The 117,499-nt window shown below is 36.5% G+C and overlaps 1 protein-coding gene and 2 pseudogenes across 2 annotated transcripts; 1 reads left to right on the top strand and 2 right to left on the bottom strand.

Moving 5' to 3' along the window:
- Window positions 1-20,016: 20,016 nt before the first annotated feature.
- On the bottom strand, window positions 20,017-88,994 carry TBC1D15 (TBC1 domain family member 15). Of its 2 annotated transcripts, XM_090273628.1 has the most exons (18): window positions 88,935-88,994; window positions 63,727-63,825; window positions 63,227-63,301; window positions 58,848-58,986; window positions 52,153-52,363; window positions 43,577-43,679; window positions 42,290-42,340; window positions 41,793-41,990; window positions 39,299-39,427; window positions 38,766-38,869; window positions 37,051-37,145; window positions 35,497-35,613; window positions 29,941-30,041; window positions 25,769-25,868; window positions 25,295-25,392; window positions 22,659-22,775; window positions 22,053-22,139; window positions 20,017-21,336 (listed from the first exon to the last, which is right to left on the bottom strand). In XM_090273628.1, exons 1-18 carry the CDS (start codon window positions 88,962-88,964, stop codon window positions 21,115-21,117), a joined length of 2,076 nt encoding a protein of 691 aa, XP_090129754.1. In that variant the 5' UTR covers window positions 88,965-88,994; the 3' UTR covers window positions 20,017-21,114. The 2 variants fall into 2 exon arrangements, with proteins under 2 accessions (XP_090129754.1, XP_090129755.1); XM_090273629.1 differs by lacking the exon at window positions 42,290-42,340.
- Window positions 38,249-38,575, bottom strand: LOC150012177 (small nuclear ribonucleoprotein G pseudogene; annotated as a pseudogene).
- Window positions 40,268-41,196, top strand: LOC150012176 (ethylmalonyl-CoA decarboxylase pseudogene; annotated as a pseudogene).
- Window positions 88,995-117,499: the final 28,505 nt, after the last annotated feature.

The raw sequence follows: 117,499 nt of genomic DNA, 5'->3' as shown, positions 1-117,499 counted from the left end.
GAGAAAGTGTTTCCAGGACAAAATAAAACTGAAAGAGTTCATTAGATCCAAACCACTGTTATATGAGATGTTAAAGGGACTGGTTTAAAAAAACAGAAGCTAGGGAGATGAAACAAAGGCAAACTAAACAGGCAACGAGAGTGGAAAAGGAACTGTGGGTACGGGAAGCATATTGGGGGGAGGTCAACAGGGAGGGGGAGTGGGGAGAGGGAGGGAGATGATATAGGAATTGGGGATCAAGGTAGGAGGGAATGGAATAGACGGAGAGAGGTTGGGAGGAACTGTATGCACAACTAATGGACATAATCTAAAAGGGGGGGACAACTGGAGGGAGGGGGGCCACCGGGTGGAGGGGAGCAGAGGGAAGGGAAATTGGCACAAATGTAATATTTTAATCAATAAAACACATTAAATCTGAAAAAAAAAATCAATGTGGTAAAGATGACTGTTTACTGTTGAAAATTAAAAATAATTATTTCTCCCATTTTCTTTGTATACCTTTCACTTGTCAACCAATAATTATTTGACTTAAAATATATTACCACCAAATACAAAGTTTCTAACTTAAGAAGTTGTTACAGTAAGGAAGTTTAATAATAAATCAATCATTTTGGTCTTAAAAAAAAAAAAAGAAAAAGAAAAAACAATATAAGAAAATATAAAGTGAACAGTTGTTGCACAACAATAGTAGAATATGGTTTGGAAGTAAGGGTGTCCAGTGAGATATAGGGCCAAAGAGGAAAGCAGGGTCCAAATCCCGATAAATATTGAATGCTATTTGGTGGACTTTGCACTTCACCCTAACCTCTAAGTGAAAGAGAACAACTAAAGGGTTTAGTTCAAGGCAATAACATAACCATATTGCTATTTTTTTAAGTAGCAGCTTGGAGGACTTCAAGACTGAAGGCATAAACCATGTAGGACTTCAGATAGTCTAGCCAGAAGACAATCTGGATGAGGCAACATTAAGGATGCAATGAGAAGAACAAGAGATATAAAGGGGTAAAACCCATAAGACAACATTTCCACTTAGATGTGGGAGCAGGAAAAAAGGTTCCAGAGTAACTCCCAAATTTCTCAGTTGGGGAACTAGGTAAATGATAGTGTCATTCACTGAAATAGACCACACATAAGTAATAGCAATATAAGAGGGAATTTTTTTAAAGTTTGATTTTATATATACTGCATGTGAATGTTCAAGTGACAATGTTCAAATAGCATGTGGATATATGGGGTTCTGGATTTTATCAGATGCCTTTTCTGCATCTATTGATATGATTATGTGGTTTTTATCCTTCATTTTGTTTATATGGTGTATCACATTTTGTGATTTGTGGATACTGTACCAACTTTGCATCACCAGAATAAATCCCATTTGATCATGGGGTATGTTCTTTTTAATGTATTTCTGTATCCAGCTTGCTAATATTTTGTTGAGGATTTTAGCATCCATGTTCATGAATACAGGATATTGGCCTATTTCTTTTTTTGTAGTGTCTTTATCTGGTTTTAGAATTAAGATAATGCTGGCTTCATAAAATGAATTTGGGGGGTCTTCCATCCTCTTGGATTTTTTTGGAGTAGTTTGAAAAGGATAGGTGTTAAGTCTTAAGTCTTTCTTCCAATGTTTGGTAAAATTCACCCGTGAAGCCATCAGTCCAAAATTTTGGTTTACTTGGAGTATTTTTATTACTGCTTCAATTCCTCTAGTTGTAATCTCTCTATTCACTATTGATTCTTCCTGATTCAGTTTTGGAAGACTGAAAGTTTCTAGAAATTTGCCCATTTCATCCAGATTGTCCAATTTTGGGGCACATAGTTGTTCATAATAATTTCTTACAATCCTTTGTAGCTTTTTGGTATCATTGTTACTTCTCTTTCATTTTTGATTTTTTTATTTGGGTCCTCTCTTTTTTTCTTGATAAGTCTGATTCAAAAAGCATTTGATAGAATCCAGCACTCATTTATGATAAAAACTCTCAGCAAAGTGGGAATAGAGAAACACATACTTCAATGTAATAAGAGCCACATATGGCAAAATCACAGCCAACATCATACTCAATGGGCAAAACTACCACTGTAGCCCTTAATACCAGTAATAAGACATAAATGTTTGTTTTCACTATTCTTTCTCAACATACTGCTGGAAGCCCTAGCCACAGCAATAAAATAAGAAGAAATAAAAGGTATCCAAATTGGAAAGGAAGAAGTAAAACTGTCCTTATTTGCAGATGATGTGACACTATATATAGAAAACCCTAAAATTCCACCAAAAAAACTAAAGCTAATAAATAAATTCAATAAAGTAGCAAGATACAAAATAAATATCAAAAACTGATTTCTATACACCAGTAATGAACTATCAAAAAGGGAAACTAAGGAAACAATCCCATTAACAATTGCTTCAAAAAGAATAAGATACCCAGGAATAAAATTAACCAAGGATGTAAAAGACCTGTACTCAGAAAGTTATAAAACACTGAAGAAAGAAATTGAAGACACAAAGAAGTGGAAGTATATGCTATGTTCATGGATAGAAAGAATTAACTCTGAATCTGCAATCTCTAGGTTTGATGCAATTCTGATCAAGATACCAATGGTATACTTCACAGAACTAGAACAAATTTCAAAAATGTATGTGAAACCACAAAAGACCCCAAAGAGCCACAGCAGGCTTCAGAAAGAAGAAGAAAGGGGGAGAAATCATGCTACCTCATATCAAACCACATTACAAGGCCATAGTAATCAAAACAGCATGGTACTGGCATAAAAAACAGACATCTATCAATAGATTAGTGGAACAAAATAAAGAGCCTAGGAATAAATCATGCCTTCGTAGTCAATTAATATTTGACAAAGGAGGCAAAAACATACAATGTCATAAAGATAGTCTATTCAATAAATGGTGTTGGGAATACTGAACAGATATGTGCAAAAAAAACAACATGAAACTAGACTTAAATGTTAGACTCAAAAGCATAAAAAATGTAAAAGAAAACATAGGCAGTAAAATCTCAAACATTTCTCATAGCAATATTTTTCTGAAATATCTCCTCAGGCAAGAAAAACAAAAATAAATAAATAAATAAATGAATGAATGAATGAATGAATAAACACTTCTAGCTTTCAGCTTGAAAGAGGCAAAGGTAAAACTTTCTTCAGTTGTCCTGAATCCAGGTTCATCCAACACCAGACACCTCCACCATGCCGCCAAAATTCAACCCCAGTGAGTGCAAAGTCATATACCTGCAGTGCACCTGGTGGAGAAGTTGGTGCCACATCTTCCCTGGTCCCTAAAAAGTTTGATGATGACATCACCAAAGCAACTGGTGATTGGAAGGGTCTAAGGATGACAGTGAAACTGACCATTCAGAACAGAGAGGCCCAGATTGAGGTGGTGCCTTCCGCTTCTCCCTGATAATCAAAGTCCTCAAAGAACCACCATTAGAAAAAACACAAAAAGCACTCAGCACGTGCAAATGTCACTTTTTTTAAAAATATGCTTTATTGATTATGCTGTTAAAATTGTCCCAATTTCTTTTCCCTTTGTTCCCCTCCACCCAGTGACATCCCTCCCTCCAGTTGTCCGCACCCCCTTAGCCCATGCCCATTGGTTGTGCATATAGTTCCTCTCAACATCTTCCTATCTACTCCACTTCCTCCTACTATGCTTCCTAATTCCTGCACCATCTCCCTCCCTTTCCCCCCTTCCCCCTCCCTGCTGACCTCCCCCCATAATGTTCCCCATACCTATAATTCTTTTCACACTCTCGTTGCCTACTTATTCTGCCTTTGTTTTGGTTCCCTAGTTTCTGTTGTTGTTTGTTGTGATACAGCTTTCATTTTAATGTTCATAGTTTTGATCCTCTTTCTCCTAAACAAGTCCCTTTAACATCTCACATAACAGTGGTTTGGATCTGATGAACTCCTTCACTTTTACTTTGTACTGGAAGCACTTTCTCTGCCCTTCTATTCTGAATGACAGCTTCGCTGGATAGAGTATTCGTGGTTGTAGGTTTTTGTTTTGTATTACTTTGAATATTTCTTGCCAGTCCCTTCTTGCCTACAGAATTTCTTTTGAGAAATCAGCTGACAGTCTTATTGGGACCCCTTTGTATATAATTCTCTTCTTCTCTCTTGCTGCTTTTAAGATTCTCTCTTTAGCCTTAATTTTTGACATTTTGATTATAATGTGTCTTGGTGTGGTTCTCCCTGGGTCCACTTTTTTTGAAACTCTCTGTACTTCCTGGACCTGTAAGTCTATTTCTTTCCCCAAGTTAGGAAAGTTCTGCTTCATTATTTTTTCACATAATTTTTCTATTTCTAGTTCTCCTTCTTCACCTTTCTGGCAACCCTATGATTCTAATGTTGGCCCACTTATAGCTGTCTAATAAGTTTCTGAGCCTCTCCTCATTTTCCTCACTTCTCGTTTCCTCTTTCCACACTGGTTGACTGTTTGTTCCTTCCCTATGTTTTGATTTGTTGATTTGATCCCTGGTTTTCTTGCACTCACCACTAGTTTCATATGTGTTTTTGTTCATTTCAGGAGGACTAGCCTTCATTCCTTCCCTGTCTTGTTTAAGATCTACTGTTAGGTCTGTAAGTGCTTTTATAAGCAAAGCTCCGAACTGTGCCTAAGAAAGATTTTCTATCTGCTGCTTCATTACATTAGAAATTTGCTGTCTGGTCAGCTGTATCACTGGGATCTCTATCATGATCTGTGCCATCCTGAACAGTTTTGTGTTTACCTTTGCTTCCTGGGCAGGCCTGTCACACCTCTTACACTAATGGGGGGGGGGAGCCCTATGCACTCGTCACAACTGGGCATTTTCTGCAGGGGTGGGGGTCCAAGATGAATTCCTGCCATTCATTCTCTGCTGAGAGACCAGGAGCCTCCTCCTCTGTCCTCACCCCCACCAGGCCTCACAGTTCAAGGCAATAGGGGTCTGCCTTCCCCAGCTTTGGAATCGCAAGCTGACAGGTCTGATCTGCAACTGGGGGTGCTCCCCAGGCGCTTCTCACCTTCCCTTAAATATGGGTGGCTGTGCTTACTGCTGTCCTTCCACCGTCACTGCTGCTGCTGCCACGGACAGCACAGCTTGAACTCTCCTTCCCAGCTTCGTCCCTCCTACCTGTCCAGATGAGCACCACTTCTTTATAACTTCATACATTGGACTTCCATTTATTTTCTGGAACTTCTGGTTATTGCTGGTTTTGCGGTAGTTGTATTCCTTCTTAGTTGTGGAGGGAGATGGGGCATGTCAGTCTAGGCCTCCATCTTGGCTGGAAGTCAGAAATATCACTTTTGATGAGAGTGTTAACATTGCCCAACAGATGGGACACCAATCAATCTTCATCTAGAGAACCCTCTGGAACCATTAAAGAGATCCTGGGGGATGCCCAGTCTGTGAGCTACATTGTTGATGGCCACCACCCTCATGACATCATAGATGACATCAACAGTGGTGCAGTTGAATGCCTGGCTAATTAAGAACTACAAAAAATATATAGTTCAATTAAACATCATTTGACAACCAAAATAAACAAACAAATGGGACTAAAAAGTTTTTGCACAGCAAAGAAAACCATCAACAAAATGAAATGACAACCCACAGAACGGAAGAACATGTTCATCAATGATACATCTGAAAAGGGGTTAATACCCAAAATTTATTAAAAACTTATATAATTCAACACCAAAAAAACAAACAATCCAATTAAAAATTGGGCAAAAGACCTAAATAGACAATTCTCCAAAGAGAACATACAGATGGCCAATAGACATATGAAATGATGCTCAACATCCTAATCATCAGAGAAATGCAAATCAAACCACAGTGAGATATAACCTCATACCTGTCAGAATGGCTATCATCAATAAATCAACAAACAACAAGTGTTTTAAAGGATGTGGAGAAAAGGGAACCCTAGTGCACTGTTGGTGGGAATGCAGATTGGTGCAGCCACTGTGGAAAGCAGTATGGAGACATCTCAAAATAGTAAAACTGAAACTGCCAGATGACCCAGTGATTCCACTTCTGGGAATATATCAAAAAACAAACAAACAAACAAAAAAAAAAAAAAAAAAAACACTGATTCAAAAGAATGTACACACCTCTATGTTCATTGCAGCATTATTTACAATAGCCAAGATTTGGAAGCAGCCCAAATACCCATCAATAGATGAGTGGACATGAAAGTGGTGGTACATTTACTTACAATGGAATACTACTTGCCATAGAAAAGGAAGGAAGTCTTACCTTTTGTGACATGGATGGACCTGGAGAACATTATGGTAAGTGAAGTAAGTCAATCAAAGAAAGACAAGCACCATATGATTTCACTTTTATGTGGAACCTAATGAACAAAATAAACTAACAAACAATAGAAACAGACTCATAGATACAGAGAATAGACTTACAGCTGTCAGAAGAGAAGGGAATTGGGGGCTTGGTGAAAAAAAGTGAAGGAATTAGCAAAACAAAAAACAAAAAAACTCATCAATAAAACAGTATGGTGATTACCAGGGGCAAAGGAGGGTGGGGGAAATTTGAAGAGGGTAAAGGGAGGTAAATGGTGATGAATGGAGACTTGACTTGGAGTGGTGAACACACAATACAATATACAGATAATGTATTATAGAATTGTACACCTGAAACCCATATAATTTTATTAGCCAATGTCACCCCAATAAATTTAATAAATATTAAAGAAAAGAAATGAGACCTATGCTAGATATTAGAGGCTTAAGCGTTGTCAAATAACCGAATCTGTATAGGTATAGCTTTACTCATGGAGAAATATATTGTTTGAGAAGAAAGCCAAGAACAGACCTTGGGGAAAAACAAATTTAAGAAGTAATTTAAAATAAAAAACCAAAACTAAAAGAAGGAAGAAAAAAAGGAGTTCAGAAAGGTAGGAAAAGGAATGCTAAGAGAAGCTTCTAGAAGACAAATATAAAACAAGAAAGATAGGATAAAGGACTGATTATTTGGAAATTTGAACACCAGGATAAAAATTTTATATTTGTTAATTTTGTATTAAGATTATAGCCTAATGAAAATGACACTTTAGTAGATTTAGTCTAGGTGGAACAACCAGTAAGAGGAAAGAAACCTGGTAAAAGCTTGAACTAGGGTGGTGGCAGTTATGAACAGAAAAAGGAATGTCAAAATAAGAATCAACAAGAAGTTGGTGCCTCGTTGAGTATTACTTCTGAAAAAGAAGACGACATCAAATATAAAAATAAGACTAAACTATCTAGCCTGTATGGCTAAAAATAGTGGAATTTTAACAATTTCCAAAGAAGAAATAAGTTTTAATTTAAAAAAATAAAAGGAGGAGGGGAAGGAGAAAAGAAGAAGGAGGAGGAGGAGGAAGAGGAGGAGGAAGAGGAGGAGAAGGAGGAGAAGAAATAATTTTAGGAATAGTAAATTTGAGTTGACCACAGTACTATCAAATGACTTTAAATAGTACACAATTATAAACGTGAGACTGGGTTTGAGAAATAGATTAGAGCTTAGAATAGAAATTTGAGAGTAACTCAGTAATCTCAATGATGTTAGCTGATGTAAAACATGAACTCTCCAAATAAAAGAATATGTAGAAGGGGGAAAAAAAGAGATTGGAACCCCACTGTGCAATGTTGGGGAGAATTTAAAATGGTACAGCCAAAGTGGAAACAGTACGGCAATTTCTTAAAGAAGTAAAAGCAGAGTTACCATATGATATAGCAATTGCTATATCCAAAAGAATTTGAAAGCAGGGTCTCGAAGAGATATCTATATTCCCATGTTCATAGCAGCATTATCCATGAGAGCCAACATATTGAAGCAATGCAAGTGTCTGTCCATTGACGAACACATAAACAAAATGTGGTAAATGGATACAAAGAAATATTATTCAGTCATAAAGAGGAAGAAAATTCTAACACATGCTGCAAAATGGATGAACCTTGAGGACACTATGCTGAGAAGCTAGTCACAAAGACAAACACTATGTAATTCCACTCATAGGAGGTATTTAGAGTAGTCAAACTCATAGAAATAGAAAGTAGAATGGTGGTTGTGGGCAGGGAAAAATAGGGTACAGATTTTCTGTTTCATAAGATAAAAATTTGGGGAGACTGGTTGTGTGACAATGTGAATGTTTCACAATTAAAGCTAGAAACAAAAAGAGAAGTCCTTCGGTAACAAAAGGATTAAAGGAGATGAAATACAAAAGCTTAAAAAAGAGATAAGATTCATAGTCAAATGTTTCAAAAACCACAGAGAAGAGAAAGGCAATGAGGACTAGAGGAAGACCACTAGATTTGGTTATAAAACTGTCATTCATAACTTTAAAGAATGCAGTTTTAGCAAAAGAGAAGAAATAAAACTCAGATACAGGAGTTACATAGAGTGTATGTCAAAGTGTTGGCAACAAGTCTAAATCATTTATATAAGATAATAAAGGATCATTCCTAGTTAAGAATGTAGATTTAACTAAGTTTGCTCCCTCCAGAAATCTTACTAAAGCAACAATAAAGAATTTCCTTTCTTTTTAAATGCACAAAAGAATAGTATAAATAGCAACAGAAAAAAAATTGGGGGCTTGACAGGAAATGAAAGGGTGATCAAAGACTTTGCAGACATAAGAAAGCTGAACCTTACCCTGGCTGGTGTGGCTCATTTGGTTGGAACATCATTCCATAAACTGGAAGATCATGGGTTTGATCCCCAGTCAAGGCACATGCCTAGGTTGCTGGTTCGGTCCCCAGTCAAGGCAATTACAAGAAATAACCAATTGATGTTTCTCTTCCGCATCAATATTTCTCTTTCTCTCTCCCTCCCTTCCCCTCTCTCTAAAATCAATAAGCATGTCATCATGTGAGGATAAAAATATTTTTTAAAAAGAAACTGAACCTTAATCTCTTAATGAAAAAGACTGAGAAGCACCTCAATTTATACTGTAAAAATCCCTCTAGAAGTGGGGGTAAATGGAAAAGACTGGAAAAGAACATTTTGAGGTCTGTTTAAGAAACAGTTAAATAATTTCAAAACTTAACATAAGAGTTACAATAATTAAAACACTGTGGTAATGCAAAAGGGCAGACATATTGATAAGTGGAATGGAATTTAGAGTCTAGTACTATACCCTTACACTTGTGATGAATAGATTTTCAATAAAAGTGCCAAGATAATTCAATGGAGAAAGAATAATATTTTAAAAAAATGTTGCTGAGTAACTTTGGATATCACATGGAAACCAATGAAATTGAACTTGCACACAAAAAATAACTCAGAATGGATCATAGACCTAAATGTAAGACATAAAACTATAAAACTCTTTAAAGAAAACATAGTTTTGTAATCTTGAATTAGGTGATTGTTTTTTAGACATGACACCAAAAATATAAGAACCAAATTAAAAAGATAAATAAGATTTCAACAAAATTAAAAATTTCTGGCTTCAAAGGACACCATCAAGAAAATGAAAAAAAAAAACCCATGGGATGAGAGAAAATATTTGTAAATCATGTATCTCATAGGAGACAGTATCCAGAATATATAAGGAACTCTTAAAATGTGACAAGGAAAAACAAATAAACCATTTTTTAAAGTATTTGAACAGACATTTCTCCAAAGAATATATGGCCAATAAGCACATGAAAAGATACTCAACAACATTAGTCACTTAGAGAAATGCAAATCAAAAAACACAAGATACCACTTCCTAAACCACTAGGATGGCAAAAAAAAAAGGCAAGTGTTGGGAGGAAGTGGAAAATGGAACCCTCACACATTGTTGTTGGGATCAAAAAATGGTCGTCACTTTAGAAGTTTGGTAGTTCCTCAAAATGTTAACCATAAAGTTACCTTATAACCCTAGGTATACGTAAAATAGTGTAGTCATTTTGGAAAAATGTTTGGCAGCTCCTCAAAAAGTTAAACCTAGAATTACCATATGACTCAGCAATTTCATAGTTAGGTATACACCTCAGAAAAATGAAAACATACATCCACACAAAAAATTGTGCATGAACGTTCACTGCAGCATTATTCCTAATAGCCAAATGGAAAAAACTCAAATATCAACTGATGAAAAGACAAAATATGGTATGTACATAAATATTAATATAAAGGAATAAAGTACCAATATGTTGTTAACACGAACGAACCTTGAAAACCTTATGCTAAGTGAAAAAATGCCAGTCCCAAGAAAAACCCTACATATTGTATGACTTCATTTATGTGAAATGCCTAGAAGAGGCAAAAAGAAACAAAACACACAAAAGGAGATGGAGATGGAGAGAAACAGAAAGTACATTAGTGGTTGCCAGGGGCTACGGGGTGGGGGTGGAGGGATTACTAAAGGGTAGTTTCTTTTGAGCGTGATGAAAAGACAGTCAAGTCAGTTGCATAATTCTGTGAATATACTATAACCCACTTATCTATACACCTTAAAGGGTAAATTTCTATGGCATATGAATTATATCTTCTTTTTAAAGAGGGGCAATTAAAAACCCTTATTTCCCTCCTGTACTCTACATATCTAAGTCACTTCCCTTCCTGTCCCCAGGCAGGTGAACAGAAATTATTCTCTGGAAAGGGTAAAATAAAGGGCCTCTGGACTGAAGAGCACCACACATAGTTGAGAATAGGGGCGTCATCCCAAGAAGAGGATGATTAAATGAACGTCAGCACTGGACACTGAGACTCAAACTTCAGGAGGCTGAGAGCCAGGAATTTAGCCTCCAGTCCGGTAAAGGGATTAAATATCCACTGACTGTCTATAGTGACTATAATTTTCCATGCTGCTAAAAATGCTTAATGCAGACATGCTTTGCAATTGTTTTAATTTTTATATTTGCTAAGGGACCAAAAGGGTTGACTTGAGAATGATCAGACTTCATTAATAAGCAAAATGTGATATACCTTATACTAGTTTTCTCATTGTTCTTATAAAAACAATTGTTCGTAAGGGGAGATTGATAAAAGACCAGCATATTTAAGCACAATTTGAAATGGATAAAACTGAAGCACAAAGAGGAGATGATTTATTTTGGGGTCAGTGAGGCAGTGGGTCTGATGAAACCTGAAAACACAGTTCAGATTTGAAATCAAAATTACCTCAGTCAATGGGAAACAAACCAAATGGTGCCCCAAGGCTATTCCTGTAGGATGGTATGTTTTGGGAGGAAAAACAAACCACAGAGCTTTCACATTAAAAAAGGTGGCCTGTAGCAGTATCTATTCAGTTGCCATCAGATAATAACGATAGCTTTTATTAAGGTTTAATCATGCCAGGCACCATAGTAAACATTTTATATATACTCCATTTACTCCTCACAACGGGGGTAGGTATTATTCCCAGCTACAGATAAGAAACTGAGGACTCAGTTTGGTTATGATCACAAAACTAAGGAGCAACTGAGTCAAATCCATGACTAGCTGACTCCAAAACCTGTGCCCTTACCCAAATAGCTTAACCCTTCTATTTCACATTCATAAGTACAGTGGACATTTTCTGAAACGAACAATTCCATCAGTTTGAATATTTTTCTGACATCTGGTTCCTGGATCTCATAAACTCTCCCTGTATGCCAAGAACATAAAGCAGAAAGTGACCCAAGTATCCACATCCTACCCTAAGCCACCTCCAGGTCCTTCAGTAAACAATTTTTTTTTTGATCCAGAAATACCACCTCTTGTTACTGGTTACTATTGTTATTGCCCGTTACCATTGCTATTTTTCCAGAAATACCACCTCTTGTTACGATCCAAAGTTTGTGTGCCTGAGGCTTCAAAAGGAACATCAGAGCTTGGAGTAAGGTAAGGTTTATTGATCAAGAAGGCACCAATCTAGATGGGAGTCCTAGGAGTTCCTCAAGTCCATTAATAGAGTTCAGGCTTATCTTTTGTCACAGGCAGTGGAAATGGAAGGAGCTGTTTCTGTAAAACCTCAAGCCCCATGCAGAATTCCTCTAATAATCAGCATGTCTCAGGCAGGAACTATTCACTTGAAGGCCCTGGGAACAAAGCAAGCTTGAACAAGGTGGAGTCTGAGAGACTGAGCATTTTTCCCTCTGCTCCACTATCAGCACAATTCATATTATCTGTGTTTACATAGGTATGGAACTCTAAAACTGTAAACAAGAGTTAGTGATAGCAGATAAAAAGAAAATAAGGAGAAAAAAGCATGCAACACTTCTAAGATTTGTAAAAATTTAACAAAGAATGTATAATATTTTTAAATCTATGGTGATGCTCTCAGACAATGGCAGAGTCCTTAAGGAGAATATAGAAAAGAGACTAAGGACATGTTTTACAGCCACTCCACCCTGTGAAGCTATCTAGTGAAATACCCACACGCAAAAGAATGAAACTGGACCACCATCTTACACAACACACAAAAATCAACTCAAAATGGATGAAAGACTTGAACATAAATGTTCACAAATTATTTAAGGTCTCTCACAAAATCAACTTCCACTGTTCTAAATTTACCTTTTTATTCTAATTCCAAACTACAGAGTTGAAGAGAGATATGAAGAACTGAGTAACCCAGACATGTGAAAAATTTACAAAATCAAATTTAGAGAGTGACCTAACAAAAAAAATTTTTTTCTGTGGTAAAGAATCTTCTTCTTTACAAGTGTTCTAAAAGGAGAGCAGGTAGGTTCTGGCATCTGAATGACTCTGGTGTAGCACTGTTAGAATCAAGGGAAGAGATTAGGAAAGGGAAGTCTGCTGAGGCTGAGTAATGTAACGGCTCCAGGATTCTGCCATCTGAATTCAATCCACTGGACCTCAGCTGATGCATTTTTATTCCTTATGTTTCCTCCCTAAGAGAAAAGATGTGTCTCTGCCAAGACTAACACATCCATTCTCTAAGCTGCAGTTTATGAGTCCAGGGTTTCTTTCATTACCCTTCTTAGTTAGAAAATGTCAAAGAAAGGGATTCTATTCCTTACTACCTTCACCAATCAAAACTTCAGCACAAGTCATACTGAACAGAAAAGGTTAAAGGCTAGTTTAGAAAACACTATTAGGTAATAGGATGTGAAAATCTAGTGAGAACGGTAAGACTGTGTTTCTCGTCCTTTGGGAAGTCCATTAGCCTTTACATAGAATCCTTAAAAGTTCTGTTAATCAAGACAATAAATATTTGTCCAAAGTTACTCAAAAGTTGAATTTAAATTTAGCACTGTAACAAAAGTCAGTTTTCTGACTGGCTTTCATTACACCTTGACATGTACAACAGAATGTATTTTGAATTTTGTCCCTTTGGGGAGAAAGGTGGATAAGAGGATATAGGAGCACCGATGTATTATAACAGCATTATTTCTTTTAAGAGTACAAAAAGTACAAAAACAATTTCACTTAGAAAACTGAACAATTTAAATCTTTACATTGTCTATTTGGGTAAGATTACTATTAACTGCTAATGACTCCCTAGCTGGCAAATACACTAGATACATTTAGCACTTGACTCAGGTAACAGAAAGTACACAGCCAAATTTCCTTTAGGTGCATCGCGCATACTGTGTGCAATGGTAACAGCTTGCAGTGTGATTGCTGAGCACTTAGAAGCACCTTGGTGGTTTCTCCACCGGAGAGCAATTTGCTTTGCAAAGTAAGCCTGTGTCCCACCATGGAAGAGATTCTAGTCCCTTGTACGATGGGGCCATACATCTAAAGAAATGTAAAAACAGCCTTATTTGTGTTTCCAAATCAGTCTACAAACCCATAGTCTTATGTCTCCAGTAAGACTAGTCTGGTGTTGGAAAACATCTATTATTGACTGTCACAGCAAAAGCCCATCTCCGAAGTTAATAAGTTTTTAATTAAAAAAGCTGAACCAGAATTGGACTGCTCATTGATCATAGCTAAGCTTACTGGAATTTGTTCTTTTCATTTTGCCTTTTCTTGCACAGAGAGATACGTGAGGAGCAATATACTATTTAGGTATCTAGAAAGAGAAGCATATGTAATCGTGACCTATTAGATTCTAGTTTTAACTTTAGGGATTGAACTACCATTATTATGCAAATACGGTATTTCTGATTCCTGGTAGTTCATAGCAAAATAAAATTTTGATTATTTTTAAATTATATTTATTAATTATACTATTACGGTTGTCCCAATTTTCACTTTTGTCCCCCTCCACAGAGCACCCCCACTTCCTCAAGCAATCCCTGCACCATTTTTCATGTCTATGGGTCACACATACAAGTTCTTTGGCTATTCCACTTCCTAAACTGTACTTTACATCCCCATGGCTATTCTGTAACTACCTATTTGTAATTCTTTATCCCCTCACATCTTCACCCATTCCCCGACATTTCCCCTCCCTCTGGCAACCATCGAAACCCTCCGTATCCATAATTCTGTCTCTGTTCTTGTTTGCTTTTTTAGATTCAACTGTTGGTAGATATGTATTTATTGACATTTTATTGTTCATAGACTTGATCTTCTTTTTCTTAAATGAGCTCCTTTACCATTTCATATAATAATGTTTTGGTAATGATGAACTCCTTTAGTTTTTTTCTTTAGTTTTGTCTGGGAAGCTCTTTATTTGTCCTTCGAATCTAAATGGTATGTTTGCTGGACAGAGCAATCTTGGCTGTAGGTCCCTGTTTTTCATGACATTGAATATTTCTTGCCAGTCCCTTGAAGCCTACAAACTTTCCTTTGAGAAATCATTTGACAGTCTTATGGAAACTCCCCTGTAGGTAACTAACTGCTTTTCTCTTGCTGCTTTTGAGTCTTTATCTTTAATCTTTGGCACTTTAATTATAATGTGTCTTGGAGTGGGCCTCTTTGTATCCATCTTGTTTGAGACGCTCTGTGCTTCCTGCACTTGCATGTCTATATCCTTCCCCAAATTAGGGATTTTTTTTTTTCATTATTTTTTCAATAGATTTCCAATTTCTTGCTCTTTCTCTTCTCCCTCTGGCACACTATGATGCAAATGTTAGAACACTTGAGGTTGTCCCAGAGAGAGCTTACATTACCTCTTTTGGGGTCCCATTTTTTTCTAGTCATTCTGATTGCTTATATTTTTTCTCCCTTACTTTCCAAATCATGAATTTGATTCTCAGCTTCCTTTACTCTACTGTTGGTTTCCCCTTAAGCTGTTCTTTATTTCAATTTGTAAACCCTTCATTTCTGTCTGGATCTTTATGCCATTGAGATCCTCACTAAGTTCCTTGAGCACCCCTATAACCAGTGTTTTGGACTCTGCTCTGATATATTGCTTATCTCTATTTTGTTTTCTTTTACTGAGGTTTTGATCTTTCATTTGGGCCATGTTTCTTTGTCTCCTCATTTTGGCAGTTGCAACTCCGTGTCTTGGCAGCATGGCCTAATGTAATAGGTGTCCTGTAGGGTCAGGTGGCACAGCTTCTCCTGTCACCCAAGCTGGGTACTAAGATGCACCCTCCATGTGGGCTGAGTACACCCTCCTCTTGTAGTTGAATCTTGATTGCTGTTGGCAGGTCAATGGGAGGGATTTACCCAGGCCAGTCAGCTGCAAGGATTCACTGTGACCACTGACCACCACCCTCCACCCTCCACCCTCGTAGAGGATCAACTGTGCAAGGGCAAGGTGTTTGTGCTCTGACGTGGTCTGTAGCTGTCCACTGGGTGCGCTGGCCCTGGGGTTTCCCTGGGTGGTGCAGGCCAAGGTCAGCCTCCACTTGTGTTTTGGCCTGTGTCACCCTGCTATGAAGCAACCTGATATGGCTGTTACTTGTACTGGCCTTGGAGATTCCTAGGCAAAGCCAAGCTGTGAATCTAGGCTGGTTGCTGCCAGTGCTGTGCCTGGGGCCACTTAGCAAGTGTTGCTTGTTTGGTTAGATTAAGGAAGTTGTGAAGCATGAGCCAACACCAGCCATTCATACATAAAAATCTGTTAAGAGCTTGGGTGGGCCCATTTTGGGGGGTGGAAGGAGTCATAGGAGACCTCCAGGGCAGGGCAAACTATCTTAGTCATGTTGATGGAGTCTCAGATGTGGCACCAGCCCACCACCTCTGTGGCTCTATGGCTCTGTCCAGGGAGCCTTTCTGAGAGAAAGCTTTCCCCCAGCTCTCGCCTTGTTGCAAGACACTTCAGTCTTTCCTGTATGCCACTGGTGCCTTTCAAGCTGCTACTCTGGTGCTTGAGCTCAGAGGGAGTCTGAGTAGATGAGTCCATGTTTGGTCTGAGGAACTGCTTGGGACTACATAAATTTCTTCCACCAACTCAATCCCTGCTGGTTTTTGCAGACAGAAGTTGTGGGGACTTATCTTCCTGGCACTGGAATCCTCGGCTCAGGGTCTGGGACTCTTCCCTCCTGAGATATCCTTCCCAGATATTTATCCACCACACGTGGATATGGGTCCAGGTTGTTCTGCGTCTCCTCCCCTCCTTCCAGTCTGGATGGATGTGGTTTCTTTAATTCCATAGTTGTCAGATTTCCATTCTACTTGATTATTGATGGTTCTGATGGTTGTTCTGTATTTTAGTTGTAATTTTGATGTAGTTGTGTGAAGAGGTGAGCAGTGTTTACCTATGCTGCCTTGATTGAAGGCCTTATCAACTTTTTGGTTTACAGTAAGTTCACAGTGTAACTTCCCAAGGGCTATTAAGAGTGCTTTGACTATCCAAAGAGTAGACAAGTATGTCCAGTTTAACTGCCCTATCCTACCCTACATTTGCATCTATGGGCGACACAGTTTTTCTTTATGACAAGATGGATAACCTAAAAAAGAGAGGAGTCTAATTACAAAAGTGAGAAAAATATCTGTAATCAGGACAATCCTCAAAATATACAAATGTAAATCCCCATATTATAAGGACCTAAGGCGAGAACAGGACAAATACATTACATTGTTCAATCAGCAGTGTGTCCACATTAAAAGCAGATATTTAGTACCCAGTAATGACATTAGGCACTGATGGAAACCTTTAATTCATTTCAAATTTAATCATTTCATGTTTAGAAGTGACACTGAAAGTTCATCTTCAAAATGTGAGAATGTTGGGGGAATCTACATAAAATAATAGGCTAAGACGACTGGCATCACTTTTAACTAAAAGTAATGACCAGAACTAGGACAAACGCACCTTAGAAAATCAAGAAACTATTTTAAAATTTAGGGACTTGTGTACCTGACCATAGTCAAAATGTTAACCTATGAAATAAAATATATAATGGAAGTTCTCTAACTTCAAGAGGCTCAAAACCACTTGGATGACTGTTAAAATGCAGATTCCTTTACCTAACTTTGAAAGATTCTGATTCCATAGGTCTGAAGTATAGCTTGGACATGAGTTTTGATAATACAGACCAAAGATTTGGAAATTAGCACTCTGAAGATATTTTAATTAATGAAGGTTTAGCACATAAAATTTTAGCATGACTCATAAATTACTATTCTCACATTAAATAATTTATAACAATGGTTTTCAACTTTTGGGAAAATCAGAGAACCTTTTAAGAAACGATGTGACCTTTCCTCCCAAACACACATGTATACACAAAAGACTTCAAATATGGTAAGAGGTTCACACATATTCTGAAAACGCCAAGTAAAGGAATTCAAACTACAAAGATGTTACCTTGTTACATAGTTGCACACAAGCCAGGTGAAGTTCTAGGTTCTTCAATAAACATTTTGGGTTACTATATACAAACTATTTAATAGTAGGCATAATTATATGGATTCCCCATAAGAATTACTTGGCATCCACAAAAACCCTTGGAAAAGTCAAGTTCAGCAAAAATCACTATCTATCCCAAAAGAATGTTTTCCCTACTCAAAAAAGCTTCAATCATCATCAAGACTAAAGTTCCTAACACAGAGAGATGAAGAATCCTAGACACATGAAAGAATCTAAATAAGGGCATTCTTAAATGTGAAAAGGTTTCCTAAAGACTCATATCAGAAATGAAATGCCTTTTTAGTTAAATTAGACATTACTTGAATTTTTAACAACTTTAACTATCATAATACAGCAGATATTTTACATGTTATATTAAGGGATGAACAGAGTATCTTGTGAAAACTGGAAAACAAGTCTTTAAAAAGTGAAACTAACAAATTTACCTGAATTATTTGTTTCAGCAATCTCTGTAGGTCAGGATTACATAGTATTTGCTAACTGAATTTTGTGGGATCTGCTTAAAACTTTATCAAGCATTTTCCTCAGGCAAAGACAAAAGCAAATATAAATAGGATTCAATCAAACTAAAAAGCATGGTGAAAGAAACCATCAACAAAAGAAAAAGACAACCCACCAAGTAGGAGAAGATATTTGCAAATGATATGTCTGATGAGGAGTTAATATCCAAAATATATGGAGAACTCATACAACATCAAAAAAAGTCTGATGGAAAAATGGACAGATCCGAATAGTCCTTTCTCCAAAGAGGACATACAGATGGTCAACAGATGCATGAAAAGATGCTTGACATCACTAATCATCAGGGGAATGTAAATCAAAACCACAATAAGATATCACCTAACACCTGTCAGATCTACTATCAAAAACAAATCAAATAACAAATGTTGGCAAGATGTGGATGCACTGTTGGTGTGACTCCAAACTGGTGCAGCCATTTTGAAAAACAGTATAGAGGATCCTCAAAAAACTAAAAATAGACCTACCATATGACCCAGCAATTCCACTTCTGGGTATTTATCCAAAGAAAGCATTAACACTAATTCAAAAAGATATATGTACCTGTATGTTCACTGCAGCATTATTTGCAATAGCTAAGATATGGAAGCAACCCAGGTGTTCATTGACAGACTTACAAAGAAAGATGTGTTGTGTATACATACACTCATATACATATATACACACAATGGAATATTAGCCATAAAAAAACAATGAGGATTTGCCATTTGTGACAACATGGGTGAACCTAGAGGGTATTGTGCTATGTGAAATAAGTCAGACAAATACGGTATGATTTCACTTAACATGTGGAAAAATAAACAAACAGAAACAGACTCACAGATACAGAGAACAAACCAATGGTTGCCAGAGGGGAGTGGGGGGGAGGAAAAGGCCACAAAGGTGAAGGGGAATAAGAGGAACAAACTTCCAATTATAAAATTAAGTCACGGGGATATAATGCATAGCATGGAAGTCTCTAAGACTGTAATAACTTTGTACAGTGACAGACGGTTATTAGACTTATTGAGGTCATTTTGTAAGGTATATAAATGTTGAATCACTATGTTTTACTCATGAAACTAATAAAATATTATATGTCAACTATAATAAAAAATATCTAGCACTATATTATCACTTCCGTATCAAAAATGTGCTAAATATAAATTCAGACTGTTTAGTAAAAATATTTTAAGGTAGTTGTATAGTAAAATAACAGAAGTTCAACTTACTAAATATATTAAAATTTTTTAAAACTCTGAAGTAGATACCACATTACGTAGTGGGAACAAACGTCCAAAAAGCCCCTGTCCAGGAAGAACAAGGAGGACATCAAGATGTTCTAAGCAATTTCCTGAACAGCAGGAAATGAAAGGCTGGAGATGCTGAGTTTTTGATCAGTTTACTTCTTTCTTCTGAATAAGCTTACTCATTATTAACTGATGAAAGATAACACATATAATATTAAAAACTAACATCTAATGGTTCTACTGTCATGATTGTCAGTTAATGCTCAAGTAGGAAAAAAATTTCATTTGGTTCCCTAGCTTTCTGGGGGTAGGGGAGCTATCTATTAGACCATTTTAGAACTGCGTCACATTTTATATTATTAGCATCAACTGTAGGAAGTTGCTTTAGTGTGTCACATAATTACATCCTCCATGGCAATACTATGCCCAATTTCATGCCAGTGAAAAATTTTTTTCAGTTATAAAAGTGGTCATTTTTCTTTCTCATTTCCACAATTCATTCAAACAATTGTTTCAATCACATAAAAATATGAAATTTACTGGATCCATCTTGAATTCTTTTTCTCCTAATGAAGCACTAGCAGACTATTTCTAGGTGTAATTTAACTGAAAACACTACTTCAACTTCAAATTTATTTTAATGATATGTACAGGAATTAACAAATTACAATTAAAATGGAATCAGTTATGCCAATTCCACATAACTTAAAATCATGCAACACTGCATGGTAAAAACAACAGCTTTGTTCATATACAAAAGAGTATTATCTTGAGTCTTGTGATAGTATACTGAAGTTTTTGACATAGCTTTTTGCAGAGCATTTTATAAAAATTTAAAGACCTGATTAGTTAATACATTATTAGGAAAGATAATAAACATTATTAGTAAAGTAAGTTTACAAGCAATTAATTTCAAAATTACACCATGTAAAGGGTTGAATGTAGTTTCATGAAATAAATGCTTGGTTAAGAAAATAGTTTTGAAAAAGATCTTATATTGAAGCTATGTATTAATTTTGTCAAATCATGTTATATAAATCAATAGTCAAGTTTATTCAGTTAAAGAAAATATGTCTATCCTTTCTCATACTCATAAATAAGTGCTCATATAGTCTTTACATACAAGTGAAGAAAAGTTCAATGTAAAAAATATACTGCCAATCCACTATTACATTTAATAGCTCTTTACACATTAAATTGCATTGATGAAAATGTCCAATTTAAATCACATTCAACCAGCATAAATATTTAAGCTGAGTATTGCTGTAAACAATAGAGAAAAACAAATTCTTTTATTTTGTTACTGGGTAGCAATCTAATTCTCAGCTTAGAATGCGATAGCAAGGCTTAACATTTAATTTAATCAAATCCAAAACCCACTAAACTTAGAGTAAACAAAGTGAATGTTTTCAAAGTGCTTAATTTCCAATTCATCCACTTGTAATATTTATCCAATTCCAGTTCATCAGCAAGAAAATAAAATGTACTTGGCTATAAAAATACTAAGGAATGTTATTGAAAAAGAAAGGCTATTTGGTAGAAGTAACTACAAAAATAATTAGTGTAAATCTTTGTAAAGCTTTAATGCAAGAACATCAGTACACTTTCTTTCCATAAACCTTAAAGCATGATCATTACCAAGATTTTAAATTTCCACCTTTCAAGTACTCCAAAAAAGTTGCAACAAAGTGTCCCTTCAAAAATTTAGCAACAAGGATCATGCAGGTGTTAATCTGCTAGTACTGGGGGATGCTGATATCTGTGTTGGGTTGTCATCTCTGGCTCCACTTGCAGCAAGTACAGGCAAGGAGTTACTCTGAAATGCAGATGCAGGACAACTAGCCCTGCCAATATTTTCATCTTCCCCAATGTCTGAATCTGGTGTTGTAACTTCACTGTGCTGAAGCCCCAGGATCTCACAAACTGCTTGCGGCAATTCCTTAATATGAAAAATCAAACATAAACCATGGTTTACTATAAAGAAAATTAATCACAAAGTAACTTCTAATTAATACTATACTTATATCAGAATCTGAGCAGTTGTTCTAAAAGAGCAATTGTGTATCCTCTCAAACCTACCTTCTCCACTCCAGATGAAATCCTAACCATTTTAAGTCATTCCCTGACCTTCTATTCTGAATTAATGACTCTCTACTCCAACCCTATCACTCCCACAAACATATAGTTCACTAATATTTAGCATTTATTTCATTGTCCTTGTTTTTATAATATCTTACTTATACTGTCTTTTTCCCTCAATACACAAAGGTCCCTTAAAAATAAGAAGGTATCACTGACATGTTTTGAACAGAATAGCTACTTGCACTAGGTGTTTAAAGAACTGAACCAAAATAAGTATTTGGAACCATGAATAAATTACACAAATACCATTGCTTAAATTCCACAGCCTAGCTGGTTGTTTCAGAAATGTTTTCATTACTTTTGCCATTTTTCCTAGCATAATTAATCAAAATTTCAATTATGTGCTGTAAATTTATAATGATAAACAAAATGCTAGCCAATGCTTTGTGTCTGGCTTCAACTTGCTAAAACTGCCATTTATATTATATTCTAAGAAGAAAAATTCTTTCCTGACCTCAACCCACCAAAAACATATAAACAAAAAATCTTGCAATTATTTAAAATACTGTATACCTTGCATTTTACCATCTGTAGAGAAATTGCTTCTGCCTTGCAGAGTATATCTTCCACACCAATTTTCATGGACAATTCATTGATATGCTAAAATGAATAAAATAAAATGATAATCAAAATTAAAAGCACTACTATGTTCTACTATATGATTTATGTTATATTTCACCGCAGATAAAATCCTTAAAAAAAAAGTCCACATACTACAAATAAACAGTATGTGGACAGTATATATCTTTCCTTAGATCATTTCAAGTTTTAAAGCTAAGAAATAACTAATAAACTTATGGGACATTAAATCCAGCAGCTATCTCAAGTCTACCACCTCAAAGTTATAAGCAAAATACAATTATATTTTTTTAAAACTAAACTATATTAAATATGCATCTGTTGAATTTCTTTTCCTAATTAACCAGGTAAAAATAACTGGCCAATATGTATTATATTTGGTGAACTGTCATTCTCAGTCAGTCCTAGTACTGTTAAAGATATAATTAAGTTATTCAATTCAATGATTCAATGATTCTCCAAGAAAATGTTTTGTGCATCAGTACAACCAAATAGAGAAAAGAGCCAAAATATTAAAATCTCAATAAAAGGAATAACTACCTTAAGTATTTCATTAAAACCATAATGCTTTTCCATTATTTGCTGCTTTTCAGATTCCAGAATAGCACAACAGAGAAGAAGATGGAAATTTTTGCATGGTAGTTCAGTCCACATTACCTATAAAACAGAATAACTAGTTAGTAAAACATGAATTCTAAAATATTTTCCTCACATATACAAAGCTGAACTCTAAATGATTTCTATGTAAAGCAGAAGTTGACTAGATGGGTCGGTCCACTAGTTTTCTAGTTAGCAAATGATAGGTAAAAGAGGAAAGTCTTACCTTTACCTACAAAGTAACTAATGTCAAGCTTAACATTATGTGAATCCAATGAATTCCAAATGCAGCTCTTTAGGTAATTACAATGAACAAATAATTGAGTCTAACCAATATGATAAATGGTATTAATTAAGGAGCCACAGCAATGTGGTTAAGATTAAGGTGTAAGAGTTAGAGGCATTTTCAAAATTTTTCTGAACTTTCAAGTACTTTTTTCACTTTTAAACCACCCTCGGTCTCTTTAAAAAAAAAAAAAGAGGAAGAAGAAGGCGGCTAAGTCCTATAAATTAAAAAAGAAGATTCGGTTACATAATGCATGAAATCAAAAACACCCAGAGGAAGTCTACATTTTAAACATCATCTTATGTATTTATTTACTTTTTTATTTAATTATTGTTTGAGAGAGAAGGGAAGAAAGAGAAAAAGAAATGGAGAGAAAGAAACATCAATGTGAGTCTCGAAACACCCACTGGTTGCTTCTCGCACATGCCCTGACCTGAGACCAAACCTGCAACCCAGGTATGTGCCCCAACCAGGAATTAAACCAGCGACCTTTTGCTTTGCAGGATGACACCCAACCAACTGAACCACACAGGTCAAGGCCTAAATATCATATTATAAAAGTCAGAGTATCCCTGACTGTGACAAAAACTGAATCAACTACCCAAATTTACACCCAAATGTATAAAACATTTAATCAACAACTGCTCTTCTTCCAAACTATAAGTAATGCCTTCAAACTTAAGGCCTCAATGTCCCTCTTGTTAATAGACCTAATAATAGCTGGACCCAGATAACCATATTATTAAAGCATACCTGAAATGTTTTTACTTATTTTACCAGGAGTAAGTCAAGTTGTCTAATTTTCAGACTAATCCAATTTTTAAAAGTTTAAATGAAATTTAATTAACCTCCAAGTTTTCATTTAAAGTCCCAATGTATTTGGTAAACACAGATTAGGGAATTATTCTAGATATGTGGTAAATAATATTCTCAATTCATCCTTTAAAAAAAGTTGATACTAATTTAACAAAATTAATAAACTTTAAAATTTTTCAGGTCAAGAACATGTGAGTTTTCTTTGAAACTCTGGTTTCCTCACCTGGGAAAATGGAGAATATAAAATTATCTTTCCATTTCAATGTTTGTATTGACGATTAAATGAAATGTGGGGAAAAAAGAACATGTGAGTTTTACTTCTAATTTCTTTGTTCTTTTTAAAATAATTTTATTTACTTATTTTTAGAGAGAGGGGAAAGAAGGGAGAAAAAAAGGGAAACACCAACGTGTGGTTGCCTCTCGCATGACAACCAGATACCTGACTCATAAACCAGGAACACGCCCTGACTGGGAATCTAACCAGTGATCCTTTGGTTCGCAGGCCAGTGCTCAATCCACTGAGCCACACCAGCCAGGGCTTTACTTCTAATTTCAAACAGAGGAAGGGATCCTCCACAAAGCAGTGATCCTTCAATCAGCTTCTCCAATGACAACATAATTACCATAAGTATAGGAAACAACTTCCAGCTGTAAAAGCCTCCCAGGGTACTGGGGTTGGTTCTACTGCATGTAAATCTATTCATCCAAATGGATTATCTCCCCCATCCTTTCCTTGAGAAAATCTCTGTAATCCCTTATTTTTATAAAGAAAAGGTAGCAATCAGTCATTACATCAATATTCTATTTTAGTATTAGCAGATATTCAAAAAGAAAATGATGATTTTCTGTTTTTCGAGAGCTGCCCTGGGTACCAAATGGAATGAAAGGATATATACCAAAAACATGATCTTGAATATCCCCTAGAGTCAGGGAAAGGAAAATGGGGCTTGGGTGGTGGTTAAAAAAGATGCTGGTGATATCTTTAATTTTTCTTCTTGTGAAAAAAAAAGAGAAAAAGCTAGACATAAATATGGCAAAATGTTAAATATGCATGGTAGGATGTGTGTTATATAATTCTCAGCATTTTGTTCTAACTTAAATTTCTTTTACAAAGCAAAACAAAAGTCAGCTCCATCCCAACACTTGAAACTACAAATAAAGGACCTGGCCGGTCACACTCTACCCAGTCTATACAAGATGTGCAAGTCTCCCTAGGAAAGAGTACAGACATAAATGGTCTACAGAACTGGTTCTCAGAAACCAACTAGGCCCAAATTTCTCACAAGAATTACGATTTACAGGCTCCAAAGACCAGATATTCAGTTGAAGATCATTAAATTTTAAGGAGATAAGTATCAAATTTTTGAACATATTTGCTTTAGAAATTTCAGTTAGACTATTAAAATCCATTTATAGTCTGTAGAATAGATGTTGCTTTCCATAATCAGTATTACATTTGAATAATTTAAGAACTTACCTCCCATAATCGAAGAATATCTAGAAAACTAAATTCCCTTTTAAATCTGATTAAAAGCCATCTGAAGCAAAAATAAAGGTATCCAGAGTCCTGAGATTCTATACAGAAGAAAAAATAAATATATGGCTTACTCTTATGCTAATTATTTCAGAATACAGTGACTTATTTCAAAGTCAAACTTTTCTATGCATCTTAGGCTATTTAAAGTCCTATAAATTCAACTGTCTTCTAATTCAAGGAATTAGAGGCTAACTTCCTTAAAATAAAACAAGTAACAACAAATAATTCATTTTATAAATAAACTGTTTTAAGACATAATTACACAAAGACAATTTGGTCCCACACTTTTATTCCTCAGAGGAACCCAAGCAACAGCAGTAGAGTATACATGTCTTTAAAAGAGTTACATACATTTTGTCTCTCTGTGTACTACTCTACAATTCGGTGTGTATAGCTCTGATTCACTAACCTTACCTAAGTAATTGCAAAATCCACTGTCCAACAAGCGAAGTAAGGTACTTAGTTGAATTAGCTGGGTCTTCATGCCTTGCATTTGTTCTTCAAAATTTTGATGCTTTAAATAGAAGGAAATACATGTTACCACATAAGTAATATTTAATAAATGTTTTATATTACATAATAACTAAACCATGAGTCTAAAGACAAATGTTGGACTAATACCACACTGGTTATATTTTTTTTAATCACAACAAATTAAAAAGCTAAAAGCAACATTAAAAATGAGGAAGAGTGAATACTTGGTCTCAAACTAAGGATTATTTATTCCCTCTACTCATTTGATTTAGATAAAGAAGAATGTAGCAACAGCAACTGTAGACTGATTGATATACTTATTTCTGACAACAAATAAGAGATCTGGTGAAAGAAATACACATTTGGGAAATAAGCTTTTATCAAATCACTTCCATTGTTAAATATTTCTTCAAATTATCATACGAAATAAAATTAATTTTAGCTTTAACATGTATCTCATTTGAAAGAATTGACTTTCTTATATTTGATGACATTAGGGAAATCTATACTGTCAAAACCATCTTCATGACAATACTAGAAGATTTTATGCATCTTGCACTTCAAAATCTCCCACAAGTGTAAAGGCTATATAATGTGTATTGATTAATGCAAAAAACAATACAGAAGCAGATATGAAAATCCCACTCTCTCCTACTAAAATAGACATTAAAGAAAATGGAAATGTAAAACAATCCCTCTTCTCAGTAAATTTGTTTTAAAGAACTAACTTTCCATTTAAAAATGTTATATATGATTCCATATGATCTCACCTATAACAGGAACCTAATGAACAAAACAAACAAATGAGCAAAACAGAACCAGAGGCACCAAAATGAGGGACAGACTGACAGTGACCGGGGTGGGGAGGAGGAGAAGGAGGGAAAGAAGGAGAAGGGCCTAGTCAAGAACTAGTATGAATGACCCATGGACACGGACAACAGGGCGGGGATTGACGGTGGGAGGGGTGGTAAAGAGCAACAGGGGAAAAATTGGGACAACTGTAATAGAACAACAATAAAAGAAGAAATTAAAAATAAAAAAATCAAAATGTTATATATGTTAAGGTATAGTAGGTTTACTGTTATTTTTAAATAAATATAATTTTCTCAGTACTAATTTTTAATATGATAAACATCAATAGATATAACCTACATAAACACATACTCTTGTGGTCTTCCATAACATTTAAGGGTGTGAACGGCTCCTGAGATCACAAAGTTTGAGAACTGCTGTGGTTTACATGCTTTCAAAAATCATCAGAACTGAGTAGATGCCTACCAACACTTCTGTCAAAGGAGGGAACAATAAAATAAATAAAAGGCTTCTTAGATGATTCTGATCCCTTTAAAATGTGCTCTGACCCCTCTATGGTGACCTCTATCCTAATCCTTGTGAAAAACCTGAGGAGCATCCCCTCTCTCACACTTCCATTGTCGTTTTCAAGACAAGAGCAGTGCTATAATAGAAGGAGTGAGTACCACCCATTCCTGGTAAAAACAAAAAAATTTAAAGGCTATTGATTCTCAATAAACTAGTTTCTCTTTAATGATTTAAATAGTTTAACAAACTAACATAACCCTTTGAGATACAGTTTCTTCACACTGATCACAGGGCCTATAGGGGAAGGCAGGATTAACTCCCTGATCAACAGCATCAGTTTTGTTATGACACAGCCAAAGCCTAGTTGGTTTGGGAGTAACCAACATGGCATAGCCACTGCTACCCTTTCAGCTATAAAAAGAAGCACTTCCAAAATGACAGAAGCCAACTTTGGAAAAGTAGCTATTCCTGGAGAAGAAGAAATAAGATCCACGTGAATATACAAAGGGCTTCAACTCTATCTATAGATAAATATGTGCACACATATACATGTAATGTATATATACATATACACATGCATATACATTATATGGAGGTGGGAGGTGAGGAAAAGAAAGGGAGGGACTAAACTTTATGGCAAAATGAACGGTGGGTACAAGAGTTCATTAGATAGTTTTGCAAATGTTTCCATAATTTCCCATAACAAAGTCTATGCCTAGACCTATATTAGATGTGAGTAAATATCAACACAAGTAAATCTACACATATTAGGTTCAGCCATCACATAAGAAACAAAACCTTACATGAAATAAAGCCGTAAAACAAAATGGAGCTGAACAACAGCAGCACTGACTTAGGACACTAAACAATAGTAACACAGTGAAAACTAATCGTGCAGGTTATTTTGATTCCAACATATTGCCCTTTCATTTAAATATTATGAAAAAAGGGATGTTAGTAGACAATATATTGAGATCTTTTTAGAATAAAGACTAGAAAAATCCCCAGACCATCCTCAGTAGAAAAGGCAAACACAAAGAACATTTACTGTGATAAAGACAGAAGAACTTGAACCTTCATATACAAAAAATGACAAATAGACTGGAAGTGTAAATTACAGATGTTCAGAAAGTAATCTTTACATTTGAGACCAAAATACATGCATGTGTATGTATGCAATTATTATAAGCCAATATATCTGAACATGCCAATATTTCCTCAGTTTGATGAAAACTATTATTATAAAAAACTAAACACTGTTATGTTCATGTTGATACTTTTGGAGTACCTACTATAAGTAGAGATCTAAACTAAGCACTGGGGAAATATTCATGTGTTTATTCTACAAAAATCTGCTGAACAAAAACCTCGTATTAGGAAAATTCTGGAGACATACCAGAGAACTAGTTAAGCAAAGACATGAACCCTTTATCAAGGAACATACTAGCTCTAGTGAAAAAAGGATAAACAACAAAAACACAAGGAAGGCAGACCAGAGTTTTTATACAATTAGTATCAGTTGTACAGACCTTTATAACAAATGCCTCAGGTTTCTAGAGCACTTGGGAGTAATTGGAACTAAGAAGGCAGGTAAAATCAATCAATTAAAAAGGTAAGGAAGACAAACTATGATATTACTAGATTACTGTAATTAATAATCTTTCCAAATAATCCAAAAACATTAGTTTGTGATAAACAACCACATAATTTGACTATTTATCAATTTAATAGCAAAAGACATTTTAAAACCATCTCATTTTATCATGCATGTGGAAAAGGAGCGGGAAAGTGAGGATGAGTTGGAAGCATGGATGAGACTTGAGAAAATAAGACAAAAGTGGAGAAAACTGCAGGGGAAAGAAAAATTGGCAAGCAACAGGGGAAGAGTAGAAGTAATTTACAAAAAGGGTACCACCTCCAAATTCCACATTTGTGTCCCAGAAACTCTAAGTTAAACCCTGTATTACAGGGAAACATTTTAAATGATTACATATTCAAAATCTTTACCCCCTTGCAAGCAAGCCATTTCAATATCTGACATCAAAGCCCACCATGAAATATATTAATCTCATTTTGAAACAGTACAGTGATGTATGTAGTCAACTCTTTGGATTTCATATGCTTTATCTATTCTTAGACCCTCTCCTTTTTTTTTTTTTAAAGATAACTTGAGAAGACTATTCTATTTTATTTCCTTGTTATACTGTCTCTGGACTATTGTCCTAGAACTCTACTGTCAAGATAAATCAATGATAATAGATAAAATGTTCTTCATAATAATATGTATATATAGATATAGTTTAACTCTAATAACCACATGTTTCTAAGGAAATAACAGTGAATTACTAAGAAAGTGTCAGTGTTACAAATAGTTCAGACACATCTGGAGAAAAATCAATGACAAAATCCAAAATATTCACAAAAGGTAAGGATATTACTTGGTATGACTAAGCTTTATCTCAGAAACAGATGATATGAAAGTTCAACTACTTCACAAGAACTGAATTCATCTATTTCATCCATATTCTGTAATGACTCATGGCATTTACTGATATTAAAACCTGATTATTCTTGTACTACAGGCACTTTCTATCTACTTTTTGGTTTTAAAATAATGCCAGCGTTTCCAAGCTTCTTGAAAAGGCTATTAAAAAAAACCAAATAAACAATATGAAGCAATTTTTTCAAGTTCCATCATAATTGGCTAAATATAAGCATCAATTTTATATAATAAATTTATACAACTTAAATTTTCAAATTAGTTTGATAAAAGGAAGGAACCTCATTTTTACCATTTGGTCCATGTAGGAGACAAAGCACCAAAAGGCATCCACCTCATTTTCCATCACAAATAAAAGAGGGGAAAGTAAGTCACTCATTCCTTGCACATATCCTAAGAAGAAAAAAAAAAATAATTATGTCTCTGAAAACATAAGCTTTATGTATCCTTCTGTGCATAGCACCACCATTTATTTCACTTAAAATTTCACCTTTCCTTTGGTTCAGAAATTGGTAGATATGATGTTCACCAAGAAAATAAAACCAGGAGGAAGAAGTTTAGCAATTAGGTAAGAAAGATGTTGTTTTATAAAACCCTCATTTTCTTAAATATTTTACAATTAGACTTTGGATAAGACAGAGATACTTGAAACAACAAAGGAACAAGAGCTCAAACTAAGCCTTCTCGCATACATATTATTATTCAACTTTGTTAAGTTTTGTACATTTGTTAAAGTTACATGGAGATTTTTTTCCAATGGTAGCTTGTGAAGTCTGTGGAAATTAGTCTTTTCATTTGCAGGTGCAAAGCTTACATTTTATCATTCATCAAAACCTATCTGCACTGAAGCCACTTGAAGAGCATATATTTTACCCCCTAATTGATGTGGCTCATCAGATTGAGCACCAGCCTGCGAACCAAAAGGTTGGCAGTTTGATGACCAGTCAGGGCACATGCCTGGGTTACGGGCCAGGGCTTCAGTTGGGGGCATGCGAGAGGCATGACCAATGTATCTCTTGCACATTGATGTTTCTCTTCCTCCCTTCCCCTCTCTCTAAAAATAAATAAATATATATATATTTTTAAAAGAGCATATATTTTACTGTATTTGTAATATGCTTTATTGATTATGCTGTTACAGTTGTCCCAATTTCTTTTCCCTTTGTTCCCCTCCACCCAGTGACCCCCCTCCCTTCAGTTGCCCCCCCTTAGTCCATGCCCATTGGTTGTGCATATAGTTCTTCTCAACATCTTCCTGTCTACTCCACTCCCTCCTACTATGCTTCTTAATTCCTGCACCATCTCCCTCCCTTTCCCTTCTTCTCCCTCCTGCTGACTTCCCCCCTCTATGTTCCCCATACCTATGATTCTTTTTCCACTCATTGCCTAGTTTGCTTTTGTTTTGATTCCCTAGCTTCCGTTGTTGGTTGTGATACAGTTTTCATTTTAATGTTCATAGTTTTGATCCTCCTTCTTCTAAACAAGTCCCTTTAACATTTCATAGAAAAGTGGTTTGGATCTGATGAACTCCTTCAGTTTTACTTTGTCCTGGAAGCACTTTCTATGCCTTTCCATTCTGAACGACAACTTCCCTGGATAGAGTAATCGTGGTTGTAGGTTTTTGCTTTTCATTACTTTGAATATTTCTTGCCAGTCCCTTCTTGCCTGCAGAGTTTCTTTTGAGAAATCAGCTGACAGTCTTATTGGGGCCCCTTTGTACATAATTCTAAAAAAGAGCATATATTTCAAAAGGGAAGAGGATATTTCTGCTAGAAACGATACACAACTCTGCATCACTCTTCCTATTTTGGAAGAAAACTTTTTTACAAATGACCCGGGACGCATATAAGACAAAGTCTCTTGAAAAATCTGATCAAATGTATAACAGGCGCTTGGGTCACTTCAGCATCTCCTTACAAATAAACATTTAGCTCCATCTGCTCTGAGCCTCCGTCCTATCATCTACTGCTATGCCCAGTCTTCACCAACCTATGTCTACACTACAGTAGTCCCTCTCTATATCGCGGCCTCACTGTATCGCTGGATTTTTTTAATATTATATTTAATTATTTATCACAGGTTTTTCGCTATATCGCGGGATTTTGCAGTCTGTATAAGTATGTTGTTAAAGTTACGTAAGGGTCTAGAACATAATACCCACGATAAGTGAGGGAATACTGTATATCCTGTGGAGAAGTATGGCTCTAATCACTGTAGCACAAAAGAACACTTGGGTTTCTATGGCAGGCATCTGATTATTACAGTACCAGAAAATGGAGTTACCAACACATTTAGAGAAAAGTGCCAAAAAAAAAAAAAAAAATGGCATATGACAATAATATCTAAATATAAATATATCTACATATTTTTGCAGAAGCTCTTTAAAATAAGGCGCAATTATGGTGATTAATTTTTTGTCAACTTGAGTGGGCCACAGGATGACCAGATGTCTGAGTAAACATTATTTCTGGAAATGTGTGTGAAGGTGTTTCTAGAAGAGATTAACCTTTGAGTTAGAGAAATGATTAAAGCAGATGGCCCTCTCCAATGTGGATGGACATAGCAAAACCATCCAGAGAGCCTGAAAACAATAAAAAGATGGAGGAAGGTTGACTTTGCTCTCTGACTGGCTGCTTGAGCTGGGACATTGATCTTCTCCTGCCCTCAGTGTACCTGGTTCTCATACCTTCAGACTCAAAACTGGCATCTACACCACCGCTCCTCTGCTCTCAGCTCTTCAAACTACACCACCAACTTCCCTAAGTCTCCAACCTGCACACAGAAAATTGTGGGACTTCTTTTTGTGTGTGTGTGTATATACATATAATCTTAACAGTTCTGTTTCTCTGGCGAACCCTGACTAATACAACACCCTTTGAAGGAAAGAATAAGCAGGCTGGAAGAAAGACTAAACTGTTATCATCAAAACTTTCCTACATGGTCCTGACACAGTGAAAGTAATGACAAACAAAGATTAAATGAATTAAAGCATGAAAGAAATCTGATCTGAAGTCAACAAAGTGGAAAAGATTACTGCTTGATTGGGTCTGACTGACTGCATATGGTCTATAATAGAAATATTTCAAAGTGTGCTATTCAAAAGATTTACAAAGCACCTTTCCTCTGGGGGGAAAATGTGCTTTATTATAAAGGTATAATTAAAAAAAAACTCCAAGAGGCTAATTTAAGCCTTTAAGTATTCAGCTTTCATACAGCATTGCTACCATATTTCTTCTCTAAGTCTTAGCTAAAGCGAGTAGTCAAATTAATCTTTGTATTCTAGTTGTTTTTAATCTCTTATTTTATACATGATGTTCGTTGGGGTATGTCATGAGTTGCGGGGGTGGAATTAATGTACAAATTCCTTTTAATTAAAGAAAGATTAAAATTGTTTAAATTAGCATTCAGTGACACTCAGAATCTGCACTAGGGCTGACTGATGCACATCTTAATCAGCACTACTACAATTTCTGAAGTAGTTCCCTAAATTATTTTTACAGCAAATTTGTTTCAGCAGAGAAGTGTAAGAAATGATCTCCCTACCATCCTAGTGTACACTCACACTCTGATAAGAAAAATTTCATCTACATCTAGCTCAATTTTCCAGGTTAACTGAACTTTAGCCCTTAAGAGTATCAAATTTTAAAAAATCTTAGCCATTGGAAATCATTTTTTTACATTAGAGACTCCCTGCCTTTTTATATACAGTATTTTGAATATAACTTCACTTTTTATTGGTTATTCAGGATCATCATTATGAACATACACTGAAAAAAAAAGACAAATCCCATAGACATGTCCTGGGTGTGGGGTCTTTGAACTAACTAAAAATCGCTCCTCCTTGAGGTCTTCTATCACTTTTGGTCATTTTTATCTTGTCTGCTTTTAATTTTTGTCTCCTTTCTCACTATTAATGAGATTATATTCAATACAAATATACCTATACCTACCTAATCTATGGGCTAAGAAGTCAAACAACTAAATATGACAGAATCACCTATAAGAGTAAATTTACAGCCCAAGTTCCTTTGCTATAAGTAAAAGGCAAGAAATTTGGTCGACTGCTTTATGAAAACTACTTAGGCTCCTCACAAGGTCAGAGTTCTTAATGGGAACCTTGGCTATGTTTCAGATAACTTAAGTATTTGATTAGAAAGAATGTGGAGTTAATACAGACAAATTAAAACAGCAATTTATCCAGTCAGCTGATCTGGATTTATGCCCTGAAAAAATCTGAGCATTCAGGAACTCCTTCTGGGACTATGAATGAACTCCTATCTCAAAATGACAATCTGAGAGTTCAGGGCAACACCTCTTGCTCCCTAGGATGATGGTTGTTCTATTCCCTACAGTGGTAATAAAAACCAAAATGACAAAGGGCTGGGGCGCTGAATGTATAGTGGCAAGAATGCCAGCCTAAAAGATCTGGGCCTCCACCCCCCAGTCCAATATTTACCACTTGTGCAACCTTGAATCACTCTTTGAATCAATATAACCTTATTCATAAAGTACGCATTATTTTTCTACTTTCTCAAAAGGCTGCTATTAGAATCCAAATCCAAATCCAAATCAGGTATGACAGCACTCTGTAACTCGAAAAGCACTCCACCAGTATGTTTTCAATGATCCAATCTGAGACTCATTATAGGTATGATAGGACTGGCCAAATTTTAAAGAAAAATCTGTGGTTTTCAAGTTACTGTCCATCAAAGGGGCTGATGCCTCAAGATCCACAACAGAGTTTATATCTCCCCCTAATTTATATATAAGCCAGATAGATACAAATGGTGAAGAAAATGTACCTGTAATTCAAGGTTTATTTAGGGTTAATATGCAGAATATCCAATTACCTTCTCCAAAGATGTCTCCAGCTGTAGTAATCAGGAAAATATCTATTTCCACTAACCTCTACCTGAGTCACTCATATGGTAGGTAACTTAGAAACTTCCCACTGCTTATACTTGTTTAAAGGTTTACGCTTAGGTAATTTGTCGGCCCTTTAAAGAAACAGCTCAAGTTCTCTTATCCCTTAAAATATTGGTTCCTTAGGTTTTCTATCCCTTCGTATCTCTTTCCCATGCAATCCCCTACTCCCATCTCCAGTTTCAGCCTTTCCAACCCATTCTTGGTAGGGAACGAACTTACCAAGAAAAGAAAATAAAGTTCTACATGCCCTATATAATTATCTGCAATGCCTAATATATCAAATCAATATTTTCCTTAACAGGGTTTGAGAAAGCTTATCAAACAAAGGTTCCAAAACTTTCTCACTTCACAGAATCCTTAATGTCTCAGCACATTTTTCCAAGGCACCCTAGGTTCAAAGAAACAACTAACATTTCCATTTATTAAGTAGTTAGATCCACACAACTTAAGTTTTTATATCCTATGAACTTAGTAACCATTAGGCACTTCACTACTCCTCAAACCTTGAAATCCAATTGGATGCCACCATCCTCCTTCCTGTTCCTCATCTATTTTCACCAGTACTTGCTTATCACAGCAAGGCCAAAACACTGTTTTCCAAAGATATAACTTCATCAGAAGGAATGTGGTGAATCTAACGTTGAAATCTTGAACGATTTCAGCTAATAGTCAGAGCTATAGATGTCACTATTATTTCCCTCAAAAACTTAAAATAGCCCATACTGTCCCCATGAGTTTACTATGACAACACAGTGCTCCTTGGCACACAATTTGGGAATCATAGCCTGGTAAGTTTCCAGTCCCCTGCAGAACAGCTCCTGTAACAGAGCTATTACATACATATGTCTAACAGGTTAATAAACTAAATTCTAAAATATATATATATTAAAATTTTAAATTAGAATATTACAGGAGAACTCACCCAAATCAAAATCATACATACAGTAGGTCATCAATATGTCATGAAGCAAAATCAACCCTGGATTGTCCTGGCCTTCATAAAACTTGTTTGTTCGATCTGTCCTGTTAACATCTTTTTCTGAGGAGGAAAATCATCACATATTTGAAAACCTTTCAAAAAACAGATTTTATAACGCTCACATCTTACAAGTACAGGATTATTTTTCTTACTATTAATTTTACTCTCTTGCCAAGCCTTGCCTTAATTAAAACAATTCATCAAATTCCATTTTAGATATGCAATAAAGTACAATTTTGGAATACTTTTCAAAAATTAGTATACCTCCTCATGGGTACATTTTTAAATATCTTTCGGTTTTTATCTAAACACAAAAATCTTTTAATTGAATAACTGGCAGTACTTCCCCTTAATTAAAAGAACATTAAGTAATAATTCACATTAGTTAGCAATAAAAATGCCAGTCATGAATGCTGTGATTAGACAGTATTATTTGAAAACAGTAATGAAAAAAAGTTACTATACAATCAAGCGTAATCAAAGAGATTTGTTTCATTCATGTTTGCTTCATTCACTATGAGCAATATTATCAATTTCTTTGCCATGTTCCATAATCATCTTCAGTACAAATTACTTCCTTATTCTTACAGATACATTATTCAGTTTATATACAAGTAATTTATTTTAATTTTGAAAAAATAAAAATCCATTTTGCTAAAAATGATTTCATGACATTAAAAACAGATCTGAAAACATCACAATGGTATCCAAGTTATACCAACAATTCAATTCACAAACACTGATACCTAGTAAATGTATCTTGGAAAGACTTTACAATTGAAAAAAGGTATTCTTCTAAATTAAATCTCTCAGTAAATTAGACTTTTTTAAAACTAAAAATGATTAATTTACTCTATTATCAGTTCTGTTTAAAAGTTATAAATGACTTGCACTCCCCCTTAAACTGAATAATTGGCACATTCTCAATACTTATGACAAGGTGAGGAGGTAGAATCTAACAATAGAAGATGACTTGAGCTTAGGTTCTCTAAGAACTTCTTAAAAATTTTATTAGAGCAATATTCTAGCTTTCTGTTAAAACATAATACATTAGATTTAATAAAGGAAGCATATATCTATAGAATTGTAAATATATCAAACTGGTAAGGAAAAGCAATACCAGAAAAATTATGCTATAAATATAAAATTTTTTAAATATGTCAAAATGTTTGTTTCATGTAACAGTTAATAAAGAAGTACATAAAAGTTTTTATTAATTCAAGCACAATTTACATAGCCATACGCCAATATAGATGATCTGACTTAATAGGTGGCTTAAACATAATAAAAAGTTATTTGTACCCTCATGAACTATCTGTACTTTTCTTCTCTTTTATATTTCTGCAGAAACATAAAACAAAAATAGAACCAAAAGATATTTTATAAGGAACATATTTCTAGAAACTATTTCTATAGCATATATATTCATTTCTTAAATTTTATCAAGATTTCAATGTAAACCTCTCTTGTGCACTTCCAAAATTAAGAAAAAATTACCAATAAGACTTCTATAGTCTCTTAACCTCGAATTTCTCTTCTCTTGTTCTTCGCTGACAGATTTCCACTGTAGTTTCATCCTGAAGTATTCGTCACTATAGGAAACAATTTTATACCATAAACATCTTACTTTACTTTGAACATTTAAAAAATGTAATTGAGCTTTTCTACAAACAACATATTAAATTATTTATAATGCTAGTGAGATTTAAGTTTATAAATATAATACTGAAATGGTTAAAGTTATGAAAACAAAGGAAAAATAAAACCTTATACATGTCATAAACTTAGTTTAAACTACTAGAGTTATTTAGGTATGACTGTAAGAAAACATTTACCTTAATCCTTAATATCACAGCTAAAATTATTTGTCATTAAATATTTTAACCATGAAAATTTCTAAATAATTACAACTCTACAGACTTTATTTTTTAAATGTGACAAGGAGTTTACTGCAAACTTGTTAATGTGAAAATGTCTTAGAATCACTGGCAAGAGTGCTGAAAAGAGAAAGAATTGTCTGAGAATTTGCATATGGACATAATGATTAGGAGTGAGCTTTAAATCAAAGGTTAAACTAATAAATTGAGAATAAGAAGTGTATCTGGAAAGGTGTCGTTTTTCTTTTCAAATCTGAGAAATTGTTTAAAAATAGAGACACTCTTCCAAAAAGAATGAAAGATGAGTTTATGTAACAAGAGCACAAGAAAAATTTCTTAAAGGTAATTAACCTAAATAGTAAATATACTTCTTATAAGCCATTTTTATAATTTCACAATAAATTGCAAAAATAAATCAAGATGAGATAGTTTAATTTTTTTAATTGATTTTAGAGAGGGAGGAATGAAGAAAGAGAGAGAGAGAGAGAGAGACACTGATTGGTTTTTCCACTTATTTATACATTCACTGGTTGATTCTCATATGTGCCCTGACCAGGAATCAAACCCACAACCTTAAGTGTATTAGGATGATGCTCTAAGCAACTGAGCTACCCTGCTTAGGGCTGAATGAGATATATCTTAAAATCTAAATCTAATTAGTTATTTTTCAAGTATGCAAAATGTTTTTACAAAGGGACTGAAATTTTTTTTACCATCTTTCTATGTATTCACCAACATAACTGCAATGAGGTCCTTCTAATAAATGTTTCTGGTTTGAAATAACTACGGTACACGTATTTTTTGACCGTCACAAAAGTTCAATATGAAAATGCATACGACTCAATTTTATTTGTAGTAAAACAGGTGCTGTGGAGAGGGGACATGTGGAAACAGTTGATTTCTCTGGTGAACACAGCCATTCTTTCTACTCTTTCCGAGGCTTCTAACATGATGATACTATTTCCTTGCATTACCACTATTACAATATTGTTCTGTTGCCCGCTAGTTGCCATCTCCACACTTTCATCTATCACAAGATTCATAAAGGGATCAAACCCTCTCAAAACTCCTTGGACACAGCTGCCACCATTTAAATTCAATGATAACTTCTTTTCCATAATATTTCTTAACTCAGGAAGGTAAACTTGACTCCTGGTGTGTCTACTCAGCGAGCTCACAGATACCTCCAAACGAAATCTGTGGCCTCCCTCACACTCCCACACTGGTGCTCATAATTTTTAAATTAAAAAGATAAAAATAAAATTCTTTTTTACCCTTTACTAATTTGTATGGTTGAGTTATTTGAATTTCTTAGATGACTATAAAGACACTTACGTCTTTTGTTTTTGAAGTTGAGTTCTTTCCTCCTTGGTACTGTCCCAAGGAAAGTAACCCAGAAGAAATTTCCATGCTTGCTTTCTCAATGCATGACTCAGTCCCTGAAGAAACATTATATTAAACACATCAATAAAAAAGAATGCAATACTTAAAGTTCACAAAACTTGCATTTAAATAAACAGGAAGACTAATACAGCTTAAACAACGCAGAGTATACAGGAGACTGTACAACAGCCAGTGGGGCTGGTAAGTCTTTCAAAGCCCAATCCTTACTGGGTAAGGCAACTACCACTGAGGTACATACCTGTCTCCTTCACATAACCCATAAAACATTAAGGAAAAATATCTTTCCTTAGGCTTACTGGTCTTCCCCAACCTGATATCAGGGACATCACAAGCACCACACTCTCTCCTACAGGATTTTAAGGCATCATTGGTCAAAAAAGAATTCATTCCCTTCTCCCTTCCTTAAAAAAAAGAAAACTTGGAATATCAGCCATTTAAAATACAATCCATTTTAAAGTATTTACCCCTCTAAATATCATCTGCTTTATATTATCTACATTTAAAATTCTTCCTTCAGAATCAATGTTCTTAGTCCATTCTTCCAGTGATACTGGCTCTCTCCTTTGAACAACAGGTCGTTCTCCCAAATCAATCTAAAATAAGAAGATAAGCAATAAGGAGCACACCTTTAACCAGTAAAATGAAATCAAGATATATAAAAATTTAAACTAAAATACAACTACTCAGAAATGTTCTAACATTTTTTATATCTTCCCTTATTTTCCAATATCTAGTTCATGAACTAAATACTTTCCCTCCTACTAAACATGCAAATAATGAGGTTATAAATTCAAAGATGGGAAAATATTTGCTATTTTGGGTTTCAATTACATAAGTGCAGAACAGTTAACATGTAAATTCTGTAAAGGACCCTTCAAACTAAATGGCATGCTATATTATTAAAAAACAGTATTATTACATAAATCATATTCTAAAATTAGCTTTTCTTCCATACTAAAATTTGTAACTCTCAGAATTGATTCATGATCCATTAGCTCCACTTGATATTTTCTATAGTTTTTATTCAATTAACAGATGTTGGTAATTTTAAAATGTCATTTACAAGATAAGCCCTTTAATTAAGTACCACAATTTAGGTATTTATAATGTTCTAACTATGTGCAGCCTAGCACTGTAGCAACTTCAGAAGTGTTGTTGAGCATATATATAAAGATATGCCATAATTCAGGGCCAAAGTCCACCTTATTTTAAAGAGAAAAGATTCCCATGAGAATAAAAGCCTTAAAGTAGTAGTATCCTGACTGGCTGCCTCTGGTGTCTACTAAGAAAACATATAAATTAGGAACAGAATTAGGGGTAACATGATAGCATCACAACTCATTGCTATGCACTCAATGAAATAAACAACCTGTTCATCATTATCAAAAGGTAATCAGATCATTCCAGTCAGAGAAACCAGTTTGCAAAAAGGAATGGAGTCCAAAGAGGAAATGTCAAGAAGCTTTTTAAAGACATCATCTATGTCGCTAAGAACAAAACTGCTACATCTAATGGGACTGTCACTTTATGATACTTCTCGTGGCTTCCATGAAGAAGTAAAAAGAAAACTTCAGCAGTTTCCTGGTGGATCCACTGACCTTCAGAAGGAAGACAATGACACTGGCTTTTCTTATTCTGAATACAGTAATCCAAGTAAGAAGGACGACTTCTCAGGTTTTAGGATGGTACAACTTTTGGGAAAAGTGACTGAATTAGAAAACTGAGAGCAAAAAGGTCTCATTGCTTGGGGGGCAAAAAATACTTTCTCCTCAGGATCTAATCTGAATGCTGTGAAACCACTAGGAACTCGAGAGGATGGAGCGGCCTTATGTATGTTCATGCAAAATACCTTAACAAGATTTATTGAGACCTCCTTTAAAAAGGGTCACACTAGATCAAGGTTGGGAATTGGGTGAAGGAGCAGAATTTATTACAGCATATGATTTCAGATTAATGACTAAAGAGAGTTAGATCAGATTTGTTCACAAGGAGATGGATATACTTCTAAGCTGGGACAGTACTAACTCACTACTGAAATTATCAGTAGTGGACAGCTCTCAAAGTGTTAAGTATAGCCCTCAAACAGGATTCAAAACAAGCTTTAGCTTTAAACTTAGGGATGGTCAAAGAGGTCTTGCAGTCTTCAAATGAAACTGAATATCTAGAAGAAGCACAAGAGTGGCTGAAGTAGTTTATCAAAAAGCCACGGGAAGTTAATCAGAGCTTTGAAATTCTATTTCTTTAGTCAAAGAACCTTTATTTCCAGGAGGCATTACAGACCAAAAGAGATCTTTTAGGAACACTCTGGGGTGGACCCGCAAATTTAGAGGTTATTGCTAGGAAAGGAAAATTTTGTAAATAGTTGTTTTTAAATATGATGCACCACAAATCCAATGATTAGTATGTAGCATAGTTAAATAATATTAAACATGAAGGTCAGAATAACTTTGAAGGGAACTACTAGTATCTGGGTTTGTTTTTAACAACTTTTTGACTACCTAAATTCTTTGACACACTTTTCAGTATAAAGTAGTCTCACCCTTATCTGTTCCATGACCCCCAGTGGATGCCTAAAACCGTGGATAGTACTGAACCCTTGTGTACTGGTTTCTTTACTGATATACCAATGATAAATTTTAAGTTCTAAATTAGGCACATTAAGAGATTAACAATAATTAATAAAACAAGTACAACAGTAAAAAAAAAAATAATTGAAGAAAAGAGATCCAACATTAATGAACAGAAAGTATACGTAGTAATCAAAGAACAAACCAACAATTTGTAGCAGGACAAGTGTTAGTTGTTAGATATTTTAGTTAGCAAAAAGTTATAAGAAAGAATTATGGGGAAGAGGCAAATAACCAAGATTGAGTTTCTATTTCTATTGCATTCATAGATGTTTAAAAACATTCCCCCTGTTAAAATATAAGAGCTATATTAATATAAATCTCCACTCACTCTTGTGATGACTTCAAATCCTGGTTCTTCTTGTTGATTTATCTTTAAACCTGGAATAGCATCACTAAGAAAATCTGCCATTTCTGAAGGTGGTCGTTGATGTGAAGAGGGATCGGTGCCTCTCAAACTATCAAAAATGTAGTTTGTAACTTTGGAAAATCCTACCATAGTTACTGTATAAGGATCCTTTTTAATTTTCTATATAATAGAAAAAAATAGCATTATTAATTCAAATAAAGAATAAAAATACCTCATCAGGGGTAAAAAGGCAGTTTTTTTTAAAGGGGGGAAATCAGAACTAAAACAGAGTGCTCTAAGATTATCTTAAAATTTTTTGTGTGTGTGAGAAGAAAAATTTTAAATTTCTAAGCCAATCTTTTTATTTGGTTAAAATAGTATATTAAATGGCAAATTAATGCTACTGATTGAACTGCAGATAAGCAAGTGATTTGCAGGCTTCATTCAATCTGCACATCAGAAACATATGCAGTGCTTACTTGCCATTGGTGAATGGCCCACAACAGATTTCTTCTGTCTAGCAGTCCTGCCTTCACAAAAAAATATATTTCTTGAAGTGTGCAGTACCATACTAGTCTAACACAAAACATTTGGTAGCTAAGTTTAAAAGCTTACAATATTTATTTATTTATTTAAGATTTTATGTATTTATTTTTAGGGAGAGGGGATGGGAGACAGAAAGAGAGGGAGAGAAACAACAGTTGGTCGCCCCTCATACACCCCCAACCGGGGACCTGGCCTGCAACCCAGGCATGTCCCCTGAATGGAAATCAAACTGGCAACCCCTTGGTTTGCAGGCCAGTGCTCAATCCACTAAGCCACACCAGCAAGGGCAAAAGCTCACAACATTTAAATATCAGCTGATATTTTAATCTAATTATATGATTCATAAACCATGCTAATAAGAATAATTTGTATTGGGCACAGCTGTCCTGGAAAACAAGAAAAGGTTGTTGCCTGATTATTCATATTTAACAAAATAGTTAGTTCTTTAATGTTGAGCTTTAAAATGATTATTTTGCACAATAATAAAAACTGGTTCCTCATTTTTTATTTTAATCAGTGTTGAGCTCTCTTGTCTTTTTTCCTTATCTTATTTATCTTTAGAGCCCAGTAGAGAGCTTCTGGGAAAGAGTAAGCACTCAAATGTTTGTTGAATGAATAACTGAATAAATGGATGGATAAAGAACTATTTTGTTTACATGGAAATTCAAATGAAAAATAAAACTTCTAACTGTGTTAAGTGCACATTTTTAGCCAAATGTAAGAATATAGTCAAATACTTTAAGAGGAATTAGAATCTATTTAAATAGAAAATAAAAGCTCAAACCTGACTTTTGTATAAGTTTATCAAGAATATATTCAAATACTTTAAGGGAAACCAGAACCTACTTAAATGGAAAATAAAAATTCAAACCAGACTTTGCCTAAGTTTATCATTAATGAATTCAAAGTGGCTTACACAGAGACCTTTCACCTAATCAATGAAAGCTATGATTAAAAAAATCTACTGATGTCCAAATTCAGTATTATGATAAAGGAAAACATTGTCTTAAGAGTAGCTAAGAACCCAAGAAAGCTTTTGAGCCTAACAAATAATAAGAAATATACTATTACTTCTATAGAGAGAATAGTTTTATAAAGATTATAAACAGAGAGACATTTGCCTCATTCTATATAATTTGAGAAAGTTGAGGTAGTGGGTATGTAAAATAATGGAAACAGATTAACAGATGAACAATACAAAATAGATTTTAAAAACATACTTGTATTAAACCATATGCTGGTTCATCAAGAAGATTTTCAAAAGACTGTGAAGGACTCTTATTCTGACAATTCACAAGAAGTGTTCTTTTATCCTGTGGAGACCTGTAATAAAAAGAAGGGACGTGTTAAAAATACTAACACACTGCATCAATTACTACCTGAATAACTACTAATGCATAGTCACTTTTCCGTAACAACAAAAAACTTATATTTCCAGTTTTAGAACTGTTTCCTATTAATACAATGTTAACAAGTACCTATTAACTACCTTGAATTCCAAAATTTCATGAAACATGAAATATTAAGTTAAAAAATATAAAAGAGTTGAAGTATATTTTTATTCTAGGCAAAGCCAAGAGGACTAACCTGTAATAAACTCAAATTCTTATTTAGAATTATACATAGTAGAAAATCTTACAAATATATCTTCTTTTATTATCATAGAAACTAAAGCAAGTCAAAATACACTTTAGGATTCATCAGTATATATACTATGTACTCTATAGGAAATGTCCTATTTTAAAACAGTTTCCAATTTCACAGCTTGCTAGTACTGTATATATAAGATGTTAAAAATATAAGATACAATAGATAAATTATCTGTTAAAGATAATTAATTATGCTCACCATAATTATTAAGACACACAAACATATTTAACAAGGTTATAAGGTACAGTTCAGTAATATTTTTTAGTTCTTGTTTACTGAACTTCGGATACAAGTTTTTCCCCACATTTCCTAACAGCTACAGAATAAAATTCATTCCAAATAGACATCTAATTTCAAACAGATGAATTATCCATTTTTTCTCTTCAATAAGTTTGATAACTTAGCTATAATGAATCTACAAGTTTTGTGTTTAAAATTAAAATGTTATTTTGCTGATATCCATTTCTAGTTATTATAAATATGAGATAAAAAGTTTAATAACAGTTATCTCTTCTCAATTCTCACATAACAGGATGCAACAACAATGGTAAGGAGAATATGAAATCCAAAACAGGATCTTATTCTTACATATTCAGAAACAGCACTTCACCTACAGAGACAACAGGAGCTTAATAAGCACCTTGGCTTCTTAAAGTAGCTGAGGTCAAGTCATTTGAAGGGGAGAAATAATTTTAAAATGTTCAATTTTCATTAAACACCATTTTTCAGAACACTTTTTGGGGTCATTATATGAAGACTTAGGGGTTCTCACAGGTATTTTTAAATGATAGATCAACTTTTAAATGTAACACCAGAATAAGTAACTAGTACAGAAACATATATTTTCCTAGAACAGTGCTGTTGGCATAGTGGTTATTATTTTGCTTCTGACAATAAATGAAGTCGATTATTTCTTTAAAATCCAAATAAAAATTGGTCATGAAAATCAAAACATTGGCTATGCATGGAGAAGGGAAACAAATATACAACCTCCAACTATCTGGACTCAGATCATTATTACAGCTACAAACCTAAACCTGCAGTCAGTAAACTGCAGACGGGAAGAAATCAGTGCCCAACAAAGAAGAAACCATGAACACTTTTTAAAAAGGAAGAATTTCATTTTTTATACCCAATGCTCTGTGATGAGGGGCTGGGAGAAGCTCTAGGAAGAGAAATATAAGAAATTTAAGACTTAGTTGCCCCTAAAGAAATCAACAAAACATTTTTAAAGTATATCAGTCAAAAGACAAGTAATATATTGGCAGGCAATTGCAGAGCTCATCAAAAAGATGATTGGCATTCCATAATATTGTTGCATTTTTACCTGCCAGGTTATCACATTGATTTAATCTGGAAAGATGAAATATTATGGATTTATAAATATTATATTTATGTATTCTGGGACTATTTGGGTTCTGGGAAGTTGATCTCTCATGACAACATTACTTAAGACTTTCAAACTCATTGCAGTAGTAAGACAAAACTTTTAATGGTACTGACATTAGCAATTCTATTAGAGCCTACTAAGGGTTTAAAGAAAATCATACTATAATATCACAACTATTGAGACATATCTACTAAAAAAATCACAAGTATTCCCCAGGCTTTTGAGGGAACCTCTCCCAAAGACCTAGAAGAAATTCAGAAATTGTAAGAGTTTAAGAATGTGTGTGCACTGAGATGTAGAAGTAACTATTTCATATTGCTACAAGAATGACCAATATGTAAAGCTAAAGAAATAAAAATTTCATTGCAAAAGTTATCAATCAGGAAGATTGATAAAAAATAAATAAAAAGGCTGTAGTTCACAAGAATAATATACAAAAATCAACTGCACTTTCATAAACTAGGAACAGTTGGATTATGAAAATTAGAAACCAAGATCATTTACAATACCATAAAAAGGTATATTCAGTAAAAAATATTTAAGATCTCTACACTGAAAAATGATAAAATACTGCTGAGAGAAACAAAAGAAAAACTAAATTCAGAAACATGCCACTGTGTTAAATGGATGATTCAACCTTATTAAGATGTTAATTCCACCAAAATAAATCAATTCCAGTCAACCCTCCCGCCAAAAAAGGTACATAATATGTACAACAAAAGTACATATGATTTGTTCATACAGGGTGGGGCAAAAGTAGGTTTACAGTTGTTCATATGGAAAATAATATAATTAATAACACAGAATAAACTGTTTTGTGTACTCACAATTGTAAATCTACTTTTGCCCTGCCCTGCATATATGAGATACATTATCTCTCAAAGAGAATAAATGAGTGCCTGTAACCTAATCCTATAAACAGCTGGTGATACAACAAATTTGGCTTTTAAGAAAAATATGTTATTGCTTGGGTATTTATGAACTCATGCAAAAATGGCCCAATATACAATATAATTTTAATGGCACCAATAACCTTCATTCATATCCTAGCAACCAACTTGGTTCCGTAAAGTTAACAAAAAAATTATTTGTGACTCATTCTTTTACCCATCTGTATGGTAATGCCTTTAATTTATTAGTGGAAGTGTTAGGAAGACAACATAGCCACAGATGCATGCCACATTCTTCAATTTACATTAATCAAGGGGAAAAAAATACCCTCTACTGGTTTTGAACTCAGAAGATGACAAGGGAGGACCTTGGCATAGACTGGCTGGCAACCCAGTGAGGCTGCTGAAACCAAGGTTTTCCTAGACTACTCTTCTTCCTTTTAGTCTCTACAACAATCTCTGACCACAGAAACATGACTCTGGAAACATCATTTTCCTTAGGATAACTACTACAGCGACAGGAAATGAGAGCCACATGGCTGACACCAAGTAGAGTAAAAAAAAGGGAGAAGTACTTGGGGATTTTTATTTCTTCAGACTTTAACTTATTTGGGAATTCCATTTATCTGGATAATAACTAATGAGCATAAAGAATAATGAACTTTAATATCTCCCTAATAATCTGATAATGGCTTATACAAATTTGGGACTTCTTTTATATGGGTGACTGCTTGTCTGGAGTGTCTACATTCTAACATTTGGACTCAACATATAATCTCTGGTGAGCTATAAGGCTCATTGTAATTGGTCATAATTTATGATGGGAAAGAGAATAAGGAGTGCTAATTTTCAGCCTAGGGGACAGAGGAGCCTTGCAGTTGAAATATTTGATGTACTATTCTTACACATTTCAACCATTCAGGGGGCAAAGAATAAACTGACTCCCCGTGTCACAGGAGAATAGACAATGGGGAATGCCTGGTACTGAGGGTGCAGCTTTTGAAGGATTTACTTTAAACAGCCATCTCCTTGTCCCAAAACAGCCACATCCATGACTGACCAGATACTTAATGATAACGCCCAATGGGAAAAGACAAGAGAATGGGAAGAGACAAGAGAACAAAGCGTAGGGAGGTCAGTCTTCTCTGCTAGGTTTTCCTCTTTGATCAGGTCATTAAAGACTGCAGTTCATCAAATATGCTTATATACTACCCCATTTTACCCCCCCTTACTTAATCTCATTCTCTCTCAGAGCTTCAATTACTACCAACACACAAAAAAATATTATATATTATCTTATTACATATATTATTCTATCATATGCCCTCGTAATGCTATATGTGTCTTATCCAACAAACTTATTACAGCTGGAAAGTTACATTTATTTGTATAAGCCATGTTAGTCTCTCCCAGAATAGTACAAACTCCATGAAGGCAGGGTTCGTATCTCTTTTGATTATTGCTCTCTTTCCAGAACTTGGCACAGTTCCTCAAAATAAATTAGTTGTTAAATTTTAAAAAAATAATAAGGGGAGAAAGAGGAACACTATTCCCATAATTTCATGTTTCCAAATGAAAATATGCACTTTTCTAAACAAAAACTCTTTCCTCACAAGGGCACATCTGATTGCTGAAATCAGGAAGGAATAAGGTGTATGCTTGGCAAAATCCCATCCAGCTCTCTCCTTCTCTTTGATCTGCCTGCCAACAGAAAAAGTGGTTTCTAGTCTGCTGTCATTCACATGATAAGTAATCTGTACTCACTAGGGAGACCTGCAGTTGTCTAAAAGTGACAAAAACCCATCCAGGATAGAAAACTCCTACCTCTTGAGCTAAAACCCGTTTCCTTCTATTTTTCTCTTTGGAATCATACAAAAGTACAATTTACTTCTTATAACAACCCTTTCAAATTATTTATAGAAGAAACATGCCATTTATTCATTCAACTAAGATCATGCAAATATGTGTTATACACTGGCTAGGAACTCAGGAGACAATGTAAACAAGATAGAAGCAATACCTGTCTTCATGGGCTTACATTCTAGAGCAGAATATTAAAAAACAGACAAGACATAGAGACTTCCAGCCAAGATGGAGGCATAGACAAACATGCTACGTCTCCCTCCACAACTATGAAGGAATACAACTACCTCAAAAAAGAAACAACCATAAGTTCCAGAAAATCAAACTGCATGTAACTCCAGCAAACAAGATATAAAGAAGAAATACTTATCCAGACAGATAGGAGGGGCGGAGCCAGGGCAGAAAGGACGTGGTGTGGTGGCAACAATGGCAGTGGCGGCAGGCCGGCAGAGGGCGCAGACACACATTTGGGGGGGGGGGGGGGTGAGGACGGACACCTGGGGAGCATCCCCAGCTCCTCACTGGACCTTGCAGCTCACAGTCCTGGCACTGGGGAAAATCAAGCTTCATTGCTTCTGACTGCGCAACCCAGTGGGGGTTGGAGTGAAGGCAGAAACTGCTGGTCTCTCAAGAGAGTCTGCTTGTTTAAAGAGCCCCCACGGTCCTAGAACACCCGCAGACCCACCCACTCTGGGAATGGCAGCAAGGGCAGCAGCTAGAGGGGCGCCAATCTGGTGCAGAAGCGGGAGAGGTGCCTGGACAGGGGGTGCGTGCTGCGCGGGTGGCATTGTTCCCTCTCGGACCTCTCCCCTACATGCAGCGCCATGGTGTGGTGAAACAGGTCGTCCTGTACTGATGAATCCCTAAGGCTCTGCCCCTTACAATGTAACAGGAGCGGCAGCTCTACCTGGGACACCAAGGCAAACAAACACAGGAGCCTGTCAGCATGAGGAGACAGAGAAGTATGACCCAAAAGGAAGAACAGATCAAGGTTCCAGTGGGAGGACTAAGCAACAAGGAGATAGCCAACCTCACAGATGAGGAGATAGACAACCTAACAGAAGCAGAATTCAAAACACTGATGATAAAGATGCTCACAGGCTTGACAGATATGCTTGAGTATGGCAAACGCATAAGGGAAGAAGTGAAGGCTATGCTAAGTGAAATTAAGGAAAATCCACACAAAACCAATGGTGAAGGGAAGGAAACTGGGGTTCAAATCAATGATTTGGAACACAAGAAAGAAAAAGAACAGTCAACCAGTACAGAATGAGGAAGCAAGAATTGAAGAAAATGAGAAAAACTTCCCAAATTTTGCGAAGGAGATGGACATACAGGTCCGGGAAGCACAGAGGGTCCCAAGTGAGCTGGACCCAGAGGGGACCACACCAGGACACATCGTGATTGAGATGCCAAAGGTGAAAGATAAAGACAGAGTCCTGGGGGCAGCAAGAGAGAGGCGGAGAATTGCCTGGGGAGGGGGGGGGAAGGAGTAGGGGGGTGCCTATAGGACTATCAGCTGATTTCTCAGAGGACACTTTGCAGGCAGAAAAGGGACTGGCAAGCAGTATTCAATGTGATGAAAGGCAACCTGCAACCAGGATTACTCTATCCAGCAAAGCTATCATTTGGAATGGAAGGGCAGATGAAGTGTTTCCCAGACAAGGTGAAACTAAAGGAGTTCATCATCACCAAGCCATTATTATATGAAATGTCAAAGGGACTTACTTAAGAAAAAGAAGGTCAAAACTATGAACACTAAAATGACAACAAACTCACAACTATCAACAACTGAATCTAAAAAGTAAAAACAAAATCCAAACGAGCAAACCAGAATAGTAACAGAATCATAGGTATGGGGACCATTTGGAGGATTATCAGTTGGGAGAGGGGAGGGGGAGAAATGAGGATATGGTGCAGGGATTAAGAAGCATAACCAGTTGGTACAAAATGGACAGGGGGAAGTTAAGAATAATATAGGAAAGGGTGAAGACAAAGAACTTATATGCACGACCCATGGACATGAACTTAGGGGACTGGAAGTGCTAGAGGGAAGGGGGGGTACTGGGCAAAGGGGAGCAAAACAGAAACAAATTGGAACTACTGTAACAACATAATCAATAAAATACACTTTAAAAAAATTGATAAAATTATTTAATTCTGTTAAAGGCCATGAAGGAAGCAAACAGGGGGCTGAGACAGTGAAAAGAATGGGCATGGGGACCTATATATAATTGGAGAGGAGGCATCCAGGAAAGCCCCTCAAGGAAGTGCCATTAAACTGAGATGTCCTAGATCAGAAATCAAAAAACATATTCACACAAAAGGAACAGCATACATCAGGACCTTAAGACAAGAGAGCATTTATGGTGTTTTAGCAACTGAAAGAAAACCGTGTGGCTAGACTACAGAAAAGAACAGTGTGAGATGAGGTTTAAGAGATAAAGAGAGCTGAGGTACAGCAGGAAGTTTGAATTTTATTTAATGTTACACCAAAGGTCCTCTTCTTCAAGTTAATTGCCACATCCTTCTAATGTTTTTCATGATACCATTTTGAGCCTTTCATTACACTAGTTATCTTTTCCATGTAGTATAGTTAGTCTAACACATTTAGAATGCAATGCTTAAAACTAAGCCCAGTTCTCCAAAGTATGAGCTCACCAGTAAAGAGAGAGGTTCTACCACTTCATCCTCGATACTACACTTTAATCAAGTCTCAGATTGAATGAGCTCTTTTATGACTGTTACATCACAACACTGATTAATACTGTGCTTGTTGTACAGCCAAAACCCCAAGTCTTTAACACCTGCTGTTCAGACAGCCAAACCTTCTGCCGCAATCATGACAATGCCTCTCCTGATATCTACTTAACCTCTTGGGTGGTGGCCTATTCCCAATTTCTCACCTGAAGTTGGAGACCAAAATACTACCAATCAGGTACTGATTGCATACCTAGTGCTAGCCAGAAGTGAACAACACAATAAGGGAGTAAATTTCATTCCAGAAAACACAAGGTCAATATCCTCCAACTTTCAGATCACTCCTAACTTTATATCATCTAAATTTAAATATGATAAAGGGCATTTTTCTATTTTCTATTATAAAATGAGGACATTGTTAATGAAGTTAACAATCATCCCTACAGTTCCTCAAGCTAAAAATCTCAACTTCCTTCTCTTTATCTCCACATATCCAGTCAGTCACAAACTCCACCCTAAACATTTGTCTAACACTTGCACCTTCCCTGTCACCCTCTTATTTCCCGCCATAATAATCTTGTCTGGATGACTGGAACAACCTGCTAACACAATTTACAAGCTCCTTCATGCTCTGGCCTTTTTCCAGCTCTTTGGCCTCATCTTGGCATTTGGTACCCTCCTTTCCCCCACTATGCAGACCTGTGATATTCAATTACTGTTGTGTGCCTGTTTTGTTCACTACTAAATATCAAGCAACCAGCACAGTGTTCAGAACGTAACTGACATACCAAATATATTTGATAACAGTAAAAGCAAGAAAGATTATGTGTATACAAAGGTACACAGATGAATAAATGTAAGATACAAGATTTCTGAGAAATGAGGAAGCCCTGTCTTCCATACTTATAATAATTTTACAAAGGGCTTAAACTTGCCCGACTTAAGTTTACAACATTTCAAATACAATTCTATGTTTAATAGAAGCTACATAATAAAAGATAAATTTGGTAAATACATAATCTATAAGTTATTAATGCATCATCATTCATTTAAATGTGTATAAAAATATTAGAACACTCTCTTCTTTAAACAGTAATAAGGTGATACATTGCAGATCCAAATTACTAAAGAGGTAAAATTTTACGCATTCATCCAAAGCAGTCAACATCTCAAAAAAATAAAAAACTGTTTGTGCCCTCATACAAACACACGTCACTGATACCCAATGACAAGTAAAAATAGCTTGCCTGCCGGCCAATACAACAATCCAATTTTAATAAGTAGAAAATAATGTGATACTTACTCACACAATACCACATATTTTTCAAGAGAGTCAATCAGTAGTTTGCTATCTCCTTGATGAAAGTGCAGAGCAGGGAGAACGACATCATCCTTTAGACAGAATACCAAATATGACCAGCCCATACCCTCTTTGCTTTGCTTGATTGATTTCAGGTCTGTCAAACTGAACAGGAATGACCATTTGCTCTTCCCATTTCTATGACTTGGAGTATCTTAAAAACAAGAAAGTGGGGGAAAAAAAAGTTTCACCTTTTAAAAAGGTACTGACAGTGCTCTTCATAATTGCCTAATAGAAATTTGTGGCCCTAGGGAATGACTATACCATTCAAGTCACTATGGCTTCCAACAGTACTTAAAAATGGCAACATATGTTTTCTTGAAAGAATAATTTTTAAAATAATTATCCTATTGCACACAAATTTAAAAGGTTATCCTCATTTAAATATAAGCTTTGCCCAAAATGAACACAGTTTTGAAAGCAGGCAGGCTGAATTCAAATTACAGCACCACCATCTTACAAACTGAACAATCAGAGCAAATAACTGAATATTTTTGAGCCTCCCTTTCATCATCTGTAAAATGGAGATAACTATACTTACCTCCAAATGTTATTCTAAGAATTAAGAAAGACAATACTTGTCAACTAACTAGGTAAGTGCAAAGTATACAGCAAATACTCAGTAAACGTTCATCTTTTCCACTCTCCCCAAATATGAATGGTATGATGAGCTTGGACATTCAAAACAAAAACAAAAACAAAACCTGTATTTCCCTTACTACCTTTTGCAATTATTTCTACTAGACTATACTAAGTGAAGGTAAGTATACCAGTACAAAAAATTATATTGGAGTGAATAAACTTTTTCTTTTTCTTTTTTCTTTTTTTTTTTTTGGAAAAACCCAAAGAACAGTGGGGAATTGAGGGTGAAAAGATAACTAAATTGTGAATGCTTCAAAGAGAATGAGTACATTTAATCTTCCTGCTAAATCAGTCTTTTACTAAATTAAGGCCTCAGTTCAAACCAAACTATAGTTATTTAAAAATAAAGCATTTTCTGAGTTTATGGGCTATTTACAGAAGCTTTAAATCCTAGGTTTGTGAACAATAACATAATTGATAAAGCAACTTAAAGATTACCTATTTAAATAAAAATTTAAAGAGTGGGGAAAACGTTATGTTTTTTCTCATTAACGCATGTAACTAATTTCTAACCTATTTATAATTTCTTTTTTTTTTTTTTGATTTAATGTGTTTTATTGATTAAATTATTACATTTGTGCCAATTTCCCTTCCCTCTGCTCCCCTCCACCCGGTGGCCCCCCTCCCTCCAGTTGTCCCCCCCTTTTAGATTATGTCCATTAGTTGTGCATACAGTTCCTCCCAACCTCTGTCTATTCCATTCCCTCCTACCTTGATCCCCAATTCCTATATCATCTCCCTCCCTTTCCCCATTCCCCCTCCCTGTTGACCTCCCCCCAATATGCTTCCCGTACCCACAGTTCCTTTTCCACTCTCGTTGCCTATTTAGTTTGCCTTTGTTTCATCTCCCTAGCTTCTGTTTTTTTTTTTTTTTTTAAACCAGTCCCTTTAACATCTCATATAACAGTGGTTTGGATCTAATGAACTCTTTCAGTTTTATTTTGTCCTGGAAACACTTTCTCTGTCCTTCTATTCTGAATGACAATTTCGCTGGATAGAGTATTCGTGGTTGTAGGTTTTGGATTTTCATTACTTTGAATATTTCTTGCCAGTCTCTTCTTGCCTGTAGGGTTTCCCTTGAGAAGTCAGCTGATAGTCTAATTGGGACCCCTTTGTACATAATTCTTTTCTTCTCTCTTGCTGCTTTTAAGATTCTCTCTTTATCTTTAATTTTTGACATTTTGATTATAATGTGTCTTGGAGTGGTTCTCCCTGGGTCCAGTCTCTTGGGAACTCTCCTTGCTTCCTGGACCTGCAGGTCTATTCCCTTCCCCAAGTCTGGGAAGTTCTCCTTTATTATATTTTCACTCAATTTTTCAAGTTCTAGTTCATCTTCCTCATTCTCTGGCAAACCAATGATTCTTATGTTGGGCCTTTTATAGCTGTCCCAGAGGTTTCTGATCCTTTCATTGTTGCTTCCCATTTCCTCTCGCTGCATTGGTTGACTGCTTGTTCCTTCTCCATATTCCAGTTTGTTGAAATGAACTCTGGATTTTATTTCCTTTCCTTCTGTCTCGTATGCGGTTTTGTTCCTTTCGTTATGAAAGTTTTTCGCTTCTTTCATATCTTTTTCCTGCTCTTTTGTGAATTCTGTAAGCCACCTGATAACAATGGCCCAGAACTGAGCCTCTGACAGGTTTCTTATCTGTTCATCTGTCAGGTTCTCTATCTGCTGCCTGGTGAGTTGTGTTACCGGTATTTCTATAGTTGCCTGCCTCATTTTGACAGATGCGTTTTGTTTTCTTGGGCCGGCTGTCGGGGGCAGTGCCTGTGTACGCGTCACAAATTAGCGACCGGCGCCTGCCTGTCCGCGACCTATTTCGCAGCCCTGTGGTGCTTTCTTTGGGGGCGGGGGTCCAAGATGGATTCACACAGTTATTCAGCTAGGAGACCGGGATCCGTCCTCCCGCCCCCCTGGGCCTCACTGTTCAAGGTGATGCGGCGGCCGCTCTCCCCAGCGCCGGAGTCGCGCACCGCCAGGGGCTTGGCCGCAGCTGGGACTCCTCGCCGGGGTCGCGCACCGCCAGGGGCTTGCGTAGCCGGGATTCCTCGCTGCCTGCCGCTCCGGGTGCGACCGCAAACAACACTGCCCTCTTTAACTCTTACCTGCCCAAATGGCACCGCTGGTTTATAACTTCATATGTTGGACTTCCGTGTAGTTTTATTTTCTGGAATTTCTAGTTATCCTTTGTTTTGAAGTAGTTGTATTCCTCTCTAGTTGTAGAGGGAGACCTAGCATGTCCGTCTAAGCCTCCATCTTGGCCGGAAGTCCTATAATTTCTAATCATTTTAATATTTTAATTCAGACATACCATGTCATATCTCTGAAATTTTAAAAAACCTTTTGCCTAATGTTATTTCCTAAGAAGTGTCGTACTATTCTGTTACTCAAGACCTTCATTCATTCCATCCCATACTATCAGTTCTACAAAGACAAAACTGCATAGATGACGCATGCTTCTAGAACTTGACTGAAGAGTAGGTCAACTGGTATTAATCTGCATGTATATCACCTTCTTATACAGTCAGGAACTCTATAGCTCCATTACCTCCAACAAGATCTTTTAAACTGACACAAAGAAATCTATAGCTTACAGAAATCCTACCTACAAGGAATTCAGGCACCATCACTATTTCGTGGACACTTTAGCAAGTACCCTTTCAAAGGAACCCCAGAAAGGCTAAAGTAACACACCAGTTCACATGGTGAACTCATATGTAAGGCTGGAACTAGATTAAGTGCCATGTTCTCACTTGGCTTCCTACACATCATGTTGTACTAAAATTTATACAGAGCTTATAACACCACTATCAAAGGTAATATCAAAGTGAGAACAATTCTACAATTCCAATGTCTTCATGAATCACTTAAGTGTGAATATACTTGGAATACCTAGAAAGGATACATATTATTATATTATCTGCAAAGACCAAAAATATTTTCATAGCAAAAGAGCAATGAAAAACTACATATAATTATTTAAGTAAAACTCTTAAATTCTGCAAAAAGTATTTAACCCAAATTAATGTAAGAAAATCATGTGGAGAATATTAAATAATAAATGCAGATTACATGAATCATCAGGAGGGAATTTTTACATATTCAAAAGCAAAAATTTTACATAGATTTTCCCTCATTAATGAGAGACATGCATTAGGTATTAAACAGAAAATGTCTCACACATTTCCTCACTTAATAGCAAATAAATGATGAGAGAAACATTTTAAGTCGATTCTAGATGTCCATTTAATAGAATATAAGTTTCATGAGAACAGGAACTTTATTTTGTTCACAACTATATCTCTAGGTCCTAGAAGAGTGATCACACATAATAGGCACTCAAAGATGCTTAGAATAACTGAATAATCTAGTACCAAAGCAACAGGAAAGTAATCTTCAATTTAATCTATCACCAATAGCTAACCAGAAACAGAAACAGTTACAAAGAAAAACTAACAGAAACCAAGAGTTAGCTCAAAATTTCCATCTTTCTCCTTAAAGAGAAGTAAATAAAACTAGTTCTGATGAACTTACTGTTATAAACACATGTGAATAACATCTCCAACACACTGACATGGGAAAACTGGCAATAATAACAGAATTTAGAGTAAAACAAAAGAGCTCAGTAAGCATGCATGTCTTGAATAGAATTAACATCAATGACATGACATTTTTAGATGCATTTACAGAATCCCGGCAGTCTGCTGTTCTGGGAATATATATTTTCAAAACATTTGATGTGGTACATAAAAACAAAGATTTAGCAGTAGAAACTCTTAAGAAATATAAAGTTAAATAAGTCTTAGTCAATTTTTTAAAGTTTTGTCCCAAGTTTTCTTTGTGAATCACCAAAGAGTTAAAAAAAAAATGGGTTATATCCCTGGCTGCTGTGGCTCAATGGACTGAGCATCAGCCTGCGAAGCAAGTGTCACTGGTTTGATTCCCTGTCAGGGCACAAGCCTACATTGCACACCAGGTCCCCAGTTGGGGGCGCGTGAGAGGCAACCACACATTGATGTTTCTCTCCCTCTCTTTCTCCTTTCCCTCTCTCTAAAAACAATAAATAAAATTAAAATATATATTTTTTAAAGTTATAATAATAAACAAAAAATTTATTTTAAAAAATGCCATTTAAAAATTTTTAAATGTTTTCATAATGGCACAACTTTAAATTCTGAAACACCAAGCCTAGAAATGTCTCCTTTAGGAAGGCGTTTTGATGGAACATAATCACATGACATTGTCTAAGACAGGATGGGACAAGATGGGACACAGTGTATTGCATTTAATAACTCTTTGTTCTTTTAAATATATATATGCATACCAGGCCATACTGTTCAATGTATTTCTTACTGCTATACACAATAATAACATTTTTTAAATACTGGAAGAGAAAGAAAAATATCTTCTGAACTTTTAATAATTACAAAATAAAGTTATGCTCTTTATTTTGTAAGACACAATGCATGGCCAAGCCACGTAAGCAGTATTTACATCTGTGGTTTTTTGCTAAGCTACATAGAGGTTATCAACTTGATGCATTTAAATCATCAGGAGAGACTGTGAAAAATACATATTTCCAGGCTCCATCTCCAGAATATGATTTAATTTCCTGGATAAAAGCCAGGCATTGGCATTTTTTAAAAAAGCCTAATCTTGCCAAATAATTTCCACATTGGCCAAAGTTGAAAACCACTGTTTTAAAAAGATATTGTGAGATTACGCTTTTCTCATTCACATAATGCTTCTTCCTTCTATGAATTTGAAAACTTCTTTTGCTCATTCCTATATCCTGACTTTTTCATTTTCAAGGATTTAACAATATTAGGCAATAACAACCAAAACTAGCAATTCACATAACCAATACTAAAGAGCTAGTCTAGAGAAGTTAAAATTCCCTCACATGACAATTATATGAAAATTCTGTGGTTTTAACTTTATCACTTTAAATTGTTCTGGCTAAGAACTTTCCAGAATTCCAAATGTATGGATGAATGAATGGATGAGAGACACACACAGAGACACATGCATGAAAAGATTGTCAAAATCTTATGAATTGCTATTTACTTCTTAATTGCCACTGTTCCCAGTAAATGATACAGTTCAAAATATAACTATTATATATGAGAATTATTCCCCAAGCCACACATAAAAATCCATTTTACTTAGTAACAATGCTATATAAATATAGCAATACATATTCCAGTAAGTTCCAGCCAGTCTTTTTGAATCTGGTAAACATGGATAAATTCCTATATTCAGACCAAAATCATTAAGAGTTAAAATATACTTTTAGTTATAAAATACAAAGGGAACAATAGTAAAAATAAAAATTTTAACTTCATACAACTGTTCAATATTTTTAAAAGGTATCAATCACAAATCACCTGACCACATTACATATGGGCTAGCTAGATCATATCTGGGGTAGTATATTCATTCTACCAGGCTGTTAGCTTGGCTTTTTATTGTTGTTGTTTTTATCTACATGCAGTCGATCAGCACGTAGCAAATACAACTTTAAATATACATAAAGGAGGATAGTCACTAAACATGTATAAAGGGGAGACTGCAATAAGCTCTGAAGATCGCAGTAAACACTGAAATTAGAATGGATAGTTTAGTGGTATACACCATCTCCCCCTGGTGCTTTAGAAAAAAATAACATTTTTTATTCTACTAAGACTAAAAGAAAGTGTATGAGAGAGAGCCGAAGCAATTTTCTTAAGTGTTTCTTTTTCTGCCATTAAGAACTACAAAACAGAAAAGGTTTTTTAAAGTCTTTTTTATGAAGTCACAACCAACAACAACCAAAAAAAAAAAAAAAAAAAAGAGAAAGAGAGATATGAAAGAGAATATAACTAAAATACAAGAGTTATATGTATCAACCAAAGCATCCTTTTTTTCTAAGGAACTTGAAATAACATTCTATGCACTTTTGTTTATATTATATTGTAGCAAATCAGTTTAAGATTTCAAAAGATTTAATTCATACCTCCACTGGTATGTGGTTTCTTTTTAAATGAAACTGTATTAACCATGTCCCACTCTGCTTCGTAACTGTTCACATGTTCTGGTCCTCGATGAGCTCTCTCTTTTGGGGCCTGGGTCCATTCTACAACTGAACTGGAGTCCTGAAATAATTATAACACAGAAAATATTTAGGGACTAAAGATAGAATTTAATTTTAATCAGTACCATCCTCTCAGCATTTGTATCTTAAGTTTGTACATTATGGCAGGTATCATCAGTGGGAACACAAAACACTATTTCCTATCATTTGCTTCCTTTCCCATCTTTATCAAAAACATAAGAAAAGCTTACCCAAATTCCTGCAGTTAGGGTTGCCAATGAAATATAAGTAGAAGTCAACTGCACGGCTTCTGGAAATGCTTTTGCTTTCCTAATAAAAGTCTTACTCCTTTCCCCATTTTTCCTGCTTTCAATTAAGCTGTGTTGCCTAAAAATACAGCAGCCACCTTATAACCATGAGAAAAAAAGCAAGAGAACCACAGCAAATAGCTCCAAACCTTCAGACGTCTGGTTGAGGAAAAGAGCCAATGATGCGTATTTAAGTAATCAAAATTTGCTAAAAGCTATAAATAACATATCTACATGTACAGTTTTTTATTTTTCTAATGATAACAGTTTACTGTTTTCAAAAATCTCATCATTAACAACCCTTGCATCTGAACATTAACACTACACAAACCATTGTATCATTAAATAAATGCTAAAAATAATTACAGCATCATTATTATTTCAGGTACATGTATATTCTATAGGACTTTCCATTTAAAAAGAGAAAAAAACCAAAAGTCTAAAATGCAATGTTAAGAATTTCACTAAATCAAAAAGTTTAACTTCTATATGGCAAAAGATACCACACATAAGTAAAAGAGAAGCAAGACTGGGTGAAAATATTTCCAAAATATACATACAGTAGACGACATAAAAACATCCAAAATACAAAAACAACTTTTACCTATTTAGAAATCAACAAATATCAAAAGAGAAAAATAAGCGAATGGTATGAACAAGCAAGTCAAAGAAATATGAACTGACTAACATGTCAGGAAGATGTACAACTTCCAAAACAATAAAAGAAAAGCAAGTTAAGATGAATTTCAATTATGTTGCCCTATCCAATTAAAGGCAAAAATACAAAGATAGTGTGAGAAAATGTTATCCCACACTGAGATGACAGTACTTACTCCAATAAGGAAATTCAGCCAAACTTATTAAAATTCAAAATAGGCATTTGTTATACCACAATAACTCTTTTCATCCTCTACCCCAGAGAAAGGCACACATGTATACAAACAGGCAAATACCAGAATCTTCATTACAGCGTTGTGTGAAAAAGTGAAAAAAAAATTGGAAATATCCTAATATCCATCAGTGAAGAAATGAATAAATAACTTCTCGTCAAGATGGAGACATAGGTAGATACACTTCACCTCCTCATACAACCACAAAAAGAATTACAACTAGACTTCTGGCCAAGATGGAGGTGTAGAGAGACACGCTGCTCCTCCCTCCACAATTAAGAAGGAACTACCTCAAAACTAGAAACAACCAGAAGTTCCAGAAAATCAAACTGCATGGAAGTGCAGCAAACAAAGATATAAAGAAAAATACTCATCCAGACAAGTACAGGGACGGAGCCAGGGCAGAGAGGACACGATGTGGTGGCAGCAGCAGCGGCGGCAGCAGCAGGCTGGCGAAAAGTGCAGTCACACATTTTAAAAAGTCAGGAAGGACACCTGGGGAGCGTTCCCAGCTCCTCACTGGACCTCGCAGCTCACCGTCCCAGCACCAGGGAAAATCAAGCCTCATTACTTCTGACTGTGCAAACCAGTGGGGCTTGGGGTAGAGGCAGAAACTGCTGGTCTCAGCAGAGTCTGCTTGTTTAAAGGGCCCCCACGATCCCAGAATATCCGCAGACCTACCCACTCTGGGAATGACAGCAACGGCAGCAGCTAGAGGGGTGCCAGTCTGGTACAGAAGTGGGAGAGGTGCCTGGATAAGGGGCGAGTGCTGGGCAGGCAGCATTGGTCCCTCTCAGACTCCTCCCCCAGATACAGCACCACAACGTGGTGAAACAGGTTGTCCTGTACTGATGAATCCCTAAGGCTCTGCCCCTTACATTGTAACAGGAGCAGCAGCTCTACCTGGGATGTGGAGGCAAACAAACACAGGAGCCTGTCAGCATGAGGAGACAGAGAAGTATGACCCAAAGGGGGGAACAGATCAAGGTTACAGTGGGAAAACTAAGCGACAAGGAGATAGCCAACCTCAAAGATGAGGAGATAGACAACCTAACAGAAGCAGAATTCAAAACACTAGTGATAAAGATGCTCACAGGCTTGACAGATATGCTTAAGTATGGCAAACGTATAAGGGAAGAAGTGAATACTCTGCTAAGTGAAACTAAGGAAAATCCACACAAAAACAATGGTGAAGGGAAGGAGACTGGGGTTCAAGTCAATGATCTGGAACATGAGGAAGAAAAAAAGTCAACCAGTACAGAATGAGGGAGCAAGAATTGAAAAAAATGAGAAAAACTTCCCAAATTTTGTGAAGAAAATGGACATACAGGTTCAAGGAGCACGGAGGGTCCCAGGTGAGCTGGACCCAAAGGGGACCACACCAGGATGCATCATGATTGAGATGCCAAAGGTGAAAGATAAAGACAGAGTCCTGGGGGCAGCAAGAGAGAGGCGGAGATTTGCCTACAGGACTATCAGCTGATTTCTCAGAGGACACTTTGCAGGCAGGAAGGGACTGGCAAGCAGTATTCAATGTGATGAAAGGCAACCTGCAACCAGGATTACTCTATCCAGCAAAGCTATCATTTGGAATGGAAGGGCAGATGAAATGCTTCCCAGACAAGGTGAAGCTAAAGGAGTTCATCACCACCAAGCCATTATTATGTGAAATGTCAAAGGGACTTACTTAAGAAAAAGAAGATCAAAACTATGAACACTAAAATGACAACAAAGTCATAACTATCTACAACTGAATCTAAAAAGTAAAAACAAAATCCAACTAAGCAAACCAAAACAGGAACAGAATCATAGGTATGGGGATCATTTGGAGGATTATCAGCTGGGAGGGGGGAGGGGGAGAAATGAGGATATGGTGCAGGGATTAAGAAGCATAACCGGTTGGTACAAAATAGATGGAGGGGAAGTTAAGAACAATATAGGAAAGGATGAAGCCAAAGAACTTATATGCACGACCCATGGACATGAACTAAGGGGGGTGGGATTGCTGGAGGGAAGGGGGATACTGAGTAGAGGGGAGCAAAACGGAAAAAAATTGGAACTACTGTAACAACATAACCAATAAAATATACTTTTAAAAAAAATGACAGAATAAAAATCCCTGAAATAATTTAAAAAAAATGAATTACGACTAAATTGCAAAACAAATAATACCCAGGATCTTCCAGAAAATCAAACTGTATGCAAGTCTGTCATGGGTGCCGGGGAGTGACACCCATTGGCCAAGACAGCAGCAGGGGAGGTTCTAGACTGAGTACTCAGAAAGCTAGAAATATCAATGGATAGGGTCAGAAGCTAGCAATATAATTGGATAGGAAAAAGTCCTCCCCTCCCTTTCAGTACGAGAAGAGGAGAAGGCAGGCATATGCACCATAGAAGTCAAACTGGCACAAGGGGAGGTGCTAGACCAAAGAGGCCTGTTAAGTCTAGCCTGGGAAGAGAAAGGATTGGTTAGGAGGTGGACCCACCCAATGCTCAAGAAAGCTTGATAAGTTGATTGGTCATCTTGGAAAAGTACCTACTCTGTCCCACACCCAAACTAATATAATCCCAGGGAATAAAGAGGCTGTCTCTGGCTTGTGATTTGCCCAGTGCACTGCCCTGTCTACAGGAGGAAGCTTCTCTCTTGCTCCCTTGCCCACCTGGTGATGCACAGACCAGCGCATTCACATGTCCTCTCACCCAGGAGCATATAACCATGCAGGACTAACAGCCACATGGTCCACAGCCAAATGGGCTCCACATGTAGCCCTCGAGGGAGCATGAAATGGACAGCAGCTGGAAACAACCTAAGCTAACTGCATGGGGACTACAACCACAAAGCAACAGCCTGTGGGCTCCAAAGGACTGTACTTTAATCGGAGCAGGAACTCTGGACATTGGCTTTTGTATTGGTCTTGTTGAGGTGATGGTCCTTGAGACAGGAGTCTGCCATTCTCCCAGATCACACAGCACCTGAATAAAATCTCTTTCCTTTCACACCAGCATCTGCCTCACGAGTATGGATTTTGTGGCAACAGGCAGCCGAACATCCATTTATTTGTTCAGTTCAATAACCTTAATCAAATATTTTTTTCTTAAATACCTTTCCAGCATAGAGAATACTAGAAGAGTCTAATGCATCATCCAATGGTCTCCAATCCACTATCGCATCAGCATCCTAGAGAAAAAAATTATGAACTATATTTACTATTCAGTAATATCTTACATTCTTAGTCAACTAGTTTTAATTCCCTGAACACAAAATGAAATTTTAACCTCTTAAATATTAGCACTTTAAATATGCGTTACCATATGTAAACTGCTATTGGAAACCAGTGTTATATAGATTTTACAATTCTGCTTAAACTTTATTATAAAAATTTATTATTGCAACATTTACATAATAAATTTTTAAGTATTCTATGCTATTTTAATGACTTATATAAGTATTATATTTCTAACATCACTTCATGTTAAATTTACAACCATTGTTAAATTACATAATTTTATCTTATACATAAAATTCAAACTTGCTGGTAATGCTCCAAAGATGAGCCACTACCATGAACAATTATTAAATAAAATCATTTACTGGAAACATACCTTTTCTAAAACACGTAATATTCCTGAAATCAGGCTGTCTTGGTCATTGGTCTTTCCACAAGAGGAGTGAATATAGACCCCTTCCTGTTCATATATAATCTGAAAGAAAAATAAGATGAATCATACCATTTTTATTGAATACTATTTCAACATCAGTTAAAAAACTATTAAGAGATGTTTTCCTATAATGCCTGAACCAAGTTTCTGATTATTTCATATATAAATGTATTACTATGAAAATAGCACTCAGACTTAAAACCACCTCAAACAAAGATAAACTGGAAGTTTGCTTTCTTATGCATGAAAGTTTCAGTCTTTTGATTATCACAGTTTTAACTTTCTCCATAAACAAAGATGTTAGACTAATTGCTGTGTCTTAATATGCATATTTCACTTAAATATTTTTTTAACAAACATTAAGCAAAATACTGGATCCAAATGGAAAACAAACCTGAAAATATTCATGAATAAAAACAAGATAAAATACACTTAGGAACCAATGTTTCTAACTATTCCCATAATAACACTTCTTTAAAAATTTTTCATTTATTTATTTTTAGAGAGAGGGGAAGGGAAGAAGAAAGAGAGGGAAAAAAACATTGATGTGAAAGAGAAATATCGATTGGTTGCCTCTAGTATGCACCACAATTGGGGACCAAACCCACAACCCAGGCATGTGCCCTGAAATCAAAAGGCAACCTTTCACTTTGCAGAACGTAGCCCAACCAAATGAACCACACCAGTCAGGGCTATGATAGCACATTTTTTACTGTAAGATCATTTTGGTGTGATTTTTGTAGCACAGTGCTATGGAAATTCAGGGAATAATATGAAAATTTTAATAGTAATGATGAGGACTTCTAGGAATGACTAGATTAACTAGTTCAAGATCACAAATATTTATTGAGTGTTCTATATGTAAATGCAAGTAAAACACCACAAGAATATGAATATGAATATGATTAAAACATGATCCTAAAGTTAAACCTTATCTTCTACAGCAGCAATTTTCAATCGGTGGTGCACAAAGATTTTCAAAACATGCAACACCTGAGTCAGGGGCACTGATCACTTTTCCATTAATTGTCAAAATTTTTTTAAAATGACAAGAGCCAACAATAGCCATCTGGTGTGAATGAGTCAAAACTACGTCTATTTTTTGGTTCGATCAGCAAAAAGTATAATATATTTTTTGGTGTGCCACAGAATTTTAGGTATTAGTTTATATGTTCCATGAGATTAAAAAGGTTAAAAATTGCTGTTTATAGAATAATGTTATAAATTAATATTATATTCCTGGGATCCAATTGAACCATTAAAAATTTTTTCATTATGAAAATAAGTAAAAGGGAAAATAAATAGCCACTTCCAGACCTAAGTACTTTTAACATATGTAAGTTTGGAATACAGTGTACTTACTATTCATATAGACCTTTTATTAATATAATCACATCACTATTCAGAATAGCATGGGAACCAATAATGCAAGACAAGTACTACCAGAGCCTGTCACACCAACTAGCTGATGAATATAAATTGGCATGTATTCTCTCCTGTTTTTACCTAACATTTATGGAACACTTATGCACCAGGAGCTCCATTAAGTTACAGCTTAATCTTTACAACAACCCAGGGCCATAAGTTCTATAACTATTTCCTACTACATCATTAGGATTAAGAGCCCATATGTGTAAATAAAAAAACTGGACTTTCAGTCAAAGGTAAACACGGCTCATCTCCTCACACAACCACATCAAAATTACAACTACTCTATAGAAAAAAGATCATTCAGAACCATCAGAAATCAAGCTGAATGGAAGTACTACAACTATGGAAATAAAAGAAAAAGCCACATCAAGACTAGCAAAAGGGGTGAATGTGGAACAGGCTGGTCCCACAACCATGTGTAGCAGATAAAAATCAGGAGGGATATCTCAGGTGCAAAGAGTCCCAGCCACACTCAAGGTTCTCCAACCCAGGGTTCCAGTGCCAGGAAGGTAAGTCTCCATAACTTCTGGCTGTAAAAATCAGTGGGGATTGAGGCTACAGAAGAAAGAAACTTTTGGAGTCCCAGGCAGTTTCTCTTCAATGGCCCAACTCAACCTACTGGGACTCAATCCCTGAGCTCCAGCACTTGGGCAGCTGATTAAAAGGCAACAGAGACATACAGGGAGGAACAGAATTGTACAGGACCAAAGCCAGAGATAGGCGGCAGCTTTCTTCTAGAATGCAGTGCTAGAAAAGGCCATTGTTCCTTTTCTGAGCCCTCCCTGCACAGAGCCATAGTGTAGCAGTTGATGGAGACTCCATCAACCTGGCTCACACTGTTTGCTCTGCCTTAGTGATTCCCTGAGGTCCTATCCCACCCAACTTTTGGTCCCACCCAAGCTCCTTCCAGTGTTTTTTTCCTTATGAATGGCTTGTCTTGGCCTATGCTTTAGATTCTCCTAAATTACCTCAAACAAGCAGCATCTGGCTTCAGTGAGCCCCGTACCTCTTGCTAAGATGCCCCAGGCCAGCATTAGCAGCAGCCAGCCTTCGTTCACAGCTTGGCATCGCCTAGGCACCTCCAAGCCCAGTACAAATAGCAGGCATCTGCAGATTGCTTTGTAGCTTATGCTGTGTGACCCTGGACAGAACACAGGCAGTGGCTGACTTTAGACGTGCCAATCAAGGCTCAAAAACAACAAAAAGCTGTACACAGCCCACATGGTGGATGCACCTTGAGCATCCAAGCTTAGGTAATAGAGGAGGCTTGTGCCACTGGACCCCACAGAACACCTACTACATTAGGCCCCTCTACCAAGGTTGGCTGACACAGCAGCTCTACCTAATATATAGAAACAAACACAGGGAGGCTACCAAAATTGAGGAGACAAAGACACATAAGCCAAATTAAAGAACAGATCAAAACTCAAGAAAATGACTAAAATTGAGACAAGCAAGCTACTAGATGCAGATTTCAAAACACTGGTTCTAAGGATGCTCAGGAACTTAGTGAGAACCTCAAAAACATAAAAAAATCCAATCAGAAACGAAGTATACATTAATTGAAATAAAAAACAATTTAGAAGGAATCAACAGTAGAGTGGATGAGGCCGAGCATCAAACCTGCAATTTGGTACATAAAGGAGCAAAAAACAACCAATCAAAACAGCAAGAAGAAACAAAGTCCAAAAAATGAGGATAGTGTAAGGAGGCTCAGGGACAACTTCAAACGTACCAATATTTGCATCATGGGGGTGATGAAAGAAGCAGAGAGAGAGCAAGAAATTGGAAACCTTTTGAAAAAATAACAGAAAACTTCCCTAACTTGGTGAAGGAAATAAGACATACAAGTCCAAGAAGCGACTATGGCCATACACCCTGAACGTGCCCGATTTCATCTGATCTCAGAAGCTAAGTAGCGTCAGGCCTGGTTAGTACTTGTATGGGAGACAAGTCCAAGAAGTACAGAGTCCCAAACAAGGTGAATCCAAAGAGGCCCACACCAAGACACATCATAATTAAAATGCCAATAGGTAAAAACAAAGAGAGAATCTGAAAAGCAGCAAGAGAAAAGACGTTAGTTACCTACAAGGGAGCTCCATAAGACTGTCAGCTGGTTTCTGAACAGAAACTTTGTAGGCTAGAAGGGATTCACAAGAAATATTCACAGTAGTGAAAAGCAAGGACCTACAACTAGGATTACTCTACCCAGCAAAGCTATCATTTAGAATCAAAGGACAAATCAAGAGCTTCCCAGACAAGAAAGAGCATAAGGAGCTCATTACCACCAAACCAGTATTATATGAAATGTTAGAGGATCTTCTTTAAGAATATCAAAAATATGAGCAATAAAATGGCAATACATAGCAACAATTGATTCTAAAAAAACAAACTAAACTAATAAGCAGAACAGAAACAGAAAACAGATACTGTACAGAGAACATTTTATGGTTGCCAGATGGGATGCAGGTCAGGGGGTGGGCAAAAAATGTGAAGGGATTAAGAAGTACAAATTGGTAGTTACAGAGGAGTCAAGGGGTGTAAAGTACAGCATAGGGAATAGAGTAGCCAAAGAACATATATGTATATATGACCCATGAACATGGATAATGGTGTGGGGATCGCCTGAGGGAGCTGGGGGTGGTGGTAGAGGAGGAAAAAGTGAGGAAAGTTAGGACAACTGTAAAATCATAAATAAAATAAAATTAAATTAAAAAAACTGATATAGAGGTTAAATAACTTGCCTAAGGTCAATGTCATAAACAGTAAGGAGTGGTGTGGAGACTGAAACCCAGGCAGACTGACATCAGAAAATTGCTCTTAGCCACTACACTTTAAAGCTCCCACATTATTTTACTGCTCCTACTGTGTTACATTAGTCACTTCTTTTTTTATATATGTTCACTGATTTTAGGAAGAGAGAGAGAAAAAAAAAAAAAAAAACATCTATCAGTTGCCTCCCACATGTATCTGGACCAGGGATCGACCCCCAACCTAGGTATGTGCCATGACCAGGTTTTGAATCCTCATGCTTTTGGTGTACAGGACGATGCTACAACCAAGTAAGCAACACCAGCCAGTGCTTGTTAGTCACTTCTGATATGTACGTGTCAGAAAACTCTTCTCATAATCAAGATCACCAGAGAAGTACTGAGCTCAAAAACCCAAGATGGCCTTCAATAAAACAGTTACGAAGCAACAAACTAGCATTAAGCAGGAGGCAAAAACGAGTGTGGCAGGAGATAGTTCTATCATTTGAATAGAGATGAAAATTTTTAAGGCACACAGATTTACTCACAGAAATGCAAAAAGTTATGCATAAGAATATTCACGATAGTAGTACTAATTATTTATATCAGAAGAGGGAGAGAGAAAAGAGAAAAAGGAAGGTATGAATCTAAATGTCCACAAAGAGAAATGATCAACTATATCCTGGGATATTCATTCTATGGTGAATGCTATTCAGAAGCTAAGAAAAAAGGAGCACAATTAAATGGAAAAACATATATATGGAAAAAATGTCATATATAGTATGATGACATTTATATTTTTTAAAAGTTTTTCTATATTTCTGTAAAATATATAAAACCAGTTAGGGCAGGACACACTTTAAGCTATCAACAAAAGTTACATCTGAAAGAGAGAATGGGATGGGGAAAGGCTGAAAGTATAACTGTAACTTTTATGTTAATTCCTCTTATTTTAATATCTGAAAGTTAAGTCATATACTGTTATAGTAATTTAAAATAATTTTGATGAGCAAAGTGAAAAAAAGAGAGAAATTCTAAAGGCAAAAACTGTAACGTTTCCAGACCTCCATTTATCAACTCATAAAACAGGATAATTGTATCAGGAGCCACAAAACGGATGTAAGAAAAAAGTTATGGAAAAGAAATCTCTTAAAATCTTAAACTTTGGTGACAAATAGATCAGAGACATTTCCAGAAGTAACACTTCAGCATATTTTCACCTGAGTCTACTACACTCAGGTATTACAATAACCAAGAACTACATAGTTCTCATGGAAAAAGGGGTACTCGCCTGTCAAGAAAAGCATGGTATCATTACAACACAATCTAAGGTTCTGTGATACTCTTAACACTAAAGAGATTCTGGCACCTTAATGAAGTGAATCCTAAAGAATCAAATGCAACACTTTACCTAATTGAAGCACATTACACAACTCTTTCTTTCCCATACATATGTCAAGAGTTGCCCATTCTATTTTTCATTTAAGAAAAAGCTTAGTTTCCTAAGTAATCCATCTGGGAAAATATCTAAAAAGTATTAAAGTATACCAGGCACCGTATGAAAAATCTCTCTGAGTTGAGGATACAGAGCTAGGAACTAAGGAAGGCCAAGAGAGATTTCACAGAACAGTACCAGAAAAGAGAGAAGTGCTCAGGGGGGAGAACTCAAGAGGTCTGTAGAGGTCACTGAGTGTTCAGAAAGTACATATGTATCAGTAAACTACCTAAGGAAAGGGGCAAAGCCACCTGACTTATTAGAAGAAACAATCTGCAGGTTCACACAGAGCTGTTCCCACTAGAGCTGGGAAACTCATAATTCACAGGGGATTTGGTAGAGCACTCAGAATAGTCAGCACTGTGGTAAACTTAGTTCCATATAAATGTTGTGCTGATATCATTTAACAAGTTTAAAAACAAGATCTACCAGTATCAAATTGTTTCCCTATAACTTAACTGCCTTCTAAGAAAAAACTCAAGAATATTTTATAGGAATACAAAGTCATCTAGCACCCAACCATACTAACAGCCAGGGAAATATGACCCATAATGAGATAATGAGGAAGAAAATCAACCAATAAAACATGATCCAAAATAACACAAACAACAGAATTAGTAGAGAAGGATATTAAAACATTATTATAACTGAATCCCATGTATTCAGACACTGGAGAAGTTGGAACCTGTTAAGAGAAGGCATCAAAATTATTACAAAGACCCAAACTAAACTTCTAGAGATGAAAACTACAATGAAAACTAAACTGAGTGGGATAATGGCAAATGAGACATTGCAGAACAACACTGGACTTGAAATTACAACAACAGAAATATACAAAAGATAAAGTGGGGGAGATACAGAAACAGTGAACAGAGCATAAATGAACTGCATGAAAACTTCAAGTGGTCTAAAGTACAGTGGTCCCCAACCTTTTTGGCACCAGGGACCGGTTTTGTGGAAGACAGGAAAGGGGGTCAACAACATGAGGCCAAGCTCAGGTGAGTTTTGCTGGCTCGCTCCCGCTGTGGAAGGCGGGGGGCGGGACAGGAAGCAAGCTAGGTGGAGCTCAGACAAGCTTCTCTTCGGCCCAATGGTTGGGGACCCCTGGTCTAGTATACATGTAATTGAAATACCTGAAGGAAATGATGGAGAGGAGAAACAGAAAAATCTTTAAAAAAAAAAATTGCAGAAATTTTTACAAATTTGATGAAGACTATAAACCCACAGATCTAAACAGCTCAATGAATTCCAAAGTGCAAGGATCACAGGGAAAACTACATGAAGGTACATCCTAATCAAATTGTACAAAATCAGTAATGCACAGAAAATCTTAAAATCAGTGTAAGGAAAAAAACATTAAGTATAATAATTATAGCAGATTTCTCTTTAGAAACAATGAAGACAACAGAGCAACATATTTTTTTAAACCACTTTATTGAGGTATGATTGGCATACGAGTATAAGAAGCTATACTTAATGTATATAACTTGATAAGTACAGGATAAGTATATACCTGTGAACCACCACCATGAAGCCATAAGCACAGCCTAAACCTCCAAAAGTTTCCTCCCACCTCCTTGGAGCAACATCTTTAGTACAGAAAGAAAACCACTGTTAACCTACAATTCTATACCCAGAGAAAACATCTTTCAGAAAAGAAGGTAAAATGAAGACATTTTTATACACATGAAAGCTAAAAGAATTTATCACCATCAGACCTGCACTATAAAAAATGTTAAAGGATGTCTTTTAGGCAGAATAAATTGAACTAGATGGAAGTCTAGATCTACGCACAGAAATGAAAGCCATCCAAATGGTAACTATGTGTATAAATATATTTTATTTTTTGTTAAGTAAATAAATCTCTTTCTTTAAAGCATAAATAGATCAATAATGTATATGTATGTTTATTTTGTGGGATTTGTAACACCGGCAAAAGTAAAATGGCAAAAATAGCACAAAAGCCAGAAGAACATAGAAGTATATTATTCTAGATTCATATACTTCATGTAAAGCAGTACATATAACTCTTGGAAGATAAATGTGGTAAGTTAAAGATGTATACTGTAAGTCCTAAAGCAACCACTAAAATAACAGTTACAGCTAATAAGTCGACAAAGGGAATAAACATGGACTAATGAAAAAAGAAAACTAGAATGGCTATATTAGTACCAGACAAAAGTAAATTTCAGAACAAAGAAATATAACCAGATACAAAGATAATTTCATAATTACAAAAAGGTCAATAGATCAGGACAACCTAATAATCCTAAATGTTTATGCACCTATTAACAGACCTTTAAAAAATACTAAGCATAAACTGATAGAACTGCAAGAAGAAATAGACAAATTCACCATTATACTCAGACATTATTACCTGTCTACCATAACTGATAACTTAGAAAATCAGTAATATAAAAAACTTGAGTAACACTATCAACCAACTTGACCTAAGTGGCACTTACAGAACACTCCACCTAACAACTGCAAAATACACTTTCTTTCAAGCGGACACAGAACATTTACCAAGGCAGATCATACTTTGAGCCATAAAACAAAATTTAGTAAATTGAAAAGAATTCAAGTATATTCTGTGACCACAGTGGTATTAACTTACAGATCAGTAACAGAAATACCTTTGGAACATTCCCACATATCTGGAAATTAATAACACTTCTAAATAACCCAAGGGTTAAAGAAGAAATCAAAAGGAAAATTAAAAGAACAAAATTACTGAACAAAAATGCAAACACATCATATCAAAATTAGTGCAGTGCCACAAAAGCAGTGCTTAGTGGGAAATATATAGCACTGTATGTCTTTATTAGAAAAGAAAAAAGGTCCCAAATTAATGACATCTGCTTCTACCTTAAAAAAACTAGAAAAATGCAAATTAAGCCCAAAGTAAGCTGAAAAGAAAGATCAAGTAGAAATCAGTAAAATAAAATAAAAAAATTTGTCTAAAGAAACAAAAACATGGGTGAGAGGTGAGAGATGGTTGGGGGGTGTCGATAAAACCAAAAACTAATTCTCTGAGTGAATAAAACCAGTAAAACTCTAGTCAGATTTATGAGGAAAAAATCAAGAGACACAAAATACCAATATTAGGAATTAAGATCACTACAGATTTACACATATAAAAAAAGACATTAAGCACCCTGGCTGGCGTGGCCCAGTGGACTGAGCACCAACCGGCCTGCGAACCAGAGTCGTGTGTTCGATTCCCAGTCAGGGCACATGCCTGGTTTGTGGGCCTGGTTCCCAGCTGGAAGCGCATGAGAGGCAACCACACATTGATGTTTCGCTCCCTCTTTCTCCTTCCCTTTCCCTCTCTTTAAAAATAAAATATTTGAATAAATAAATAAAATTGAGAGCTATCATTAAATGTTTTTAAAAGACGCTAACAAAAATTATAAACAACTTAAGCTAATCAATTGGACAACTTAAAACAAAACAGGTAAGAGACAAAGCTACTCAAGCTCACTCAAGATGAAAAAAATAACCTGAGTAGCCCATTATAAATTAAGGGCATTGAATCTGTCATTAAAACCTTCCCACAAAGAAGAATTTCCAGCATAGTTTTAATAATGAATTTTCTGACAAAAACTCTCAGCAAATTAGGAACAGAAGAAAACTTCCCTCAGTCATGTAAAAAGCATCTATAAAACACTACAGCTGAATGCTTTCTCGTAAGACCAGGAACAAGGTAAGTATGTTCATTCTTACCACTTCTATTCAATGCTGTACTTGAGGTTTTAGATACTGCAATAAAGATAAATAAATAAATAACATCTAGATTGGAAAGGAAGAAGTAAAACAACTTACTGGCAGGTGACATGATTGTCTATTTAGAAAAATTCAGTGAAATTACATAAAAACTACTATAATAAGTGACTTTATTTAGCAAGGATCCAAGACTCAGGATCAATTTACAAAAACCAGATATATTTTGATATATATCAGTGGACACTCAAAGTAGGATTTTTAAACATAGCATTTACAGTAACATCACAAATATGAAATAGGTATAATAAATCTGATACATGTGAAAGACTTCTAAACTGAAAATTATGAAACATCTGAGATAAATGAAAGACAACCTATATTAAATAAGAAATACACCATGTTCATCACTCAGAAGAATCAATATCATTAAAATATCCACTCTCCAATGCCAATCAAAATCCCAGTAAGCTCTTTTGGAGATAGTAACAAAAGCTGACTCTAAAATTTGTATGGATATTCAAATACCCTAGAATAACCAAATCAGCCTTGAAAAAGAGTGACAGTGGAGCACTAACATATCTGACTATAAGATTCAGTATAAATATAGTTTATTTTTGACAAGGGTACAAAAGTAATTCTGAAAAAAAAAAAAAAAGGATAACATTTTTGACAAACAGTGCTTGAACTGGATATCCGTGTGCAAAATACAAACTTCAAATGATACAATGCACTACATATACAATAAAACTGAAATGTGTCACAGACTTAAATGTAAAACCTAAAATGACAAAACTTTAAGAAAAACATAGATGAAAATATTTCTAGCCTTGGGTTCAGCAAATTTTTAGAAATGATACCAAAAGCATTAAAAAAATGATATATCATCAAAATTGAATACTTCTGATCTTTAAAAGACACTTAAGCAAATAAAAGCCCAGCCTTGGGCAGGGAAAATATATTTGCAAATCACATCACATGTCTCATAAAGAACTTGTATCCAGAAGATAAAAAAACTCTCAAAACTCAATAACAAGAAAATGAGCAACAGTTTAAAATAAAATGGACAAAAGTCTTGAACAGACACTTCACCAAAGATACAGGATGGCATATAATCATATAAAAAGATGCTGAACATCATTAGTTATTAGGAAATGCAAATTGAAACCATAAAAATACTACACATCTATCTGAATGGCTATAATTAAAAAGACTACATGTGCAATGTTGATGAAGATGTAGAGCAACTGGAACTTGCACACACCACCAGTGGGAATGTAATATGGTCTATCGAGTGTGACAATTTCTTAAAATACTAAACATGCAACTAACAGTACGATCTAGTCATTCTGCTGCTAGGTATTTACCCAAGAAAACAGAAGGCATATATTCATACACAGACTTGTATACCAATGTTCACAGTGGCTGTATTTGTAATAGCCAAAAGTGTGGTAAGGTGGGACAAATGTGTATCATTAGGTGAATGGGTTAACGAATCATATATCCCCATACAATGGGTGACTAGCAATAAAAAGGAATAAGCTAGTGATACATGTAACAACATGAACAAATCCCAAAATAAGTATGCTGAATGAAGAAAAACCAAAAATAAAATATATATTATATAATTCCATTTACATAAAAGTCTAGAATATGTAAAGTAATCTAGGGACAAAAAGCAGCTCCATGGCTGGCTGCAGACAGGGTGAAGGTATTGATAGACTATAATGAGTCAAGAGGAAACTTTCAATGGTAGAAATTTTGTTATCTTAATTGTGTTGATGGGTTCATAGTGTATACCTATATCAAAAGTTACCAAATTACACTATGTCCACTGTACCTCAATAAAGCCGTACAAAAAATAACTTACAAAGAAAATCTATTGTTTTAGACTGTAAAACCCCATATAAAAAAATACATAAGCAGAAATAGTTCACAAGAAGAAGAAAAGAGTTGATCTTGCCTCAAAAAAAAAATAAAGGTTTTAACCACACCCTACTTTTCATTGAAGCACTTTTGTCTACAGGGACAAAAGCTATCAAAGGCATTCGAAGATTTGCCACTTGGTGGTGCAAAACCAATTACACAAACTTGATTCAACAAACTTTTTATTAGGCACTTATGTGCCAGACACCATGGAAAGCAAAAATATAAATAAGATAAATTTCCTTGCCTGCAAGTACCTGAAATTTTTTTTTTAATGGCAAAATCTTTACACAAGCTACAATGTACTAAGTGCTCTCCACCTTCTTGGGAGGAAACAAGGAACAATGTGTAAAGGTACTTAAAAAAAAGATAAAAGTTCTTTATTTGGAATAAAACTGTCTCACACACTCCAGGTTCTAATTTATTCTTAAATATTTACTAACATGCCCAAGTAGCTAAGTATATTACAAGTGATGGCTTGCTGATGGCAACACTAACTGTAGATTTTATTCCTTTAGCAAAGGAACTATGTTAGATATAACTTATTAAAAGAGTTCTGGGGATGACAGAATATGTTTTAGAATAAACTTACTGAACTCTAATTTAGAAAAAAGTTAGAATTAAAGGCAAAAATGAAGCAAGAAACTTCTGGTAAAAATGGAGGAGTGGGTAGACAAGCTTCACCTCCTTGTGTAACCATGGAAAGAATTACAACCAAATCTCAAAAACAAATAACAACCAGAACATTCAGAAAATCAAGCTATATGGAAGTCCAACAACCAAGGATTTAAAGAAGCCATATTCATCCAGACAGGTAGGAGGGGTAAAGTCACGGAGACTGGACAAAGAGGCAATGTGGCTCAGATAAGGTACAGTGGCAGCAGAAGGATGGTCCCATATTCACGTGTGGGGGATTAAAATGGGGAGGGATACTCCAGGAGCGAGCAATCCCAGCCCCCAGGCCAGCACCAGAACAATAAACCCCCATTACCTCTGGCTGTAAAAACAAGTGGAGGGTGGGACAGTGAAAGAAACTGCTGGGTTTTGGCCACTTAAAGGGCTCACATGGTCATAGAACTTATGCAAACCACAGGGTGGCAACTCGAAGGGCACCAATCGTATATGGGAAGTGGGTGAAGTAACTGGAAACAGGGCACGTTTCAGGCAAACTGCCAGAAGCCAGGCAGCAGCACTGTCCCCTCTCCGAACTCCAACCACAAAAAGAGCCACAAAGCAGTAAAACAGGAGACCCCACACTGGCAACTACCTAACCTCTGTCCCAAACAATTTTCAGTTGTCTTTGCTACATAAGCCATGATATTAAGACAAAGAGTGAAAGCAGCACTACCCAATACACAGAAACAAACACAGGGAGGCTGCCAAATTGAGGAGGCAAAGAAATATAGCCCAAATGAAAGTACAGAACAAAACCCCAGAAAAAGAACTAAATGAAACAGAAATAGCAAACCTATCAGATGCAGAGTTCAAAACACTGGTGATAAGGATGCTCAGAAAACTCATTGAGTATGGCAAAAAAATAAAGGAAGAAATGAAGGTTACACAGAGTGAAATAAAGAAAAATATACACGTAACCAACAGTGAAGGGAAGGAAGCCAGGTTTCAAATCAACCATTTGGAACAAAAGGAAGAAATAAACATTCAACCAGAACAAAAGAAGAAACAAGAATGCAAAAATACAAGGAGAGGCTTAGGAACCCCTGGGACAACTTTAAACATACCAACATCCAAATCCTAAGACAGGGGTGCCAGAAGGAGAAGAAGAGCAAGAAATTGAAAACTTAATTTAAAAAATAATGAAAGAAAACTTCCCTAATTTGGTGAAGGAAATAGACATACAAATCCAAGAGGCACAGAGAGTCCCAAACAAGTTGGACCCAAAGAGGACTACACCAAGACACATCATAATTAAAATGCCAAAGGTTAAAAATAAAAAGAGAATCTTAAAAGCAGCAAGAGAAAAGTGGAGAGTTACCCACAAAGGAGTTCTCATAAGACTATCAGCTGACCTCTCAAAAGAAACTTTGCAGACAAGAAGGGACTGGCAAGAAGTATTCAAGGTGATGAAAAGCAAGGAACTACAACCAAGATTACCCTACCCAGCAAAGCTATCATTTAGAATGGAAGGCCAGAAAAAGTGCTTCCCAGACAAGGTAAAGCTAAAGGAGTTCATCATCACCAAGCCGTTATTGTATGAAATGTTAAAGGGACTTACTTAAGAAAAAGAATAAGATCAAAACTATGAGCATTAAAATGACAATAAACTCACAACTATCAACAAAAGATTCTAAAAAATAAACTAAGTAAACAACCAGAACAGGAACAGTCATAGGTATGGAGATCATTTGGAGAGTTATCAGCTGGGAGGGGAAAGGGAAGAAAGGAGGAAATGGTCCAGGGATTAAGAAGCATAATTGGTAGGAACAAAATAGACAGGGAGATGTTAGGATAGTATAGGAAAGGGAAAAGCCAAAGAACTTACACACACAACCCATGAACATAAACTAAAGGGGGGTTAGGATATTGGAAGGAAGGGGGGTACCAGGCAGAGGGGGGCAATGGGGAAAAAACTGGGATAACTGTAACAGCATAATCAATAAAATATACTTAAAAGACTATTTGGTACAACCATAAAAAATGAAGCAGGCCAAGATAAATTCAGTTTTCTAAACAAAAATATTAAAAGATATGCACTTGGAACAATCCAACTTAAGACTGTGCTGCCACAGAAAAAGCTGACAAAGATAAGGAAGCTGCACAATATAGTAGCAAGCAATTTTCTTTATTGTTCCTACACTTAAGAGGGATTTTTATTTGTATTAATATTATTATAATCTTTAGTTTCAAAAACTAAAGATAAATGAAAGCAATTCAACTCAAATATATATATATTTAAATCTTCGTATGAGCATATGTTTATTGATTTTAGAGGGAGGGGAAGTGGGAAGGGCAGGGAAGAGGAGTAGAGAGGCAGGGGTGAGAGAGACAGACAGAGAAACCTCAATGTGAAAGAGAAACATCACACTGTTGCCTTCCATTCATTCCCAGACCAGGAATCAAACCTTCAACCTTTTGGTGTATGGGACAATGTTCCAATAAATTGAGCCACCCGGTCAAGGCCAATTCAACCCAAATATTTTAAATTTACTATTATGCTGAGGGATAAAATTCTTGCCCTAAATCTCTGTTCAAACTTGGAAATCCAGCACCTACCACAAATAACATACCCTTGAATTTTAACAACTATGAATTTTATAAGTTAAATTTAGCAGCAAAAAGGTTATAAAAGTTCAGTTTGTTTAACACCATTCAGCATATAGATAATTTATACTTTTGGTTACAGAAGATAACCACAGGAAATGCCAGTGCATGCACAGACATTCTAATGAGCTCCACACCCAATTATCTAAGCACCTACTTGATAACTCCATTTGAATAACCCACAGTCATCTTAATGTTTTATCCAAAATCTGTTCTTTTGGTATTCTCAACTCAGTAAAGATATTTCACCCACCCAGCTATCCTAAATGCCTTTTCTGCCATCCCCATCATATCTCCTAAAATCCCTCAAACCTTAACCTCTGATGGTGACCCCTCATCATTTCTAGCCTGGGTCACTAACCTACCATTTTGGTCTCTCTTCCCCAAATCTTGTCACCTTCTGATAATCTGTGTAAGGTGTGTAATGTTTAATTATGGCCAAAGCTGATCTAACCATGCCTTGCCTAAGCTTAAAACCCTTCTGACTCCACCCTTTACCTCTACAGCTACAACACACCTGACACTCCCCACCCAATACATACAAATTTCCTGCCTTGGGCCACTCTGAACTCACCCGTTCCCTCAAAGTCCTGTTCCTTTTTTGGTGCGCATTGGGTTCGGTGTGCCTAGAACACCCTTTAACACCTTCTCTCCGCAAATAACTTCTAAGTTCTTCAAAAGAGAACAAGCAATAGCCTCTCCAGACTCTTCCAACAACCCCCATTCCAACTAATCTCATTTAGAAGTTTCTCCATTCATACATTCACATTTATTGAGCCCCAAATAGCTGCTGGGAAATAAAAGGCATTGGTGGAAACACACACATACTGAAAAAAAGTCTCTGACTTAACTAGTAATGTCATATAAGACAGAAAATCAAAGGTCATAACAGAATGTAATGCACAGGATGCTGAATAAGATGTCAATTTCAGTTATTTCTTCAATATAGTGAATACCTACAATACATCCGGCATAAAGCAAGCTTCTAGGTATGAATAAATAAGATTCAGATGTTGTCTTCATTACTCTGTTACTTTAGCAGAGTAATTGGAGATTAGGAAAAGAAAGTCATTAACCACAACATTTAAAAGAAGTATGAATAAGCTGCCACAGCAGACCTTTCCTTATAAATGATATCTAACCTAGACTTAAGAGGCTCAGGCAGGATGAGGAATGAGGAAGACTTAACCAGAATGACATATAAGCTGAAACCTGAAGAATGGCAATTTTAACTATTTAATAGAAGAAAATAAATGGTCTATAGAGACAGCTGTTCTGTGCATGGCTGCAATGCAGCAGAATGAGAGGCTAGTGTGAAGAGACAGGAGTAGAAATCAGATCATAAAGGGTTTTTAAGCCATGCTCAAGAATATGGGGGTTTGTAATTTATCCAGAAGACAATCGTTGCCACTAAAAAGCCATTAGTTCTACCAGAGGAATGCCCAAATCAGACTTGCCTTCTTCTAACTCTCTGGCACAAAGCCAAGAATAAACAGGTGCAGTAATCCAGGGAAGGAGATATTCATTGTGGCTTGAACTAAGGTAGCAGCAGTGGGGATAAGGAAAGTCAAATAGCTTAGAAAGTTATTTTAAAAAGTCAAAATGATAGGACTTCATGACTGATCAGATGTGGGAGGTGAAGGCAAGAAGAGTCAAGGACAAAACTGAGTAGATAAGGTTATTAACTTGAGGTAAGTGGGGAATACAGAAGAAAGTAAACAATGAGTTTTATTTGGGACGTGTTGATCAGTAACGACAGTGGAACTAAAGAAATGTAGAACATTGGTGGTTTCAAGGGAAACAAACCACAGAAATTCTGTGAAGATATAGACACATTGAGATATTGAGGATGCTATAATTCTCAATGAAAAGCAGAGCGCAGAACTATTATTGCTTCTTAAGGACATCAGTGTGCCAAACAATGTCAGATAGGACAGGACTAATTTAGCAGTCTAAATGAATGACTTCTCTTACACCAACAACTGCATATACAATTATAGTATTGCACAACAAGAGACAGTTAATAGATTTCATAAGGCATTCTTTCCACACAAAAAAAGTGAAAATGAAAAGGTTGCATTATAGTTTTTCGTCTAGTCCCAGCAATTGTGTCCCTTCAAAGCAAAGACTTAACATTTGAATTCTTTCTCAAAAAGCCATGTTTTTATTAATTCATATATTGAAGTAACTTGTTAAAACTGCAAACCTCTGTACTACATCAAGAACAGCCTGTGTTTAACCACTCTCATATCCAAAAAACTCAGCACACAGAAGGTACACAAAGGTTAGTCAAACTAAAGAATGCCAGAAAAATAAAGACAATATACTCATATTGTACCCTGTACCAAAAAGGTACTACCATGTTACAAGATCTTGTCTAGGGAAAAATGTCTCCCGGAAAATCCACAAGATACCAAAAATATCCTTTACCTTTCTTAAGCACAAGGGTCTCCATGAGACTATAGGCATATCTAAAAGGAATTGGAAGGAGTCAAATTTAAGCTTCAAAATAAATTCTTACTAAGTATGCCACCAAAACAAACTCTAAAAAAAAGTAACAGCTGATTTCCCACTTCTTTTAAGTTATTTTCAACAGAACAAAGTCCTAATACAACCACAGTAAAAAACACAAACTTAGAGTGAAATGTAAGTGTACTAAAATATAGGACTTTTTGACTCCAGAACAAGAGTGCTATTAGTGAGCCCATCTCACTCTAGTTCTCTCTCATTTGTTCCACCTTTTTGTTCATTCCTCTTCACTGAATACCTACTATGTTCCAGAATCTATGCTAGATACAGGTGAAACATTGCAGGCCCTGCCTTCATGATGCTTCCTCAGGCTACAGGTATTCAGAATACAAATATTCACTAAAAATACACCAACTTCAAGGACTGAAACTCAGACTGCACTTCTTATTTAGACATGGTAAGAGGTGGTTGTTAGCGAATGTGTTCCTCCTAAAAAAACTGAAGTGTATAGGCTCCAAAGTAAGAGGCTATTTAATGTATCCCCAATGCCTATCATAGTGACTGGAACAAATTAAGTGCTTAATAAATACTCATTCAAAAAATAAAGTAAAATGTAACCATCAGGGGCACTGGATATAAGGACAAAACCTACTTCAGGCTATCTCCTTTCTCCCTCCCACCTTCTCTATGATAGGTAAATTCAACTCAATCCACTGATTCAACTCTGTTCACCTGTTAGAATAGAAGGATGGCCCTTACAGACATGTCCCTGTTTCTCCCCTCAATTATTCACAAAAGGATGTCACTTCTTCCATATTTGGTTGACTGTGAAAACATGATTCCATACATATATAGCAACAAAGAATAGCTGATTTCTAAAAATCAGCATTTATCCTCAAACTCAAACCCCCTTTCTAAAGCTAAGAAAACTATGTAAGAAAAAAATTTCATATACTCATAATGACCAAAAAAACCCTACCCTTGAATTTAGTCAAATTAGACAACTGAATACATCAAATCGGTACCCTGTGTTCACTGAGCTATTGAACTACCCATTGGCAAAAAACAACAGCATATTATGGGGAAATACAGGGCCCTTTTCTTTACCAAAAGGATACAATATGCCATATAATCACATTCATTATATTACATACTATAAAGAATCTACAGAAGACTTTATACTCTGGCCTAATCTTCAGAAACTAGTTTTGGGGGTTTTGCTTTGGTTTTATTTTACCATAGATCCTATAATTATTATAATTGATTAAGTTCCCCTCTTTACTTTGGCTGCTAGAAAACTTACAGCCAATCTAGACTAGCCCACTAAAGCATGCTGTTTATTTAACAGTCATACTTTAGTTCCATCTACCTTCCCTATCTTTATTTACTTTCCTTTGCCTTCTTTTTCCCTTTAGTTTATTTTACAAAACTATATTACTTTTTATGTTGTGAATAGCCTTAATCTTTGTGCAAATGGCAGCAAAAATAAACATTAAACTATTTCCAAACCAATAATAAGCTTATCATCTGAACAGTTTGAAAGATTTTTCTCAACAAGAGTAATAATAGCAACTAATCTTTATTGAGCAGTTGATGCTAGGCACTGTTCTAAATGCTTTGCAAATATTAACTCATTTAATCCTCTCTACAATTCCATGATGGAAATATAATTATTATCCCCAATTTTACAAATGAGAAAAATGGGGCACAAAAAAGTTTAAAAATCTACCCAAAGTAACACAGCTATAAAGCAATGGAGCGAGTGCTTGAACCCAGGCCATGAGGCTCCATTTCTTTAAACACTGCCCTGTGACTTTTTTCATTCATCAAAACTACATGCCTCCTGACTTCAGGGCAAGTTGGCAGCATAGTAAACACTGCTGGCCTCCTCAACCACATCAAAATTACAAGCAAAATATAGAGCAACCATCACTCAGAACCATCAGAAATAGAGTTGAATGAAAATCTGACAACTACAGAATTAAAGAAACCACATCCATCCAGAGAGGTAGGTGGGGCAGAAACACGAAACGGGTTGGTCCCAAATCCACGTGTGGTGGATAAAAATTCAGGATGGATATATTGAGAGCAAAGAGTACCAGCTACACACCAGGTCCCCCAGCCCAGGGTTCCAGTGCCATGAAGGTAAGTTCCCATAACTTCTAGCTGCAAAAAACCAGTGGGGATTGAGCAGTGGAACAAACTGCTGGAGCCCCAAGCAGTTCCTCTTAAAGAACCCACACATGGACTTACTCCAACTCACTCCCTCTGCGCTCCAGCATGAGGGCAGCAGCTTGAAAGTCACCAGTGACACAGAGGGAGGAACTGAAGTGTCTGGCATAAAGTGGGAGCTGGGGGACAGTTTTCTCCCAGGCAGAAAGAGGGCTCCCTTTTCTGAGCCCTCTCCACACAGAGCCACAGAGCTGGCAGGCAGGTGTCATATCTGAGTCTCCATCAACCTAGATAACACTGTTTGCCCCGTCGTGGAGATCCCCTGAGACTCTGTCCCACCCAACTTACGGGCCACCCAAAGTGTCAACCATGACTTTTCCATATAAGTGGACTGTCTTGGCTCATGCTTCACAACTTCCTAAATCCTATCAAACAATCAACAGCTGGCCTCCGTGAGTCCCCAACACCCATACCTCTTGCTAAGTGGCCCCAGACACAGCACTAGCAGCAGCCATCTTCAGTTCACAGCTTGGCTTTACCTGGGAATCTCCAAGCCTAGCACAAGTAGCAGCCATTTCAGATTGGTTTATAGCTCATGCAGGGTGGACTTGGGAAGAACACAGGTTGGGGCTGACCTTGGCCTGCACCACCCAGGAAACCCCAGGGCCAGCGCACCCAGTGGACAGCAACAGACCACATCAGAGCAGCACCGCCCAGTCCCTGCACGGCTGATTCTCCATAGAGGGCAGACAGCCAATCACTGAGGATGACTGGCCTGGGTAAAACCCTACCATTGACCTACCAATAGCAATCAAGGCTCAACTACAAGAGGAGGGTGTACTCAGCCCACATGAAGGGCGCAGCTCCAGTACCCAGCTTGGGTATAGGATAGGCTGTGCTATTGGAACCTACAGGACACCTACTCCATTAGGCCATGCTACCAAGATAGGGAGTCACAGCAGGTCTACCTAATACATAGAAACAAACACAGGAGGTTGCCAAAATGAGCAGACAAAGAAAATGGCCCAAATGAAAGAACAGATCAAAACTTCAGAAAAAGAACTAAACAAAATAGAGATAAGCAATTCAGATGTGGAGTTCAAAACATTGGTTATAAGGATACTCAAGAAACTTAGTGAGGACCTTAACAGCATTAAAAAAAATCCAATCAAAAACAAAGGATACACTAATTGAAATAAAGAACAATTTACAAGGAAACAACAATAGAGTGGATGAAGCCAAGAATCAAATCAATGATTTGGAACATAACTGAAGAAAATAATGACCAATCAGAGGCAAGAAGAAAAAAGAATTCAAGAAAATGAGGACAGTGTAAGGAGCTTCTGGGACAACTTCAAGAGGTCCAACATTTGCATCATAGGGGTGCCAAAAGGAGAAGAGAAAAAGCTAGAAACTGGAAATCTATTTCAAAAAGATAATTAAAGGAAACTTCCCCAGTTGGGTGAAGGACAAAGACATGCAAGTCCAGGAAGTACAGAGATTCCCGAACAAGACAGATGCATAGAGGCCCATGCCAAGACACCGTAATTAAAATGCCAAAGGCTAAAGATAAAGAATTTTTAAAAGCAGAAAGAGAAAAGAAGTTACCTACAGGGGAGCTCCCATGAGACTATCAGCTGATTACTCAAAAGAAACTTTGCAGGCTAGAAGGGACTGGCAAGAAATAGTCAAAGTCATGAAAAACAGGGACCTACATCCAATATTGCTCTACCCAGCAAAGCTATCATTTAGAATTGAAGGGCAGGTAAAGAGCTTTCCAGACAAGGAAAAAACAAAGGAGTTCAACAAACCATTATTTTATGTAATGTTAAAGAGACTTATTTAAGATAATGATCAAAACTATGAACAATAAAATGGCAATAAATACAAATCTATCATAATTGAAGCTAAAAAAACAAACTAAGTAAACAAGAATAGAGACAGAATTACGGATACGTACAGCATTTTGATGGTTGCCAAATGGGAGAGGGGTGTGGAGGAATGGGTAAAGAGGTGAGGGGATTAAGATGTGCAAATAGGTAGTTACAGAATAGCCATGGGGATGTTAAATACAGTATAGGAAATGGAGCAGCCAAAGAACTTAGACATGTGACCCATGGACATAAACAATGGTGTGGGAATTGCCTGAGGGATTAGGGGTGTGTGTGGAGGGAGGTAAAGGGGAAAAATTGGGACAATTATAATATCATAATCAATAAAATACATTTAAAAGAGAAAAAATACATGACTCCTAAAACAGGGTATTTTTCAATTCCCAAAACAACAATGTAATTAGAATAGAAGTAACTTCAAAAATGAAATTCATAGCCACAGTAAAACCATATTCTTAATCTTTAAAATTTCACCATACCCAACCAATAACTTGCAGGGAAATTAAGAAGATGAATAACACCTACGCAGCATTTACTATGTGCCAGGATTTGTTCTAACATTTTTTATTGGTTTTCATAACAATCTCATAATGTCGGTACCATTATCATTGCCACATTACAGATGCAATTTGTTTTTGAAACTAGCTTGGCTCTAGAGTTAAGCTCTTAACTCTTATCTTCCACCTATATGACAGAAATTACTGTAACATCATGCTTCCATCACTTCCTACATTCAAAGTTCAAAGCAAGCAAAGCAAACTTATTTTAAAAAGTCACTCTACATCCTAGATCTCAACACTGAGATTCTAATTCAGTAGACTGAGGCGGTAGTCCAGCATCTGTAGTTTTTAAAGGCACTGCATGTGATTCTTGTAAACATGGTTAGCATCCCCTACCCTAGGTTTCTAAAATAGACAGGGCTTTTGGAGGGATGGCAGGAGGAGGGTAAATACAGACGCAAACACACATTCTAATATATACATTTAAGTATATATAATAATGTAAATATAAACATATATAATAACATATATAAATATACATACACATACACACACATAATCTGGGAAAACTCCAGCCATTGTTAATATAATGAGAATGGTTTGCGTGATATTAACATAACCTGGCAGCCAAGGAGAGTGGACTGGAATGCGCATGCGTGAACAATGACAACTTCACCCTACCAGTCAGTGGGTGTGGTAAGTGCCACTGAATGAGCATGTGTACCCCTTGACATTCAAAATGAGCGAGTAGAGCAACAAATCTGCATCAGATTTTGCATTAAACTTGAACACTCCTTTGCAGAAGCTATTCAGATGATTCAGAAGGTTGCAGCTATGGGCAACTGGTGAACGGCAGCTTCAGGGTGACAACACACCCACTCACGCATCATGTCCCATGCAGAGTTCCTGGCGAAACATCAAATCACCCAGGTGACTCAGGCCCCTACAGCCAGATTTGGTGCTGTGTGACTTCTGGCTTTTCCCATAACTGAAATCACATTTGAAAGGGAAAAGATTTCAGACCCTCGATGAGATTCAGAAAAATAAGTCAGGGCAGCTGATGGTGATGAAGAGAACCGTGTGAGGTTCCAAGGTGCCTACTTTGAAGGGGACTGAAGCGCCATTGTCCTGTGTACAATGTTTCTTGTATCTTGTATCTTCAATAAATGTGCTATTTTTCATTACTACATGGCTGGTTACCTTCTGGAAAAACCTCATATATATATTTTCCTTACCTCCTTTTTCCAAAGAAAGACTGGGAAGTAGGAAGGCATAAGATAAAGCCAGAAAGGCAACGTAGGTTTTTATGCCTTGAGTACTACTTTAATGCTGACAGTAACAAAAAAAAACAAAAACAAAAACGACATTTTGTTTGTTTTTTAAAGCAAAAGACAATCAGATTTGTGCGTTAGAAAAATAACTGCAGTGATGGTGTTGAGAGGTGACTATGGGCAAAGAGATTGAAGACAAGGAGAAAAAAATCAGCCAAGAACTCAAAACAACAGGCAAACTAAAGCCCTGAATGACGTAAGCATTGAGAATGAAGAGTATGCTTTAAATTTAAGAAACATCATTAAGATAAAACTGCTAGGACTTGGTTATTGATTAAACACTGTTATAGAAATGAACATTTCCAAGTTTTGTTCACATGCACCCAGGTGAATGATGATGCCATTAAAGCAGATCTGGACTTACTGAGAGAAGAATAAGTGAGTTTTGTGGGTCACAATAGTACTATGAGAGAGAAGCAGCTTTTGGCATGAAAATATAGTTAGGTGGACTGATGGAAATGGGTGTGAATTTGCAATGAGTGAGAATAACGAGATGATATAGTAGTTATGAAATATAAGACTTATTTTAAGAAGTCAGATTATAAAAGGTAAGTAACTGGAAAGAAAGGGTGAAAAAAGTCTTACATGTCACAGCTCTTTCATCATCTCAAGAGTTCTTTTAAAACTAATCCACACCTGAAAGAGGGAAATGTAGTTCAAAAGGAAGGGATCCCTTCTTGGAAAATCTTAGATCAGATCAGTGCAGGTGGAAAATCAAACAGGATAACCTTCACATACAGGGTGGGGGGAAAAAGTAGGTTTACAGTTGTGAGTGCACGAAACACAGAAGTTTATTCTTGTATTATTATTTATTAATTACTGTATTATTTTCCATATGAATAACTGTAAACCTACTTTTGCCCCATCCTCTATGTAGTGAGTCAAGTAGAAGATCAGCATCCACCCTGAAGACAAAAACTGACAAGACAACCAAAGAACATGAATAATCAAAAATCAGTGACCAGCCTATCATTTAAAATAGCCTGTATGCAGTCTTATGTAACTTCTTAACACTTTTATTATTTCAGATAATTCTAACAACTCCAACACAAGAAATGATGATTGGGATCACCTCCATTCTTGAGATAAACAATATGAAGGACAGAGAAGTCATGCTTGCTCAACAGAAACCACAACCATATATGTTATTTCGGCCACCTAGTCTAGTAATCCATACACCAAACCTCAAATGCTGCCAAATAATTCAAAATGGGATGGAGAGGGCAGCATATGTAAAATGAGCAAAACTCAAGGAACAGAGGAAGCAATCTGTGACAGTAAACAGTCCTTAGTGTGGGATGAGTCATCGCCGGCCCGAACTGTTTATGAAATACTCCCGCAATGGTTAAGCGCTGTCAGGGGCATGTCATGGTAGTCCTAAATAACAAGCTAATTTTAAGAAGTCAGGTGTGCTATTGGAACGCGAATGGGCAATATACAATTCTCCGCACCCCATCCTAGTTCCTAGCGAACTAGGCGGGGATCACTGACCGCCTCCTTAAGAAGGCACCAAAGATACTTCCAGGGTAGCATCATACAGACGTCTAGGAAATAAATACATTAACTAACGTCTCCCTAGACAAGCGGGGGATGGTGAAAATCTCCAGCTCCCTGAGTGCAAATATGCCCTTCTGCTCACAACCACCAACCAACTCGGCAGTGTGGTAAAATGGATCCAATACTCTTTCCTGCTTTGCGCACTGCTGCACAGCACCTGTTTAGAGCTCCTCTCGAAGGACCTTCATCAGAGTGAAGTAGAAGGCAGTGGCAAATGAGATAAAGGCCTCGAAGAGAGAAAGCCGCTGGAGTCAAAAGACCAAACATGAAAAACTAAAAAGTGAGCCAGGAAAAAAAAGAGAGAGAAAAGGAACTGGGCAACCACCTGCCCTTTAGGAAATGTAATACAAAGAAAAGCCCCAAGCCCCGGAGCAGAGCAGCACACAACAGCGCCGAGGCCTAGCTGGCCTTGGAGCAGAAGCCAGCTGTCTAACTCCCGGGCTGAGCCGGCATTCTCCAGAAAACAGCTGACACCACCAGGTCCTCTTCTCCTGCACCCACCACAGGCTGTTCTTCATATACAAAGGCCCTCGCATCCCCCCACCCCGACACCCGCCGGCCTCCAAGGAGCAAAAGCATCCCCCATCCCAGCAACAGGCTAGGTGCTCCCGGAGGCCGTTACTTACCTTCCCGCTTACAACACCCGCCGCCGCCATGTTTCCTGCGCGTGCCTGTGATGACGTATACCGCCTCACGTGTCTCTCGTACTCACAACAACATCCGGCAAAACTAATTTCCGGCGGGAAAGGGGCGGGGAGTAGCGGGAAAGGCCTCAGAGCGAAGGGGCGGGGCGAGAGGAGCCACCTGATACAAGCGTGCTGAGTAGGGCTCAGAGGCATCTTGGGTGGAGCCTCTGGTGCACAGTGCGCATGTGTCAATATACTTTTCCTCCGAGGGAAGCTAAATTAAAGTGGTATGCCTTGGGGTTTGCCGAGGAGTGACACGTAGCCCTTCACCTGCCACTTAAGTTTGATGAAAAAAAAAACACACCGTATTGGGAGCCAGCAAACACAGCCCTGGCTTTGTGGCCATAGTCAAGTCACCTCCTCCTTCAGTTTAAACCTGTAAAATTGAGATAGAAGGGCTGTGGTGAAAATTAAAGGAATCCCAGCCCTCTCTCTGAGGCGCACACCTGGAGACCTGCCCCTCTGTAGGTGAACTTTATGAATTTTAGTCTGGTCACTACCACTCACATATGATGTTCAGCAAGATATTTTGATAAGAACTGCAGTAATATACCATGCCCTCTCTGCCCTAGAGTCCAACGTACATGTCTCTTAGTAACTGTGTGACTTGAAACAAGTTTCCGAATTCAACCAAGCTTCAGGATGTAAAATGAGAATTGCCCAAAGTTGTAGGATGCTTTGTCAAGATAGTAAGATATTAATTTGTTTGGTTCTCAATGCTATAAAAGAATGCTAGAGAATGATCGGATACTACCTCTGATAGCTCTGGCACAAGATCTGGGACTTCCATTACCTCAGGATATAATAAAAGGCCCTTTTGTACCAAAACACTTGTGCCCATTGAGGTACTTTTCTCTTCATACAGTGGGGAAGTTAGGGGCTTTTGAAGTTGGTTGAGTAAGTACCAACTAATGGGAATAACCGAAAAGGAGGGTTGCAGGCTATGGGGCACATAATGGGTGAGGTTGTGCAGCACCATTAGGGAGGCTGCACACTAAGCATCAGAGATTCTATCCAAGGCGAAGAGCCCATGCCCAAGCTTGGCACTGAATCACCAAAGCAGTTCATCTGCAAGGGGTAGGGAAATGAGCATGTAAATAGTAGCCAACGTTGAGTAAAAACTTGAGAGCCTTCCCCAAATGTATTGGACTAAGACCCCTGGAAACTTCATGAAACCCTGAATGTGGTTTGTAGAGCCCGAATAGGGACCCAGATTAAATTTTCCACCAGCTCAGGGCAATGGGGTACCATTAGAGAAAATTTTTAATGTGACATTTCTTACCCCTGTGTTTTGGAAAATAGTCGAGTGCGAAGAATAGAATATCCAAAATGTGCCTATCTTTTACATACTAAATTTGGGGATTACAGACTTGTCATTGAAAATTTGACACCCTAGATTCATATGCTACTTCTTCATATTCTTAACATTCTCCCTTAAATAGTAGTGCTACCCATGGGCTATCTTTGAAAATTTTTACTTTTTTTTCCAAACACTATCCTTGTGCAATTATATTCATATTCTGGTATCACCACCACCTATGTGCTGATGACTCCCAAATATCTAGAGCCCAAGTCTCTTTCTTTCCTAAAGTCTAGAACCTATACTGACTGCCTGCTGGACATTTATATTTGAATGACCCACGCACACCTCAAAAACTCATGTCTTTGCTGCACAATGTGTAGACCAGCAACACCAGCATCACTTGGGAGCCTATTAGAAATGTAGGATCTCAGATCCCACCCTGAATCAAAATTTGCATCTTACAAGATCCCCAGGTGATTTGTGTGCCCATTAAACTTTAAGAAACACGGTCTTAAAAGGAACTTGTATTTTGCTTTTGCTTTCTGAAAATTACTACCATTTTCTAAATGAGATGTGCACTCAGAACACAATTTCTCCAGTAAAGTGTTGCTATCATGTTTCCCCCTTCTAATGTTTCTTCTGAAGACGTCCTGGAATACACCCCAACTATGTCTCTCTTTCCTATCCCCACTGCCACTCTCACAGTTCAGGTCCCTCAATATCTTTCAGGTCTCTCAGTACCTCTGGTTTAATGACTTAGTGGAGCATCTTAATTCTTCCCTTGCTTTCTGCTTCATCTTCCTCCTAACCCATTTCATATTCCTATCAGATTAATTATTCTAAATCATAGATGTGATCATGTGAATTGCATGCTTAAAATCCCTTAATAGCTCCCCCATCTCCAGTAGAGCATACAAGGTCCTTCATAAATAGTTACTGCCCATCATTTTAGCTTTATCTCCCAAATTTTTCCTACTCAGACCCAATGCCTCAACCATAGTTAAATATCTGAATGTTCCCTGAATAGGTCATGCTGTGTCTCTAGATTGTTTTCTGACTGCAGCAGATTGGGTTGGCTTGGCTAGTGGGATCATCCCTGAGCCAATCGTTATGGCCCAAAGTATATAATGTTCTGATCAGCCAGATCTGAATCATATGCCCACAGCTCCAAAGTACATGGGATGAGAAGAAGAGTAATTCCCAAAGAAATATTCAGGAATAATTTAATAAAAAAAAAAAGGAGTGGCTGCTGTGTAAGTCAAAGAAGGTATCAATTACAGAGGTTCAATTTCTACATTCCCAGGAACTCAGACAGTAAATACTTGGTGATTTACTGAATTGCCTTTCTTTCCCTACTAGGCTATGAACCATTGGAAGTTGGGGAAAATGTTTTTCAGTTCTGTGACCACCACGCCTGGTACAAAGGCCTAACCCATAGTAAACCCTAAAGGAAGGTCAATTTAACAAATAATTTAAATCAATTCCCCCTTTAGAAATAGCACAATGATACATTGCCTTCAAAAAGAAAGAGACCATTTTCTTTCTTCAATGATATCCTCTGTCTACATGCAAAAGGAAGAAACAAGGTCAGGATTTCAACATAGTTGGTTTCATGTTTTAGTTTTTTATTATATTTGAATGAAAATGATGATAGTACACTTACATATAATAAATGGACAGGAGTGACAGCTTACCTAAGACACAGGGGCAAACAAACACAGGAGCCTGTCAAGATGAGGAGACAGAGAAGTATGGCCCAAAAGAGGGAACAGCTCAAGGTTCCAGTGGGAGAACTCAGTGATGAGGAGATGGCTAACCTAATAAACAAGGAGATAGCCAATTTAACAGATGCAGAGTTCAAAACACTGGTGATAAAGATGTTGACATGATTAACAATTATGCTTAAGTATGGCAAACACATAAGGGAAGAAGTGAAGGCTATGCTAAATTAAACGAAGGAAAATCCATACAAAACCAATGGTGAAGAGAAGGAAAGTGGGGTTCAAATCAATGATTTGGAATATAAGGAAGAAAAAAACAGTCAACCAGTACAGAATGAGGAAACAAGAATTGGAAAAAAAAGGGGGGGGGAGGCTTAGGAACCTTTGGGACAACTCTAAACGTGTCAACATCCCAATCATAGGGGTACCAGAAGGAGAAGAGAAAGAGCAAGAAATTGGGAACTTATGTAAAGCAATAATGGAAAAAAACTTCCCAAATTTTGTGAAGGAAATGGACATACAAGTCCAGGAAGCACAGAGAGTCCTGGGCAAGCTGGATTCAGAGGGGACCACATCAAGACACATCATGATTAAAATGCCAAGGGTGAGAGATAAAGAGAAAATCCTAAAAGCAGCAAGAGAGAAATTATGTTGATTTGATACACATGTACTTCAAAATGATTGGCACCATAGCATTAGTTAACACCTCCAACACCTGACATAATTACCATTTCTTTTTTGTGGTGAGAACATTTAAGATCTACTCTCAGCAACTTTCAGCAATATAACACTGTGTTGTTTGCTATAATCATTATATTCCCCAGAATTTATTCATCTTATAATTGGAAGTTTGTATCCTTTGACCAACATCTCTTCTTTTCTCCTAACCTCCACCCCTGGCAACCACCATTCTGGTCTCTAAGAGTTGAGCTATTTTAGATTCCACATATAAGTCATATAGTACAGTATTTGTCTTTCTATGTCTGCTTATTTCCCTTAGGATAATGCCCTCAATATAGATAGATAGAGAGATAATCACATTTTCTTCATCCAGTAAGCCATGAATGAACATTTAGGTATTTTCCTTATCTTAGCTATTTTGAATAATGCTGTAATAAACATGGGAGTGCATGTATCTTTTCAAGATGCCGATTTAATTTTTTTAGATATATACCCAGAAGTGGGATTGCTGGATCATACAGTAGTTCTATTTTTAAGGTTTTAAGTGTTTTCCCACAGTGATCGCACCAATTTGCAATCCCACCAACAGTGCAATAGTTTTCTCTTTTCTCAATATCCTCACCAACACTTCCCATTGATTGTCATTTTGATTATAGCCATTATAACAGGTGTGGGTGATATTTCATTGTGTTTTTGACTTGCATTTGCCTGAAAATTAGTGATGTTGAGTATTTTTTTATCAATTATGTTGTACATTTTTTCATGTACTTGTTGGACTTCTGTATGTCTTCTTTGGAAGAATGTCTATTAAGTTCCTCAGCCCATTTTTTTAAAAATTATATATATATATATATATATATATATATATATATATATATTTAGAGATTTTGTTTACTTACTTTTAGAAAGAGGGGATGGGAAGAAGAAAGAGAGAGAGACAGCGATTAGTTGTCCAAATCAAACCAGTGGCCTTTTGGTTCACAGGCCAGCATTCAATCCACTGAGCCACATGAGCCAGGGCAAGTTTTTTTTAATATATATTTTGAGTGAACTCCTTATCAGATACAGTACCTCCTCACTTAATACTGATAAGTTCTTGGAACTGTGGCAAAACAATGTATAACAAAACTAATTTTACCATAGACTAATTGATATAAACAAGAATTAGGTTCTTATGGTATCTCATTAACATTATAATAAAATAACATTGAACAAAAGAACATTATACAAGGACCACCTGTCTACGATTTGCAAATACATTTTTCCATTCTGTAGCTAGAAAATTTTAATTTTTTTTTTTTTTGCTGTACAGAAGCTTTTTAATTTGAGATAGTCTCACTTGTTTATTTTTGCTTTTGTTGCATGTGCTTATGGCGACATACCTAAAAAAATCCTTGCTAAGACCAATGTCAAGGAGATTTTGCCCTATGTTTTCTTTTAGGAGTTTTACATATTAAGATTTTCACTTAAGTCTTTAATCCATTTTGCGTTAATTTCTGTGAGTGATATGAGATTGAAGTTTACTTTAATTCTTCTGCATATGATTATCCAGTTTTCTCAGCATAATTTAAGTAGACTATCCTTTCCTCACTGTGTATTCTTGACTCCCTTGTCAAATATTAGTTGATGATATACACATGGGCTTATTTCTTGGGCTCTCAATTCTAGAAACATACAACCTGCCAAGATTAAATTATAAAGAAATAGAAAGTCTGAACAGACCTATAACAAGCATGAAGATTGAATCCAAACCCCCCCAACAAAGAAAAGCCCAGAACCATATGGCTTCACTGGTGAGTTGTATCAGTAATTAAAAAATACAAAGTGTCGCAGGTTCAATTCCCAGTCAGGGCACATGCCTGGGTTGCAGGCCAGGACCATAGGTCGGGACATGTGAGAGGCAACCACACATTGATGTTTCTCTCTCTCTCTCAAAACAAATAAAGTTTTTAAAAAGATAAGAAAAAAATATTTAAAAAATAATTAATGCCAATCCATTTAAATAATTCCAAAAAAGAGAAGAGGGAGACCATGATTACCCTGATACCAAAATCAGACAAAGATACAAGAAAACTATAGACTTATATCCCTGATGAATATAGTTGCAAAAATCTTGAACAAAAAACTTTCCAACTGAACCCAACAGCACACTAAGAGAATCATACACCATGATCAAGCAGATTTATCTCTTGGGTACAAGGATGGTTTAACACATAAAAATCAATGTGATAACACCACAATAACAGAATAAGGATAAAAATCACAAGATTACTCAATGGTAAAAAAAAAAAAAAAAAGAAAAGAAACATTAAAAATAGAACTATCACTGGATTCAGAAATCCCACTCTGGGTGTTTATCCAAAGAATTTCAATCAGCGTCTTAAATAGATGTTAGCATTTCTACGTTCATTGCAGCACTATTCACAATAGCCAAGACATGGAAAAACCTAAATATCCGTTGATAGTCAAATGGCTAAAGAAAATGTAGCATATATATACAATACTGCTCAGCCTTTAAAAAGAAACAAATCTGAACTATGTGACAATGTCGATGAAACTTGAGAATATTATGCTAAGTAAAATAAGCCAGTCACAGAAAAACAAACCTCATGATTCTACTTATACGGTAGTTCTTCTCTATAATGCGGTTCACTTATGGCAGCCTCATTGTATCTCAGGATTTTCTAAAATATTATATTTAATTATTTATCATGGATTTTTCACTATATCGCGGGATTTTGTGGTACTGTATATTTATGTTGTTAAAAGTTATGTAGGTTTAAGAGTGTAGACTATGTTTAGGAACATAAGTAGTGTTTATAAAAATGTGGAAAAGGTTAATAAGGGAGTAGGAAAGGCTAATAAGGGACTGGGAATGGTTTATAAGTGTGTGGGAAGGGTTTATAAAGCCTTAAAATATATATAAATACTAAAATAAATGTAAGGTTCCTACTTCGTGGATTTTCACCTATTGCGGGGTTGTCTAGAATGTAATACCCACGATAAGTGAGGGAATACTACCTAAGGTATCGAAAGTAGTCAAATTCATAGACTCAAAGAGGGAAATCATGGTTGCCAGGGGTTAGGGGGTTAGGTAAGTTGGGAGTTACTAGTAAATGGACATAAAATTTCGGTTAAGTAAGATTAATAAACTCTAGAGATTTGCCTGTACACTACTGTATTTATAGTTAACAATAATGTATACTTAAAAATTTGTCCAGAGGATAGATCTCATGTAGATTTAATTTTTAAAGAGTCAAATACAGGCCGTGCGTACTCTGAAACTCAGAAATCCAACTTTTAAGTATATTTCCCAGTGAATCTTCCACATGTATGAGTGTCATGTACAAAAACATTCACTACAGCACTATCTGTAATAGTAAAAACTCATAAACAACCTTAATGATCACCAGGGAGAGAATGCACAATAAGCTGTGGAATACCACATGGCAAACTGGATAAATAAAGTAAAGCAATCTATATTAGTACAGTTAGATTTCAAACATAATGTTAATTAAAAAAATATTTTTGTAATGTTTTGTTTAAAAACGGTTTTTAAAATCCCATAGCTCTCATTGACCAGTGTAGCTCAGATGGTTGAGCATCCTTTCACAAAGCCAAAGGTCACTGTTCAATCTCCGACCTGGGTTGGGTTGTGGGCTGAGCATCCTCCCACAAAGCCAAAGGTCACTGTTCAATCCCCAACCTGGGTTGGGTTGCGGGCTGTTCCTGGGTGTGTATGTGTGTGTGTGTGTGTGTGTGTGTGTGTGTGTGTGTGTGAGAGAGAGAGAGAGAGAGAGAGAGAGAGGGAGAAAGACAGAGAGAGAGATTTTGTGTCTTTTTTTTCCCTTAAATAAATCCTCTTTACTGTCTTACTATCTCCTTTCCATTAGTTAAGAAATAACTTTCTTGCTGTTATAATAGGAAGAAAAATACTTGTTTCCTGGCTTGTTACAACACTGTATTTCCATTCACAAATTTGTCACGGTATATTAAAACACAAATGAGGTAGCTATAATCAATGACAATGGAACTCTAAAACACAGTTACAGTGCTTCATAACTTGACTGGAAATGACAGATGTAATTTGGATTACAGTGTATTACAATTAATGCTAAATTGGCAACAGCGAATAGAGTTAACCCCCCTTCACACTTGTAATCAGTCAAGCATGAGATAAAGCATATGGGGAAACACAAATCATTACAAAATAAAAAGTACAGGCGTTTGTGGAAAAAATCATGCAATATCTATTTTGGTTAAAGTTAACTTTCATTTTAATGATTTTGTTTTGGAATTTAAAAGGCAATTCTTATAGTGCACCATTTCATTAATATTACTCACAAGAATCAATTAATTTTGAAGGAAAAAAATCTTTAAATGTGTCTTATTAAAATAGCTTACTCTTTGCAAATAACTGTATTAAAACATGCCCTTCTTTACATGGAGAGTTTTTCAGTTGTTGAAATATATTTTTATAAAGAGAATAATAACAAAAAAATAGGTAGCTACAACCAAAATCATGTAACCATACTTATCTGCTAATAAGTCAAATGTGGTTAAGTTGTAAGCATGCCGCAGGTAGTGCCAGTAACATATATTTATCCTGAGTCTATATTGAATAACAGAATATTGAAAATTTCCATTAGGAATAACAATAATATACCATGAAACTCATATACTCTCTTTTGAAGATACTAGATTTCACTTTATGCTTTTGAAATTGCATTTCAAAAACAAATTTTTCTCCTTATTGGATTGTGCCTGTTATAAAGGTTATCATCCTACGTGCAATTATTCAGCACTGCTCAATATACAAGCTTGAAACAAGGATTAAGTTAACCTTTTTGTGGTGGAAAATGAACAACAGGGTACGGTTAGTAAGAAGAATTAATCTACACTAGTACCGCAATCTCTTAATAGAATTCATGCTCCTCTTTCTAATATACTCTCCAAAAGTAATTTAAGGGTTGAAAGAACTGGTTGATAATTAACCTTTAGAAAGCTTCAAGAAAGAAGAATTTTTTAAAATTGCTATTAGTGTCCCATAAAGTAACAATTAAGCACTTGATCTACTTCCTTGTCCCCTCAAGTGTCTGGATCCAATTACTAGTCATGGCTGCAAAAACAAGAGCAGCAGCAAATAGTAACAGGGACTGTCTATGGCCCCGAATTACTAAAGAAGGCTGTAAACAACTGTTCAGAGAGATTTTTGCCTCTCTCAACAGACTCACTTTTGTTAGTGCCCCATTTCTTAAGGATTACCTATTCCAGTGATTCAGAATCATCTGAAAAACTTAAAAAATACATTTATGCTCAGTTCTTGCCCTGACTAATATTTCTGGGAGTGGAGTCCAGGAATCTGTACAGGAACTCCCCAAGTGATTCAAATGTGCACTCAAGATTGAGAACTTTGCCCTCTGTTCTTCTTCTGTACTTCTTTCTTTCCTGAGTTTGGTTTAAACTTATTTTAGCAGCAGAACTATTTTCAAAAAATACTAAAAATAATACAAATTAAAGAGATAAACAGTGTGATGGTTAGTTAGTTTTATGTATTGAGTAGCCACAAGGTGCCAGATAAAACATCGTGTGTGTGTGTGTGTGTGTGTGTGTGTGTGTGTGTTTCTAAATGAGATTAGCACTTGAATTAATGAACACAGTAAATTGCTCTCCTTGGTGTATCTGTTAATGGCCTGAATAGAACAAAAGTGGAGAAAGGAAGAATTTGTCCTTTTTTCTCTCTCTCACTGCTTGAAGTACAATTTGTCATCTCATCTTCTTTTGCCCTAGGACTGGGAATTACATATTCATCTCCCCTGGTTTCAGGTCTTCATACTTGGATTGAATTACACCACTGGTTTTCCTGAGTCTCCAGCTTGCAGATTGTAGGCCTTCTAAGCCTCCATATTTCATGAGCCAATTCTGCATGAAAAGTCTCCAAACAGATGATAAATAATAAATAGCTAGATAGATAGATAGAGAATCTTATATTGGTTCTATTTCTCTGGAGGCTGCTGACTAATACAGTATGTCTAGGCAACTTAAATCTCCATTGTGTGCAGAATTCTTGTAACAGTTCATTGGAGCTCAATGGTTTCAGATAAAATTTAGAAACCACTTTCTCACCCTGCTGGTGTGGCTCAGTGGATGGAGTGCCAGCCAGTGAACCAAAATGTCAGTCGCTTCATTCCCAGTCAGGGCCCATGCCTGGGTTGTGGCCTGGTTCCCAGTTGGGGGTATGCGAGAGACAACTGATCTGTTTCTCTCCCTATCTCTCCCTTCCTTACCCTCTATATAAAGGTAAATAAATAAACTCGTAAACACACACACACACTTTCTCTCAGAAGCATTTACCAAAAATACTGGTACCTGATTCCCCATGCACTCATCATACTCACATTCACCTATGCCTCATGCTCTGAGCTAACAGGGCTAATAAAGAGTTAAGAAAAACACTTTCAATCTTCAGAGTAGCTGTTGGTCTAATGTAAATACAGGAAAATGCATAACCACAATTTAATGTTCCTTCATTCAACACATACTGAGTTCTTAACGATGTTCCAGCACAATTCTAGGTGCTAGGGATGCATAGATTTTACCTTCCATCCAGGAAAAGCACTATGTTAAGAGGGATGGGAAGGGTTCAAGAAGTTATTTTAATGTATATGACAAGTAATGGGGCACAGTGGGAAAACACAGGAGAGATACCTTGAAAATAGTTGTACTTGATCTTGGTAAAAACAATTTTGTGGACTAGAAGATTACGGTAGGTTGGGGAATGAAAGGAAAATAGGAGAACATAGATAGATGTACCAATGTGGACTTTGAATTGATTTTATTAGAAACAGGAAAGGAGAAGAGATGCTCATAATTAAGGACGGATTTTGTTTCAAGTGGGAGGTATTTGATTAATTCTAGGAAAAGTGCCAATAGACGGTGTGCTGCTTAATATGCTGTGGGAAAAAAATGACATTATTAATAAAAAGACCACAGGTGGGAGAAGGTGGGAGGGAAACAGTTGTTGGGAATTGTCAGCCTTGGGTGAAATAACAGAAGCAGGATTTTCTGCTTATAGTAATAATTGCTAATATTTATGAATAATTTATCATGTGTCAGGGTGCTCTAAGCACTTTATATGTAATGACTCATTTAATATTCTCAGCAACCTTATGAGATACGTACTATTATTATCTCCATTTTCTACATGAAAAAGCTGGGCACAGAATGTTAAATAAATTGCCCAAGTCACACAGGAAATGACAAAGTAACAGTTCAATTCAGTCATCTGGCCTCAGAGTCTTCTTCAATCCCTATCCTATACTGAATAAGTGTGAAAGGAGAGGGGGTGTTGGGGCCATGGGGTTTAAGTGATCACTTAAATTTTTATAGAGATAGAAGTGTACGAGGATGAGCAAAAGGTTAGGGGTCTTCAGAGTGTTAGATTGAATTCGTAACCAGAATTTTAAAACAAAGGCAAAAAAAAAAGAGAGAGACAAAAGGGCATATGTAAGTTGGTTGCTTATTTTGTTGAAGCCCCAGGTGTCCACTAGACTAAAACCTTAATAAGAATAGGGATCATTACAAAGGGAACTTATAAAACTCAACATCAAAAAATGAGCAAAATGCCTGAACAGACATTTCTCCAAAAAAGACATATAGGTGGCCAATAGACATATGAAAACATGCTCAATGTCACTAATCATCAGAGAAATGCAAATTAAAACCACAATGAGATACCACCTCACACCCGTCAGAATATTCTTAATAAATCAACAAACAGGTAGACAGACACGCTGCGTCTCCCTCCACAACTAAGAAGGAATACAACTATCTCAAAACTAGAAACAACCAGAAGTTCCAGAAAATCAAACTGCATGAAAGTCCAGCAAACAAAGATATAAAGGGGAAATACTCATCCAGACAGGTAAGAGAAGTGGAGCTGGGGCAGAGAGGACTCGGTATGGTGGCAAGAGCAGTGGCGGCGGCAGCGATGGCAGCGGCAGGCCGGCAAAAAGTGCAGTACCACATTTTAAAAAGTCAGGAGGGACACCTGAGGAGTGTTCCCAGCTCCTCACTGGACCTCGAAACTCACAGTCCCAGCACCGGAGAAAATCAAGCCTCATTGCTTCTGACTGTGCAAACCACCGGGGGTTGGGGTGGAGGCAGAAACTGCCGGTCTCAGCAGAGTCCGCTTGTTTAAAGGGACCCCACAGTCCTAGAACGTCCACATACCCACCCACTCTGGGAACGACAGCCAGGGCAACAGCTGGAGGGGTGCCAGTCTGGTGCAGAAGTGGGAGAGGTGCCTGGAAAAGGGGCGAGTGCTGGGCAGGCAGCATTGGTCCCTCTCGGACCCCTCCCCCACATACAGCACCACAACGTGGTGTAACAGTTCTGTACTGACAAACCCCTAAGGCTCCACCCCTTACAACGTAACAGGCGCGACAGCTCTATCTGGGATGCAGAGGCAAACAAACACAGAAGCCTGTCAGAATGAAGAGACAGAGAAGTATGGACAAAAGGGGGAACAGATCAAGGTTCTAGTGGGAGGACTAAGTGACAAGGAGATAGCCAACCTCACAGATGAGGAGATAGATAATCTAACAGAAGCAGAATTCAAAACACTGGTGATAAAGATGCTCACAGGCTTGACAGATATGCTTGAGTATGGCAAATGCATAAGAGAAGAAGTGAAGGCTATGCTAAGTGAAATTAAGGAAAATCCACACAAAACCAATGGTGAAGGGAAGGAAACGGGTTCAAATCAATGACTTGGAAGATAAAGAAGAAAAAAAAACAGTCAACCAGTGCAGAATGAGGAAGCAAAAATTGAAAAAAATGAGGAAAACTCATTTTGTGAAGGAGATGGACATACATGTCTGGGAAGCACAGAGGGTCCTGGGTGAGCTGGACCCAGAGGGGACCACACCAGGATGCATCATGATAGAGATGCCAAAGGTCAAAGGTAAAGAGAGAATCCTGGGGGCAGCAAGAGAGAGGCAGAGAGTTGCATATGGGGGGGAGGGGGGTTACCTATAGGACTATCAGCTGATTTCTCAGAGGACACTTTGCAGGCAGGAAGGGACTGGCAAGCAGTATTCCATGTGATGAAAGGCAACCTACAACCAAGATTACTCTATCCAGCAAAGCTATCATTTGTAATGGAAGGACAAATGAAGTGCTTCCCAGACAAGGTGAAGCTAAAGGAGTTCATCCTCACCAAGCCATTATTATATGAAATGTCAAAGGGACTTACTTAAGAAAAAGGAAATCAAAATTATGAACACTAAAATGACAACAAACTCACAACTATCAGCAGCTGAATCTAAACAGTAAAAACAAAATCCAACTAAGCAAACCAGAATAGGAACAGAATCATAGGTATGGGATAATTTGGAGGGTTATCAGCTGGGAGGAGGAAAGGGGAGAAATGGGGAAATGGTGCAGGGACTCAGAAGCATGACTGGTTAGTACAAAATAGACAGGAGGATGTTAAGAATAATATAGGAAAGGGTGAAGCCAAAGAACTTATATGTATGACTCATGGACATGAATTAAGGGGGTGGGATTGCTGGAGGGAAGGGGATTACTGGGCAGCGGGGAGCAAAGGGGAAAAAATTGGAACTACTATAACAACATAATCAATAAAATATACTTTTAAAATAAATAAATAACTCAACAAACAACAAGTGCTGATGAGGATGTGCAGAAGTAGGAACCCTTTTGCATTATTAGTGGGAATGCAGGTCTGTGCTGCTACTGTGGAAAGCAATATGGTGATACCTCAAAAAATTAAAAATGGGTCTGCCATTTGACTCAGTGGACCCATCTCTGGGAATACAGCCAAAGAAACCCAAACACTAATTAGAAAAAACATAAGCATCCTTATGTTCATTGCAGTGTTACTTACAGTCACCAAGATATGGAAGCAGCCCAAGTGTCCATCAGTAGATGAGTGGATAAAATAACTATGGGACATTTACTACTCAGTCATAAAAAAGAAGAAAAGTTTACCCTTTGCAATAGCATGGACCTGGAGGACATTACGCTAAGTGAAATAAGTCAGTCAGAGAAAGACATATACCATATGATTTCACTCACATCTGATATCTAATGAACAAACGAGCAAAAGAGAGACAGACTCATAGATAGAGAGCAGGAGGACAGCTATGGGAGTGGGAGTTAGGGGACAGAGAAATCGAGCAAAAAGGAAAAAGGACTCACGGATGTAGACAACAGTGTGGTGGCTGTGGGGGCTGCGATTTAGGGGGATAAATGGTAATGGAAAAGATACGATAAAAATTACTGTGATGCCCTGGCTGGTGTGGCTCAGTGGATTGAGTGCCAGCCTGTGAACCAAAGGGTTGTGAGTGTGATTTCCAGTCAGGGCACAAGTCTGGGTTGTGGGTCAGGTCCCCAGTTGGGAGTGCGCAAGAGGCAACCACACAGTGATGCTTCTCTCCCTCTCTTTCTCTCTCCCTCCTCCTCTCTCTAGAAATAAATAAAATCTTTCTTAAAAATATGTGAAAAAAATAAAAGAAATGAAGTCAGCGTTCTTGTGTGAGGAGATGCTCAGGGTAGGGGACCCAGGCAGGGACTTCACTACACTGAGTTACACTGAGCAGTGACCTCACTTCCTGACGATAGAGCCCAACAGAACTTGAAACCCTGGGACCCAAGCTGTTGCATTCTAAAACTACCCCTCCTGGGCTCATTTGACTAGAGACACCTGTACAGGATATTTTCTTGTTGTCTGCCCATGTCGAGAGACCTTGGCCTCAAAAGAGACAGTGGTGATATCTTCCACCATGGCCACTGCTGGGTCCACACGTATCCCAGGAACCTGTGGCCCTTTGCACAGAGGGACCCAGAGGTAATGGGGGGCCCAGGGTGGTTTTGTTCAGACCAGGCCACTACTCCTATCCCACCTGAGTAGCCCCATGTCTCCTGCCCTTGTATGTGCATGTGTGTGTGTATAAGGGGGTGCACATGGAGAGGGTCCCCAAGCAGGAACTGGCTGAGGGGCATGGTCAGCAGCCTGGTGGGCCAATCATGTTCACATCTCAGGTCAAGGTTGTCTGAGTAGACATGGATGTGGGCGGCACCCTCTGCCTGTTCATCCTGAGCCCTCCAGATGAATCTCATTTCCCCTGGGTGAAGGTCTGTGTAGACACAGGGCCAGGCCAGATCCCAGAGCAGAAGGTCCAGTGGGCAGAAGTGACTAGGGCTTGGCAGGGCTTGAGGCCATTGGACTGGCTGTGGTCACTGGCATTGCAGACCTCAATCCAGGTAATGGAGGAACAGCAGCTGGTTGATGAAGACCCTTGTCCCATGTCCACCAGTGAGGGACAGGTGTGCCATATCACTAAGGGCCAGAGCAGGCCCAGCTGACTGTGGCTACATGGGAATCTGGGGAACCAGGGCCAGTGGACAGCCAGAGGACACCACCCTGTGCTCCAGAGCCAGCTCACCATTTCCAGTTGCAGCCTGGAGCACTGTGCCCATGGTAAATACACAGGGCTGGATGATGTGGAGCCCAAGGACACAGAGCCCAATGGTTAGAAGGTGGAGGGGGAGGGGGTAGCATCAGGGTGGAGGCACATGCCAGCTATGGGGATGGGGTCAGTGCCAGACACCCAAGGAGCACCTGCAGATGCTGGCCACAAGCAAAGAGTGGCCTCAGGCCACCGTGTGCTGGACTGCTTACAGAAAAGGATTTCATGGGCTGGGTCCTGGGCTCTGGCTGTGTTCTATCTTTGCAGGCACATGGTATTGCAGGCACATGGGTGATCTTTTCTCCTCTTGCAACTCAAGCATCAGCCCAGGAGGCAGAGCTGCCTCCTGTGTCAACACCTGTCACACATCCTGAGGAGCTCTGTGCAGGGGCAGACCAAGCAACCTGGTCTGCCTCCAGCGACCACACCAGCTCCAGCTCTGGAGCCGGGGCTGGCCTGTGCAGCATCTCCTGACCTGACTGAGGCCCCACTGCCCCTGCCTGAAGAGCCCTACCTCGAAACCTAACCGGGTTTCTGCCACATAGGAGGAGCTGCCTCTGGAAGATGCATCAGGGCCAGCTACACAACTGCCTGTTGAACCTGTTGAATTTTTTTTACCTTCATTCTTTGATGTGTTTCTTTTATTTGCTTTTATTGTTTTTCTTTTCTCCATGGCGTGATTCAGATTTTTATTTTTTAATTTTATTATTTGGGGTTCTTTGGGTTTTCTTTTCTCTTGTATTTTTTTTTTTTATCCTTCATGTTTCAATGGATGATTCATTTTAAATAATGAATAAAAGTTAGTTTGTATGTTAACTTGTGCGGTTCCTGAACACAACGTCGTACATTCATGATGCTGTGCAAGCATCACTGCCACTATCTAGTTGCAGGACGATCCATCTCCCCACAGGAAACCCTGCACCAGAAGCACTCATTCCTCACTCTCCTGTCCCTGACAACTCTTGACCTGCTTTCTCTCTCTGTTCCTTTATCTATTTCTGAAAGATTCCTATCAATGGAATCTTACAATAGGTGCCTTTTGTTTTTATCTGAAATAACATTCTGAGTATTTCAAAGGGAAATTCCAGATGGATTAGAGGTCATAAGTAAATAAAGAAGAAGAAGCCCTTTTAAAAAGTGTATAGATAATCTTGGGGTAGAGACCACTATGCTAGGTGTGACCCGAGGGCCAGAAGCCAATCAGGACTACTCCAAAAAATTCAAGAGGAAGGAAGACTCCCAAGCTCAAGCTCATTTTGCCAGGCAAATATCCTAATACTAGATAAAGACACTGAAAAGAAAGAAAATTATAGGCCAATATCCCTGATGAACATAGATTCAAAAATTTTCTACAAAATATTAGCAAACCAAATCCAGCAACACGTTAAAAAGAGCATACGCCATGATCAAGTGGGATTTATTCCTGAGACACAGGGTTGGTACAATATCTTCAAATCAATTAATGTGATATACCACATAAACAAAATGAAAGATAAAAATTATGTGATAATAGCAAACAATGCAGAAAGATCATTTGATGAAATATAGCACATACTTATGATGAAAACTCACCAAAGTGGGAACAGAGGGAACATACCTCAACATCATAAATGCTGTATATGATAAACCCACAGCCAATGTCATACTCAACAGGTAAAAACTAAAAGCATTTTTCTTAAGATCAGAAACAAGACAGGGATTTTTGCTTTCACTACTTGTACTCAAGATAGTATTGGAAGTCCTAGTTACAGCAATCAGACAAGAAGAGGAAATAAAAGACATCCAAACTGGAAAAAAAGAAGTAAAACTGTCATTAATTGCAGAAGACATGATATTGTACATAGAGAATCCTAAAGATTTCACCTAAAAACTAGTAAAACTGATAAAAGAATTCAGCAAAGTAGCAGGATACAAAATTAATATCCAAAAATCAGTTGCACTTTTACACACCAATAAGGAACTATCAGAAAGAGAAACTGAGAAAACTATCCCATTTACAACTGAATCAAAAAATAAAAATAAAATACCTAGGAATACAGTTAACCAAGGACGTTAAATACCAGTAGTTGGAAAATTATAAGACACTGAAGAAAGAAATTGAAGAAAATATAAATAACTGGAAGTATTTACCATGTTTATGGATAGGAAGAATTAACATCATTGAAATGTCCACACTGCCCAAAGCAATCTATAGATTCAGTGCAATTCCTACCAAGATTCCAATGACATATTTCACAGAACTAGAACAAACATTTCAAAAACTTATATGGAACCACAGAAGGCCCTGCATAGCAACAGCGATTCTGAGAAGAACAAAGTTGAGCAACCACACTACCTAATACCAACCTATACTAGAAGGCCATAGAAACTAAAACAGCACAGCACCGGCATGAAAACAGAAAAGCGAGCCGAGTAGTAAACCCACACCTTTATACTCGATTAATATTCAATAGAAGAAGCAAGCACATACAATGGACTAGAGATAATTTATTCAATAAATGATATTGGGAACACTGGACAGATACATGCAGAAAAATGTAACTAGACCACTTTCTAATATGACACATAAGAATATATTCAAATGAATTAAAAACTTAAGTTTTAGACTCAAAACCATAAAAACCCTAGAAGAAAACATAGGCAGTAAAACCTCAGACATTACTCATAGCTGTATTTTATTTGCTATATCACCTCAGGCAAGGGGGAAAGAAGAAAAAAATAAGCAAATGGGACTTAAAAGGTTTTTGCACAGCAAAGAAAGCCATCAACAAAATAAAAAGATAACCCACAGAATAGGAGAAAATATCTGCCCATAGATCTGATATGGGGTTAATATCCCAAATTTATTTTTAAAACTTGCAAAACTCAACTGAAAAAAATCCAATTAATAAATAGGCAGAGGACATGAATAGATATTTCTCCAAAAAGAACATATAGATGGCCAATAGACATATGAGATGCTCAATGTCACTAATCAACAGAGAATGCAAACTAAAACCACAATGAGAGATCACCTCACACCTGTCAGAATGTCTGTCATCAATAAATCAACAAACAACAAGTGCTGGCGAGGATGTGGAGAAAGAGGGACCCTTGTGCACTGTTGGTGGGAATGCAGACTGGTGCAGCCATTCAGGAAAACAGTATGGAGTTAACTCAAAAAATTAAAAATGGAACTGCTATATCACCCAGTGATTCCACTTCTAGCCATATAGCTGAAGAAATACAAAACACTGATTGAAAAGAATATATGCACCCCTATGTTCATTGCAGCATTATTTACAATAGCCAAGATATGGATACAGCCCAAGTGTCCATCATTAGACGAGTGAATAAAAAAGTGGTGGTACATTTACACAACGGAGTACTACTTGGCTGTAAAAAGAAGGAAATCTTACCTTTTGTGAGAGCATGCATGGCAGGACCTGAAGAGCACTATGCTAAGTGAAATAAGCCAGTCAGAGAAAGACAGATACCATATGATTTCACTCATATGTGGAACCTAATGAACAAACTGAACTAATAATCAAAATAGAGACAGACTCACAGATAAAGAGCAGGATGACAGCTCTGGAAATGAGGGAGTGGGCGGTGGAGGGATCTAGCAAAGAAGAAAAAAGAACTCATGGACATGACACTGTGTAGACTGTATGGAGGTGGAGGTGAGGTGGAAGAGGGTATGGGGGGATATATGGTAATGAAAAAAGGGATAAAATGGGAATAAATATGTACCTATCAATAGAAAAAAAAAGGAAAATAACTCATAAACACAGACAATAGTATGATAATTACCTGATGGAGGAAGTAGAAGACTGTAAAGTGGGGATAAATGGTGATATAAGTAGAGTTGATTTGGGGTGGTGGACACACAATACAATATACAGATGATGTGTTATAGAACGGTACACCTGAAACCTATATAATTTTATTAACTATTGTCACTTCAATAAATTCAATTTTAAGAAATTCAAGCAAAGAAGAATGCATAGGAGAAAAATCTTTATGACCCGTGAGCTAAGCAAAGAGTTCTTAGAAACAACACAAAAGCACACTCCTCCATAAAGGAGACCACTGGCCTTCAGATTTTAAAACTGCTCTTTGAAAGACACCAAGAGACTGAAAAGATAAGCTGAACAAGGAGGAAATGTTTGCAAATCATGTATCACATACAGGACTTATATCCAAAATATATAAAGAACTCTCAAAACTAAATAATTTTTTGAAAAACAATAAAATATTAGCAAAAGACTTGAACAGAAATGTCACCAAAAAGATGCACATAAGTCAAATAAGCATATGAAAAAATCCTCATAGTTTGTCACCAGGGAAATGCAAATTGAAACCACACCTTTTAGAATGATTTTGCTAAAAAGTCTGGCCATATCAAGTGCTGGCAAGGATATGGAGCAACTGAAACTCTCCTACTGCTGGTGGAAATGTAAAATGGTACAACTACTTTGGAAAACACTTTCGCAATTGAAAAGTTAAACATACACCTACCAAATAATCCAGCCTTGTTACTTTTAGGTAGTTACCAAAAATCAATAAAAGCATCTGTCTTTACGAAGACTTGCACACAAATGTTTACTGAAGCTTTATTTGTATAACCACAAATGAAAACAATAAATGAATGAACAAAAAGTAATATATCCATACAAAGGGGTATTACTGAGCAATAGAATGGAAAAAACTATCAAACATTATAACACAGATGAATCTTAACATAATTATGCAGTATAAGAAGTCAGACTCAAAAGTACACATTCTATATAATTCCATTTATATAAAATTCTAGAAAATTCAAGCTAATCTATTGTAAAGGAAAGCAGGGATGGGGGAAGGGATAACGAAGAAACATAGGAAACTTTTGGGATTGATGGATATATTCATTATCTTTATTGTGGTGATAGTTTCATGGGTCAAACTTGTTGAACTGCACACTTCAGATGTATGTACTTCATTTTATGTCTATTATTCTTCGACAAATCTAATTTAAAGTTTTTAAAGCAGTATAAATAGTTCTGCCTCCTGGCTTTCTTTTAAAGTTAAAATGCCTTGTTGGTTATATTTTTAAATACATAAATCTTCCTCATTCTTTTTTATAGCTACCTAGGATTCTATTATACACAGGCATAATAATTGATTTTACAATTCTCCTACTGATGTCAATCTACAAACAATGCATTGAAAAACCTCTTACAAACTTGTTTCTTTCATATACAAACATGTTTAAGGATACATTTCTAGAAGTAAAGTTATTAGTTCAAAAGGAAATATATTTCAAATTCTGATTGCTATTGCCAAATTGATCAGTCAGTTTTCAATGCAGGAAAGAGAACCATTCTAGACAGTTTAAACAGGAAGGCACTTGTAAGGAATTTGATGATTACAAAGTCTTTGGGAGAGCTGAAGGAATAGGGTCTAGGAATCTAGGTTGAGCCTCCCAGAATAAATCCTACCATGACACAGAACTGATTCACTAGGGGAGCTTCTACCTCTGGGCTCATTGCTGAGCCATTGTAGAAGCCAGAGTCCACCACAACCTGTCACACCTGGGAAACTGGAGAAATCTGATAACCACAATTCAGGAACATGTCAGATTAAGAAGCTGCTGCCACCACCGATAATTCTCCATATCTAGGAAGTCAGAGGATGGACACTTGGTGGCTGCTGCACTGGAAATACGTTTCCCACAACATTGCAACACTCAAGAACCTCAAGCAGATGGCCTGTGCCTCCCTTCTCTTTCCAAATCACATGGAAAACATATAGTTGAGAAAATTTAATGTTTCCAGAATCCTAGCTGACCCCAAACTTCTGGGAAATGTATTTATTTCCAACCTCTCTGACTAGGAAGGTAAATTGAGAAAATCCAGAATATACTTAGTGGTTGTTCCAATATATGCATCTACCAGTAAAAACAGTTGCTACCTAATTCTTACCAATAATATCTAGCCCTGACTGGTGTGGCTCAATTAGTTGGGCATCGTTCCACATAGCAAAAGGCCACTGGTCCAATTTCAGGTCAGGGCACATGCCTGAGGTGCTGGTTCGGTCCCTGGTCAGGGTGCATATGAGAGGAAGCCAATTGATGTTTCTCTCACTTGATGTTTCTCTCTGTTTTTCTCCTTCCCTTCCCTCTCTCTAAAAATAAAATCTTAAAAATATAATATCTAGAACATATCACAATGGTCTATAAAATTTTTTAAATCTTCCTTGATCAAATAGATTTTAAAAACTAGTGTCTCAGTATAATTTTTACTTCTTTAATAGTAAAGTTGAACTTTTTTTCAGTTTGTGTCATTAGTATACTTTTCTGTAAAATCTGTATAGTTTTATATCTTTTTCCTTTTGTACAACTTGAACTTTTTCTTATTGAATTATAGCTGTTCTTTATATAGTAAGCAACGCATGATAAAATTCACAACTGTTTTTCCAAATTTGTCATTCTTCTTTATTTTATGGTGGTTTTTGACATGAAGAATTTATTTAATAGTGATTATCATTATAATTTTATAGTAAAAATCTTTGTTTCTGTATTTTTTATTGAATTTAGAAATGCCTTCACCACACTAAAATCTTTTAAGATTCTCCCATGATTTTTTTCAAGTACTTTAAGCATTTCAGTATTCTCACTTAAAATTGGGTTTTATTTTGGTATAAGGTATCAACACAACTTTATTTTTTCCTACAAAAAGATACATAGGTGCCCTAACACCTTTTAATGAGTGAACCATCTGAACTGAAATGTTATCTTTATCTTGTACTCAGTTACCATATCTGGGTTTATTTTGGACCTTTTAATTCTGCTCTAATGATCTGTCTAGCAATATGCCAGAACAAAACTTTTATTATTAGAGTTTTCTATTTTAATATTTCATAAGATTAGTCTACTCTCTTTACTTTTTCAGAGTTTTCCTGGCTAGTCTTGCTTCTCATAGGAACTTTGGAATCAACTTTCCAGTTCTGAAAAATCCTGATATTTTTATTGGGAGTGCATTATATTTATAGATTAATTTAGAAAGAACTGGCATGTACATGACTTAAGTCCAAGAATGTATGCCTGTCCATGTTCGGGCTTTCTCTTAAGAAATATAGTTTTCTTTTTGTGTTTTGCATATTGTTTATTTCTAAATATTTTCGCTCCTTTGTTGATTTAAAAGGGGCCTCTTCTCCCATTATATCTTCTTCTAGTTGGCTGTTGTTTATATCAACGAAAGTTTTTGATTTCTGTGATTAATTTTATACCCATCAACATTATTAGTTTTAGGATACTTTCAGTTGACTCTCTTAAGCTTTGCATTATCTTCGATAAATACTAATTTTATATCTCCTCCTCCATTTCTAATGTCTCTAAATATTCTAATTCTCCCCCTAGGTTTTTAAGGTCCTTGAGGACATGAATTACAGAGGTACACTTTGTATACCTTTCAGAGCACCAGTAAAATGCTCTGCATTGAACAGTTCATGATTAAACTCTATTATGAAAATAGAAACACAAAATGCCTGCTAAATTCTCAATCTGCTCAGTTCATTTATTCCCCACTTTTGTCAGGTCCTACTAATTTTCTTTCTGTCCATTCAGAGCATCTAATTCTTTTCTCCTCACAATGAAATATTTTAAAGTGTCACATATGTATTGTGCAACAAAGCAGGTCTTTTAGTTTGTAAGTTTTTTCCTTAGATTTACATGAGATTGCAGGTGAAATTAAAAAATTTTAGTCTCAGATTTGCTAAACATTCTTGGTGATATTTATACATTGTCCATAGCAGTTTTCCTAAAGCTATGTATAATTTTATTTTTAAAATACACACATTAGGAATAATGTGAGGAGAAATCCAAACCAAACATGTTTACATGCATGAAACAGATTAAATTCTATAAGCTGTACAAGAAAATCAGTCTTCTGGATCTTATGTTAAAAGTATTTCCAAACAACGCCAGTTAAATACATAGGAAGGCTAAATCAGTCATGTGTCCATCTGAAAAATACAACATCAAATCAGAAGCTTCCCCAGCCTTTTACAAGCATGGTAAAAATTCTAACTTCTATGTCAAACTTTCAGAAAGTGAAGTTAGTAACAATTGTGCGCTAGAGCAAAATAAGATGAAAATTCAAAAAAGTACAAACAAAATGCAGCTCTTCAAGCTGCCAAGCAAAGGGGAGATATCTGTAGGTTTCCCTCTTGGGGTCATGAGACATTCACTATCCCCAGCCTTGTCTCAACGCTCATCTCAAACCTCACGGTGAGGTTCTTCCACTGCTTCAGTAACTTATTCTTCCTTGTGCCTTATATTTCATCTTCTACCCCTCGGACCTTATATTGACTGTGTACATACCACACTCCCAACCCTCAAAAAACAAGGCATAGATTTTCAAATGTGCTACTGTTTTAAGGTTACTACCAAAGGCCAACAAAGGCAGATAACTGGAATGTGGAGGTCTAACCAAGGAGTTCCTAACAGAATGTGAATCCTGACCACAATACTCAGATGAAATGAGTGCAATTACTTTTTATTATTTATTTGGGTAATTGGACTCATCTACAAGGCTAATCAATGTAAAGTGACAACCTGAGGTTATGATTTAAGATGTTTTGCCTCTTCCCTGTCCATTTGCTGTTTCTCATTTGGGATGCCCCATCAGGTACTTGCAGAGGTTCCTTTTAGCATTTCTTGTTATACTATATATATTAAAGTGGCATAAAAATTCATTTGAGTTAATATGGTAACTGTAAGGATTTGTTTTGAATATCCCATTAAATATATTGCAAAGCAACCAGAGAGCAAAAACAAAACAGCAAAATTATCTTGAAAAACTGAAGAAGCTACACGTTTTTCTAAAAATGTTTGTGGAAGATTAAGAATTTTGGGACACTACCTCCTACCCAGTTTTCAACACTAGGGTGAAAATGGTGAACAGATCAAGTTCTCTAGTTCAATTGTTTCCAAAAGATAATAGGCGATGCCCTAATCAGCTTCAGAAAAAGAGAGCAAAGATGGAAAGGAAATTCAGGACAGCATTAGCAAAAATTGACATATGAAATATTTGGAATTCATCATACAAATGCCAGGTAGCTGGCAGCATCTGTGTAATTAACTGATGAAAGGAAAAGGTGATGGAGGGAGAAGGGGCAGGCTGACAATGAAAAAGATGTTGGTTAACCCTGGTAACTAAAGGTCACAGAACCTATCTCAACTTCCCTAATGATGTTAAAACTAATTCAGCTTAGTGCCACTACTGTGATCCTTGATAATATAGTTTTTAAAGGCTATTTTTTGATTTTTGGCTTTTAATACTACCAATCTCAAATCAATTTTTATGTAATTGTACCCACCCACATTCCCAGCATGTGCTATCAATAAAAAAAGTCACTTATCAGATTGAATAAAGCTCTCAGTCAACACTATACTCTTAAGCTTTAGCTCTTGGTTCTGCATTTAAGTAACTCCCTCAATTTTTTATTGATTTTAGAGAGAGAAAGGAGAAACATAGATTTGTTGTTTCACTTATTTGTGCACTCCTTGGTTGATTCTTGTATGTGCCCTGAACAGGGATTGAACATGCAACCTTGGCATATCGGGATGACACTCTTAACCAACTGGGCTATCCAGCTAAGTGTCCCCCCTGCTCCCATTGCCACCCCACTCAATTTTTATGAATCACATCCCTACCAAACCACCACAGATTGTTCACTTCTATGAGAATTGTTTTTATGGCACATAGTGAGTGCTTTCTAAATAATTCTACGTCATGTTAATTTTTTAAATTTTTGATCAAAAGAGGCAACAGTGCTCCTATAGTTCTGGCAAAGCAGTGAACCAAATGTTGAGAAACCAGAATGATCAAATAAATGTCACTGGAAGGCAACATACCAAAGAGAATTACTCAGTAAATTAAATGCCGTATCTGACCATTTCATTCAAATTCAACCAAAATTATGTCCTTCATAGATTTTTCTTGTGCCACTGCAGTTGGCCTAAAATCTTTGAAGGGAGAAACTACTCATGCCACTTCTTCAGTTGAAGAACATTTTCAGGTTTAAATGCACCAATATAGGATTTACAGGGGAGGGGGGGAGGAGCTTATATTGTATATAGCTTTTGGACAAAGTATAGTAATTTTGTCACCCTGCACACAGCCAAAATTTTTCAAAGCATCTTGCTCTTGCTGTGTAGTTTTTCCCTTACAGAGCTTTTACATTTTGAAGAACTGTCACTAGAACATTGAAATTATTCACCTTTTATGAATTAGTGCAGATGAATTAATAAATAGAAGTTACTTGATAACTGGCTCATGGAAGTTATTTTAAAAGGCAATTGATTTCATTCTGTTTTCTCCCTTAAAGGTCAAGAAGGGATCTAGATAATGATAGCTTTAGTAATCTGCTGTAATTAAAGATATCCTTAAAAACATATTGGAAAGATTAGCATAAAATTCATATACTCTTTAAGCTATCTTTCTGGCATGTCTCCAGTTTCAGGTAGAAAAAAAAGAGGGCCCATACTCCCAAATTGTAAAGTATATTTAGAAATTCACAAATTACACTGTTACACTCTTCCAAACAGTAACGAATTGTTTCCTGGGTTACTGTCTAGTGACAAGGCAAAGGAAACATCTGTCAAAGGCAAAGGAAACAATAAATCCATTTTTTTTCTAGGTTAAAAAAAGAGCAGCTGTCTAAATAAGCACAAGGCATCTGTTTCATAACTGTTACCACAAAATTTGGAAAAGCAATTTGGGCTTGAGGATCACTTAATTGCCCCCTTGAAGCTAGAAAACAAGTTATTCTGTTGTAGTCTGTCTTAAAAATTATTTGCAAGACTCAAAATCTGTCCAGCTTTACCTCAACTTTCATTATCAATGTCAACTACTGTCATTCTAGTCACCCAAGAAGTTTCACTGGTGCATATCTGATCAAATACAAATGTGAACGTGTGTGATTAGTTGACCTCTTATCTACAGATAAACTACTTACATCCTGGACTATGGGCAATGGTCCCCCAATTGAAAGCTCTAACTGTAAAGGGCACTGGGCACACACAGCAGGCACTCAATAAATGAGTGAAACTGATAGAATAGTCATGATAACCACAATGTGTTGTAAGTTTTTTGAAAGACCATCTGGAAATTATTAACAAAATCATGGAAAACTGTGCTTCAATTGCTGTCTTCATTATAAATCGAATATGAATAAATTTGTTGTTTGGGGGCACACGTATCTAACTTTATATCATGGCACTAACATGCTAAGCTATTGCTTGACAGTGCAGAGAAATAGCTAAAGTAATTGTTGGGGACATTGCATTACCCTCAAGAAATAAAAGTATTCCAAGAGAATGAGCCGAACCCAAAATTACATGGATATTAAGAAGCTTGGACATGCACGGTCCTCTTTCGCAGCCCTTTTTCCACAGGGGATAGAAACCAATAATTTGATTTGACTTTCCCAGAACGTATTACTCTTTAAGCTTAATTTATGATAAACATAAAACATCCTAAATCAGTTAACTTCTAGTTCAAGAACTGTCATCACCGATTTAACTTTCTTTAAAGTGGGATTCTGTTTTGTTCTGATAAGTTTGCAAAGTTGATTGAGGATGGAATTTGACATAGGGTAAAAGTTGATTTTCAGGGAATAAAATATAAAGGTCAAATATAAATAAAAATATTTATATGTAATAAAGGTATAAACACACCTTAATTGTTAATAATGGTTACCTCTAAAGAGGTATGTGGTATGGTGGGGAAAGGAAGATCTGAAAAGGGACTTTCATTTTTTTAACTCTATATTAAAGGTATAGATAAAACAGAAGTTTAAATTTTTGGTATCATGAAGCCTTGCATGACATAACTACTCAAAGTTGAATAAAGAATTTAGTTTATCCTGCACTTTTCCCTTATCAACGATACTGTCCCTTTTTTCCCTTCTTCCCTCAAATAAAAACCTATTCTAAATAATCTGTTAAAGTTGACTACTGCATTTTATATACTAATCAGTCAACACCAGCCCCAAAATAATGTACTTCAAGTGAATTGTAAGCAGATACCTTACTTTTTGATCCACACACTTAGGAAGACTCTTACGTAAACACTGGTTTGCCATAAAATTTTATGATTCTAATAAAGTCCACCGAATTGACCAGATATCTTTTGGGAGGTTTCATGGACAGAGGTTATTCAAAAAGGCAAAACATGCCCAAAGAGATGAGGGAGAAAATGAAATGAAAGTCTGTAATACTGATATAAGAGCTCCTGGCCACGTTGGTAAAAGAAAAAAAGCAAAAGTTGCACAACACATGCACAGTAAGAACAATTCATGTAAAAATTAAAAACCCACAATGCTATGCACTTCTACAGGTAAAAATGTATGTAAATGCATAGCAAAAAGGTAAATGATGCGTATAGAGAGCAAGAGTTACCATTGGGGGGGGGTCCCCAAGGGGCATTTTCACAATACTTTAATTCCTTTCCCTAGAATATATCCTTACTTAGATAATTAAATACAAAATGAAGAACTTGACAGTTTTAGGAAGTAGTATAAACCATGGTTTCCTTAAAATAGTTTGCTACCAAATATAGTTTAGCAAATACCACTGTTGTCTACCTTCAACAGTATCGTACTTGATTCCTGCTATCCCAAAGCTTTCTCTCACTGTTCTATACAATTCAAATTTAAGGAAATCATATTAGCTTTTTCTTGAGTATTTGATAATGAAAAGATGATACAGCTGCCAGGAGTATCAAAATAAAGGTAAGAACTGATACAGCGGGAATAAAGTTCATTTAAGTATGCAAGCCAATCTTTTGGCTTTAATTGATGCATTTGAAAGAATGTGCAGGCTTCTGAAGAGGGCAAGATGTGTTCTTAGTGTGTACCATATAACAGTAATTTGTGATGCTCATTTATATGCTGCAGAGAAAATGTTGCAGTAGAAAAGTTAACACTCAAAAGTACACTCAGCTTCTCAGAAGAGATAATATACAAATACCAGACAATACAAGCAGTGCTAAAGATCTATCAAGATATTAAAGTGTTATTTGTTTAGAAATGAAGTATATTTGCTTGGTATTGAAAACTCTGAAGAGTATTTAAAAATTATTTTCATGGCATCTGATTAACACTAAAATATTTACACTTAGGAAAATTTGCTCAGGTTGTGATTAATTCTTCTTGAAAAGGGAAAACCCCTTAAAGTAAGACATGGTACTGTGGCATGAATGTTGGCCCACAACACCAAATAAGTTACTGTTTTAGTTGATTAAAAATTACAGAAAAGCAACATACTAGAATCAATGCCCA

This window comes from Furipterus horrens, unplaced genomic scaffold (assembly GCF_987537825.1).
Source record: "Furipterus horrens unplaced genomic scaffold, mFurHor1.1.pri manual_scaffold_4, whole genome shotgun sequence".
Classification (NCBI taxonomy): Eukaryota; Metazoa; Chordata; class Mammalia; order Chiroptera; family Furipteridae; genus Furipterus; species Furipterus horrens.
This window is presented reverse-complemented; position numbering and strand designations above follow the sequence as displayed.

Coding starts and splice junctions, on each gene's coding strand:
- TBC1D15 (XM_090273628.1), bottom strand. CDS start 88,964: ATGGCGGCGGCGGGTGTTGTAAGCGGGAAG. Junction 38,870..39,298: donor AGCAGATGATATTTAGAGGG/GTAAATACTTTA, acceptor ATGTTTCTTCAG/GGACTGAGTCATGCATTGAG. Junction 30,042..35,496: donor TATGTATGATTTTGATTTGG/GTGAGTTCTCCT, acceptor TTTTCTTCTTAG/GATATGTGCAAGGAATGAGT.